Here is a 144179-nt window from a genome sequence, read left to right as displayed (position 1 = left end):
GGTAAACTAATGGTGGAAAGTTCGAGTACCATCGTTCTTTTATACTAATTTAAGTTTCTAAATCCTAATTGAGTTATTTAAACTAGTTACATATCCTGATATTAATCACTTATTATTCATTAAATCTGCTACCAGCAACAACGCTACAACATATGTCAAATACATTGAATGTGTTGTATCTCTGTTATGTTGTTCATTCTGTACACATGACATCTATTGCATTCTGTCCATCCTGGGAGAAGGATCCCTCCTCTGTCGTTCTCCCATAGGTTTCCTCCATAGGAGGATAATAGCATGGGAGCACAGAAAAGAAAGGAGTGAAAACAGAGTCAAATGAACATGTAGAGTCAGTCACACCAGGGCGTAAAAGAGCAAATACAGTGTGTATTTATAGAAAAATAAACGGCGCATATTAGCCTCTGTATTATAGAGCTCCACTCCGTGCTCAATTTGCAGGATTCCAGCTTTGATTATGCACCGTTTCACGAGCGCCTCATCATATCACGAGGGGGTTCACTCGTGACAAAATTGATTGGCTTTATTGACCCAGAATCGTGATTTGATATTGAGAAAAAAAGCTTTTACAATTCAATATTACTCATGTCTGCATGTAACCCACTCATAATAAAACCAGCCAAAGCCGACACATTAAGCTGGAGGGAAGGGAAAGAAATGAAAAACAACAAGAGAACACTCGCCCACCACCAATTTTCGGGTGTCATGCTTGCATTTCTTTGATGTCTCAAGTTTGCCAAATAAACATTCTGTCTGTTAACTCTTTGAAATGATTTATGTCTGCAGCATGATGAAAAGGGTTTTGAGGAGTCTACCACACTGTGTGGGCTGCTGCTGCCCACCTCTGCAGCTGAATGTTCAGTTAAAGCTTTGTGCTTGAGTATTCAACTGAGATTTATTCAGAAATCCTGTTGACCTGACATGGAACGAGCTTTAGACATTCGTCAAACAACGTTTTATATTATATCTCACGAAAAGTGATTCATTTTTGAAGTACTCTTAATAAGTAATTAAAGGTCGTGCTGGATACATTTTATTTTTCAAACTTAGTTACAAGGCTGCAGGTCTTGCTCCATCTCTCTCTCACACACACACACACACACACACACACACACACACACACACACACACACACACACACACACACACACACACACATCAAATATTCTTTAAAATGAAGAGCTACAAATCAAACTTTTAACCAGATTATGGGTCTGCTCTCACAATCTTAGCTTTAGTTGTGCAGAACAAAATAAGCTGTCGTGGACCAAGCAGTCAAAGCACAAGGAAACTACCTCTTTTTTAAATTCAAAAGTGGGTTTATTTTCCCAAAAAGTATTCAATGACAATCAACTATAAATTAATTAATTAACAGAGCTATAGGGGCCCCTATAAAAGAAGTCAAAACTATTAAAGGATACGGCCAACAAAACAAGACGTTAACTCCATCAACAGACTTCCCAGAAACTGAGGGAAACTTATATACTGGCTGACTAAAACAACAAAAGCATACAGGTTAGGAAAACACAGGCAAGAACTAAAAAGTACCACAAAACGCCCAGATCCCCCCATGCTGTCAGAACTCTTGGTATGGTTCTTGGTTCGGGCCTCTGCATAAAACCAGGCTCCACCCTCAACCCCATCTTTTGTCAGACCAGGAAGGAAAACTCAGCAGCCAGGTAACTCAAGACAAAGAGAAATTAATTAATATAACTTAATAAACCAACTAGCAACATGACAAACGAAAGTAATCTAAACGTGTGTGATTCCTCTAGAAACAATGTATTGCCAAAGGTGCTAATACAGTACATTACAGTCATTTAGCAGACACTTTTATCCAAAGCGACTTACAATCAGTAGTATATTACATATCATTCACCCATTCACACACTGATGACAGGCTACCATGCAAGGTGCCACCATCAGACTCTAACTAACATTCATCATCCAGTCCACACCGATGGCAAGCCTTCGGGAGCAACTTGGGGTTAAGTGTCTTGCCCAAGGACACATCGACTGCCGAAGCCGGGTAGCAAACCACCGATCCTCTGATTGGAGAACTACCTTGCTCTCCACTACGCCACCAAACCAAACAAAGTTTAGTGTTTTTATGTAATTTTAAGTGACTGCAAATTTAAATAATTATGACGTGAGTGAGTGTGTTAAACCTTTCATTGTGGGGCTGTGGCCACCACATAAGCGTTCATAAGATTTGTGTCCTTTGCCCTATTCGAAAGCCGCAAACCGTGACTTCAAACGTCTGCTTCATAGGGTTTATAACGCCGCTGGACACGCCGCTCGCTAATCCCTCATATATTGTCATGTTGAGTTAACCGTTGGTAGTCGTTCCATAATCAAGGCTATTGAGGTTTATTTTCTTCCGACGGCGTGACGAATCAGGGAAGGTAACGTCATGACTGCTGAGACCCAATCAAGTAGCGAACAAAGGTGTCTAAGCTCTCGTTTTCAAAGGTAAATGGTAAACGGACTGTACTTGTATAGCGCTTTTCTAGTCTTCTGACCACTCAAAGCGCTTTTACATTACTAATCACTCACCCTTTCATACCCATTTCATTCATACACTGATGACAGGAGCTACCATGCAAGGTGCCACCTGCCCATCAGGACCCTAACTAACATTCATACACTGCAGGAACAGCCTGCGGGAGCAATTTGGGGTTAAGTTAAGTGTCTTGCCCAAGGACACATCGACATGGACTGCCGGAGCGAGGGATCGAACCGCCGATCCTCTGATTGGGGTGTTTACGCTGAACCTAAATGAGCAAAAGATATCTCCACTGAGCCACAGCCGCCCAGGGTCTCCTGAGAGCTACCACACAAACTCAAGAGTTTTCTAATTTTTGAACGGGAGAGGGCTGGAACATATAGGCAGAAGATGTTGCTCTGCCCAAATTTCATTTTTAAATCTTTTGAAAATTGATTGATTGCAGGGGAGTGGTGGTGGGAGGCAGAGGAGGACGGGCTCCGGCTGTCCTCACCATAGGGCGCGACCTCTTATCTTCATTTTAATGTAATCCATTTTTTTTCATGCTGATCTGTAATTGTTTAAAACACTTACAATGACGCTCCAATCTGGTCGTTACCAATCAACAACCAGATTGAAAGCAAGTAATGCATGTTGTCCATGCGTTACTTGATGACTGCTGCACGCTCAGCAGTTTACTGACAGCCTTCTAGTGACACATAACACACACATGAGGTTCATTCCCATCCAGATCCTGCAGTGATTTTTGTTCCAGAAGTTTTATAAGCCATTGTTTTATTGCTTCATTATCTGTGGTACATAACAAAGTAGAGAAAAGTAGCCAACTAGTTTAGTAATGATTGTATTACATAGGGCTTTTTCAGGGTGTTTTTCTGATTTAAAGCTTTTACAGAATAAAGACGAAATAATCATTTCAAACCCATGTTAGCCCCCCTATCTAACAAGAAATTAGGAAAATTAGATCACATATATTTCAAGCAGAAGTGCAAAATAAGAGAAATAACGTAATAAAATGACTTGACGCAGTGGGATGGCTTTTCAATTTTTTGATCCCACCCATCCACCCTGAGCTCGTCCCTAAAGTTTAAATTTCTCACTCTTTACACTTCCTGGTTGATAATTTCATGGATTAAAAAGGAATTAAATTGTCAAATACCGTAAAAGTGTATAAAATTATCAGAGAATGTAAAATGAATGATGTCATTAGACTACATTTGGTGCAAATTTGACGTTTACAGAAAAATGGTACATAGAGTCCGAAAATCCGATTAATTACCGTTACAGATCACGTCAAACCCATAAATATTGCTGTTTTTTTATATTTATCTAAGGAAATAAAAAACTCACATCACGGTTAACGTTTTGTCAATCTAACCTGACATGAGGGACTATGTGATGAAGAGGAGCCTGCACAGCTCATCCCGGATGTGCCCTGGCACCTCTCTGTCTGACCAACAAGGACGCAGCAGTATTTAATCAAATTAGCCATGAATTTACTACAGCGTATGCAAGGTCTCTACTTCGTCGGCCATCTGAAGAGTCATAAAACTCAGGCAGGGGAGAGGGCAGGATGGAGGTAACCGCACTGGGGCTGCAAAGTGTCTTAAGTGGTATAAAAATAAAAAAAATCCCATGGCCCATTAATTTTCAAATTAAGCACTGCCTGCCAGCACCCATTTTGTCCTTTGTCATAAAGGGATTGACGTGGAGGTTACTGTCTTTATGTGTCCGATCCTTCGGGGCTTGTCTTGATCTGCTCCCTCGGGCGGCTTTTGCCTCTGTGTGTCCTGGTGCTCCAGCCAATTAGCATACCGTGTTAGCAAGCATGCACCATACAGGGCTGAATATGCCCAAACCTGCCTCTCAGATTTCAGTAATTGCACTGTGGCCTCATTATCTCATCGAGCTAACCAAGTGCTTGTGCAAAAGGCCGTCTGGATTAGTGTATCTATGTATGTGTGTGTGTGTTTTGTGTGTGTTCACACTTGTTTTTGCTTATGCCGTGAATTTAATTACATCAGCTGGTGAAGTCACCGCTGCCGCTCTGCAGGGAGGAGGACGTACAGCTTCCCGAAAAGTACTCTGACCTTCCATCCAGTAAAAACGGAGAGTTGGTTTGCAGCACTGAGTGCAGAGCGGCTGGCAGCAGTGTGCTTGTGATCCATTTTGGATGCAGAGAGGTGGGCAAATGGCACTGATTGTCTCTTAGCGGTTCATTAAGCAGCAATAAGGTCGAGCATTAGCCCCCAGCCATATGATATTCATGGCTGCTGATACCACTTAGCCCGGCATCTGCTTCTGCTGCTCATGTCAAAGTCGATCTTTAAACAAGCCAAATCAATATGCCAAAGATAATCACATAGCACTAGAATCATGGTCTGACAGCAGGCTGAGACAATACCTTACCCTGTGTGGGCCTTACACACAAAGAGGCCTATCCACGGGTTACTGTGGGTAATGTTAAACTTAGTATCCACATATATAGGATTACAACACTGAGCCTATATAGAATGTCAGTGGAAGATCAGACCACATGTCATTATTAAATCATTAGAAGAGTAAGGATAGAGAAATGATGAGAGCATAGGGTCAGACAGGATACATATATAGAGGCTAACCAGATTGACCTTGATTTATCCAACCTGCACATCACTTACCTCAGAAATCCAAGGTCATGTTCTTGTAGAGTTTTCATAATCAATAAACCATTATTTGTACAGAAGTACTGTAAATTAAAATAGAACCTTGTCTACCATTTTGTTATAGAAAATCCAGTATGTTTCATAGTGTTACAGTTAGAGCAATGGTTCAACTTTTTGGGGAATTACAGCTGTTTTAACACCAGTCTCATGCCATTAGTTGGAGTCAGGACATGGTTAGCCTAGCTTAGCATAAAGACTCAAAGCAGCGGGATGCAGCTAGCCTAGTTCTTTCCAAAGTAAAATTTGTAAAAAAAAAAAAAAAAAAAAGACCTACAAACACTTCTAAAGCTTAATGATTAAAATGTATTTTGTAAGCCTTACACAAACAGCAATGTTAAAACTACAATTGACAGTTGTCAGATGAACTATTTTATGGCAAAAAAACAGCATAGGCAATGAAAGTCTTGGAGCTTTTGAAGTATTGAATCAGAAAATCTGTATGGTAATGGCAAAATGTATTTAAAAAAAATACATTTGGAACAGAAAATAAATTAATACTGTCCCGTCCAGTGATGTCTAATCCAGACACACGATTAACCGCATTTCTTACTTACATTGGATCAACATTTCCTGCATGTCTGATCAGTGGTCGGCCAAATTGGATGTGAAGATCTTTAGTTGCACTAACAATTGCTGCCACTAGGTTGCTACCTGTGGAGTAATTTTCAAAGCCTAACCAAGGCGCTTTGTTGCCTTAACCCATTTCACAATAACGTTAAAACGTTAACTGCATCTGTTAACAACACGTAACAATGTAAACCGCCATTGTTTCACTACGTTAACCACACGATAAAACGCAACTGTTTAACACCTTTAACCCGGCTTCACAGCGTTTTCCTACGTGTTTGAACGTTTACTGTGACTGTATCATAACGTTAACCACATACTACCTTAACCGCCATCACTTCACATTAACCATGTGTTGCAACAATAGCCACCACTTCATAACATTAACCAAACGCAAACCTTTTGCATTGAGTTAAACAAAAAGCTTCTGCCCAATCAGCAAAACATGTCCCTCCTGTGATTTTCTCCCATCCCAAAGCAGTGAATAAATCTATTAAATAGTAACAGATGGTTACTGTTCAGTAACCATTGCTGATGTAGACAACCAAAATGTAAAAGGTGATTTGATATGGTCGTTTTAGCACAAGAAGAGAAAGAAAACGTTCATTTTTATAATCCTAATCTGTGATGAGAGGAAATAAACTCTTGAAGCAGTAGGGCAAAAAAAAAAAAAAGTGAGACAGAGACGTTGAGGGAGAAAAACACACTCCATTAAATCAATTAAGTCTGCATGCTGCAGGAGCCTGGGCAGGAGGATAATTACTTATGGAGAGTGATCAGAGACTAATCTAATGATGATGCCCTTTGCTACCCACTACCAGACTTGATGAAGCAGCACTCCTGCGGGGCTGGGCCTTGGCTGTGAAGCTGAGGAAACACATACAGATTAAGGGCCGGTAAGGGGGAGGGGAGTGTGGGACTAATAATTGAACAAGTAAAAATGAGAGGGAATGAATTTAAAATGTAAGGTCAATTTAATCTATACAGCCCAATATCACAAACCCCCTGTCCTTCGACCCTTGATTCAAGTTGTAAAAATCTCCTAAAATAAAAAACATTTAACACGGGAAATATGATGGAAACCTAAGTAACAGCAACAGAGGAGGGATCCCACTCCCTGGACGGACAGACATGCAGTAGATGTTGTGTGTACGGAAAACACCAACATAATAAAGTCACAGGATGGACAAACGGGATGATAAAGTTATACATAGGTTATGAACGTATGGAGAATGGATCCAGGAGGATGATGAACAACTTCAGGTGTTGCCAAAACAGACCAGAATCACATGACCTGAAAGCTGGAACATGGATGCAAACAAAGCAAATTTAAGCCCCTTGATTGCGTGATATTTCTTAGAAGATGGAAGGAAGGAAAAGCATTCAACACAACTTTTAGATGTCAAGGATGCACACAGTTCATTTTGGTTCAAAACTTAAGCTTTTAGGTGTTGATGATCTTGAACCACACATTTTTTTACCCTGGCACTTTTGGCAGCGCCGAGTCAAACCACACCACGCTGGTTGGCGTTCCATTACCAGTTTTTGCTCTATGAGTTGTGATAATGACAAAACAAAATCATGGGAAATGTGTGTTCATCAACAAATTAGCGTAGCTTTGTTAGCAGCTTTTCTTCAATGAAAACATATCAAGTATGTCATTTATTTTTCACCCTTTTACAGGTGTGGTTACACACAAATTCAATCAGGTGGCCCTGTTGGAAAATGAGATGCAAATCCCTGAAAAGGGGCTATAATGACAGATCACAGAAATTAGAATTGAAACACTGTCGCTAAAAGTGGTCAGTGGTGGTTTCCAAATTATAGTAAATTAATTATAGAGAAAGAGAAAGCAGATAAAAAAGCGTGCATTAAGGCAACTTTTATACCTCCTGAAAGTCTCAGTGTGTATGTGTACCTTTGTGAGCGTGAGAGTGTGCAAATATGAATATTGAAGTGTGCTGACAAATGTTATTATATGACAAATGTCTTATCATCTGTTTTGTCTGCAGTTTGTCCTGTTGGCATTACGTTTGTTAATTATTCCCATACCTGAAGACATGATGATAAAATGTTTCTTTCTCTTTTTAAAGGAAAAATAACACCGGCACTGCGGGTCATCCGTGTATTTTGCCCTGGACTTAGTGTGAATGATTAAGACAGGGACTGGGTTTCACTTTACAAAACATGACCTCAAATGTCTGTCCATTAATGAGACATAACTACTATTGGCTTAAACTTGATATCAGCTCTCTTTAAAGTGTTTCTTTGTCAATGCTGCTGTGATGGTACTGTGTACTGCTCAGCGAGGCTCACCTGTCAGTCCAAACCAGGATGTTTCTTTAATTAAACACAGGTTTTTAAATTGAACACAATTGAAAACAATTGTGCAAGAAAGTCGGTGGGTTCACTATTGGGATGGAAATATTGTTAATATCACACAGAATTGTAACATCTTTTTAAATTGTATTTTTCATATTGTGATCTGAATGATGCAAATGTATGGAAAAAGCTAGCAGTGGAGTATAAGAGGTCTGTTATGTTCTTCATGGAATCTCAACCTCTTTTTAAAGTAAAAAAAAAGGTTTTGCAGGTCACACATTTTGGTAATATCTGTTACAGTCATGTGAAATGGTGCATGGCATATATTTTCGTTTGAAAAAGTGCATATTTATGAGAAAAGTGAAGCAACTGAGACTGACCACATGATGTCTAGCACGTAAACTGAGCATTTCATCTTCTGTAAATGTAAAGCAAAAGCAGGACCTTTTGATGCACTAAACTCCTCATTGAAGCTGTCTCCCTCTCTGTATTGACTTGCCTGTGAACTGCCTTGTTGTTTATTCTCTTCCTGCCTGGTGGATGGCTAATACTCCCTCTCTCCTCTCTTTCTCTCTGCTTCAGCCGGCGTGGAGAAGGCAAGGATTATCCCTCCAGAGGATTTCCACTTGCTTTTTGAACTTTTACTGACTGAAGCCTCTTCTCACTCCCAAGATGTTCACGAGGCACCAGTGGCTCAGACATATAAGCAAGAGGGTGATGTCAGGGATAGAGAAAGGAGAAAGATGTGGAGGGAGAGAATGCTGAGGAAGTGAGGCTGTAGATGAACAAGAAGCGTTGGGAGCAGAAACCTGGTCCACTGAATCAAAACTGTGAGGTTTCCTTACTATTCATGACATTTGAAGAAAAGACTGTGCACTTTATTCACAGTTACTTCAAGTGGCATCATAGATCAGAACTACTTCTATGATGGAAGCCAGTGCATTGTCTGCAAACAGTGCATGGTAATATTTCCTTCTATTTGTGAAAGACTTCCTCACAGTTCTTAAACATACAGGAATCATCCTGTATGGATCAGTGGTTGCATGCATGGTGCAGAGGACCCAGCACAGAAGCAGAACTTTAGCACGTCAGCCTGTTCTAATCCAGCGTTCATAGCTATTCCTACAAAAAAAATAATGGGCTATAATTCGACAATATCCCAATCCGTATGTAGTCTACGTAATCATGAAGCAGAACGCTAAAAGCCAAAACAGGGCAGGTGGATGTGTCGAACAACATACGTTCTTTCTCCAAAGACACCGAAGTCAACGTTGATTTATATGTCACATAACTAGCGTACATCAGTAACAGATCTTTTCCTAAATCTTAAAGTATTTTTGTTGGCTTAACCATATTGTGTTTTTTCCACGTGAAGACGGAAGTTTATTTTGAAAAGACTTAATGCATGTAACAAGTGCAAATTGACAGGTGTTGCTCGACTTTTGTAGGAAAACTATTTGTCAGGTATTATACGAACCATTGTATGAGGAGAGATTGCACTGGTGAGCCACACTGAGCTGTTGTGTTCACTCTGGCTGGTTGACATGAAGACCAGACGCAGGAGCAGCACAGTGAATGTTATAAGGATAAGTTTTGGACAATATTGACGAATTTGGCTTTTTTCAAGGTATTTGATGACAAATATTTGGAGGGGAAAATTTAAATGTGTAGTTTATTGTGGTGGACGGATTACACTCCAGTCAGGATTGGCACACTCAGTAAAGATGATACTATATTCTACAGACAAAGCTTTCAAAAATTGTATAACACCCATCCAGATACATAAATACAACTTGCTTGACACAACCAGTTGTTCTGTGAATTTAAAATGGCTTGAACAACCATAGAAATCCATTGTATGTTTTGTTTTATTCATTAGACACAAGAGGCTAAACTTCCTGCTGTTGGGAATGTTAATCATTATCTTTTCTTTCTCTACCGCTCTGTTTTAGTTGCTGTCTGTTCTTATTTTGTGTATCAACTGCGTGTGTGGGGGTGGGTGCCATCGTGAGCGTTATGTGTGTGGGTGCATCTGTGAAACACTAATGAGGATTGGAAGCTCTAAGTGTGTATCATTCAGTTTGTTGCTTCTAGCCGAAGAAACAAAGAATTCATTTTTATCTTTACATTTTTCGCGTGTCCTCCCTCTTTCCTCTGGCGATAATCTGTAGGACCACCTGATGAATAGACACATGGTCAGATATTTATAAATACAGATTCATTTCTATATAACATCATGAGCAGAACAAAGTGCTTTACAAACAGAAAAAAGCAGGTCGACATAGCAAACAAATCAAATCTATGAGTATTGCAAAGACTAATAAAGCGCCCCCCCACAAAAGAAAAGCCAAATAAAAGTGCGGTAGTAAAACCATGGATTACTTTTTCATTTTAACGAAGACTTTAAATATATTGGTTTGTTAAACTTAAACCTAGAATCAGAATTCATCCCAAGGTTTTCTGCACATAGTTTCACAAAGGATGACAGTGGGCCGAACTTCCTACACAGAAAGCTGGTGGATTCAGGGACGCGAAAGAGATTCACCCCAGTGTTCCTTTTGTTCAGAATCAAGAGCTTTTTGAGACATCCAGTCTCCAATTTCCTGAAAAACATTCGAAGCTGCAAAGACAGAGGGCTTTGTCTTTTCAGAGGGAGGTATAGCTGGTTATCGTCCATTAAAAGATGGGAGGAGACGCCATGTTTCCTATTGATGGGACCCAGTGGGAGCATATATACTGTATATATATAGAGAAGAGGTGCAAGAACAGTGCCCAGAGGGACCCCGCTGGTAAAGGGGGGTTGAGGAAAAAAAAGCATTTCCATACTAAACTTATTTTTTCCAGATATGACTTATGGTTCAAGTCTAGCTACGAGCACTTTATGATGGACTGTATCAAATGCGGCGCTAAGATATAAGGATATAAGGATTATAATAGACCAGGCGCTGTTGTCTGCTGCCTATAACAAATCATTGTGAACTTTTCAAAAAAGCCAATCCAGTGCTGCTCTCCATTACGGAGTATTTCATATGTGGTTCCTAAGTTATCATCAAGTAATTTATTCTTTTAACACAGAATTATTCAAATTAATATTTTCACACACCGTTTGCATCAATTATTATAAAATACCCTTCAAAACAAACACACACACACATATTTGGTTACTACGGTACTATCATCAATATTCTCAACAGCGGGCGGTCAAGCCTTTTTGAACATGAAGCCAGAGAGAGAGAGAGAGAGAGAGAGAGAGAGAGAGAGAGAGAGAGAGAAGGAGCCTCTTGTGCCTTTAATGGACCTCTATGAAATATTGAACAGGCTATGATCCTGAGCGCAGTAATCGTCTGAGGCGTGCTGACGGCAAGGAGGAGGAGAAAGAGAAGGCTGAGGAGGCTGAGGAGGCTGAGGAGGAGGGCTGGGAGTGTTGAGGTTAAAATATCATTAACCTGACAGGCTGCATGTACAGCAGCATTTAAAATACATTAATGACGCTGATCAAACAGCCTGCGAGCCCTCGGCATGCTGCTGTTGCTGCTCCACTCTGCTAGCACCATTCTGCTACCGTCTACAACTAATCCCACTTGTCTCATGTTGAGATACAACCTGCAAAAGTTTCCTTACAAGGCAGCGTTACATGAACTGACTTCTTATGTATGTTCTTTACTGACTATGAATCAGTAGCTGCAATCTGTGGTGACCGGACAAATGTATGTCATTTCTCAAACCTGTATCGATTTTGTTGAAAGTGATTATTTATGAATAAATAAACTATGACTTTGAATAGCATTCTATTTTTTTTGACTTTTTTTAAGGATGTACCATACTGTCATTTTTTCATTGCATGCTATACTGTGACTGTTTTGTGGAGTACTACAGATTTATGATGACTCTTCTTTGACTTTTCTATGCATACTACACCATATATTTATAACATACTATAATATGACTTTTGATGTCACACTATGACATTTTTATGAAATAATGCACTATGAATTTATAATTCATACCATATTTTGACTTTTTAATGTAATACTATTTTTTTTACAGCACTAAATACTATTATCCATTAATGACATTTTTAGAACTTACTATGCTATGAGTTTTTTATACAATTTGTGTGCCAATCTTTTCAACTACTTTTATATTATAATATGACTTACTGGCATTCTCTGACTTTCTTAAGATATACTATACTATGAATTTTCTTTGAAATTGTTACTATACTATACTATGATTTCTAATGGCATACTAGCCTATGTCATACAATGCTATGACTTTTTAATGACATAATATATTCTGTCATACTATGACGTTTTCCATGTGTTGTTACGATCATGGGGGGACTCAAATGCAAGACACAGACTTCAGATGTGGAATGATGAAGGTAGGTTTATTGTTGTTATGTCATAGAATAAAGATGGATGTGGGGAATGGAACCCGATGAGGCAGAGGTTGAGGGAGCTGACCAGCAGGAAAGGTAAGGAAATGGAGATGGCTGGTTGTGAGTGTGGCAAAGAGGCAGGTGAGCAGGCAGGAAAGCAGAGATTCTAGGACACAGAGAAGCAGGTTAGCAACCATGATAACAAGGATAAATACATGAGAAAATAACTTGTTCAAGCATGTCCTAGACATGAAACTACCACCTTCATTTTCTCTTACTTTTTACAACATACCGTACTATGACTATTTCAACATACTATACTATCTCTTTAATAATTGTTTTAACATACCTTTTCTTCATATCATACTATATGATTTTCTCTCACTTTTCCCACAATCAATACTATGAATTTTTATGACCACTTCGACATGCTATACTATGATTGTCTCTGACTTTCTACTATTGATTTTTTTTAAATTTACAATCCAATGACTTTTAATGATGTCTTTTTTACTTACTTTAATACTTTTAAAGATTTTTTTAAAACCATACTATGACTATTCTGACTTGATATACTATGACTTTCTCATTACTTTTTTCGACATACTATACTACGACTTTCTTATTACCTTTTTGACATGGTAGACTATGATTTTTCTTTAAAACTGTGCTCTTTTCTTATTTACTATACTGTGACTATTTTTTGACATACTACATAATGGCATTTAGTTAAAATTGGACTACATAGTATACTATGACTTTTTTTTACATACTCTGCTTTCATTTTCACTTTCTCTTTTACCGATCTTTACTTTTTTATAACGTTTTTCAACATACTATATTATGACTTTTTATGACATATGATGCTTTAACATTTTTACTCATGTATACTCTGTCTTTTTATGTCCTATCACACTATGTGTTTTTCACGGCAAACTCTTCTATGACATTTGTTCATGACAAACTATACTCTGACTTTTACACTTTCATGGCATATTATTCATTGACATTTTTACATCATACTATACTGTGTAATTTTAAGGCATACTATACTTTTTTTATGATTTACAATACTATGACTTTAATTATGACATTTTTAAAGCATAGTAAAATATGAGTTTAAGGCATATATCCCTATTTGATGATATTATATTTTTATGGCATACTGAACTAGCGATAGCATAGTTTGTTGAAACAAGTCTTAATATAGTATGTTGAAATAGGACATAAAAAACTCATGGTAGACATTCTCCTTCCTATTATATTATGAATTTTACGACACATTACAATTCCTTTTCATGTTATAATATAATATGACTCCGTGGCATACTATGAGATGGCTTTTTTATGGCAAACCATCATTTGATTGCTTTATGGCAAACTCTACAATGACTTTTGGACGACATACTTAACTTTATGGAATAGTTTATGGAATAGTTTACAATGCCAAAGGCATTCTACACTATAACTCTGACGACATTTTTATGGCATACTATGCTCTGACTTTTTCATGACATACTATACTATGACTTTTTATGCTATACTATAATATAACTGAGACTTTATATGTCTTAATATACATGACTTTTTTTGACATTCTTATGGCATATTATGCCTATCTGAACTCTGTGCAGCCTGCAACAATAATAGATTGGATAAAGTTTTTGGATGGCATATAATTAAAGAGAAAAATAAAACCCATATGTTGCCAATAGGCCAACAAAAACAAATGTTTTCTTGAGTTCTAATAATGTCTTTCCCCATTCCCTGTCGCTTAATTTTCTCCGCCAATTGTTTTATGCAGTTTGAATCCCCTCATTTCCCACGTCCCGCTGACAAACCAGCCCACTGGTTCTGAACTCCACAAGCAGTTGTGATATCCCTGAGCTGCAAAGACTTACCCTCCTAGACTAATTGAGATGTCTGCAAATCCTGATAGAGTTGCATCTTCCTCACAAAACTCATGGGGTCCTCGAGGGAAATCCTTTAACTGTATTACAGCAACCAACCAGCCTTTTAAGTTGCAGACTAACAGAGCCAGTGGCACTCTAGGAAAAACATTTTTTTTGATTTTCAAAGCAGCCAGCCGCAGGCTCTCACGGCAATTGGCCCACTGAAAATTATCTGGTATCCCTGAAATAAGCCCCTCAGGGAGAGAGGGAGGAAAGAGAGAGAGAGAGAGAAAGAGAGAGAGAGAGAGAGAGAGAGAGAGAGAGAGAGAGAGAGAGAGAGAGAGGCAAATGACACAATGAGTTAAAATAGTAACATAATTCAATACTTTCTCCCATCCAAACATCATAATAAATCGGTAGCAGTTTGGAGCCCTTTTGGGGGCCCCCGACCCAGGTTGCCTACCTTGCCTAACAGTAATGTCTGGACATGTGTGTTTTCCCAGTGAACTAGACTGTAGGCCTTTTTCACCGGTGTTTCTAGTTTAATATGTCAGTGTATTTGAATATTCTGTCCTATCATTGGTCAATGGTGCCAGCATTGCCTCAACATTCTACACTGTACAAGAAAAATTTGGATTTACAGATTTTCTACATGTTGTCTTTACTTCTGGGTTTAGTCACAATTGCACCACTTGTGAACTGCATAATCTGCTTTTCCTACAGACTTCCTTCGGCAGCCCTGCTTTTAAACCACAATGGCAACTTTGTGCCCAGAAGATGGCAAAGGATGCAACAGTCAAGACAAGGTGAAATCTATTTTACAATTCATATTCATATTCAAATATTGGTGGTCAAAGGTCACTGTGACCTCTCAAAACACATTTGGCAATAACTCAAGAATTTATATCCTTTTTAAGACAATTTCACATAAATGTGGAATAGGATGAAATGATGAACAGATGATGTATTGACAGACTTGAATGTAAACTGCAACATGACCGGTTGGCGGAGGCATACAATTGGGGAACAGTAATTGTAGTTATATATAGAGCAATTCTAGGAAACTTTACCTCCGTACCTCCGTACCTCGTTTTGACAGATTAGGAGAAGAACATTCTACGAAGAAGATTTAATCTGTATCAGCCAATGCTAGACCCAGACCTGATTTAAACATCAAGCAAGTGTCAACGAAAGGGGGAGAAGGCCTACACACGATCTTTTAAAAATAACTGGTACCACAGAAAAACCTGGCTGCCGGCTGTGATGTAGCCAATGCTCTTTTTGCTACCCCTGCCTTCTCTTCCACCCAGAAAACAACACGGCAGACGGTACAGCGTGGACAATAAAAGGGGTAACGGATATGCAACATCTGTCGGACAAAGTTAAAAAGCACGAGAAGGCAAAAACCACATGGACAGCTGTCTGAAGTTTTCAGCTTTAGGGAGAGTGAACATGCATTCTCCTATTATGCAGCTTGGGCGTGGAATAATTTACAAATATATCTAAAATAGAAGCAATTATATCAGATACATTAGAATCAATTAAGGCCATGATAAAGAACGTGGTGCTATAGGTATGTGGATGTCTTTTTCTTGAGAAGCCACTGTGTTGAGACCGACTAAATTTGATAAAAATCACTTCACAGTTATTACGCCCAATTCTTATATACAGTCTTTAGGAGAAGAACGTGATTGACGTTAACTTCACTTACTGACGGCACACGTGACTACTGAGTGACTAATGAGTCCCCTGACTAGAGACTCATCACAAGTCAATGTTGTTTTTTAGTTTTACACTGGACAGGAACAGCGGTCTCCCCAGTGCAAGTCCTGCTTTTTCTTGACCCATCTGTCCCCCATCCCACCCATCTTTATACAGAATGACTATAGTTTAATTATTTATATCAGTGTGATAGTGATGATTTAAATATTGGCAACTGGTAATAAAGTAACAGCATATTAATTTATTTAACCTCAAGAAAATCTTCTTAGCTATAGTATTTGGAAGTTCAAATTGGTTCAGTCGACTTTATATAAAAAACATGATTTAAAGTATATGATTTTAAAGTAATGACATCTTGGTTAAGATACCTGCTGAGCATTCAGCATTACAATCTACTTTATTAACCTTGGTCCATTAAGCTTCTATTATCATTATATGGAAAATCAGATATTTGAAAGAACTGCACATTGAGATTTATATTTGTATAACTTGTTCGGCTGCTCTCCCTTGACTTCATGTCGGATTGGTCTTTTCTGATGCAGAAATAAAATCCTCCAACCAGTAAGTTAGACCAATGGACCTAAGTTGCCCTTTATAGAACAACTGTTTTTTTTTGTTTTTTTTAAATGGAGCATTCTAGTGATCTTGTGAAATAATAGATGAAACAAAAGGGCTTTTATATCATGTAAAAGAGGGGTTTGATTTATAAAAACTCATATATTTGACACAAGGGTAACAGAACAATTAACACAGGGACACAGTGTAGAAACTTGAAAAATGTATCTTTTTTTAATGATTAACCACATCAGCTGAACAGCTATATAAAGGTTTTATTTTTCAGAGGGTGATTGAATGCAGCCGCCTGTGTGTGAGTCAGTGAGACTGTGACTAAAGGGCTGGCTGCCGAGGCTCCGCTATCTCCCCTCAGCGTCCAGGTAGCTGAAGGTGGCAGCTCCTCCGCCCCCGAGCACCGGGCCGTCTGATCAGCTTCCAGACTCCCACTCGAACCTCCAGGAGCAACGAGTCAGCCTCCGCCACCGAGCTCGATTTAGCGGCAGTGGGGGAGAGCTGACAGTCCTCCGGAGCTTTCAAAGGCTTTCTCCATCAAAGGCTGAATGACAACCTGAAAGCCACTGAGTGAAGGCAGGGAAAGTGAGCATGTGTATTGCAGATAGTGGGAGAGGAATGATGCATGTATGGGTGGAAGAGCGGGAGATGAGTGTGGAGGACAAAAGACTGTGGGCGACAGAGACAATGACAATATGAGAGCAAAAGTTTGGCTAATGTTGTTTTTTCTTAGGCACACAAGCTGAAAATTCAATTTTTGAATAACAAATTTCAGGCTGAAATGTTCCCTCAAATTTGCAAATGGTGCTGATTTTGCCAGAAATGTGTTTTTATCAGGCAGTGTTAATGTTTTTAACGAAAACTATGACTTAATGTGTTCGACAACGACCTTTACTTCAATGACTAAGTGATTAAACACTGTGACTATACCAACATGCAATATCGTTGATGAGAAAAGACAAGACTAAAGTATAGTTAAAAAAATTAAAAACTTTCTCTAACCATCTCTCTGTTTTAGTTTGACAAAAAAGAGTGGACAAAGTATTATAGACGGTAGCACACCAAAGAGATTTGACTGACTAAAACTATGCTAAAATATCTTTGGCCAAGATGAAAATTAAAATCCTCAGACTTTAGTCAACTACAACTTGACAAAAAAAAAAAATGAAGAGGACTAAATATGATATGATGTTTGATCATGGGCATTTGAAACTAAATTTACAAAAAGGCTGAGAAAATAAACATTATTGACGGGGTAGAGCAGCTTCTGAAACAGCATTTAGACATATAAGCCAAACCAGATTTCTTTTAGTTACCATCCTCTGTTAGACGGCAGTTTCCAGGTGTTAATGGCCCACTGATAAAGCTAACCGTGGCCTTAGGTGGGGTCAAGGATCATAGGCGGGGCTGACCTGACATGGACGGGGAGACGGGTGCAGCAGTAGATACGTCAGCGCGGCGATTCATTTCTGAATCAAACTGGTTTTATCGCTGAATGTAAAAGTAAAAAAAGTAATTTCAAGGGCAGATGTAAATCAACACCGAATGGGTTAACGTCTGTTTATGAATAGCAATAAATAAATAATATTCTAGAAGGAGGAGATGTTTACCAGTGAGCTTGGCTTTGGTTAAATTGAACAATATACGTAAAAAAAAAAATGTTTTTATCCAACAGCAGGATTCAGTTGAAGACTGGTCAGCTGTGAGGAGGTGAGATAGGCTTGTTCATCTAAAGTCAACAACATGAAAGACTGCCTGAAGTGAGCGTAGATATCCCCAGTTGTGCAATTATCTTGTCTTGACCCTTCTGTCTTCTACGACAGGAAGCTTTTACCGTGTTTTTGAGTGTGGCCATTCAGGAGTCGTCGGACAACACGACACAGAAGTGTCTTTCAAACATACTGACGCCGCAAGTCAAAGCTGAACTCAGAAAGACCACTGAAGCGTGGACTTGTTTTTTTTGACAACACAATGTACCGTTCCCACACCATCTACATATCTGGCACATATACAGCAACCCATTCTGTCTAGATTCTGTTGAAATCCCTCTCGCTGATGTGACAAGAGGGACAGACAAAACCATTTTAGCCTGAGTACATCCTGAGTACATCCTGCTCCGTGAGATGTGTTCAGAACAGAATGGGGCCAAAAAAAGGATTAAAGTCATGAAGCTATACAGCAGCCATGTCTGAGCAGCTAAGAGAAGATGGCACTACAGACATGCTAAGTGGTTCCGTAAAGGGATATTGTCACTGCCATTTAGTCACCAACAAACACGACTAGAGCGTAGGACCTTAGGTTGGCAGGCAATCAAACCAGGTTCCATTCTCTCCTGACACACACATTTGTTCACCACCTCTCATGGATTTAGAAGCATTGAATTAGTTTGAGTGTGGGCTTGGAGGACTACACCAATCCAGTGATTTCTGTTAATCCACTTTGAACATACTGAAGGGATTTTGTCAGGTATCCAGTTCAGCTGGTTGTGTTATTTTGGCGTGCAAGCAGGGAATGGCATCACCTACGAGGATGTCTGGATGGCGGTTTCTTTGATGTCCTTGGCTACCTCCAGCAGCCTGGCAGACCTTGTTGGAGAGTTATCAGGCATGATGAGATATCTGCAGGACGCTGCAGATATCAGCTGGAAAAATAAAATCCAGTCAATTCAACGCACACATACCAGTACTTCTCATGGGATCATTCCGGGTTTGTTACAAACTGGGTCTTACTTTTGTAGTTTTGTTATTAGTTCTATCAGTTGGGATCATATTTTTCTGACCTATGTAATTGCTGAGATCTGCAACCTGGTGGCTGTCTACAAGGATGTACAAAGGGTCAAGAAACATGAGCAGCCAGACGATTCGACAGTTTGTTCATCATCTAAACTAGTTTGTTTTGTAGTGAAAATTAGCAAAACCCAAATATGTGTTAATCTCCTTATTTCAGAGGCAAACTGTGTTTTCAGAACTACAGCAAGAATGGGGGGTGGGGCAGCCCATTGTGCCGAAACCCCAATAGTCAGAGAAATGTCCCACTAGACCAAAAGCCAATTTGTTGGATAGCCTGTTATCCCGAAAACAAACAGCAATAGTTCATGAGGCCCATTGCTTAATGCTAAATGCACATTCTCCCTGCAACACACGGAAGCTTATGGAGCGTTATTATGTAGAATGATGCCATCGGACATTTTCGATTTTCTTTTCCTACTGGCGAAGACATGACCCGCCACTCTGCCCCTTAGTACTAGTAACCTTTGATGGTTTGGTTAGGTTTAGGCATCAGGCGTGATTTATTAGGTTTAGGTCAAGAATATCAGGGTAAGCCTACCAGAGACAGAGAAGGCCGGGTCATGCTTTCGCCATGGTAGAAAAAAAATATTGTGACCGATGACATCATTTTGAGTATTACTAAGCTGTGTTCTTCTGTTCCTTACACATGAAGTTTTTATTTTCTGAGTAATACACCTTCGGAACAATAGGTGTTTGTTTTCGGGGTTAAATTGATCTTTCGGAGAAAATGAGACTTTTTCAGACTAGCTGGGTTTTGGAATAATGGGACAGAATGTAAGGTCAAAGTTGAAGCAGGAAGTCAGCCTGTAAACAGACGTTTACAACTATTATTCTTAACCAGCTTGTGTTTTTTTCCTATTCCAAATAAATCAAGGTACCTGGAGGGTTGGTTTACAACATGTCTGATCGTCTGACCTTGGTCGTTAACCATTTGAATTTCTTTTTAGCAATGTCACCATGTTCCCAGATCTCAGAGATCTGCTTTGTAAGAATGCTGTGATTATTACTGAGAGATAGAAATGTTGAACTTGGCTCAACTTTTGCTTGACAATCACATGCATGCGAGCACACATTCCTAGTGGATGGCTTTGTAACATAAACAAGTTATTTCTACTGCTGGTACACCCTAAATACAGGACCCACCTGGGAATAAGACTGGAGTGGTACATTTGTCATCCTCATGTCATCACCTGTGACAGCAGTAGGCAGCACTACATCAGGAGACAGGTATCCATCCAAATGTATTTCAATTTCAACCAAATTTTGAGAAGATCTGCAAAATAAATTGCAAATGAAAGCGTGTTTCTTTCCATTAGCGTTTGGCGATAAATAGTAGTTGGGTCTTCGAGATAAACAGTAGGTTTTGCCAATCATCCAGTACCTAAACCATTTCATTACAGTAGAAGAACAAGACGACGTATTTAAAAGAATGCCAGTCGAACATCAAACAGTGAACAACAATGTAGAAAACTGGATATAAATGTGACATTTGTGTTTGTTTCACGTATTAATGTGTGGGCGGTTACATTATGTCAGTGTGCAGTGAGGAGGATGTTTATCTCTCGCTATTTTTGTCTCTTCAGCAGATCAGGAGTTTTAGTGTACGTTGAGGTCACATGCTTCATGTACGTCATAATTTATGCACTAAATCTGTTTCCATTGCTCCTTGTTCAATTTTACTTTTATCAATATACCTAGTTTTTAGCTTTAGCTAAGCATAATCACTTTTTTGCAATATTTCAAGGCTTTTCCTAATTTTTGACATTTAATGCAAAAAAAAAAAAATGTGCATTCAAACAATTGGATGGAAACGCAGTAGGTGAAACAGAAAGGATCCTGATTAGACAAAGCCAAAGTGATTTAAAGTCACTTAAAGGACAACACCACAGTTGGCTCACTTAAAACTATAATACCTTAGTTGACTGTATGTTATTTTAATGTTTCTTACAGTATTATTATTAGTATATTGTATTCGGATATTGTGAGAGCTATTGCAAATGATCATTTTTATTGAGAAACTCAGATTATTTCACTGAACCAAATAAATCACGAGCTGATGTTCAGAAGTTGCCAGGTTGTTGTGTGCTTTCTCACTTGTTTCCATTTCCGCTCTTCACTTCCCCACTGGGCTTCTCTTTTGTCTGTCACCTGTTGTCTTCTTCTCTTCCTCTGTCTACAGTCCTACTCCAGCACAAAATGGGGAGTCCTGGATGACCTCCAAGATGTCACCTCCCTCCGCCATTTTTAATGCGCCACCTGTCATATACAAAAAGATTTCAATGTCTAATCAAGACCATTCACTTTCTCCCTCGTGCCTCACGCTGAAAAAACACCATTTCAAAACCCCCTTTTCTATACCAACTGTGAATTTTCATACAGTTCCGCGCACTCATTAACAGCCCTTGAGTGCAAGCTGGAAACTCAGCGGATTGTGTCAAAGCGTTTTCGAGCAGAGAAGACAGCTCTTTCTTGCTCCCCCTCGCTAGTTTTCAGTCTGGGTGCCCTCAAGGTTAGCAGATTAGCATACAACACTAGACGTGGGTATTCAGAGGCATCCAGGAGGCTGCTCAGGTCCCAGCTCATGCATACACTGTACTGTGTGTTCTATGTGAATGCTATTAGCATGCATGCCAGTTATCCGCCTGACAAAACGGGTCATGTTGTGTCATGTCGTGTCATGTAGTGTATGAAGTTATCACATCATGATACATTGTGTAGCTGTCAATGAAAATCACAGTCTGCCTCGAGTCACTCTGCATGATCTCGAAAAAAGGTGCATTCCTGGCAAATATTTCTGGCAATGTGTCTGTCCAACAGGGATATTTCCAAGTATCAAGTATCAAGATCACTTGGATTACATCAGGTGTTATTACACGTGAGAAAGCAATAACAATATTTGGCCTTTCATGTTTGTACTGTACCTGAAGGCCACCATAGTTCCCCGACACACTTTGAGAGGGAGAGGCGTGCAGAGGGGTATTTATCTGCAACTTCACTGCTAAAATTGATAAAAAACCAAGGCACATTAACTCACTGCTAACTATTATTATGCTACAAAGTATAAATCATAAACATTAGTGACTGCTGAAAACTTGTGGAGACAACTTAAGAACGGATCAATCAGTGAAAGGTGCAAAAGCAGAAGGAGTTCATGAAGATTTTTAAAACAACATAAATGTCTACAGCCAGTCAGCAAATCATGTTGCTTAGCAGGAGGACTTGAGTACATTGAGCACATTGAGCACTCATGAAATACAAACATAGGACCATCACCCAGGAGACGCGTTTGTGTCCCGTGTGAAACCGAGTCACGTTGGCTTTATTTACAGTAGTTTTGTTACGGAGCGTCCACACTAACTAAAATGTATTATTTAACAAATTTCTGCTGTTTACCTTTATTTAACCTAACAAAGGTTCTTATTTTTACTCACCACCTCAATCAATCAAAACCTATGTTTGACAATTATTCTGAAAAAAATGCCCAGTCACAGAAAAATAAGATGGATGAAAGCAGCAGGAGATTGTTGATTGTTCAGCAAACGTCTTCACAAAAAAATGTTTTGGAACAATTAAACAAAGTTTAAAACACACCTGACACTAGAGGGGTACATAGAGTGTTATAGTTTGAAGCTTAGGACCGCTGAACAAGCCTTGGTAATAAATGAGTAGTGAGTGAGAATGTGTTGGCCGTTCATACACCTCACACATACTCTATCTATATGTTTAGCTGCCAACAAACACTCTCTACCTGAAATAATTCAATGTTGAAAGTATTTAAACACAAGCTTAAATAAAAACGTGTATCTGTTAATGGTCTGGGCTGCATGGTGGTGTAGTGGTTAGCACTGTCGCCTCACAGCAAGAGGGGCCCGGGTTCAATTCCCGGGCTGGACAACCTTCTGTGTGGAGTTTGCATGTTCTCCCTGTGTCAGCGTGGGTTCTCTCCGGGTTCTCCGGCTTCCTCCCACAGTCCAAAGACATGCAGCTTAGGTGCATTGAAGACTCTAAATTGCCCGTAGGTGTGGATGTGAGTGTGAATGGTTGTTTGTCTCTATATGTCAGCCCTGTGACAGACTGGCGACCTGTCCAGGTGAACCCTGCCTTCACCCATTGACAGCTGAGATCGGCTCCAGCACCCCTGCAACCCTTAACTGGATAAGCAGGTTACGGAAAATGGATGGATGGATGGATGTTAATGGTCTGGTAATAGAAAAGGGTTGTGTACATAATGGGAGGAGGCCCAGATGAAGGTGAAGTTGGTCTGAGGTGTCTGTGATGAAAGATGAGAAAGCTACTGCCCCACGATGGGAGGAGTATTAGAATACAATTTGTTTTAAATCTACAAATAAATTGCAAAGCACATTCCTGCACATTTGTCATATTATGAGACAAAATTGGATAAAGTTATAGTTTTTTTTAATGCGATTTCCAAACGGACGACATTGTAAAAAGTAGATTCCGCCGATTCTAAAAAGTGTATATGATGTTTGTGTGTTTTGATCGGACTGGTTATGACTCTGAGAAGAAGCAGTGTGATGTTTGAGCTGCATTGGGTAAACACAGGTTAGAGGAGCGAAGTAGGATGATGATGGTGGATGATCACCTCTAGTTGATTGTCAAGCGGGAAAAAGGGATCTGACCCAGGGCCAGAGAACTCCAGGAGCCCCCTAAGGATTCTTGCTAGTTAAATAGTTCGCGCTCATTCAAGTAATATGTACAATTTAAACACAATATCAACTTTAATGGTACAATCAGCTCTATCACCTCACCTAGAGGCCCTGTCTGTTCTACTGCATATTCCTATATTAACGCAAAAACTGAAATGCACAGACCCAGAGCCCTCTAGCTGGTAAATCTGGCCCTGGTCCAAACAAAACCCAAGGCTTCTGTTCTATCACTATTCTCAAGGTCATGCTTTACCACGAGATTTTTGGCACTATATGTCGCAGCTTTAGGCATGAGTAGGTCGCCACTGCAGTGTCAGTATCTCAGTACAGCACACCTTCACATATTCATATAGAATGAGAACTATCAGACAAACAGCCATATCAAACAGGAGCAGGCCAACACTGGCACATGTCCAGGATATAATGAAAGGTCATGACAAGTCTGGCTGCACACACACTCAATATATCTGCAGAGAGGGATGACTGAGAGCAGCATAAAAAAGTCCGGAGTTGATAAACCTGCTAGCTCTGCAGCAACTTTGTCAAGAGCAGTGAGGAGAACAGGTGCAGCCGACATTAGGGCTCATGATGAGCAATGATGATGGGCCCCTAGGAGGGGGGAGGAGGATGGAAAACAATGGGGACGAACCAAATGAGAGGGGAGATCAATAACCAGGGCAGGGGTTGGGAGCGTGTGGGGCTGGGGGGGTGGGGGGTCTCCTGGCTGACAGCAGTCATTAACTGTGAAGTGCCAACAGATGCCACAGCTGCCGGAAGCCTAATCTGGGCAATTTACACCCTGTCAGGTCTGTGGAGGTTCCAACGAATCAGGCGGTGCAGAACTACCCACCTGACACCTTCTCTGCGCACATGTGGCCAAACTAGCACAGAGCGGTACACGCACACACTCATACACCGGGACGAATTAACATACTGCTGTCAAACACACGCTCAGTCAGTCAAAGTCTGTACAACACTGTATCGCCCATATGGGCACACAGTACATGTATATGCATACCCACAATGCACACAGTAACCGCACCCCTGATAGAACGTATCCTCAGCGGGGAATGAACTCAGCTCATGTTTCCTAAAATTAGCTCCACTCATCCATATGTGCATCTGTATGTGCGAATAGGGCCTATCCCAGCATGCAATAGGCAGGATTGTAGGGATTATGAGGCAATCTTAACTGGTATCTCAGGAACATTTTATCTTTAAATGGTTCATCATTGCTTAATAAAAGTTGCTTGAACAATGTGTTTTTGTACAAATTATATGGTAAGTAAAAATGTTCCTGCTGCATTTAACCTCAAATAAATATTTCCTTTTTTTATTGGAAACATTTTTTTCTCTGTTTGAGCCATATTGAAAATTCAATATCAAATTTTAGCTGACCTGTTGAACACATTATAATATTTTTTTTACAGAGTAACAACATTTTTACAAGAAAATCTAGAAAACAAATACGAAACATATAATAAGTTTAACAATAAGTCTCAAGTCACGCTGCCATCTCTTTTCTCCCTGCTGGTCCCAGTGAAGTCACCCATCGGTTTATGAACTGCTGTTTTGAAGCCTCGAGCTCAGCATCTGGCCCATCACCATGTTGGTTTTGGGATGACACCATCTTGGTTTTTGGAACCAGAAGTGACACAAGGGCGTGGAACGACGTACAACCGAATGCTGAATAAGACATTTTTTAGGTAACCAAAATGATACAGTTAAATTTCATGGATTGAAAACCCACTTTGAAAGCTGACAAAAAAGGTAGCCCCGCCCTAAAGCATACCCTGCTTTATGGTCTATTTGAGTCTAAATATATATAGTCTGTAAACACGTAGCTGGAAGGAAAACAAGCCCTCTAGACACATCACAGCGTGGATTTAGCCTTTGCATTATTTGCACAAATATGACAACTGGACTTTGTTTGTGCAGTCTCTGTGTTTATTTACCCCGCCCGCTGTGTTTGTGTTAGCTAGTTACATATGCACTGGCCGTGTCCATACATTTGCACAGCGGGCCGGGGTGTGTTTTCCGTGTGACAGCTCGGCCTCACGGAACTCTTTTTGCTATTTCACTCCAGTCTTTCTCTTTTTTGACTCATGTATGCTAATGGAGTGGAGTCATGAGGCCTTGAGGTAAAGGTTGCTCAAAAATTCACATTTTGAACTCTTTTGAAATCTTTTTTTGTGTAGAATTTGTTTCTATGTGCGTCTTCTCATTGACTTGGTATGCAATAGCTCTGTGTCTAACATTTCCTTGGCTTCCCGTCTGAGCACACTGGTAATTGTAAAGGCTAAAGGATATGATTTCACATCGTTTTTGTACTCATCAAACAATTCATTCAATCTGCATTTATGCTTCTTTCTAATTTCTCACATGTCTTCAGCTATTGTAATTAGGATGGATCATGAGAGATAGAAGTATAGTATATTGTATGGTATTGTCTAACCCTATTCCATCACCACCAGTTTCTCTACAACCTGCCAAGCAGATGTCACATCAGTGTACATCCCAGAGCCCCTGCTCGGTCCTCCTCCTGTTTAACTCCCTGCCCCACTGTCCTCCAGGGGCCTCACCTGTCAACATAAGATTCCATAGAAACCTAAAGCTGTCTCTGGACGTTGATGTCATTGTATAGGGGGCCTGCCAAACACAACCAGGCACTCCGATATCTTTCTCCAGCCACTCCCACCTCCTCCCCCACCCTCCCACTATTCACACTTTCATCCCTCCCTAAGGGCCATCAATAATGCAATGTGGAGCTCCTCAAGCAGTGTGTGCACACAAACACAAAGTCCATGAAGGCACACCACCAGACCCAAGCACACGATCTTGAAAATACACACACACACACACACACACACACATGGAAGGCTCAATTCCCCTGTGTGATTTATAGATGGGGCGCAGTGAGGGGCTCCTCCAGAGGAGGCCATTATCATGCAGGCAGACACATCTGCAGACATCAATTTGTGAGGCAAAGGTTCGAGGGGGGGTAGTCCTGGTGTCAGGAGGATCCCTTCAGGATGTCACAGCCTTTCACAAGGGGCTCCAACAACAAGCGGCGCCTCCTTGCTGTTGTTTGGCCACTGTTGTCAGTCAGTGGTGACGGTTAAAGAGAAGAGCAAGGGGCCTCTCTAAGACACGTGGAGAGGAGAGAGGCCAAAGAGCCCCTGGAGACATGTGCTCAGAGGCCACGTTCTAGAGCAGAGCTGCCGAGAACTGGTCCGATGTTTTCTGCCATAAGATTCAAATGATTACAACTCTAAACTGACCAAAAAGAACCAATGGCTATAAAGCATACATTTCTTGGAACTTCAAGTTGGAAAATATGCAAAAGAGAGTGGAAGAGCTTGATAGCAAACTGCAAAACATTATTTGACAAAACTCAAGGTCCACTTACTCGCTTTAAATATATCATGTGGTCTTTATCAGCAAATGATGATATTTAAGCTCAACCTTTAAGCCAGAAGTGTCAAGACATCCTAGAGGTCCTGAGAAAAAAGTGTTACAACTACACTTCCATGATGACTGAGGGTCTCCATTTGCTGATGGAGACCATGTGATACAGTCAAAAAGTAAGCTTTAAACAAGGAAGTGGATTGATACAGTTTTTTTATTGCTATTTCAAAGGTCAAGAATGAACTGTCAAGCTCAACTCTAACATAACTTAATAATTAGGCTTGCTGAAAATCTAAGGAAATGAGGAAAAGTCCAAGTTTTGGTCAAGTTGAGTCAAAATCCAATGCTGCCAAATTAGTTTGTATGAGGTTACCTTGGACTTCTTCATGGCTTTTCCAACATAATATGTCTCCCTAAAGTGTCAGACACATACAGATGTATGAGAAAAAACTTTGCTCTCTGTTTGTCTCCTGCTCCATCTATCAGAAAACTTGTGTAACAATGAGTGAGTCAGACTTGCTGGATATGACGTCCTGTGCTAAAAAAGCACCTCCAGCTAGGTGACCATCACCGCCCAGTAAATACCAAGAGAATCTCCCTCGCTGTCTGCCATTGTTATTTCCCCACAATCCAAGACCTGGTAACACAAAACATTCGAGCAAAGAATCCTACTTGTTATGTTGTTGGCTGCAGACACCAATAGAACAAACCTGGAAATGTGTAGGGCTGTACGAAATACTTTGAAGCTTCACCCATAACGTTGACATTCATATTATTACCATTATTATTAATAAGTTTGAAAAATTGCATACAAAATCCACGTTTCCCCTTCTCTTGCCCTCTCTCTCTCACCCACACAGCAGGTGAAGCGGCGCTTAGTCCTTTCTGCGTCTCACCCCTCAGTCCAGAAGTCTAAATTTATTTAAAAAAGGATAATTTTCCAAATTCAAAACATGTTTTTATCTAACGAAATATCCTGCTTCAAACCATATTTCTGTTCGTTTAGCCAGTCGAGAACTACATTTTCACTGCGGTCAATAAACACAAAGGGAGGCCTGCACCTGTATTAACTGGAGGGTCTAGCAGCAATCTAACAGCACCATGAATTACATATAAATAACCACAATTTAAAAAATGTTGCTACGGTAACCACGGTACAACTACTTTCGTACTTTTATTAGGTGTCTTGTGTGCTGTTGTAAAGTTTATATACAGCGGCGGCGCTGGGCTATTGTAGTGATATTCACAAAATAGGTACAGCTGAAGCTAAAGTGGCTCCCTGGATGCAAAAACACCAGGAGAGCAAATGCAGGAAACCAGAAACACTGACCAATTAGAGCAGACTGGGCTTTTTCAGGAGGGGGGCTTACAGAGACTGGTGCTAAAACATAGAACAGGTTGTGTCAGACAGAGGGTGAATGGACTCCTGAGTTAAACTTGCCAAGTTTGAACTCCCGGTAAATCAAGTCTGACAATCAAGACAGGCCTGATCATTCCAGAATCCAGATCAAATAATTTCAGTTTCCTTAAAATGAGGTATTGATATTATTTAGAGTAGGACAGAGTATAATCTGGGGAATGCAAACTTGACATAGTTTAAGTGGAAAAGTATTGGGATTTGGGTGAAATTACCCTTTGCTTTATAAATAGCATTGTACAGTAGAGAAACATTTGAAGGGGGGTGACAGCACTGACCTTGTACTGTAACTCAACACTCCCTCTTAAATCACCAAGATAAATATTGGTGGTTGAGCAGAAAACTCTGTCTTGCTGAACTGGATCAACAGTAGAAGTTGTTGTGATGGCAGCAGTTGCTATGGCAACAGCAGTCGTATTAGTAGTAGTAGTAGTAAAACTTAGGTTTCCAGGGAGAGTAACAGACACACTTTGACACGCAGCCTCCTTATCACCCATATGCTTTCATCCAGAAGATCACAGTGCAGCTCTGGTTCATCTTTGTCTGGTGACAGAACAAGTTGTTCAGTGCTGTCTGACACACAGAGGGAGAGGGAAAGCACATACACATTGGCTGCTCGTACTCATGCTGAATGCTGTTTATTTGCATTGATTTGATAACAGATATAAGACTTTTCTAGTGAAGAGCACTAATAGTTGCATTTGGCGATTTATTAATATTAACAACACTTTAAAAGACATAGTTCAACATTTAAGGAAATGTCTTATAGGATCCAGTCTGACTCAGAGCTATGACAAGATGAGAGTAGGTTAGCAGAGAGACTGGCAAACACGTTGAATGCATTTCTTCTCTATATAAAAACATAGAATGTATTTTAGTTTGTGGACTTTTGGCATTTTGGCCGACACCATCTAGATTTTTTGCGACCCGAAGTGACACAAGAGGGTTGAGCTAAGTGCAATCCTAACGCTGAATAAGACATATTTTGGCAACCAAAAAGTTATTATTTGGTGAACAGAAAATATTGGGAAAGAGTTAAAGTTCTAACTTATGGGTAAACTTCAACCGTGTTAGCGCCCTGTCTATCACAAGGTAGCCCTGACCTAAAGCATACCCTGCTTTATGTTTTTTTTATTAAGAAGTAGGGTCATTTCTCATAGACTTCTATAAAACCAGACTTCTTTTTGCATCCAGGAGGAGTCGCCCCCTGATGGCCATTAGAAAGAATGCAAGTTTAAGGCACTTGAGCGTTGGCTTTCCGCCTGCAGCCGTCTTCCTGGCCTTTGTCGGTGCATTCCTGCATTGTTTTGGTGACCTACTCATAGAGTCTATTTTTAATCCAACGTCCTTTATCCTCATTCCTCTACAGTTTATATGTTTGTCAGGTGTTCTCCATGGGTCAGTTTCACATTGGGTCCAAAAAGAAGACCTCTAGTGGCCTCCTCGGGGCCGAGTGCTGAATTTGGGCTGGGTTGCCTTCCAGTTTTGTAACTATCTGATTTTCTGGCACGCCCACAACATGCACTCATTGGCCACCGATTTGGAGGTGAGACAGTATACTGGTTTTGATTTGTCTCATTATTAACTGTATTATTTCATTCTTCACACTACTTCTATCATTTTTTTTTGTGTACAAATGAGTGCAACACTAAGAGTTCTTTCCCATCCCACTTGTACAAATCATTGCATCTCTTTTTTCTCTTCCAATATCAAAACATGTAGATGTGAAGTTACAGACTGAGTGATTACTGAAAACACTGAACACTGCTCTGCAGTGATTAAATATGTTGAAAGTCAAAGAGCACGCTTTTTTCCATCGTGGATCTTCTTCCTAGTGTAACGTTGAAAAACAAGAAGCACTTTCCCTGAATGATGAAATGAGAGCTGTGCTTCAGAAAAACTGATTAAGCATGCACATCACCTGTACTGTATGTGTGTGTGTGTGTGTGTGTGTGTGTGTGTGTGTGTGTGTGTGTGTGTGTGTGTGTGTGTGTGTGTGTGTGTGTGTGTGTGTGTGTGTGTGTGTGTGTCTCTCATCTTTGACTGCTCCCGTGTTAAAAACTGTGAGTGCAGCAGAAAGAAGAAGAAAGAGAATGAGCCAGCGAGAAAATGAACGAAGCGAGGGGGAGAGAGAGTAAAAAGAAAGAGACTGTCAAAGTCAAACAAATTCAGAGGGATCAATGCGCAGACTTCGCCTGGCATATCCAAGCAAGCGCCAGACTCAAAGCTCTTCAAGCCCACAGTTCAAAGTGGTGACACGTCCATTAGAATTTTTAATTCTGATGGCATCGACAGGCTCAGGGCTACAGCCCAAGCAGAGGACAGGCTGAGAGGAAACTAGGCCAATGCAGAGAGAGATTACTGTATACTGTTCTTTTTTATCCCTTTATATTAAAAAACGTCTCCATACTGTTTCCAAAAAAAATTCAAGCATACTCTGGAAGAGATACTTAGTCTTTGTAAGTGTATATCATTTATGAATTCATTTGCATCGTTACTTAGACGAAACACCCCAGACTTTGACCAAAAGTTCTTAAACTTGTTAATGTTTTTATTCCAAAACATCATGAAATAACTGGAGATGAAATGTTATTACTTATCATATGGTGGAAATTCCCCTTTAGCAACCTCCCTTTAGGATTACAAGGAAACAACAAGCAGAAAAACTTGATGTCTAAAGTTCATATCAGCTTAAAACTGACAAATGCCAGTCCTACTTTATTTAGTGCCATGAACTACCTATAACATTGAAACATACAGAGCGTCATTTCTAAGACTGGACAACTTGAACATTTACTGACCTACTCTAACCCTAAATATGTACAGTATGTCTAACAAAAACAAAAACTTGGTTATATCTTTCTCCAGCCACTCCCACCTCCTCCCCCACCCTCCCACTATTCACACTTTCATCCCTCCCTAAGGGCCATCAATAATGCAATGTGCACACAAACACTGCTTGAGGAGCTCTAACAAAAACTTGGTTAACTCCCTCACCTCCTTTAGCTGTACAGACAAGACGGAAGTAAAGAGAAGGTTGGCAGAGTTCTTATTCACATTAAAGAGAGCATTCATAGCAAACAAATTGACAATGATGAAAACACCTGTAAGTGTGTTGCAGTCATCGTTACACTATCCACTTAAGTGCCATCTGTTGAATCGAGCACCTATTGTGACAAAGGTTTTCTTTCACTTTTAATTTGTGATTCTCAGACGATATGACTGTAAAGAAGTTCTTATGGGAGACTTCAATTTAAACTGGCTAGCCAGAGCACGCAGCACTAGGCTTAAGGATATCACCAAAACATTTCAGAAGACACAAATTAAAAAAAAACCTTCAAGACTACCCAACCACTACTGGAACAGATTTGTATAAAACAGATAGGACCCATAAAACATGCATCTTTATGATCTTTCAGATCACAATCTTTGACTAGCTGCTAGAAAGTCTACAAAGATACAACACATAAATCAAAATTAAATGGGAAAGAATCCCATGATCTCCTTCATCTTAAAGAAAGATCTAGAGCTCATTGAGAACCAAATATAGCAAAAGAAAAGTGAATAACAGTATTGCAAATAAACCTTGTGAGCAGGCGTGTTATGATTTAGTGTCAGCTTTTTAACTGATTTAATTTAAGTATACCAAAGACTGGACTGGAAGCTTAATGCAAAATAGAGTTTACCCTGGTTTAACACTAACCTACTGAATAGGACCTAATGAGAGAAAGAGATGCATCTCCTATAAAATCCTATAAAATAACAGAAAACTGGTCGGTTAACCCATAAAGGTTTGAGAATAGTCAGGATGCAACTTTAAAAGGCTAATGCATTTTTTTTTCAGCAGAAGGAAACGGTAAAATAGTACGGAAAAGTACTGACAAACAAATTGGAAAAATAGATATAGAAGCATACAGATCAAAATGTGTGGTACTTCTCAATATGATAGCTTCAATTTTATGATCCAATTCAAAACATATTATGAATTCTGTCCTGGAATTGGGTCGAACTTAACAAAACCTCACCTTAGGGCTGGTTTAATGAAAATATAAATACATAAATGATGAACCGCACGTCTGTTTTCAACCCTGATGTGTCTGTATGTGTGTCAAGCACATATGTGTTGTTGCTGTTATGATGCTTGCGGCTCTTTCTGACAGAACTTGACAGTACGCTTACGGTTAGCTGTCATGCCGAAGAGAAAGTGAGTCTTTTATGAGGAGCTCCAGAGGAAGTACCCGTCAACAAAAATGCTAGGCTTGGCACGCACTGCAAGAGCGCATGTTTGGTCGTGCATGGTAGAAATGCTGATATGAAAAATCATATTAAGACGGCCAGATATACAATGTACAATAGCTGGTAGAGAATGTGTCACAGTGGGACATTTAGCTAGCAACTTGGGCTTGTGCACACTGACAAAAACCTTGTGTTAAGACTTAAAAGGTATCTGACCATTATTATATTACATCAACACAATATGTTTTGTGTTTACTAGTGTTAATGTACATGTTTTGGTGGATTTTGGGAGGCGAAGCATAGTTTTTTGTCTGCTGAATCTCTGCCCATGGTGTTAAAAGGTGGCTCTCAGTAGGTGAACTAGATGTTGAAGTAATTTGTACCCCATCCTCATGAAAACTTCTGCAGTGTGTGTGCATGACGTGCGGTACACTTAAGGTACCTGGTTTGGGTGTTTTCAAACTATGGTCGAGTGCTTCGCCGTTCTCTCATGTCAGACTGAGGACAGACTGGACACTACAGTGACTATACTATCTCATCTAAAGGTACAAATGGTATTACAAGAAGGGACGGGCCGCGGCTGTCTGGTTAGCATGCTCCTTTCACTAGATATCTCTGCAAATCAATATCTAGACGTCAACACTGAAAGCCCTTCTCATTCTCTCGACTGTTCTAAACTAAAATTCTGAAATGCAGCTAAAGAATATGTGTATATTTATGTATAGAACATAAAAATAACCTATAGAACAAGAACCACGTTCATGATATAAAAACACTTTTTCACGCCTTTACGACATCAGATTAGGAAATCGACTAAATTAATTGTATCCACACTATGAGATCCAGCCATCTACACATCAACAAGGTTTTAATTGTGGAAGAGAGTGAGCGTGTTTGCTGGTGTGGAGATTCGATGGTGGTGATGGGGGGGCAGGAAATCTGTGGGATTTACAGCTTAATCTTCTAAGGCACTTCCCTGTCGGCCGGGCTTCAGACTGTGGCTGAGAGGAGTACGTGCTAGCTTAGCGCAGCTGTCAGGAGCCGCCTGCCACCAAATCAATACCGGCCTTTTTCCCCTGCTTTCCCTCCTCTTCCTCTCTCTCATGCCTCCTCAGCCCTTCAGCTTCTCCTGCCGGGCACTAAATCAATGAGTCCCGAAGCTGATTAGCAGGTTCAAGTGCGGGTCATTTCACACAGCCACGGAACATTTTCACCCATGAACATCCTGAAACTACACACTGTAAGTGCAGGAATGTTGTTGTTGTGTGGAGGTTGGAGGCCTCACCTTTAAATTAATTTGCTGCAACATCATTGCTGCCAGCTGCTGAATTATATCAGCTACAGCTACAACTAAAATGCAACAGCTTTTTTTACTCATGTGATGTGTGTAATTGTTCAGCTAACTTTTATGTGGAAGGCCGTATGGCTCCTGCACACAGAGTGCTGTGTGTTACTTCACTTCTTTCCACTCCAGCAAATGATCACTGGATTCATCACGGGTCAAACCCCCGCTGAGTGTCACACCAATGGAAATCCGATAGCACCTCCAAGTGGACAGACAGGTACATGGCAAGCTGTGTAATGAGTGGAGAGGCGTAGAATCAGAGTTAGGGAATCAGGAAAAAACGACTTCATCTTGAACTCTTTATGCAGAAACAAATTATTTACGGTGTTACAGTAGTAAACCTGTAAGATATGAGATTTATTCCAAGGCCTTGCTGTTGCTGGGCGGCTGTGGCGTAGTGGAGAGCAAGATAGTTCTCCAATCAGAGGGTCGGTGGTTCGATACCCGGCTTCGGCAGTCGATGTGTCCTTGGGCAAGACACTTAACCCGAAGTCGCTTGCCATCGGTGTGGACTGGATGTTGCATGAATGTTAGTTAGAGTCTGATGGTGGCACCTTGCATGGTAGCCTGTCATCAGTGTGTGAATGGGTGAATGATATGTAATATACTACTGATTGTAAGTCGCTTTGGATAAAAGCGTCTGCTAAATGACTGTAATGTAATGCTTTAAATCTTCTTCATACGTACGTTGTGTCACTGGGCGATGCAGAGGAAGAAAAGCATTCTACAGGGTTCACGCTTTAGAAAAGAGCAAACAATGATAAGATAACTATGATACAATCTCAGTGTCTGAAACAGCTGATTGTGGTCTGTACAGTAGCTGACATAAACAATACAGTCATATTTATGCATGAGATTGAACTGAGCAGGGACATCCCATAATAACGTCTTACTCGTACACTTAAATGTGATTTTCAGAAGCAATGCTTCATGTTTTCAAATCAAATCCAGTATTGCTGTAGAGCCTCATCACTTTCATTTGTCACATATTCAATGTGAAACTATCTTCTGAGTATCTAACACACACACACACACACACACACACACACACACACACACACACACACACACACACACACACACACACACACACACACACACACACACACACACACACACACACACACACACACACACACACACACACACACACACACACTGAGTGCTCATAGTCTGTTCCTCAGTGGACCAGGTTCTTCTCTGACCCAGTCTGACCAAGGGCCCATCCCCTCTCAGTGGACAACAATGACCCACTTGATACATGCACAGTGTCATTTCAAAATTATCTTTTGACATCACAGGAAGTTCAGGTTTAGGCAAGAAAACATTTTAGTTTGGTTTAAGAAAAGAGCTTGATTGACGTTAATTTGGCCTACTTGAGACTCACGTGACTAGCTAGTTACAAACTGGTCAACTGACTCACAATGTCAACTTTTGATTTTTGTTTTGCACGGGTCACAAACTGCTCAAACTGTTCAAAATAATTAAGGGAACACCTAAATCACATATATACTCAAATTGAAAATCTTTATTGTTATATTGATGTCTTCATTGTGTAATTTTTCCAGAACAAAGATTTCTTCCTTTTTTTTTCTCCCTGTTTAAGGTTTTTTTTAGGGTTTTCCTATGCCGATGTGAGGGTTCCGGGACAGAGGATGGGTACAGATTGTAAAGCCCTCTGAGGCAAACTTGTAATTTGGCATTTTTGGGCAAAACAAAATAAAATCGAATTTAATTTAATTTAATAAACCCACTGAGAGCTGGTCTCAAAATCACACTGAAAATCAGAGTGAAACATCGAAATAACGGCTGATCCAACTAGCGCCTCGCCAGACCATCACTGACCCACTGCAGAACCACTCACACTGGACCAAGTAGCAGGCAGCATAACGTTCGCTGCAGCAACTCCAGACTCTTTCACGTCTGTCACATGTGCTTATTATGAACCTGCTCTGAAGAAGAGAATGATGCCGATTCTGAGGTTCTCTGGCAAAATGCCTATCCAGCTGCAAGATTCTGGGCACATTAGAGGACGTTGGGGTTGCATTGCTGTTGCCTCTCCTGTCCATCTGCAGCAAAACAGATTCCAGTACAAGACGCTTCCCTCTTATGAATACAGATACTTTTGCAACATTAACTGACACAGGTCTCTACCTCTCTCCCTGTGGCACCTCTCTCAGTCCTTACACAGATCAATTATTTATTTCTTTACCAAAAAATATTGAAAAGGGCAGTTTTAAACTGGTTTATTGTTTTGTATATTGTTATCTCTAATGTTACATGTCTTGATAATGTCTCGCTCTGCTAAGAAGTAGTCAAACTTCTAACATGAACAGTACAGTTGTATTGTAAACTTTGAAACAAGAGAGGAGTCGGTATATGGTGGGATTTATTTAGAACATACAAGCAAATAGAAACTGTTCTGAAACCATTATAGCTTTAACAAGAAGTTAGTAGGGGGACAGGGTGTGGATTTCTGATAACATGCAACGACACCATAAACAAATCAGTTATAAGCATTTGCAGTTTGAAACTGTAAGTATCTTGGTTTGTTCTAATACAGTGAAAAGTAGCTGCTAGTTGATGTGTCCCATGTGGTCAACAAGATTTTCTGGAAGGGAGTACAAAACACACTGACTGGAGCACACAACACATTGTTACTATGGAAACAAAGACAATTAGTGTGTTTGTTGGAACAGGACAGATGCTTCTCATCTCTTACACTATATATCAAAAGCTAACATGTCAACTTTTCCGTTAGGCTTTGCTTTTGTCTGAGTCGTCTTGCTCTGTACTCTCCCCCTTGCTGCCAAAACGCCGGTTTAGCTCTAATGTCAACACGGAGCAGCACGATTTCTGTGAAAGAACAGAGGAAATGGTAAAGAACACTGAATTAGCCATGCTAGCAGCTCTATGAGACTGTATTTGGAAACAGCCATGCTTTGAGCTTAATACTGACGTCAACATGCTAACATGCCACAATGACAATACTAACATGCTGATATTTTAGCAGGTGCAAAGTGCAGTGGAGAAATGTTTTGCAGGTACAGTAAATAGTGATAAACAAAAGGATTGGACGAATAAATAAATGACTTTGTGGTGGCTCTATAGGAAAAGTCAGGGGACCACCAACGTGCTAACCATTCATTCTCTGGGGACCATTGGTGTTTGTACCAAATACACCAGAATCCATGAAATATGTGTTGGGATATTTCAGCAAAAGCCAAAGTATCAGGCTGTTGGTGTGAAACTCTTCCTCACCTTGCCATCCTTAGCTTGGTTGCGGGCCCTGGACACGAGCTCCAGCAGGGCCAGCAGGAGCCCGACGCCAAGTCCCAGGCCCAGGAGGAGGAAGAGGCCCCGCAGGTCGTGAGGCCGCAGGGCCTCGGAGGTTTGGGCCCGGTTGCCGGCTACACAGCTGCTGGCCCACCACTTCTGCCACAGATAAGTTAGCTCACCAGACTCACTGAGCCTCAGGATGGCCAAGGTCAGGTTTTTGACCAGCGGGGAGCCTGCCGGAATAAAGAGAGGCTGATGAACAACTCACTCCAAAACCATGCTGCAGTAACATCCTCTGTGGTTTTGTCTTCAGACGTTCCATCAGATGTTGGAACATGGATTACAGGGATGTCTTCCCATTCAGCTACAAGAACAAAGGTGCGGTAAGGAGAGCCAGCAAGAGAGCCAAACGGTGGTACCGCCGTTCGCCTCACTCAGAAACCATCCTTACCATAACAACACTACTTTAGGACAGGGGACCAGGGACCCCTTACAAGGGAGAACATTTTCCAATGACCCCCTCTTAATAACACGCATTATGCATATGCTTACTACCATTTGTACTCGTAGAAGACATTGGAACCTTTTTGTATTCTAAAACTTTTCAACTAAAATACTTCAGACCTGTTTCATTAGTGATGAACAGAAACACATTTCAATTTCAATCATATTCCATTTATATACTTTTAAACTGAGTTTTACATTTAAGTAGTCGACCTTACAAGCTTCGAGGAAATGAACAGTACAAGACTGGCGTAGCCCTCATAAATCCAGATAGTTAAAATGACCCGTGTAAGGCTGACTTCTTTAAGTCCTTCAAGTTCAAGATAATGAACTTGGTGCTGTGTGTCATATTCATGTAATGTGAGTTTCTATCGGCCCAAAGCTAATGTGGGTGGGAGCATTGGACACAATATGCTTGTTTTATTAGTGCAAATGGTGGCCATCTGTTTTCAACAATTCTTAGTTTAAGGTGATTAAACTAAATTTAGTTATGAATATTAGATTTCATAATAGGATCTCCTAAATCCTACACATTGGTCATTGAAGTACGTATGTCTAAAGGCAAAATGTTCTCAATATCCACACTCCATCACAGCCTCCTCATGTCCACGCCCTCGTCCTCCTCCTCCTCCTCCTCCTCCCTCTTCCTCTGTGGTGAACTGGCAGTGATAGAAGACTACACTAAACCCTTTCAGATATGATCTAAGTCCTGGAATGAATTTCATAGAAACATTAGAAGCTCAACAATGGTGTGATTTGCTGTGGGGATGGGAGGGGTTTCTCGCTTCTACAGTTTCAGTTTGATTCATGAATAAAAAAAGAGGTTTAGATCCTGTCTTGGAGCCCGGATCACTCACCCAGAGGTGCTGCGATGCTGTAAGCTCTCATGGCGATGGCCTCCTCTGCGCGGCTCAGTTTACAGTTGCGGGCCACCGCCAAGTCCAAGGACACGGCCTCACCAATGAAGGCAAAGTTTCCCTCCAGGGCGAGGCGGACGCCCTCATCCATGCTGGACACGTAGCTCTTCTTACGCTCCATGTGCTCATAGATGCGCCGGTACACAGGGTTCTTTGAATTCTGGTTTACAAAAATTACAACAAGTTATATAATATCAACCTCAGATCTTATAGAAACTTCTGTAATGACTATTAACTCATTAGGAATGTACCTTGAAGAAAGACATGGTGGATCCAGCCTCCACTGTGCCATAGTCCATCACGTCCTGCTTCGCCAGGTCCTCGAAAGTCCTGATGGAGACCTGTTTGTTGTTGGAGTGCAGCATGGAGTTGAAGTTGCCAAAGTAGCAGGCCAGAAGCAGTACAGCAAACAGCCACCAGATGGCGCTGACTACACGTCCAGACGGGGCTTTAGGGTGAGGACCAGCACCTGGGGGGGGGGGGAAGGGACCAGCAGTCACGTGACAGGTCTGCTGTTTGGCAGTAAACCCACTCCTTTAAAAGCTTAATACTCATTTTTTTTTTAATAAATTCATGCTCAGTATAATACTTTTCAAACAGGGTTTACTGATGATGATGATCATCAGCTTGAGTTCTGTTTGATGGAGTATTACATTATGTCATGATTTCTCTGACCCACAAGTCCATTTGCAAAACACTAAGGCCGTACAGCACAATAAGAACAAGGTCAGCAGTGCAGCCCATTCCCTTTGAGGGAGCGTAAAGAGAGAGACGGCGAGCAGCGGCGTGTCTCTGTGGTTCGGTTTAGCAGACCGCTGCGTTACCTTGCAGGGTGAGGGCTCCTGTGATGTACCAGAAGCTGTGCAGCAATGTGAAGCTGTGCTCCTCTCCGTCTGACTCCGCCCATTCAGTGGGACTGATCCTGCAGAGAAAAAACAACAGGCCTCAGAGTGCAGCAACCAATGCAGCAACAAGACAGAAGATCAAGGTCGAAACTTGTGTAAATGTCTATTGCGAAACACTAAAAAGGCTTATACAAATGCAGTCCATTACTATGTCATTATTAGGAGCTCTATATTCTCTTTATTGCCTTAACCGTACGATGCATGTTTTTTTCAAACATTCCTACATACATCGGGTCTCCACCAAATATTTTGGTTTGAAGAAGAACAGGGGGTTGAGTTCTTAATTGGTAAATGGTAAATTGACTATATTCATTCAAACCCATTCATACATCAGGCACAGCCTATGGGAGCAATTAGGGCTTAAGTGTCTTGCCCAAGGACACATCAAGATGGACTAGAGGAGCCGGGGATCGGGCCAACGTTTTTCTGATTGAATGACAACCCGCTCTGTCACTGAGCCCTAGTCGCCCCTAACTGTAATTGAATGACATGGATTCATTAGACAGCGTGTAATAATGTCCAAGGGTTAATGAGGCGGAGAACAAACAGTTCACTTCCCTTGAACTAAAAGGAGGGAGATGGATGTGTTAGAAACATCACACACCGCTTACTGACATGGTCACACTGGAGGAGGAGGAAAATTATATACAGTATGTGTGCTAGAGAGACAGACCTCCTCCTGAGGTGTAAATTGGGTCTTTTTGGTTGTTTGCTTGTTCTTTTATTTGACCTAAGAACCAGAAGAGTCTCATGCGGAGGTAAGGATTCAATCTAAGATACAAGTCAACAACCTCTCACCCTATGACTGGGGGGGCTCAAGGAACGGGCTCATGATTTCTGGAAAGAGAGTGCTGTTAAGTTTTTCAAATGTATTTTTTTGACTCTTTGAACACCACAAGCATAGTGCCATCTAGTCCCATTATATAGGAGAGAAGGCAGACATCTCTTTCTCCAATACTAAGCAGCTCACACCAAACAATCTAGACTGATTTATAGATCTACAGGTAAGAGGAAACATATGTGTTTCTGATTTTGAGGTGAACTCTCCCTTTAAACTGACTTACATCAGGTGGCCACAGTTCTTTGTGTTGCTGTATTTGACTAGACAACCCAGTCTGGGGTTTTCTTAAAGTGGCCCTATTATGCTTTTCCACTTTTTCCTCTTCTTTAGTGTGTTATATATATTTTTGTACATGTTAAAGGAGTGTAAAACCTGAAGTCCACGCCTAAAAGGAGTTACCCTCCCCCTCAGAAGCTCTTGAGCTGCCTGAAAAGGCTCCATTGAATTCTCTCCTTAACTTCTGTAACTTTATGAGGTCACAATGTTACAGAAGTGACGTAAAACTCCTTCCGGCCAGTTTGGCCCTCAAACAACAAGAGAGAGAGATGGAGCTGAAGCTCTGGAGGAAGAGTTTTTTGAAATGTGAAACGTTGACCAATCACAACAGAGCGGGCTAGCTGACCAATCAGAGCAGACTTTGCTTTCTGGAGGGAGGAGCAAGCGCTACAACGGAGCATTTCAGAGAGAGGGTGAGAAGAGGTGCTGCAGGACAGCCAGGATGAGAAAAACAAGGCGGATTATGAGCATTAACGCATGTAAACATGTAGTAACTGTAACTTGAGGGGCGGCTGGCTGTTGGAGAGCAGGGTCGTCCTCCAATCAGAGGATCGGCGGTTCGATCCCTGGCTCCGGCAGTCCATGTCGATGTGTCCTTGGGCAAGACACTTAACCCTGAGTTGCTCCCGAAGGCTGTGCCATCGGTGTATGAATGGGTGTGAATGATTAGAGAGACCCTGATGGGCAGGTGGCACCTTGCATGGTAGCCCCTGTCATCAGTGTATGAATGGGTATGAAAGGGTGAATGATTAGTAATGTAAAAGCGCTTTGAGTGGTCGGAAGACTAGAAAAGTGCTATACAAGTACAGTCCATTTACCATTTACTTGAGATAAAAATATGCACCTGGAAAATAGCATAATAGGTCATATTTGAAGATAATGACAAATATCAAAATCTTGTGTGATTTGTCTGTAACTGTAGAATTTAAACTCTTTTTCATATTACTGAGGACATTTCCTGGTAAAAAGCTCTGTTTCTACCGTACACTGTAAAAAATAATGCATGTAACAACAGTTGTTTGAAGTGTGCTCCTACCTGCCCACCAGGAATATGCAGAGACCTGTCAGCAGGAAGGCGATGAGAATGCCGACCCACATGTCGGTGGAGAACGGCGCCAGCAGGCTAAAGCCGCTCTCTTCAGAGGCCAGGTCTCTGCGCAGGATGAAGCTGATGCCCGTCTGCATGAATGGGGTGGTCATGTCCACATACATCTCTCTGACTGCGGTGAGGGTCAGCGGGGCCACCGCCAGGTCGGCCTCCTGATGCGGAGACGGAAACACAAAGACACACTCACCTGTGAACACCCATGTGACTCATGATAGGTAGAAGTCATTAGCGGCTGATTTGATGCCATTTCACTCTCTCTACGTTTGAAAATTTGCACACCAAATAATGTTTAAAGTATGTTTGCACTCAAGACCAAAACTCTAATAAACAAAGTATCAAAGATGAAACTGTATCCAGCTGTTAGAGGAACTCTGGAACACAGGATTGCATTAAAAACACCACCTTTAAACAATTTAATTTAAAAATAAAATATAATACAAATAAAGTGTAATATATAATAAAAACAACAAATGCTAAAATAAAATAATAATTCATTAAAAGTCAACCCTTACTTCACTTATTATGAAATGTTATATTATTTCTATTTTTATCTTATTTTTGAAAACGTCCCACATTAATGACCTGAGTTTTGTTATTTAATTAATATATTTTTGTAATGAATTGGTTTGTTTATAAATTGCACTCCATTAATTAACTTAAATATATCTTTAATGAGCTTTTATTTATTATATTTATACATACAAATAAACACTTTGGGTCTCCATTCATATTTATTGGTAGATATCAGTTGTTATTGACTCCACCTTTGTCAGATCAAAACTGCAGATCATTTCTCAGAATAGGATCCCACATGGTCCAATGAGCAGACCAAGAGAGATCACTTTAACCAATAAAGCTATATACAAAATAAATATCCATATGCTTTGATTTGCGTGAAAACTTACAGCTCTGTAAATGTTCAGTCATGAGAATTTTGGGAGCTCAAACCCGGCTTGTGTTTAAGAAAAGGCAGTATATCACTCTTCATGCTTGTCCTGCTTAGGACGGAGTCCCATTCTAAGGAGAGCCATGACAGTGGTACGGTCCACTCTTACCCCTCTGATGATTTCACCTATCATGCCGTTCCAGGTGCCGCTGTTGTCCATGGCTCCGTAGCGGTTGTCCTTCACCAGGTTCAGTTTGTACTTGAAGCCGAGCTCCCTGGAGAGTTCAGAGATCAGATCGATGCAGTAGCCCTCCAGCTCGGAGCCTCGGCTCATGGTGTACGGCTCTTGCTGAGGAGAACAGAACAAGCAGTCTGGTTTTAATGGGGGGGTGATCATTATGGGGGAGCAGCAGTGAGGGTGACATCATGCTTTGAAGATGAAGAGGATGACTTTTTTTTTAATTCTTTTTTTTTAAGAGGAAATCAACTGTGAGCTGAAATTGCTGCTTTTGGGTGAACAATTTTTTTTTATTCATGAAATGCTTTGATGAACGAGTGGGGAAATCTCAGGATGTGAGAGATGGTTTAAGAAATACAGTGTAATATTCACAGGATGTGAAGTGTGGCAGTATTTAAGGATAATTTAGTTGGTATATTCACTGCGATAATGTTCGTCTTATCAAGTCATTTTAGACGCAAGAGTCATTTAAATATTGGGAGTCCATCTCGGAAACAAAAAAGTACAAAAGTTATATCCTTTCTAAATGAAAACGATCAGTAGTTTAGGTTAAAATATGTACCGTATCCACTGCTGCAAAGCTTAAACATGAACTTTTTTTTAAAAATATATATATATATATATATATATATATATGTGTGTGTGTTTTAAGGGAAAGGATATATTTTCCCAGTGATCCCAATTGGGTAACTCAAGGCATAGCTAACATCTTCCCTGTTTTAGCCCATCGTTTCAATGGTAGGTCTGCATGGCTAACAACGTGTCATTTCTGTCTAGCTTTCAGGACGAGGAATCATAAAAGATTTGTAAACACTAACAATGTACCCAACGTGGTTGACACTGAATTACTCAACTCCTTGACATTCTGCTATTTCATATCAAATATTTTTTTCATATCATAGAGCAGTACCCAGAATGTATTCAAAATGTCCACCACTTTACAAATGACATCCTGTATTGCTGGTCACAATGTCTTTTTTTTTAATGACATGTACCCCCAAATTAGTATCATTTTCTTGTGCAGTAAAAAATATTTCTACTCGTTCCCAATGCAAATCACCTTTCGGGATTTTGCAAGTTTTCATTTTTCTTTTTTCAAGATCCAGACCATTATCTCCAGAACAATTTCAAAGTCTGATCGTCTGACTGCTCGTGTTTCTCGACCCTTTGGATATTCAGCTCCTTTGTATGGTCACTAGTAGAAATGATGGCCAAACTACAAAAATAAGAACCTTTTTGTGATGAATAAGAACTATTCAGAGTGTGGGTTGAGTTAATTTGTCACGGCGGCACAAGGCCACTACCACATTGTGATTCTGGTGTCGAGAGAGCCTCAAAGACACAATACCTTTATGGTGGTGATGGATAACTCCTTGGCATCTAGAAGGGGGGAGAGAAAACAAGCACAACAATAAATTCAAATAAGTCAATGTAATGGAGCATGAGCGGCAGCACAAAGATGAGAGAATTTGGTCTAAGCCAGTTGGGTTTCATGTCTACGAGCTTACGTGCAGAACGGCTTCTGAAAGCCTAATGAAGCCCATTGTTGCTTTGAGTTCCCTTCATGTGTTTTTCTCTCTCAGCAACAGCGGTAAAAAAGCCAAACAGCCAATGAGGACAATGAGCGTCTTGTTGTCGGTTGTTGTTCAGAAGACCAAGAGAGAGAAGTACTGAGGGGACTGTTGCAAGGTACTACAAGGGGGGTGGCTGAGTTTCTGACAGCTCAGTCAACCCCCCACATCCCCCCCCTGTAATCCAAGTGGGAGATGAACCCCCCCCTGCCCATACCCTGACATTACCCATGACACCCAGCACTGTTTTCTTTCTGCTTTAACTGTGACCAATGCTATTCACAGCGTGTCCAGCAGGCCCTAACATGCCCGGCCTGGCTCAGTCACAGAAAGGGTTTGGGGGGGGGTTGGGTTGGCGGAGGTGCAAGTTCCTCATAATTGCATGCGATAACAAAAGCGGGCCTCGGTTGGGTCGTATGAAGCCCATGACACTCCATCAGCCTCCTATTGAGATGACTGCAGGAGCTACAGTCTGCGGAGATGGCTGTCACCCCCACCCCCCCCCCCCCTCCCCAAACCCAAACCCAATTAATTGATTTATCACAGTGCTTTCTGGACCTCAGCAAGGCGGTAGCCCCTCCACTGGTGAGAAACGGGGACCCCGCAGTGATCCTCCATGCTTTGATGGGACTCCAGCAGTCCAGCAGGGGACGGCTGGGCAGAGAGACAACTGTGAGGAATCATTTAGGAGCGGGACCCGGTTGCATAGGTCAGCCGAGCCCGCTGGGCTTGACCCTGCAGACGGTAAAAATCATCTTGCAACACAAAGCAGCTTTCCAGAATGTAAGGTGACTAATTGGCAAAAAGGACATTACAAATAAATTGGAGGGACCCAAAAGAATCCTGATTGGAAATCAAAAGTATAGAACCTTTGAAAAAAGGTACAGAAAAGCTTTCTTCCTCTTAGAAATATTCATTCTTCAGAAATACAACAAAATCCTATCAAGACAATGTTGATGTTGAACAATTCTGTAAAACCCTCTATAAGGTCATTTATGATATAAATAACAAATGGTTAATACCAATTTTCTGAAAAAGTTTCCCGTCTACAATATCTGCTCGTGGTAACCACGATGGTGAATAAACTATTGTTAAGGTTGGGCGACTGGAACACTTGGTCAGTGTTATTTTTAAAAAGTAAGTGCAGTTCTTCAAAAGGACACGAACTCTGGTCTCCCACATGATAATCTGATGCACTAAAGGCCAATCTGCCACCCCGACCACCCTCTCCACTTTCAAAGGACACTACTACAAAGACACATCGGTGATTGGACATATATCGGGAGGTGCAAACTGTCCGATACGAACAGATTCCGAGAGATACTGGGCTGAAATAACAAAACCCCAACTCCTGATCTAAGGACCACAAACACGACGCTGGCTACAGCCCACATGCAAAAAGTTACATTTTGGACAGAAGAAGAATGGTTGCAGTTTCTGTACATGCTGTAATTTTCTGTCCGTATATATATTTATGTGTAAATAAATATGGTGCAATGAGCCAAATGAACCATGTTCCTCCACGTTTGTGTGTACCAGTCTTACCTGCAGTGACTCTCCATGCAGTCAGGGCTGCCACACACAAGACCAAAGCCAAGCAGCCCGTCATTTTGTCACAAATCTGAAAACAACACACATTCCTTATTATGATTATCTTATTTCAATTATCATTTTCCACATGTCGTCTAACCAAGAGCACCTAATATGCACAATAACCTCAGGGATGATATGCTTTGATTGTATATTATATATAATAAAATGCTAACACAGATTATAACACTATGATGTAAAAAAAAAAAGTTACTTTACCTCAGTTACGTCAGCTGAATTAAAAACCTCTGTGAAAGGGACGACTTCAGGAAAGTTTGTAAGAAATTCACAACAAGTGTTGCAGGATGGCAGTGGAGAGGGGTTCTGTGCAGAAGACTGTAGTGGGGGTTTATATGGGGGAGCACAAGGAGGGAGGAGATAGAACCCCAACGGGAGCATACACTCGTGATTGTTGGCCAGATGTTTTGGCAGAACAAAATCTGAAGATATGAGATAACTGGAGAAGGATGTGTTCCACAACTACATGATCAGACTTGTGATGCAGATTATCTAGGCAAGCCATGTTTTTTCTTCATCCCTTCATCCCAGCTGATACAAAGAAATAAAATAAACAGAGTTGTTTGTTGAAGTCATTATCTAAGATGTTGTGTGGGTCAGTTTTTAGCTTTCTCTTAAATTCAGTTGTGATTACGGGTAACGATGAGTTTACAGGGAGTAGGAGAATTTGGCATATTCCCTCTTCCTCCTGACTAGCCTGAGGGACTACTCAATGTTTTTTGTAATACAATAACATCTGATAATGTAACAGAGAACAAAACAGCTTGTTGTTGTTCTCTTTACAGTTTGAGTTCAGGGAGGTCAATTGAAATAAAATACTAGAATCACTGCCTAGCGGTTGTATGTCTCCTCCAAGCAGTCATGCTGCCGTTTACATCCTTGTCCGTCCAAAATGTTATCATCTCAGCGTTCTATCCTTTGTTTCGAATTGTCATAATTAGCATATTCATTCTTGAGTTATGGCCAAAAACTGTTTTGGAATGTCCCAGTGACCTTTGACTTCCAAATTCTGATCAGGACATCCTTTACTCCAAATTGGACCTTTTGTGCCAAATTTGAAGAAGCTCGCTTAAGGCATTCTCTAGATATCACGTGAATGGGACATACATGAGGTCACAGTGACCTTTGACCTTGAAATTTATATCAGTTCATCCTCAAGTTCATGTGGATGTTTGTGTCTAAAATGATGAAAGTCCCTCCAGGCGTCACTGAGACACAGTTCACGGGAAGGGACCGGAAGGACGAAACGACAACTTGAAAACCTGTCATGTCTGTTCTCCGGCGTGGAGGTATTATTGTTCATTGCTACATGTGGGACTAGGCTTCAATTTCGGTTCTGCCAAGTGAAGCCAATGCGTAAGTGTCCTAAACTTGCATTCTCTCTACTGACCAGTAGGGGGCGACTCCTCTGGTTGTATAGAAGTCTATGAGAAAATGACTCTACTTCTCTCTTGATTTATTCCCTCAGTAAACATTGTAAACATGAGTTTAATGTCTCAATCTCTAGTTTCAAGTCTTCTTCAATACAGCATGATGTTCATTTAGTAAATGATGCTCCATTTAGAGTCAAATAGACCATAAAGCAGAGTATGCTTTAGGGCGGGGCTACTGTGATTGACAGGTCACTGCTGCTACCAGAGACGTGCACTTCTCCGCAATCCAATTATGGTAACTTCCATTTTTTCGGTTTCAAAAAGTCAAGATGGCAATAACCGTAATCCAAGGTGGCAACTGCAAAATCCCCGAACTGGAGGCTTCATGTCATCAGTCCACAAACCAATGGATGACGTCATGATGACTACGTCCACTTATTATATACAGTCTATGGTTAGGACTCCTCAAACTCAAAAATCACATTATCTACAGTAATACACACCAAAGTTTAATCCACAAAACATGCCCCAAGTCTTTGTTTTAGGAAGAAGTAGTCATACTGTTTTAGCAGAAGCTCACAAGCTAAATTGATTTATTTGAAATAAAACTTTCAGCAGGCAGCGACTTCATCTAAAGGAGGGGCTGCATTCACTCCATGAGACAAAAAACATTCTCTCAGGCCTGAAGTGCCACAGGGCTCCGAGGTTTTCAGTTGAGAGGCCAAGCCGTGCCAAATTGTCTGGATAAATATGGCTTTAAAGAGGGACTCTGCGGTTTTCTCAGAATCCTAATGAAGCAGTCTTTTGTGTTTGTGTGCTGGCTTGAGTGGAGTCTGCGGTGCTCAAATGAGCGTGTCCCGCTTCACAAAGTCTTACAGAGCTGAGGAAGAGGCCTGGCAGTGTCTGACAGCTCGCCAGAGGTGGCAATCAGACTAGAAAATGGACAAACCTTTCACTGGCAAATCAGTGTCCTGAGAAAGACCGTCCTGAGAGAGTAACAAGGGCTCTACAGGGGTTTGTTAGAGGAAGCCCATTTCAACACATTTTCATTAGCTTCCTCAAAAAGCTATGCATGAATGATCTATAACTACTGTTATCATTATATTAGGTTTTAGTTAGTTTGTGTTCCACAGCATGCATACTTTTTTTTAAAGGGTTTCAATTTTTGCCAAGAACTTTTCAAAAGGAAACACTGACTTCTTGGAGTATTTACGGGGAATCTACAAGAAGTGTGACTGGGTTTTATTCGACATACCACATTCCGGGGTCTAAGAGAGTTTATGTAAATAGTGGATCTTGGGTGGCAAGCAACAATGAGAAGATTTGTTTTCTTTATTAAGGACTGGTTTAGCTTGTCGTCTATTGAGCAGCCTCGAGTCTTTGTTCCGGAACATTCTCCCTCCTTGCAGGGGGGCAGCTTCTTTTTTTTGTTTTTTTTGCAGGAGGTTGAGAGAGGTGATGGCTGGTAAACACAGACCCAAGCCGAGTCCAAATTAGAGCAGCGAGCAGACCCTGCCAAAACCAAGGTCAAAGGCTTTTACATGTCAGCTCGCATGAGGCTCAGTCCCTTCCTGGTAGATTAGGTGTAAATGAAAGGAGCCGGGAAGCCTTCAGTAATATTCATTTGAGATTTATTGAGGTCATAATTAAACATTGTCCCTAAAATGTTGCACAAACAACTGGCACAGCAGTGCAAACGATACAGCAGGTCGACAGATAAACGTGCTTTGATACAGATCATTCTCATCTTGTATTAGTACCGCGGAACCAATGGGAGCGCAGGCGTTCAGACGCGGCGCCGCAGTCGGACCCTCCGAAAGAGAAGTTTGGGATATTAACAAATCTACATATAAAAAAAAGACTTTGTAAAATAAAATAAAAGCACAGCATCAGGATAAACATTACAGTGCATTAAAGACATGCAGTCAACTGAAATGGGAGTAGTCTACCACTGCTTTGAAGTACATGATCTCAGTGAAGTGACAAGCAAAATATTGGCAGTTTGGTCAAATTACTATGTTAGCAATACACAAAGAATACTACAAATTAAGACATCTTACCTGCCTTTTTTTCAGCAAAGACGTGAGACAAGCCTCAGCTTCTAGCATCAAACTGTCAAACAAACGTCAATATGGTACCATGCCATCATTTTCTAAATATTGCTAGTGGATGGATGGGCTGATAATAACGCCTTGACATTGAGTATCTACTTTTCAGCTCAGTAAAAACCATTACAGTTCAGGTAGACCCATTGCTACTGTATGTTCATGTTAAAAAAAAGGTGAGAGTAGTCAACAGTCAGCATACACAGCTATATAAAAAAAACTCCTGTTATCTTTCTCTAAATACATCCTGTCAATCCTCTAACATTTGGTGCAAACGGATGGCAGAGCTGCAGTAGTTGCATTTAGAAGACGATGTTTTCTGACGGCACCGGTTCAAAAATGGATCTCGCACAACCTCGAGATGTGGAAGTGATTGTTCATGGACCAGTAATTTAGTGGAGCACAGTTTTCTGCAAGATGCAGAAATAATCTATGAGATATTCTGCAAGATATGCAACTTTTCCCAAAAAAACAAAAACAAAAACAAAAAGTTTCTCGCTGTGTCTCTCACACTCAGTTCCAAGTCAGCCAGTTCTTTAGAGTTTGAGCATGAAAAAGACTTCACTGTTTTCAGGGTCTGGGGGGGACTGGGACTGTCCAGGGGAGAGGGTTCCAAGGGGGGTGAGCTGACTCAGCAGGTCCAGGCTGGAGCAAGGACTCTGGGCCACGCAACACGCGCCTTCGGGGTTCCCCCGCTCCTCAATGGGGCTAGCCCCGCTTCTGCTGCAACTGCTACCAGTGAGGCTGAAGCTCGCACTTCTGCCCTGGACCAGGCCCTGGAGCCTCTGCCTTTCCTGGGCCTTCTTGGCCCTGTTTGCAATGTAGCGCACCCTGCTTTGGCTCCTCGAGGAGGTCCTTCGCACCAGGCTCTCATCCAAAAAGTCCTCCTGAGACTCTCCGGGACCATTTTTCGGGGCGAAGTCGCTGGCGGTCAGCGGCTCAACGTCGGTCAGCTTCCGTAGCTGCTCTGTGAGATCGCTGGGCGGTCGAGACCTCTGCGGGCCGCCCTTGCGGAGCTGGTCCCTGGCTGGCCTAACAATGAAGCTGCGGCTGATGCTGTGGTACTTACTGTCGAAGTTACAGGAAATGTCATCAGATGTCAGGTCCCCGAGGCTTTTGGACATGGAGGCGGTGGCTGTCGGGGCTGTGGGTGCGGAGGATGGCTTGCTGACTGAGGACTGCTTGAGCCCCTCCATGTATAGCCGACTCCAGGTGTGCCTCCTTTGAGTCAGTCTGCCGGGCGAGTCCACGGAGGCTTCCTGGGGAGGCTGGAGGGGGCGGGGCTTAAGCTCATCCTTGGGGCAGTCGCCTTGCTGAAGATTGGGAATCGACTTGCTCTTGCTAACTCGGAGGGCATCGTAGGTGACGAGCGCTGACCGGCGGCACGTGACCCAGTGAGGGTCACAGGTGCTGGCGGCAGGCAGGCTGCTGAGGCTCTTTCTGGCCAGGTTTGGCAGGGACAGGTCAATGACAGTGTCGCTGGAAGAGATGCTGGAGGAGGAAGACATGCTGTCCCGGTGGCTGCCTGGCTCCAGCTTGCTCCACAAGCGGTCGTTCATGGTAGCGTCCGTGCAGACCTCTGGCACGGCTGACTGACCAGCTGAGGCTACAGCCACCAGAACATGGCCCTCACTTTTTGATCTCCTTACTGGTATGTGTGATGGCTGATTTTTAAACAGGGCTCTCCTGGCCTGTACTGCCGGAGCACGGGGGACGTCAAAGGCTCCGGGGGACACTGCTGCACCAGGAGCCTCCAGTCTGTGGTCAGACTTCACCGCCGCTGTAACATCTTTGTTTTCTGTCAGAGTTTCTTGGTTTTCCCTCAGCTTTGGCATGTGCTCCATGGATGACCCGGTGCCTCGGTTGGTCTGGATGTCCTGACCAACTGGTGCTGGTGCAGTTCTGTCAGCAGGGTTCGTCGGAGGGGGAGACTTAGTTCTGGAAAGGGCAGGAGGTTTCTTAGGGCCTCCGCTCACCTTGATTGGACTGTGCACCGCCCCGTTTGAAGGAACGGCCAATGAGGAGTCTGCATTTATTGCTGTGCATGGAGAGTGCAGTGGTGATGATGAGGAGGCGTGACGTGAAGACAGGCTGTCTTCTGGAGTGGAGACAGAACGGATGACACAAGGGTTTCTGGTGACGTTAGAGTTCAGTGGAAGAGGGGCTGGTCTCTGCACTGTGGAACAATCTGTAGAAACACAGACAACAGAGAAAGAGGTCTCACTGTTAATGTCCTTCTCTGAAAGCCGTCTGGTTGTAAGAGTGATGACTCTTTGCTTGAAAAATAAGGACGCGTCGATCCGATCTGTTGGTTTCGGTTTTAGCTTAGATACTGATTTTATTAAGGGAATATCTGCTAGAAGTGACCAATTCACATAAGGCCGAATACAGGTCGCTAAAGTTGATGTGTAAGGCTAATGCTACTTACATTAAATGCATATCAATGTGAAGGCAGTGGAGGTCCTGCTACTAGAAAACCGGAGGTGTTGACAGTGTAAGGATGTGGGTTTGACACATCGCACTGAAGAAATATATTTTTATTACATGTTAAACAAAACCTGATGATAGAGAATGACAATCAGCCGAAGTTAAAATACTTTGAAGGGCTACATTTAACAGAATTATATTGCGTTCATGACCACAAAGACAGAGGCTATCAAGTGGAACGGTTTGGTGATGTGAATGGAGGATCTTCAATGAGAAGGTACATCCTATTCCATTATACACAGACTTTTGGATTGTTTTGATGGTTTCACTTCCAGTTCCCAAAACTTGGCAAAATAGCCTGACAAAGACCAATTACTGGCCAATCTGAGCCTTCCACTGCATCAGATGAGCTTGCTCAACAACTGGAGTCAGTTGTCCTTGAGATGGCTGTGAACTTTTGAAAAAGATCATCTGAGGACCTAACTTGAAGTGATTTAGTCGACGTATTTCCGGCTCAAACATCTAATGATAATTCCGCTATATTACAACTTGCATCTCGTTTTGAAAGCTTTGTGTGACTGCGTTGTCTTGTTGTAATGTTGTGTACAATTTGGTCTCAGGTCTCTCTTGCAAAAGGGATTTAGATCTTAATGAAACTTGCTGAATGATTAAAGCGCATCTAAAAACTTTGACCATCAGGAGGCAGGACTCTTAACTGTGATGGATGGTTACAGCTGACAGTTTGGGGAATTTACATTCGCCTTTGTTTACTCTACAGAAGTCAGTGTAAAGCCTGTAAAACCTCAGCCTTCGTTTTAGTGAAGTCACTGTGTTCCCCGATCTCAGAAATGAACATGGAGAGCACAATGGTGTTTTCCTTAAAATAAGACTTAAGTTGTAATAAACAGAATTTACCCACATACACAAGCTACAACACATGGAAAAGTGATGGATTCTGTGAGGGTCCCTGTCTAGACCCGCACCCCTATTTAATGATATGACCAGACAAACTGCCATGGTGCTCTCACTATTCCCTACCCATGTCATTTTGAGTTGAGTGCAATTTCAAGAATATGTGACAAAGAGAGAAGAAAAAGATGGATTGTGACACGTGGGCCAGTGAGAGAAGCAGGCTGGTGAGACCGAGAGACTGACGGGTGAAGTGAAGGATGCAAAGGATGCATTTGAAAAGGTTGCATGCATTGCAGCGGTTTACCTGGCTCTGGTCATCCCCTCAATTCTGCACTAGTAACAGAGAGAGCGTGCAAAAGGGACAGAGAGGGAAAAAAAGGAGTTTAGCAAAACCGGAAAGAAGAGGGAGAGTGGAGGCAAGGAAACAGCTTACAGGACAGAGAAAGCATCATAACAAGAGACGTTATCACAAATGCATTTGTCTTATACTGAAAAGCAACATGAGAGGTTAAGCTACTAAGATTATTTATCACATGACTTACTAACATGTACAGTATCTGCCAGCATTATGTGAATAACAGATATTCGCATACATCACATACTGTTATGAGGCCAGAAAACTGAAATTCACACTTGGTTTTCCCCACTAGATTGATTCTGATAGTAAAAACACTGATAGCCATCACATGATGAACTGGGAGAGGCTGAAGGGGGGTGGGTTTGGGTAGAGCAGCTGGCGTGCGGCAGGAACTGGACTCCCCTGAAATATGTCATGTGAAGGAGGAAGAGAGGGTTTTTCCCCAGATGTCACAGGCCTTGTGACTTCGGGAGCTCAGCCAGATGTTTTAGGTCATGTCTTCAAAACACTGTCCGTTTCAAGACTTGACTAGGATCCAAACGACTACGCTAAGGACATCATGATGGTCTAGATTGTTAGAGGCTGCAGTTGGTGATGGGGCATTGGACTGCATCAGATAGAAAGGGATTCATTTAGCTTCTCCAAATGAAGACACAAAACATTAGTATCAGCTTTCAGAAGTTTGATGTTAAAGTTACCTTTTGGTCACCTATACTTCTTATTCAGCATTTGATTGTACTTATCTCCACCCTCTCGTATTACTTCCGGTTGCAAAAAAAACCCCAAAAACTATTTGGCGACTTTGAAACTGTAGTCCACAAACCAATGGGTGATGTCACGGTGAATATGTCCACTTCTTACATACAGTCACATGGTGCGAGCTCGTAAGGAGTTTACAGAGATTCTTTATACCTAGCATGATTAGCAAAGCTTAGTTAACATAGCCAAGAACCAAACTGTAGTTGTTGTTATTGTGTGTCTTTCAGTTCACAGGTTGTACTGAATTAAAACAGCCTGAACCCCAAAAAATGTTACGCTGTTGCAAAACTTATGGCGACTGCCTGCTGGGAGGGAACATGTCATATGAGGTTGTGCTTTGAGTTTTCTCTTATTATTTAGATTTAGACTATATGCCTCAATGAACTAGGTTAAAGATGGACCGGGAAACTTCTTGTATTCATTTAAGGTTAAAAACTTACCATTTGTCTCATCTGTGAAGCATGGGGGTAGTAACAGATTAACAGTATTTTAAAGGCATGGAGAAAAACAATTTGGAATCTATTGATTGTAATAGGAATCAGTAATGAGGTTAAGGCGAAAGGTACAGCAGTTAAAACGGAACACTAATAATGGAACTAAGTGGGAGTTTGGATTTTTCCTCAAACTATCAGGGACACGTGGGATGACATCTACGGTCTACAGGACATAAAAGGCCCTCCATGCAGCAGCTACAGGGTTTACTGCTAATGATGCCTAACATACATCTTACCAGTGAAGAACATTGGGGACTTATGGCGCAACTCTTCCATTTTCTGGGCGAACAGGGCGTTCATCTCGCGCTGCAGGGTGCCTACAGCCCTCTTGCGGCTGTCGAGGACGGAGCGTGGAGGCAGCATAGGAGGCGACTCCAAGCTGCTCACACTGCCAAAGCTCTCACAGCTGCTGCTGTCACTGAGCGAGAGACCTTCATTACCGTTTGGGAACGGGATGAACTTTGGGCCACAGACAGTGCCGTAGTTTGGCGGGGCTGCCTGTTGCCATCGGAGGCTGCTCCTGCAGTCCGGGGTGAGGCTCCGCTCCGGGGTCACAGTGCTGGGGGGGCATCTTCGGGGAACGCTGCAGGACCGGACCTCCCTCTGTGATGCAACGGGCTGAATTCGGATGTGCTGGGCTCCCAGGGTTTGCCTGGATTTGGCTCTAGGGAAGGGGATAGGTTGGAGGAGAGCCTTGGGCGAGTACTGAGACTGGGCCTCTGTGCGTGACTTGGGAAGGGGAGGTGACGGCTGTGACTCTGTCTGGGGAGCAAGGTGCTGGGGCTCGACCCCAGGCTCTGGCTGAACTTGTCTCTTGGGCGAAGAGATGGGGTTACTTCTCTCCAGGTTTTCCCCATCTGCTATTTTGTACTTGCATCCCTGACTTTCCTTAACCTGACCCTTTCTTTCGGCCTCTGGACTCTCCTTGGAGCCGATCACACACGTGATACAGTTGGAGGATATCCCCACCCTGCCTGAACTATTCAGTGCGACGCGGGCAAACACCCCTGGCTTCGCATCTAGTGGGTCATTTAAGCGGAGCCGACTGGCCTGTTTCAGAGGCTCACTCACGGGTTGCGGAGCAAGAAGAGGGCTCTTACCTTTACCCTCCTCTGGGTGAAAAGCCCCATTGGTGTCAGGACGGTCCCAGGGGCCCTTGGCTTGGTGGGATGCCAGTGATTCCCTGATGCGGTTTTGTGGTGGTGTGGGCTGGTGAGAAGCGGCAGCAGAGGCCTTGTCCCTGTCCTCCGACTCTCGATCTTCACTGGCGCCCTCTGAGCTGTAGTCTTTGGTGTCGATGGCGATCTCCGGGAAGCCCTTCTTGATTTTGGGCTGGCCTTTGGTGGGTGCGCTGGCTGTGCGGCGCAGGAGGTGGGCACCGAACGGGTGCTTACGGCTGTGCTGCGCAGCAGCATGGCTGTCGAGGGAAGCCTGCTTTGGGTTTCTGTGAAACAGCCCTTTTATGCCGGTGGCTGCTCTGGCCTGACAAAAAAACACAACAAAACACCACTGTCAAACACAAATTAATCTTAAAAAAACTAAATGAATAAGTCACAGAGAAGTCATACAAGAACTTGTTGCCATAATGCAGGTGGCATAGGTCTGCAATGCATTATTGCAACTATACAGGGGCATGTTTTCTACAGTGAGCATGCTCAAGAACAAATTCCATCAATACCCATTTACCCAAGATTTTCCCGTAATGATCACTCATGATCATTCAGCTAAAATCCATGCGGTCTATCTTTGAATTCCACTTGGATTCAAAGTGTCAGTTTGAGCACCTATGTATCTGTAAGTAGCAACTCTAGTCCCAGGAGTACAACAGTGGTTAAACAAACACATGCCTGAAGCTACTAGAGTTAAACGCACAAAGAGCAGCCCAAGCTGTTTGCTGAATACAGAGACTACAATTTTAACTGTGTGTAGGAATTAAAAAAAAAAGATTTTGGTGTTCTCTAGTAGTAGAACCACAATGGGTCTGATATCTCAGTTATTGTTTTAAAGAAAACTATTTAATGTAGGCTGTTTTTTTTTGTTTTTTTTTTTACATACAAAAATCACAGACTTTCTTAAAATATTGGCTTTAACAATGAGAGAAAAAAAATGCAGATTCCTGATTTTTTGGGGAGTATAACCAAAATAAAGAGGTGACTGAAAAATGATTAGTACTTAGGCTGGCCTTCAAACTGTTTTATTTCACTTGTTTAATATTCAGTTAACACATATTTAAAGAATGAATAACACTGAATGGATGTTTTGCTCTCTCTAGGTGCTGCATGGGAATCGGCAAACGTCACAAAGACGGGGGCAAAAATGACGACAGTGATGAGGACATTCAGACAATGTCATCAGTGATTGTGAAACTCACGTTGACCGACAGAAAATCTTGCACAATGTCACTGGACCACCCCAAAGAAATGTCAAGCCAAATGGAGCTTTAGCGGGACAAGGCATCATATTATGTTGCCCAAGACCATCGCTGTTATGAAAAGTTTCAAACAATGTGAAAAAAGTAGATCCAAATAGTCCATATTATCAACGTGAAAGCAACAAAAAATATTTGTGGAAAAAAGGGAATGATGGCTGAACTGAACACGACAATTATTAACCTACCAGTAGACCCAGTATATAATATGTTGCTGCCTGGTATGCCTCTGGACTGCAAACTCTTTCAACTTAAAAAAAGCATGATGTGAAATAGACCATATCTGGTACTGACATAAGTCCAGGTATGTTTATTTAAAGTCAAAAACTGGAAGCAGGATGTTCCAACAGGCCTGAAACATGTACCAACCCATTTTTAGTGTAATCTACTCAAAAATTAAGTTGTTGGATTCTAGGTGTATGCGTTTGACCAACAGACAGGGTCTCTTTATGAAGATTTGTGATGCTTAAGATGCAAAAATAGGGGAACAACTATCCATCATCCAACTGGTACTACATCTCCAGCTACAGTGGATGTTGGAAAATGTTATTCTATGAAATACAGCAAATGTAAGATACACAACATAACAAAATGAGTTCATGTAAAACTTACAAAAGAAGCAGACTGAAAGCTTATGGTTGCAGCTACGATGCAAATCCACAATCTAAGCTGGTTGAGTCAAGACAGCAAAGTGTCTGACTCATGACAAGTCAGTCATCTGACAATAAACCACTGCTGAGGAAAATGTTTCAGCCACAATGATTAAAAAACAAGGTAGAGATAAACAAGAGGTATAAATGTCCTGAAAGGCACTGGAATGTAATACCCCTGCAGTGCACCACACTGAAAAAAAAAAAAAACTCCTGAGTTAAGAGGAAAACAATGCTCTCTGCAAAAAAACACCAGGGAGTTCCAAAGAGTCCCTGCAGCCTGGCAGATTTCCTGGCTCACACCTCTCTCTGTCCACTGTGTAAGGTTGATGACTTTGGATCTACTTGGGGGGTCAGTGAAGATGCAGGCAGGTCAAGCTTTCATAACTCATGTGGGGCATGAGTTGGCCTTATGGTTTTTAATGCTGCAGTCAGCTGACGAGAGGGGGCTGTGTGTGTGTGTGTGTGTGTGTTTTTGGGGAGTGGGAGGGGGTCGTGTGGCTCATGCAAGATGCCGACTGGGTCTCACTACACCTGAGTTTTGAGCGGCAGCTTCAGGGCTCCTAAAAATGTCCTGCTTCTAAATGGAGCGTTTGGAAATAGAGGGGTCCACTGAAATCACAAACAGACACAGGAAGAGAGCGGAAATCAGAGAAGGGGGAGGATGAGGGAGAGAAAAAAATGGGTGGGGCGAGGGGGGGGGCAAGAGAGAAATCACAACCGGAGGCACACAGCAAGAGAGCTGAGAGAGAGAGAGGAAGTTCAAAGTAAGACAATGTGAACAACAGAGCGGTCATTTACAATGAGGCTGGAGACAGCTGAGACTAAAGGGTATGTGGTGAAAGCAACGACTGCATTATAAATGACCCGAGAATAACAATTTGAAACAGAAATAACAGCAATAATACCTCTGTAGCTGCACCATTTCTATTTTGCTGGGCAATTGGTTCTTCAGAAATGTCTGCTCACTACGTGTTCCAGTCATCCTAGAGGTGTTGGTCAATGCTCTGTGCTAGCCAGACAAGTTCTTAAATATTTCTCCATGGAGTTGGCTTTGTGCACAGGGACATTGTCATATTGACACGAAAGGGACAAACCCAAACTATTGACACAAAGTTAGATGCAAAATGTTGTGTAAAATACTAATGTATACTGGACTATTATAATTTGTTTGGCCGTAAGTAAAACGGATCAGCAATAAAACTACATTTTAATACAACCCTACCAAATTATATCACCGGTGTCATGTGTGACCATGTGTGGGTTATGTCTTGGATTGTATTAAAATGTTTGTGCCCACACTACACAACAATTTCTCATTTGGATTTAAAGTTGATCAATTTTCAGCCAGCAATTAATATTTCCCCTCTGGTTTCTTAGTTTTTTTTCCCAAGAAGGTGACCAGAGGTGCTGCTCTTGAAAGCCAATTAAAGAGCAGAAAAGAAAGCAGGCCAATGAGAATTGAAAAGGTTTCAATTCAGAGTCAATGCATCATCTGATCTGCCCTTTTGATCGGCCTTCATGGAAACCACCGATTATCAGCTGAAAACGATCGGGGCCAATTGAACACCCTTAGTATGTTTACTTATAAAGGTTGGGGGGGGGATGATCACCATCAGTCTTGCTGGTATATTAATAGAAAGCCCTGCAGCTATCAGTGAACAAAACAAAGAGACCACACAGCTGGCCATCTATTGTTCAATCCTGAATCATTCTGAATAAGTTTTAGATACTTTTCATTCAATCAATGTTGTTTCCAAGCTTTTTCCTTTGATTGAGGTTCCCTGCACAGTGCTCATCTTTTTTTTGCTTTAACCAATTGGCTAACCAATAAATTGGTCAGGCCATTATATCAAACAATTTTAGAATACTTGCAGATCTATTATAAATGATATGTTTTAGGTCATTTAGAAACAGTACATCCATAACATAAGTTGGCCACCAGAGAGAACTGAGTAGTTTATTTTGTACACTGTAATATATCCCAATAATTCTTTAAAATAAGAGTTTAGCCATAACTAATGGGGTCTAATCAGGACACTTAAAAGGCTCTGAGAGGGGCAGTCAGGGGTGCCCACTGTCCCCACTGCTATTTGCTTAGTTGATTGAGTTGTTGGCTGAGGCAATTCTGTATGACCCTGCAATATTTGACCTGGTTGTTGGCCAAAAATCTCATGAATTTGCTTTGTATGCTGATAATCCTATCTAATCTCACTGTATCAGTTCACTGCTCTATGAAAAATGTCACTCAATTTAGAGCTCTCTCTGGATATATATATTTTTTAAATTGGAAGCTATGCCTCTAAGTGATCGGTTTCGGTTGCCACGGTCCCCCGATGGTTTCAGTTATTTTTTTATATTCACTACGCCAGAGTTCCGCCAGATGTTCAAGGCCAACTTCACTATTTCCAACTCCATTATTTGATTAAATCAAATAGGACAGTGAGCGTTTTCAAATAACAATGATATGCCCTTTTGCAATATGTAACTGACTGGGTCCATAACACTACAATCAAAATTTAAGGCCACCATTTCGTCATTGTGCCTTTAATGCTAAATTAAATACTGGCCGTCTTACACATTATCTTTGGTCCCATTCCAAAACCATAAAGACACTAGGAAACTGCTGGTTGCAATTCAGAACATGTTGGGTATTGAGCTTGAACTGGACCCATTATGTCTTCTCTTTGCTCGTCCTAGTATGCACATTACTAATAAAAGTTATAGGAAATGTCTTGCCATTCCATGCAAGGGAAAATATATTACTTCAGTGGATTTCCTGTAAGGCTGCCATGATATCTGGTTGGTATAGGATAATAATGGCTAAGCCTAGTTTTGTCTACTACACTCAAACACTGCCAAGAAAATGTGGAAACCCTTTATCAAACATGGTATGTTAATCATGCGTAAGTATCTGCCGTTTTGACTTTAAAGTATATGAAAACTACGACCAACTATGTTGGTTTTCTGTCTTTCTTTTGCTAAATGTTAAAACTCAATACGCATATTTTACGAAAAATAAGTTTCTCAAAATATTTCTGTTTTGTGTTTCAGTGACTGATATATTATTTGATATTTAAAAAAATATCAAAAATCCAGAATCAGCTTGGCTTTAATTAATAGAGACTCTAAATAATATATTTTTAAAGCAAAGGTCACACATTTCCCACATGATTTCAGGTAGCTCCCTCATTAGTACCTACCTTACCAGTGATGTCATTCACGGCTACGTGAACAAAGATGGAAGCCTCCTCCATACCTTCCAAGTACACGTGGCGATAACCTGAACACACACACACACACGCGCACACACACACACACACACACACACACACAATGTGAGTGAGTCAAACACAACAGGGCAGTTAGAAATGGCTCTAGATAAACACCTGTTGAATCAATCAGAAATGTTCAGCTTCTAGCCACTGACTCCAACTCAGGCTCCTCACAAGCAGTCTATCAGATCATTTTATCAAAACTATTTTGAAAGTCCATAATGCAGCACTCACGTGGTATAGATCCTATCTATCAAACAAGTTTAGAAAACAGGTAATCTTCAAACTGTAAGGTAAGTGTTCCTGAAGGCTTGATACTCATACAGAAGTCTATATGCAGATGACACTCAGCTATATGTTTCCATTCATCCCAATGAAGTCGCCAACTAAGTCTCGTCTCCTTGCTATAAAATGTAGATAAAAAAATCTAATCTCTCATGGGGCTATACATGAACATTACCCTTTACTCCAAAATAAAGCAGTTGGCATCCAAATAATGTTTTATAGCATTTGTGAACAAAGGATTCTGTATCGATGTTGTCATGCCATTGTTCCAACAGCACATTATTGTGAAACCCCAAATAGCCTAAACAATATACACTCTGCCTGAAACAAACCTGTTCTTCAAGATGTCTCTGCAAAGAATTGAACTGAAAGAACTTTATCTTCACAAAACAGTTCTGACATCTACACTTTATATCCCCCTCAAAAAACAATCATTGATCATTTTTTTCTGCATGTATCTGTTTGTGTATGAATTACGATACAGTTTTTTGCATCTTTTTGCTAAAATAGGCTAACCACATCCCTAATCTAGCTCTTTACTTCACACACAGACATGAGTCTGAATCATCTTCAAATGTTATTCACCAAAAGATGCAAAGGAGCTTATGTTCCAAAATGTTGGACTGTTCTGCTCACAGTATCATTCAAGGGTTCCTAATATTTGACCTATGTCGCACAAATCAATCAAAATAAATAAGACATATAAATAATTTTAGAAACTGGCAACATGTGCCATGCCTGATATAAATAATTTTACTTTCCAAATAGAATTATCATCAGTTCCATCTAAAAGCAGGTGCTTCACTGTGTCTTACCTGTAATCATGCTGTTGAAGGCGATGGTGCGCTGGCCGATGAAGTCCTGGCCGATGGGGTCATGATCCCACACGAGGAAGCGCACCAGGGCGAGCTCCGGCATGTGGACCGTGAACACCAGAGTCTCCTCCCACATCGGGTTGAACCCTACGGGGACCGCCCAGAGAGAGTGGCAGGGAGGGGAGGGGAGGAAGAGGAGGAAGAAGGGAAAAGACAGAAAGAAAGATTAAGAGAAAGGACAAGACAACGATTGTGACCAATAAGAATAAGAAGAGAGGAGTTAGGCAGATAAACAGAGAGGGAGGGAAAGAGTGATAGAGACAGAGGACAGAGAGAGTGGACGGTCCAGGAGAGTCAGAGAGAGCGAGCTCAGCACTCATCAATTATTCAGGGTCAGTGTGTGTGTGTGTGTGTGTGTGTGTGTTTGTGTGTGTGAGCATAGTGCTGCCTGTGCACGTCTCCTCGTGCTGAGCTCATCAATTATAGATCACAACCCATACAGACAGTTCACACACACACACACACACACACACACACACACACACACACACACACACACACACACACACACACACACACACACACACACACACACACACACACACACACACACACACACACACACACACACACACACACACACACAATTGCTCTAATCAGCAACTTCATTTCCACTGAGGTGACTTGGTTTAGCTCTAAAAGTTCCACAATTTTAAAGAGTAACTTGACACTTGACTGAGAAGAAGTGTTTCACTGCCCTCCTAGGTTCATAGTTTTAGGCCTGTTTAGCCTGTGACTGCGGTGGTCAGAAAAGGTTTTTCCGTTATGGAAACCCCTTTGTACATCTAAAAGCTTTCACTGGATCATCCTCTTTAATGAAATGCTTAAAGGGCTTGCCATATTCTCTTGCATCTGTAACCAACTGGGATTCCTATTTGGTGAGAGATTATTTGTGACGGTTGAGTTCTACGTCATGGATGTCACCTGGCTTGCAGGCCCTCACATCTCCGAAGACAGTTACAATTTGCCCAGTGGGTATGTTGGGTGAGAAATCACATTATACCTTTTTCTGTAAAATATATATTTGTGTGGCTCCAAGGAAGAAGAGGTCTATATGGCAGCAGGAGCTGATGGAAGCAGCAAAGTCTAAGAGATACAACCCTGTTGATATCTCTTTAGAGGAAAAAAATGATCTGTCAATTCATATTCATTCTTGTAGGGTACAAAAACACATTCCAACCACTTGGCAAGTTGTCCAGTTCCATAAATAGCTTTATTTTGAACCTTGATTGAGGTCAAAGTCTGTTATGGGAAACCAGGATTAGAGGGCTATTCTTCAGGAAGAAATCTCTCACTGTTGGTGCAGAAATAGACTGCTGTGACACAAGCAGCCTCACAGCTCACCAGGTTCCTTATAACTCTACAGAAGTGGAATCTGATTTTGAATCATCCATCCATCCATCCATTTTCCGTAACCTGCTTATCCAGTTAAGGGTCGCAGGGGTGCTGGAGCCGATCTCAGCTGTCAATGGGTGAAGGCAGGGTTCACCCTGGACAGGTTGCCAGTCTGTCGCAGGGCTGACACATAGAGACAGACAACCACTCACGCTCACATCCACACCTACGGGCAATTTAGAGTCTTCAATGCACCTAAGCTGCATGTCTTTGGACTGTGGGAGGAAGCCGGAGAACCCGGAGAGACGCTGACACAGGGAGAACATGCAAACTCCACACAGAAGGTTGTCCAGCCCGGGAATTGAACCCAGGCCCAGTGCTAACCACTACACCACCGTGCAGCTTTTGATTTTGAATCAAATAATGTATATTCTCTGCATTAGCATTCATTTACTGTAACTCTGGGTGTTTTAAAAGGTAACAGGCCGACTTGATGACAATGTTTCTTAAGCTCCTGAGGAGAGATAAACCTGTGTAATTCACCTCTCATTCAAACTCACCATTATCATCCACCACTCTGGTCTGCTCCTTGCAGCAGTCCACTGGGAGGCCGATGATCTCCACCTCCACGAAGGGATCGATGATCTGACCCAAAGACATCACACACTGTTGAGTTTTTGCTTCATAAAATAGAATTGAATAGATGTTTATCATCAACCAGGGTGAAAATTTGTTTTCAGTTCACTATACACAAGAAACAACAACATAAAAAGCAGAAGCAGTAAAACATAGACAAGGTCATATTGTAGATTTAAACAGTGTCCTACCTCTCCTCTGTCTCCTAGCATAGAGTCTTTGGGTTTTGGCAGCTGCTGTCCGCTGATGATCTTCAGCACCAGCTGCTTCTTCATCTGACCCGGCAGAGGGTCCTCCAGGCTGGGGTTAAAGGCACCTGCAGCGGGACGAAAGGAAACACACGGTTTATTTGTGATCATTTAATTGCAAAAGTAAATTACCAAAATAACCAATTAAATTGGAACTATTAACACTGCCACTATATTGATATTGACTGTACTGTGTGCACTTTCTCCGTTAAATAGACAGCGTGACATTGATCCCACGATAACAAGCCACGGATCGTTACTGTACAGACGGCTCCTGCACATTTACACCAGTCCTCTGGGAGCAAATCAATTCAGAAATATACAGATCAAAGGCTCTAAGAGCCACTACAATTTGATTTCTGCCTGAAATGATGTGAATGAATCGGTATTTCATATGCTGACCTTCACACATGCATGCCGGCTTGAGGATGTAGCCGCAGTTGCCATTGCTGTAGAATTTGGCTCTGTTGAGCTGGAGGACCCGGCCCTCTGACTGGTAGTTGAGTGCGACTGAAATCAAAGAAGTTTACCTCATTATTGTCAGCACCTGTCAGATACATTAAAGCTACAGTTGGTCACTTTCATAAAAACAACTCTTTGTTATATTTGCTATATCCTGACAGCAGTACAATAGACAGATAATCTGTGAAAAATCTGGTTCATCTGCCTCCTTTTATTGCTCCTAATGGCATCTGGAAGATTGCTGCGCCCGAAGAAAACGACCAATCAGGGTCGAGGAGACGAAGCTGTCAATCACTGCTGGTGAAGCTTGTGAGCTCCGCCTTAAATGTTTTCAGAAACATATTGCAGTGACTGTTTAGTTTTAAAATGAGAAAGTATTTGACCCAGCCACCATGTTAGCATCAGTCGAACCAAAACCAAACCAAACCAAACTAAAATATGTGACTGAAAACATTTGATGGGAGAAAAAGGGACAATGCTGTAACAAAATGTTGTTTTATATTTATTTTCAGCTCTGCCTTGTTTGACAGTTTCATCAGAGTTGACGAGCAGAGATACAGCTGGGTCTCCTCGGCTCTGATTGGTTGTTTTTCTTCAAGTGCAGTGGAATCTTTTAAATGTCATTAGGATAACCAAAATGAGGTATAAGAACCAGCTTTTTTCACAGATTATCTGCCTCATGTACTACTGTCAGGAAATAGTGACGTTTGAGCAAATATGATAAAAAAGCATTTCTAAAAGCAGTAGCAGCAGCACGGATCACGTCTGACCACTTTGCATTTGGATTAACATGGAGCAAGCGGTGGGTCGGCTGAGCTCGTACCAAGCTGGCAGCCGGCGCTCCAGAAGGGCTGGGGGTTGAAGTTGGAGGAGTCCACGCGGTAGGAGGACGGGTAGATGCGGGAGAGCTGCTGCTGGTTGAAGTGGATGAAGGACGCGGCTTTCTGCTGCATCACCTGGTGGGCTTTGGTCTCGCTGAGCGACGACACCTGCCAGCTGCAGCTGGCTGGAGGGGGGGCAACAAAAACACAGGCTCATACACTGCTCTGCAGCTCAAATGGGGGGGGAATTCAAAACCTCTGGAGGTCTTCCCACCCCCAAAAAAGTCAAACACTTAATTTCCTGCATTCTTATGATTTTTTCCTAAATCAACCTCTCAAGTAAATGCTTTGATGAGCATGAGGCACCTGGTCAACTCAATGATAAATTGTTTTTATTTGAACTTGATTTACAAACCTGGTGATTCAAATAGCTTGTATGTTTATTGTTCAAGAACTCTCTGCACGTTAGAAACTTGTCCCACATGTCCGTGATCTCGGAGATTTTGAGGACAAAGTCAAACTTTAAAGACTTGAAAAGCGGAATATTTAAGCGGTGTACAGTTACAAGAGTAATTTAAAGCACAAACAGAGCTTTTATAGAGCACGTGCTATTAGCAACTTTGGTTAGGGAGGCGGGACTTGTAGTAGACAACGAGACCAGTTAACAGTTTGTTTTCCAAATACATTGAATAGACAATGATGGACAGCAGTGGTTATATTTTCATTTCAATCAAAATGATTGGCTAACTGGACATTAGTAAGGACATGTCCCTACCAAATCCTACGCCCTCCCCAGCAAACACACATACTGCACTGTCCCTGTTATTCAGTCAGCATCAGGTTAGCAGAACTGCTCACCTTGTGCCTCGATGTCATAGAGACCCACAGAGCATGTGTATTTGACCAGATCAGACAGAGCTCTGGATAACTTCATGGTCTTCTTCTTTCTGTTGGGTCAACAAAGGTCAAAAGGTTACAGGAGTAAACACATCCATGGCCGATAACATCAGTTACAGATTTAAAGTAATGTCATTTATTATTGTTGCATTTTAATCCTGAAATCTTCAGTGGGGTATCATAAACCGTCCATCATATTCATATGAGTTATAATTTAAGTCTGTTGAATTTGAGTACAGTATGGCATACTGCGCTGGAATGGTGTGTGTGTGTGTGTGTGTGTGTGTGTGTGTGTGTGTGTGTGTGTGTGTGTGTGTGTGTGTGTGTGTGTGTGTGTGTGTGCTGCATACTTGCTGTGGTGCAATGGGGCACGGGAGGCACTACTTGTACTCTCTTGGTCCGTGTCTGTGTCTTCAAAGCTCAACGTCTTCTTCAGCTTGGTTGTCTTTTTCTGCAGAGCACAGAGTTATTAACAAGTGTGATTAACGCTGCTCTGGTCAAACCAAAGAAAGGAGAAACACCTTGTCATTTCAGGATTGAAGATCGGCTAGATGTACGGACTTTGAGAGACTAAGAGCAGAGCAAAGAGAGGAGAAATAAAGAAGGGGTACCTTGCGTTTGGAGAAGCTCCCCATGAAGGAGCGCCCTGTACGCTTGTTGCTGCTGGGATTGGCCTCGTCCGCTGTGTCCGTCCCATCCTCGCTTTTACCCTGCCGGCAGAGGAGACACTCGTTTTTGTTGGGAAACATTTTAGATTTTGTAACTGAAAAACAGCACTAGTTCTTCCTCTGTCGATCACCCTGACGTCGTATGTTCGCGCAGCATTTCTAATCATGTAGACTTATATATTTTAAGAATTTGTTTAGGGTGATTTACATTTTTTAATTCAAACTGGTTGCACTTAGAATAAATAACTTCACTGTGACTACTTTCTACGGAAGCCCTGAGAGGATAGTGAGACAAAACAAATCTGGTGATCCACTTTCTAAGTCTGAACAAATTTTTTTTCTCTTTTTCTGTTTTTATGACTCAAGAATAAGGTGGGAATAATCTTTTCAAGTTCCTATATTTTTATTCATCTGTAAGATATGGTGGAAAAGAAAAGTATTACCAGGATGATTATGATTATTAAGTCTTTGTTGTTATAATACTACTTTCGGCTGACGTTCACCACTAACACAATATTTCATGTTTTCCTCTCTGTGACTTTTAATTTCTCCATAAACTCTAAATAGAAGGTTCGTAGATTGTGTGTTTGCAAGTTCTGTACATTAAAACTCATCTTGAAGGAAGCATGAATGCTTTTAGTGGGCTAGTGGTGCACTTCAGCCTCTTTTTGCCAAAATGAGTATTACAGCAACAAATACTATATATATATATATACTACCCATATAATTGACATCACCTGCAAAAAAAACTGTTTTCACAGACTGAAAATAAAGTAATTTTAGAAAATTGAACCCCGCATAAAACACAAGACAAGAAAACAGTTTTGTTCAGACTTAGAAAGTTGATCACTAGATTAGTTTTCCTCACTTTGCCTCTCAGGGCTTCTATAGCAGAGCTCTTCAAGCACTGGACCCAGTGAGGCTCTTCATCTGTAGGGGAGTTCTGGGATATGTCTTTTTCCCCCCAACAACCTTTGTCTATGTGAAGGTCTCTATTAAAGTATTCCCTTACCACATTGAAATCATGTGTACAGTTAGACATTGAACTGTCACAAAATAAAAAGTCTGTAGAATCATCTTCACTCACTGCAGAAGGAGGTCGTCATTTTAGATCTATGCATCACTCTCTGAATAGCTTTCCTCACTTTCCTCTCAGTGCTTTCGGAATTTCCTTTGATCTACACTTACATTCAAATAAATGAGGAACACCGCCTTTGTTTCATCACTCAACTTGTAAAAAAAAAAAACCAAGACAATTGAAAAGAATCATCAAAAACGTGACATCAACAAAACAATTACAAATAGACACTGAAAAATTTGTTCAGAAACATTTCATTAGGTACATTTATTGGGGAAAGTCCCACACTCTTTACCTGCAGTGCTCCGCCCATTGCAGTCAGCTTCTCGGCTCGTATGTATATTTATATTGAAGCAAAAGTTTGGATGTTGGCTGCATTTGTTCAGAGTGCGACCTGTTTAATCCAAATCATTTATTCATATTCAGCTAGCTCAGGGATAAGAAGGAGTCCCGGTCCGTGCTCACCTTAGAGCCGGTTTTGTCCGTGGGCTTCCCAGCAGGAGGGAGGCCTGCGATGGTGAAGCTGTCCGGGTCCTCTCGGTCCCGGATCTTGGACTCCTTCATCAGGTTGTCCAGCTTTTTCTTGGCCATGTTCTCCACCTGCTTCCTGTTGGCTGACGTCTGGAGGAGGACGGAACGGTTACACAGAGAATTATGATATTGATATATGATCATGCATGACACATGGAGATTCCTGTCTGCTGGGAGTGATGGCACATATTTACATTTTACAGGTTGGAAATGTGACAGACTGATTTTAATATTTGTTTCTTCAGTGTTCATGACTTAGTAACAGGTGAAAAAAAAATTTTTGCCAAGATAACAAAAAAATTAAACAGGTGGAGGGGAAACTTTTGGCGGTTGTTTATTGTTGTATAACTTATTTTGGCCACAAGAGACTGAAGTGAAACACTACATCATGCTATAAATAGGACTATAGCTATTCATGTTTTCTACACGTGAGTTTATTATGTTTCCATCTGCTCTTAACACAAGCTACATATATTGTATACATATATATATCTTTTTGCACAAAATGTACCTTAATCTGTGTTAATCTGCCATTAGGTGATTTTTGCGCTCCTCCACTGAAGACGTTTTCTTTTATTTTTATATATATATATATATATATATATATATATATTATTAGTATGTAACTGCATTTTATGGAAGTGTTTTATAATGCTAACATAAAGTTATAGACTTGGGCAAATCGAAATCATTCATGCGGAACATTATGCAAGCAAAGACTACGGAGGATCTTCAACTTCTATCTTCTTCTTTCTGGTCTTTTATTATTTTTACTGCACGTTATGTACTTGACACAACTATTTTATAATCTATTAATTATTTCTATCTATAAATAAATCCAAACATTTTCTCAAATTTGCTACTTTTTTCTGTTTTGGACTGCCGTTTGATCAAAACAAAAATAAAAGATTTTAGGAAGTCTTTACAGTCTTTTGGAGATTGTGATGGACATGTTTTACTATTAACAGTTGTAATAATTAACTGGAAACTTTTATTTAATTATGAAAAGGTAAATTGATTACAAAACAAATGATCAAACCTGGACAGAATATTTCAGTGTTTTTACAGTGAAGAATACGGCAGATGTGCAAAACTCTCAGTCACACGGGAAAATAATGGATTTCAAAAGCTGGACAAATAAAACCAGAACTACTTGCATTGTTCACATCATCAAAGGTTGAGAAGAAAATATGTGTTTGTATAATCTAGATGAACCTATGGCTTTATCTGAGGTACTATACTGTAGATGATTAGCTTGGATGATGACCTCTCACTCTGGTCAGACCAGAAGAAGAAGAAAAAAACTAATCATGCAGGATCCAACCAGAACTCACATTTCACAAGGAGGCAAAGATGCAGCAATGCATTATGTGACATAATGTGGAACCTCCCCAAATGGTTGATGAATGGACCTTTTAGTACTGTAAGACTTTCCACGTGTGAGGGCATAACAGAGAATGATGAAGGTGGGACAGACACGTCATAAACATGAAGTATGTGCTTATTTAGAGATCTGACAATAATATGCACATGCTGGGTTCAGCCACATGGTGGCAGAGTGTCTCCATAAACCACGTCAGTCAGGGATCAGACCACAGGCAACATGCTCCATGAAGACTTTTATCTTAAGTACTCGGTGCAGATGTTTCAAATCGGAACAATAGTGAGCTTCTCCTAATAGAGAACAGGGTCCAGTTGTTGCTGTCCGTCTGCTAAGATGGACATGATGCAGAGGGATGGATATTTCTTATAGAACTGATAAATATAACAATAAATCTGAGCAGGGTGCTTTGTTCCGATCAGATTCCACACAGCATACTGTGCATTACAGTTCTTACTTTGAACTTTCAGATAAGAAATCTGGTTGTTTTAGATATTTTTCCATCCAGACAGAAATACATTTTGGGAAGACATTGAATATTTTAAGATATTTCTGTCATTGGTTTTGAAAACAATCTGGACGACACCTGAAGCCTAAGTACTTAAAGATGAGTTTGTTAGTGCAGCTGTTCTGTAAAGTGGAGAAAAAGCCCACACATGCTGTTGTGCAGATGTCTCTTCAATACATCATGAGATGCATTGGGTAATAAAACAAACATTGATATACAACATTAATGTGCAAACCACCGACCACATTGGTCCATGTAAAAATGTTCTCTCCCATAATCAGCACCGATAACTCGAAACCAAACTGAAAGGGTTAGTTGTGATGTTCTGAAGTGTGATTGTATGAGGTTCTTCTCCATAGTCAGTGTATTACCACAGTAGATTTGGAAAAACAGACAGGAGAACCAGCACCAGAGCAAAGCAATGTACTGCTGTGGACGTATTCTAGACACCTAAAAGGTGTATAGTAGTTAAAGTGAACGCTATATTTAGAATATGTTCTCCTCGTTACCTTAGTGTCAAACTGTTTTTCATGATGGGGAACTGAAGATGATATCTTTGCTTCTTTAGAGGTCAAGACTCCTTTGACAAAAACAGTAATTTGAACTCTCAGGACACAGGAGTTGCTAGCCTAATGTTGCATCTATCAGTTAGTTAGTTTGTGGTGTTATTGTGTGACTTTGGTGTGTAAAGCGTTAGTTCAGATTCAACAAACTCACACAAACAAACAAACTAACTGATAGAGGCAGCAGTAGAGCAACAACTCCCACGTTCTGCAAGGTAAAATGATAACATTTTGTCAAAGGGGTCTCGTGGCTTAGAAGAGAGTAAAGATAACAGCTTCAGTTCCCCATCATAAAGGGCTGTCTGATGGCAAGATAAAGATGTGAGAATATTCTAAATACAGCCTTTACTTTGACTGATATTGATTCTTTTAGGTGTCTTAAATACATCACAGCAGTACATTGCTTTGCTCCTGTGCTGGTTCTCCTGCCTGTTTCTTTAACTGACTATGGAGAAGTACATCATACAACCACACTTTAAAACATGCAAACTATCCCTTCAAACTGAAACATATCCCAGCTGCTCACCTTCCACGGTTGTTCATTGTCTATCATGTAGCGGCCTAATAAGATTTCAAAGCCCTATGGCGGCTTCTGGGACCACCAGCGCTGCAATATTGTTATTTTACTGCTCATGACTGATCTACAAGACACCTTAGGATGTGCATGTTTGGTTCCAGATAAAGAGTCTTTAGTCACCAAACATTACGGAGCAGCTTAAAGATGCAATATTGCAAGGTGTCTTTGGACCTGCAGTACCACTTTAAACATTCGCACAGAGGCTTGGAGTGAAGGGCAGATGACTGGGTGAGGTTTCTGAGTTGAGGGAGGATGAGCTTTGTATACAGTACCTTCCACTTTGACAGAAGCGAGCAACAGTTGAAGAGAAGAAGGAGAAGAAGAATAAGAAGAAGGGACACACAGAAGAGAGAAGAGCAGGAAATGAGAACAAATAGCCACACAGAAAGAAGGAGACCGAAGCGATCAGCAGGTATAGCAATATAGTAGATACAGTAAAAGACAGTAGAGGAAGAACACTCATCACCAAAGCTCGGTTTAAACATGAAACCATCAAGAACAGGAAAAACACGCAAAATGCACATTTCATCAGCTGCACGATAGCACAAAGGGTGTCTGTAACACTCTGGTAGATAGGAGACATACATGTGACGAAGTAGAGGAGCAGACCAAACAAGGTACATACATCTCCGTTCATCAGCTTGCAGTCGTCCTCCATCTCATCAGCGCTGTCCTCGTCTGAAACGTCTCCCTCCTCCGCGTTCTCATCGATGTTGGGAGGAAGTTTCTTCCCCTGGAGGAGAAAAGAACGAGTCAGCGGAAAAATGAAGTGTGTCTAAGAAGGAGTAATTACTGTTAACGGACAGCAACAAGTCTGAAAAAGGGAGACAATTGGAACTTCTTAGTGTACTGCATAGTGAACTGTTTAGGGTAGTCTACGTCGAGGTCTACGTCGTAGTCTATGTCGTAGTCTACGTCGAAGTCTACGTCGAAGTCTACGTCGAAATGTACGTCGAAGTGTACGTCGTATTCTCTACGTCGTAGTCTACGTCGAAGTGTACGTCGTATTCTACGTCGAAGTCTACGTCGTAGTCTACGGCGAAGTCTACGTCGTAGTCTACGTCGAAGTGTACGTCGTATTCTACGGCGAAGTCTACGTCGTAGTGTACTTCGTATTCTACGGCGAAGTCTACGTCGTAGTCTACGTCGAAGTGTACGTCGTATTCTACGGCGAAGTCTACGTCAAAATGTACATCAAAATGTACATCAAAATGTACATCAAATTGTACGTCGTAGTGTATGTTGTAGTCTACGTTAAAGTGTACCTCAAAGTGTACTTAGAAGTGTACGTCCAAGTCTATACAGTAGTGTACGGAGTAGGGTGCGGCGTAGAATACTGGATAGTGTACGGCGTAGTGTACAGAGTAGTGTACAGAGTTGTGTACGAAGTAGTGTACCTCGTAATGTATGGCTTAGTGTACCCGCTTGTGTATGCGTAGTCTACTGCATTGTGTACGGAACAGTGTACTGTGTAGTGTACTGTGTAGTGTACGAAGTAGTGTACCTCGTTATGTACGGAATATTGGACGAAGTTATGCAAGCTACCATTTTTTTTAAATCTGGGTGGATCAAAAAATAAAGAAATTGTGGTCAGTATTGACCGCAATTTCCCGTGAAGATTCTCTCTGAACAACCTGTGGTCTGCAGTTAAATTGGTTTAATTCCACCTTCTAGTATAAGCTCAGCTCGCTTGGAACCTTGACCAAGGTGACCCAAAAACAGTACCAAGTACTATCCACATATTTGACTAATGGAAAACCCCCCAAAAGAGAATGTTTCCTAGCAGGTTGAGGCGAGTCGAGCCGTACCACGCCGTGGAAATGTGGCATTAGTTTGTTCCATCTGTTTTACAGTGAAATTCATGGTGAGACTGCGAAACTTTTAAAAGAAGCTGAAACACATTTTCCTCTCAAAGTTGACTTAGCAATAAAACACTCTGCTAAATTCAATAACCTGAAGAGGTATTGCTGCTACAGTTACTTGGTCTGGTTGGACCAGTAGCTCTTAGTGGCTAATGTCAGCTACCTATAGTAAACATAAGCTATATATTTCTGTGTAACCAGTATCACTGAGTCAGTGTGCAGACGTGATGACTCTTCTCTAACTGTACCACATTTGAACATTTACCGTCATCCTGCAAGACTGTTGAGCGGCTGTTTTCATCAATCTGACTGTGGATACTGCTGTGTGTTTTCAAAGATATGCTGTGTGATTGGTTAGACATTCCTTTGTTTCTGCAATGTGACTGGCTGTTAGTTGACTGCAAAGCAGGGCATCTTGCTGACAGTTTATCAAAGCTTCTCATTCATCTATCAAGTAAATCTTCTTAACCCGATCGGTGTCAAGATTCCTAGAAGCCTGTAATCCCCTGCTTTTTTATGGTTGGCTTGGCGTTATCTATTCCTCCTGACGACCAGAGTGGCAAAGCCTCGGAGAGGATTTAGTGGCCGATAATGTCTGACCCTGGTACCCACAGTGCTGCAGGGCGATGGGGGAAAGCTGAATGTCAGTGCTCCTAACAGTGCGTCCACATTGGTGCCACCGCTAACACTCTGCTGAGCGTGCACTCGGGTAGTAGCGTGTAACAGCTGGCAGAGCTGTCCGTACCGTGCGAGGTACTGGCGAGGTGCATCCTCTTTAGCGAAGGCATCTGCCATCAATAAAGCCTCATTAACCTCGATACTGTTCCCTCACCTGCTAACAGAGGGCTAATGCCGCCGCTCATCCACATGCCTCTGTTGGTTAACCCCTGTGTGAAACCAACTTCGCTTTAATGGTTTGCAGTGGGCTTTCTGCCTCTTCCTGCACTGTAATATTATTTATCTATGTTATGTTTTTATTCAATTGTGCAAATAAACTAAACTAAACTACTAAACTAAGTGGGGGTTCTTCTATATATAACTATAAAAAGCTTTGAAGGAGCAGTGTGCAGGATTTAGTGGCATTTAGTGGTGAGGTCACAGAATGCCAGAGCGTGAAGAAGAAGCTACGGTGGCCCTGAGGTGCGTTCAAGCCACCAAATTAAAGCTGCCACTTCAATGTTAAAAAAAAACACTCAGGGGCCTCTCTAAAACAGTGTTCGGTCTACCCGTTCTGGTCCTCTATAGAAACATGGCAGTGCAACACGGCGGACTCACAGATGTTTAAATTTAGGCGGAGTGTGTTCAACAACTTTTAGGACCTAATGATTTAAAAGAAATGTTATTCATGTGTTCGTACTGGGAAGTTGGGAAGTTGAAGCCAAACTTTGGGGGTTATCATTAAAATAAATAAGATTAAAGACAAATTAAGAATCCAAAGCATCCTGGTGCCCAAGGTCTGTTCCGGTCGGGGAGCTTTATTAATTGGCGTAGCACTCTCTGTGCCTGACCCAGAGCAACCTGCATCATTTGAAGGAGAAATAAATGAGCGTAGCAGCATTTTTATCAACTGAAGCCGACTGAGCAGCCGTCAGCAGTATCTGTGGTCAGCTGGACTCAGGGGGTTGGTTTTGTGATAACACAGAGCAGCAGGACCAGATTTATTCGAGCCAGTCTGTAGTATCTAAACACTTTTTATTCCGTCCAACGCTCTACGCTTTGTTTTTCATTCTCTTCTCCCAAACATCATCTACACTTTTCTAAACACATTGCTTCAGTCAGCCCACTATCTCCAGTCTTTGAAGTCTGCTCTGTGAGGTTCAAATTCTAGATGATAAAAAGATGAGCTGAAATATTCACCAGAGGACAGACTCCTGAGAGTAAGTCACTTTCCAAACATCCAAATTGTGCTTCGGAGGCTCCAGCCGCGCTCTGACTTTACCTTGACGAGGATCTTGCCCTTGAGTGCTGCCGGCGACGGCAGCCGTCCGGACTCCTCTGCTTTGATGTTGGACAGGTCCAGTTTATCCCCCAGGAGCTCGGTCAGGTACTGGGCCATCTTCTTTTGCTGGGGAACACTGCAGTGGTTCTCGATGGAGAGGATGACCGGGTAGCTGAGAGATAAATCACAGCAGGTTGGCGTTAAAGGACCGAAAGATCAGGAAGGACAAGAGGACAATTTCTCTGGGAATCTGCAGTAGAGTTGAGAATGTGTCAAAGTCACCATTAAAGACTGAGACTTTTGTGGACTCAACCTTGAGTACAGACAACTTACACTGTGCAGTACAATAACAACATGACAATTCCACTGAGCTGAACACTAATGTTAGCATGTTAGCATGTTAGCCTCAGAGAGCCGTTGGTGTGGCTGTAAACTAGTCTTGTTAGTCTTGTTAGTAGTTACTCTAACTCCTTTAGGAGCTCCTTTTAGCCTTCTGTATCACCATTGACATGTAAAATCTTTCAATATGGACCAGAGCCATTTCAGTCACTAGAAAACATGTCACCAGAAAAAAACATTGTTTTCCTATGACACGGTGCTCCTGGTGTGCACTCCTCTTTTGTGTGGAGTTTCTTTAAACGCCCATAAAAGCCACTCGTCAATGTCACACATGGCCCAATCAAATCAAGCAAGAAACAGGCTTTACAACGTCCTCGTTTTCAGTGTGTTTCCAACCCCAAACCTCTGCTTTTTATGGGCTTTTTCCCCCCGTCTCTACCAGATCTACAGATAACCATTGATTACAATTATACAGTAAAGACAAAAAGTATATAATTGTAATAAATGGGGGCAGCTTATGTTTCATTTAGATGTTAATTTTAAGAGGAATGTATTTTACTAGCACTGACACTAAACACCTTAAACGTCCCCTAACTTCTCTGCAAGAGAACACGTCAGTGCTGGTATCACTTGAAAAAATGACAAATGCGCTTTTATCTGTAGATGAAAATATAATATAGAGTCACAGTGACCTTTGAACACCAAATTCTAAATCAGTTCATCCTTGATTCAAAGTGGACCTATGTACAAAATTCCCTCCAGGCGATGAGGCATGAGATAGATCGGAGAGGAAACGGACCGGATGGACGGACAGACGACCCGTCAACATAAAGCCCCTGGCTGCTGCTGCCACAGACTCCTCATTCACGACATATTACATGCGACCATTGCCAGTCTCAGTCAGACGGAAGCTTCTTGTCCCAGTTTTGTCCCCGTCAGCCTTTCCGCGGAGCCCGCTTTCATTCGGCGCCCCGGAAAATCTGATCGCTTTTTTCATGTTCAATGCAGCCTTTCAACCCGTTTCCTTTTAGCCAATTATCTGTGGAATATAGTGTCCACAAGTGTGTTTTCAAAAAATAGACAAGGAGGATGAACAGGCACTAGAAAGCGAGCATTGCTCCTTCATTTTACTTGAGGAGACAGAATCTAAAAATAGAGATTTTCTCTGCATCCTCCAGACTCTGCATGTCGATGAGATTATCACCTTCTGATGCAGATACTGTGGTGAGGAGGAGGAGGAGGAGGAGGAGGAGGAGGAGGGTGGTGTGTTTGTGTGTGCGCGCTTTCACTTCTCACAGGTGTGAGTAGGATTTCATGCCGGCTTACAGGGATATATTTTTGTCTGTAGATACAGATGGGTGACATGTTAAAAGAAAAACATGAATAAATGGGTTAGGAACCATTAGTGGTTAGCTCACTGAGTGGTTTGATCAGGAGGACCGTGATGTGTCACATATAATATGGACTTCACACCAGACCTCAACCCAGTTTGTCACCTATGAGACATTTTGGATAGACATGTTATGAACCGTCGGCGCATACAGGCTCGAAAATGTGTTGCCGCCCGCTGAGAAACAGCTCAACTCTACTCAATATCTTCTGACGCGATGCCAGGGACAACGGGGCGAGAGACAATCAGAAGCACAGAGTTGTTTACTGTCAGGGCCGTCTCTTCCAGCTCAGATGTAGGACCGCAATGGCGAGCAGTCACGCCAGATCGGGCGTCTTTGCTACTGTTTCAACAACGTGTATAAAAGATGGCTGCAAACAAAGCTGTAAATTATGTTTTCATTGAAAAATACCCACAAAGCTGCAATAGATGATCGACGTGTCTCTGAACTAGGGATTCAAGATAATAGGAAAATATGGAATATTATGTCACGTTAACTATATTACTTGCGATGAAAAAGCAGATATTGAAGTGTGCTCAGTGAGACCTTTCAGCTGCTTTCACTATACTGCTGCTGCAAAAAAAAGAAATGGCTGTGGAGTTTAAATAAATATATATTTCCAACATTCTTTTATTGAACAAAATCAAACTGAACCCAAAGGGCCCCAATAATAATAATAATAATAATAATAAAAAAAAAAAGGTTAACATTGTGTTTATCATGCAAATTGACATCACAGTGACATGAATGTTGTGAATGCATTCATCCCACAAATGTCTGCGAGTAACAATTCATGAGTTCTTAGAGGGGGCGGGGTTTAAGTATGGGAGCCTATTAAAATAGACCATGAAGTGGAGTATGCTTTTGGGCGGGGCTACTGCAAGCCAAGTCTCCAAATGGGGGAAGAGAAAGACGGAGCTATGCAGCTGCAGGGAACCGTTCACCTCCACCCACACCTCCCTTACCTGCATTGTAACACCAGGAGGAGGAGGAGGAGGAGGAGGAGGAGGATAATGGTTACATGGACTATAATCTTTGTTCTCCGCTCCTGCCTCCTACTATGACAATGCTCCTCTAGGTCCTTAGATCTTGAAGAAATAAGTTTTAGACCTCTCAGAACAAACTAATGAGGCTGAATCTTCTCCCTGCTCATTTTATCAAGTGGCTCAGAGTGGAGGAGATGGTGTTGTGCAATAAAATGTGCACTGCTCAAATTTTTATGTAATTATTTTTCTCGGGGTAGTGATGTCCACAGTAGTCAGATTCAAAAACTTTATGTGAAAGGACGTGTTTTTCTATCCAGCAGTTATGTGGAATAGGTCCCCTTGCAAGCTTTCAGTCCTCCCTAAAGAGCTGGCCAAGTAGCAGCTTGTTCCAAATATAGCTATTGAGTCGCTTGAGTTGCAGTAGAGCCTAAGTACCCATCTTGTTTGTTTTAGCTGTTCATACATCGCTGGGGAAACTGTGTCTGGGTTAGGAGAACACGTGGTTTTTAAAGGCCATCGTTTTTGACTAATTTAGGTTTAAGTTGAGCTGTACATTATAAATATATATATATATAAATATAATATATATAAATATAAATATATATATATATATAAATATATATATATATATATATATATATAAAATATATATAATATATATATAAATATATATTTTATACATGACTGCACACCAGAGACAACAAATCTACTAAATAACATGAGCAAATTATATGACAGATCAAGCATCTATAGCTCTCACTGTGTAACACCGACCTGTCTTGGAAAGCCTTTAAAACCAGACTACTATGTTTCAGAAGTAAAGAAGCTTTGAGACCTATTACACCCATCCGGCCCTGCAATTCTATTCCAAGCCTCATTTCCCCCATTTTTCTCCCTGCTTTTACAATCCGACAGCCTGTGTGATGCACACACTGCCATGTGTACTGCTGGGGTTATTTCCCACATGCTTCTTAAAGCCATTCACACACACACACACACACACACACACACACACACACACACACACACACACACACACACACACACACACACACACACACACACACACACACACACACACACACACACACACACACACTGAATCTGTGAATATGTTAGTTAATAAAAATAAATAAATGGAAGCGTGAGGAAATGTTAACAGTGAGAATGTGTGTGTGTGTGTGTGTGTGTGTGTGTGTGTGTGTGTGTGTGTGTGTGTGTGTGTGTGTGTGTGTAAACCTACTCGTTCTTGATGAAGGCATACTTGTTGATGGTGTCGATGACGTCTTTGAAGAGTATCTTGGAGGTGAGGGTGTAGCCGTGGTGGACGATGGGCTCACCGTCCTGACCGTCCCAACAGTCCACTGTGGACGGACAAGGAAGAGACAGTCGTTAGGAAGCGTACTAACGAGAACAGTGTGTGTATCATAAAAACAGCATAGGAGTAGATCAGACATTCCTATTCAAAACAACGCGGCTGGTTTTATTAGAGCGGCGGCCATTTTTTTGTGTACCGCTGCCATTGCAACAGCTTTGGAGGGATAACTTTTGTTGAAACTAAACAGACTTTTATGCAAGTCACAGACTCACTGAGATGAATCTGAGTACATTTAAAAAAAAAAAAAAAAATGTAACTACTACCCACACACTTTTGTTACTTTTGAGTTACAACTTCGTTCGGCTCATTTTCTGAAACGGCTAGCTTGCTAGCAAACAGCTGGCTAGTGAGCTATCTAGGTTGCTAATTCCTCCATGCATTACTGCTAGGCTGGTGGGCTGGTGGCCTGCAGTGCTTGGTGTCATGGTCCCCTGCTAGCTAACTAGCCAGCTGTCCCTCTGCAGAGCTGCGTCCGCTCTCTTCCTGGCAAGCTGCAACAACACTTTACAGCCCCACTGACGCATGCTGTCACCATTACAACTCTCAGTTTTCACCATTAGTCATCATCAATGACAAAAAAACTGTTCAATGTCCATTCTACTCCCATTTTTTTTTTTTTTTTTTTTTTTTACTCCTGTTCTATTTCTATGGTGAGTATCAAAGCCTGATATATCTTATTCCTCTGAATAAGATATATCAGCTACATTTAAAAAAAAAAAAAAAAAAAAAAAAAAAAAAGTATTAAAAAATCAAATTGATGAGCCACACGGTTGCATTGTTGGTTTAGGTCATTTGTGAGATTTGTTGACTATAATAAAAATAGGGGACGCCATCCTAATCCTCCAGGGCTAAATAATACCTTCTGTAAAGCCACAAGGTGACAATTTAGCGCATGTGTGCGAACTTCATTGGCTGTTAAATATCACTGTGTGGACGGACCGTGTTTGCCTACAAGCATGCTGACTGTGTGAGGAGGACAGCGTGTCGGAGGGGTGTATAGAGGTTGCTTCACTATTGTTTGGGACGTGAATAGAAACACATCCCACATGCTAACACACATTTAACTGCATGACACAGATGTACAGATTAAGGGGACAATAAATATTTTGGGCTTTGGTTGTTTAAATACATCCAAGGTGGAACTAACTGAAGCACTATTTTGAAACACTATACATTTTGTATTATTCTATGTACTTTGTATTTATAGTTTAATTACATGATAGATGCTTTTCAGTTTTATAGCCGACTGTCTTCCTTTGGCTAGAGGTAGTACTGAGTGAAATAGAAACAGTAGGTTCTTTTTCTATGGCAAAAACAATGGATTAGGGGTCTGAAAGAATAACAACAAGAGGATTTAGAACTGAATTCAAAATCAATAAAATGCTCCTGAACCCCATCCCTAATGCAGAAAACGCAGAAAATAACACTTTTGATCCAAAAGCGTCCTCCCTGTTTAGTGCTTGTATACTATAACGTGTATGTTTCACATGTCCATGCTGACCTTCTACACAGCGACAGCCGGCCTGCAGCACCCAGGCGTACATGTCCACCCTGGACTGGGACATCAGCTGGTCCCCCATCAGGTAGGTGTTGTGTGAGGAGGCGATGAAGTAGTTGCACAGCGGCTGGGTCATTTCCTGGTTCACGTTGTAGTGTTCCGGGTTGAAGATGTCCCCCGCAGGGCTGCGCATGTAATTCGTGATACCTGAAAGAAAGTTTGACAGAGAACATTTTTGTCTGACAAGTGATCAACTGTGTGTCTGGGTGAATTTTAGAAAAGTAGGAATACAACGATTTATACATTGATTTGATTTTCACTATTTTATCACCCACATTTATACATTTTTTTGAGATGTAAACTGTAAAGTAAATTAATTCATAGCTTAACCTTTATGCATCACTAGAGACATTTTTGGCTTTTTTCAAAACAATTGATTAATATTTGGTAGTTACGATAAGGACTGATGTTGGTTAAATAACTTACTCAGTCAAAGTGAAAAATTATATTTATATAAAGTCATTTCTAGCAGTTTTAGGATGGGGACCTTTTTGTCCTCTAAGGTAACAAGTGGGAGTTTGTTCTTTTTTTTTTTTTCTTATCCCACACTGCACACTAAAGTATAAAATAAAAAATGCATCAATTGCTAATCTTTGTTGGTCCCAGGCTGAAAAAAGCATTTAGTATGCAGAGACAAAAGGACTGAAGTTGGTTAAACATTTAACATTTTCGTCCTCTAAGGAAATTAGAGCATCTTTTTTAAGGGGATGCACATGCCTTATAGGTTGACAACACAAATGGAAAACTGCCATTTACATACACTACAAGATGAAATCAGTGTTGATGGTAAAGAATTGACATTAAAGCGGACTTACCATCAATTCCCAGAACTCCCTCCTTCTGGTTCTCAGAGCACGGCTCAAACTTGTTGATAATCTCCAGGCAGTGGTCCTTGTTCACCTTGGTCATCTACGAATTACAGAAACGCATGTCAAACAACATGAATACTTATGTGCTGAACACAGAATAATAAACACATGTACTCCTCAGGAAGAATCTATGAGGATAATTCAGTCATGGGAGCTGCCTACATGTCATCCTCCTGTTCATCACGGCAGCAGCATCCAACTTTTTTTCTGGTTGCCGCTCTTTAAAGCCGCCCGATTGATCAATCAGAACCCATCTCTGTTAATCATTTAAAGGGGCGGAGCAGTACCAGGTCTCTCACAGTGTGTCAGTGGGTTTGTGCCTGTTTAAACAATGTGAGAGCACCAGGCTTTAGCTCGCAGGGTTTTATCCTTTCTACAAAGCCTTTTTACCATCCCTCTCCTAAAACACTAAGCACTACCCCTCTCATCATAATCTGGATGAGAGAGAACCGTGTGGTGGGAATATCCAGACACTCAGCAGATGTAAGCCCAAATCCATAGTTACTGTGGAATGGCACCAAAAAGCTTGGTGAGCAGCAGAGAGCCCTAAGGCACACTAGCACACACAAACTCATTGGGCATTAGTCGAGTTAATCTTAATTCTGTTATGCTGTTCATTCTGTACACATGACATCTATTGCATTCTGTCCATCCTGGGAGAAGGATCCCTCCTCTGTCGTTCTCCCAGAGGTTTCTTCCTTTTTTCTCCCTGTTAAAGGGGTTTTTTAGGGGAGTTTTTCCTGTGCCGATGTGAGGGAAGGACAGAGGATGTCGCATGTGCACAGATTGTAAAGCCCTCTGAGGCAAATATGTAATTTGTGATTCTGGGCTATACAAAATAAACTGAATTGAAAATTGAATTAATCGACAACCAAACCCAGACCGCAAAGCACCAGCTGTATGCATTACAGCAGCGCGATTGTCCTGGTCTCAAACCTCAGTCCTCACAGAGACCTCGGAGCTCGTCCTGCATGGTAAATGGACCTGTATTTGTACAGCTCCTTTCTACCTCTCATACACTGATGGCACACCGGGAGCAATTTTGGCCGAAGGACACTTCCGCACGTGGTTGAGGACCGGGGGGAGCAAGCCGATCTTTTGATTTGAAGACCCCCTCCCTCCGCTCCACCTATGAGCGCCTGCTGCATGCTGGGAGCAGCTGCAGCTGTACACTGCGCTCTTTGTAATGGAAATATCCAAACAAAAATAAGAATTTAGGAAGCTCTTTTCTTCCTATGAAAGAAACACCAGCCATTGTCTGACCTATAAGAATGCGGTCGGACAAGAACATATCAACAAATCCATCAAATGAACAGGAGATTTCAGCCCTAACAAGCATCATATTACTTTACTTTTTAAAAACGTTTTTGTGTTAACTTTGGAGAATTATGTAACCATATATGTAAACATAAAGATAAGTCCTATTTTTTAAGGGTATCGTTGGTTGTAGATAAGATAATATAACCCTAGTCTTCTCCTGAAAATGCTAAAATTGAACAACATGGCTGTTGCCACAAGTCAGTGCTGTTGATGATGAAATGACTGTACTTGAACTGATGGAATTCGTGCTCTACCACATTCTACCCTTAAGCCTTTGAGCATGTGTTTCACCTCCACCACCAGTGTTTTTTCATATTTCTTTAATAGGCTTCTCTGCCAAATATCTATTTATTTATATACAAGCTATATTTCAGAATATAGGTATTCATCTGTATGTCTACGCATGTCTAAAGTAGGTCTGAAATGAAATGACATTTTCTGTGTGGTTTCTTTATTAATAAAACATTAACAGGATTTCTCGTTCATTCTCGTAAATTTTCTCTAGTATGTTAAGATGCTAAAGTACGATGACTAATCTAATGATGTGTTAGTTACAAAGGTTGTTCCAACTAACCTCAATGTGTTCTCGTCACTTCTGAAACCAAACGTTCAGCCTTGGGAACAGTGTTTAGTTTGGACTGTGTGGGAGCAGATACTGTCTATTGTTCTCCAATAACACATATCAGTGTGTTATCAGTTCCGGAGAAATACAGCAACACTCTAATGGACACTTGAACACACAACTTGGAGTGTCTTATTTCTTATTGGAAGAACAAAGAGACAGATAGCAACACGGTCTGTAGTTAATTATACCATCGCGGCATCATTTCCAACTAAAGTGCTTCGACTGCTCTCCAATAACAGAAAGAGAGCCATCTCATTCACGGTGCCAGAACTAAACGCAGAGTATAATTGGAGAAAAACACAGCCCACCTGAGCGGAGCCGACGGCGTCTGGCTATCCAAACGGAGCCTTCTGCTTCCAAAGTGACTGCTTCTACACATTAAAACCGCCTGCCAGAATGCAAATTAGCTGAAGGAGCACACACGCGGGGTGTTTCAAGAAAAAACAAGCTGTTACGCTCATTTGCTTGTCTTTCTTTTTCTGGTGATGGTATCATTAGTGATGAGATGTACTTCATCCAAAATCCTTTAACAGCTGAATTTCAAGTGCAGTGATGCTACAGTACTATTGCTGAAATCCCTGTAGGGCCCTCACTGACTACGCTTTCTGACAATAAGCTCCACTTCCGGGGCCAAGTAAACACTGTTTTGACCTCTAGCTAGAGACACGCGTAAAAAAAGTTTAAATTTCCTAGACTTTCAGCACAAGGTGCCCCGCTCAACAATGTCACACGTGGCCCAGGCAGCCAATCAAATAAAAGGCAAGAGGCGGGCTTTACTACTCCCAACGCGCTCTGCCAAGGCTGACTATGAAGCGGCCGTGTCTGTAGCTACTCGTTTGGGTGTGATCATGGCCTAAGATTCTGAAGCAGCCGAAGAGGGGCTGTTGAATTTGAGTGGTTCAGTATTCAGAAACACCTTGAGCCCCAGTTGGCCACCGATTGTGTACTACTGCATTAATAAATTGGGATGATAGTAACAGAAGTATCCATGCTTAAAGTGATAGCTTAGATTGAAATTACAGTAGGAATTCATAAAAAAAATTCCAATCCAAATTTCCAATCACACTCGTTTAAAAATTCAGAAAAGGAAAAAATAAACATTGATATCATAGTAATGTTGAAGTTTCTCTTAAAGAACAGCGGGAGTCTGGACGTGGTTAGCCTAGCTTAGCATTAAATCTTGAAGCAAGTGGAAACAGCTAGCCTGGCTTGTGTGTGGAGTTAAACACGTGAGCTTACCAGAACGTTGCATTGTGCTCAAGTTTTTGACAAAAGAATAAAACATATTCAGTCCATCCTGAGTCCAACAATGTTGTAGGAGCGCAACAAATAAAGCAGTGGGGCAACTTTTCAATGTCAACCTCAGCAGAAACTGAGATGCTAACATGCAGACCCGGCGTTTACCTTTTGCTCAGTCTCCAGGAAGCGGGCCAGGTCATCCGTATCCAGGTGGTCTTTGTGGTTGCTGTAGGTGAGCATGAGGAGGTACAGATCCCTGCGGGTCGACATCATCTTGTAGAAGGAGCAGAACTCCTCGAAGCCCAACGCCCCCTGGTTATCATCCGTGTCTGCCTCCTACACACCAGGTACAAGAAACTATTTTAGTTTCATGGTTGACCGAAAATTCACAGATATCACAGACGGCACACTTTCAACAACTACAACTGACATGGATACTTGCAATTCAGTCTTTCATAGGGGAACCACTGTCTGTTTTGACTTCTACTGGCCCTTAGACCTCTACCATTGAACGTCAGGGTTAGGCTTGAAACGACTGTATATCATTTATAATGAGCCTTTTGTAAAATGTCATTACTTTCCAGTAAATCATCAAATTCCCGACATAAAAAGTATGTGAATAATTTAAAATGTTCTGTTCTAATGTATGTATGTCTGTGATGTTTATTGAGAATGTATTATTGGATTTTGTTTGATGTATTGTTCATTTTGTCAGCAATTTTGATTCCATAAGTTTCAGTCATAGTCAACCTTTTTATTTATTATATTTTAGGGGGACTAAAACTCTGGATATTTTTGCCCCGTCCTTGTCTTGTCCCCATCAAAGAAGAGAAATGTTCACAAACTGAACCTTTCCTAACCAGTTGTCAATTATTTGTCTTTCCTTGTTGGATGGTGTTAAATTCAACTTTTATTTCAATGTAATTAAAACAGTTTATTCCTTCAACAGACTCCATTCTACAAAATGACTGCTACTAGAAAACAGTGTTAACACATTTTTAACATTTAACGATCCTGATTATGATGATTCTGTAATGAGCAAGAGTAAGACCCGTTGCATTGTTTTTTCTATTGCCCCTTTATGTATCAAGTATGTGGACCAATATCCTTAATTTTCAATTTACATCTTTAAACATTATATTGGGGGAAATCGTCACGAGATAATAAATACAATGCATATGTTAGGTACTATACTTGTGTTAAAAAGTTGAAAGCCATTTTCTATTGGAAAAATGAATTGCTGCTTTTAATGTACAACATAACACGAAATTGAAAAAAAACAAACTACAACCTTATTATTTGAATTACTGAAGGCATCATATTGAGAATGTTTGTTATTGCCACATTGGTTTTCTTTCCTGCATTTTTGTGAGGTTATATTGGCATGTCATCATATTAACGTGTTTGCTGTGGTCATTATTTTGCATTGTATTAAACGTATAAAAAAAACAAAAATGTAATCACAGTTTTTGTTTCAAACAGTCTGCTCCATCTCGCCCTTTCCATTAAAAGTGAAGGTTGTTCTAATAGTATTGGTCAAATTTGTCATTATTTAACATAACACTAGTTTGATTACATTTCAACTCATAATCTTTGTGTAATACTTTCCCAACTGTTTTCAGCTCATTTCACAATGCTAGATTTGGATTTCTAGTTGTAACGAGCTGGAAAAATACTGAGTCAGCCTACAAACAAGCCTAACGAGAGCACTGTGGTGGTGGTGGGGGGGGGGGGTCCCACACCATGACCCGTGTAATCCTCGCCCTCTTCTTTTTACTGGAGCAGACTGTGACCGGCTCCATATGTCAAGCAGCACTGGAGGCAGCCACTCACTGTAGGGCGATGACGTCTGTGCTAGCCGGGGCTTTGGCGTCGCAGGAGCTCAGTATTCTGCGCACGCTGGGCTCAGAACAGTATTTGAGAGAGCGATACATCAGATCTAAAATGACTTTCTCTATCCGTAGATTCTACAGCTTTTGCATCATTTCACCATCAGATGTCCAACTGTACAAATGATTGCAAAGTATTGTGCAAACAACTTAATAAAGACTTTCATATAAAAAAAAGCTGTGTTTTGGGAGACATTTACCAGAAATCCACGACAAATGAAGTGCTTACACTGAGTAACCCTGCTTGAGGATCTTCCCACCTCCCCAAAGATTTTCATTAAACTAGGTTTAAATGGACAGATCAAGGTGTAGATACTTAATCCTAAGGGAAGCCCTGAGGAAAAAACCTATATCTGATCAGTGAACAAAAAATATTGCCAGAATAATCTCTCTAAATTCCCCCCAAAAAGTTTCATATGTGAACCAGGTGAAATTTTTCTTTTTTGCCAGGAACAATTTTTTTTTCCATTTTGTAAAAGTCTGGGGATGATTTCTGTTGTTTTAGCAGAATCATGTGCTTTAGTGTTTGTTGTGGTTTTAACAATTTCGGCCACAAGAAGTTCAAGAGCACCAATACCCGATGATTTAAAAAACAGATCATCAGCATTTTGTTCTCTCACTTGCCACTCAGGCCCTCTATACTTGCAAATTGAAAACCGAGTCGGTGGCCTGAAGTGACCGAATGAAGGGAAGTGAAAAAATAGCTAATTTTGTAAAGACCTGGATGAAAAACTAAACTGAATATAGATCGGTCGCATCTGCACGATAGTGGATTGGATCAGCACATCTCCAGAAAGGAATCCATAGGTTAACACCATTTTACATTGGCCCCTCTGGTCTGCTTGCTATACATTTGTCCACAGTTTTTAAAATTTCGGTGTCGGAGTGCAGTGGCAACTTATAACGGTGAGGTTGTAGCAGGATGAACACACCAATAGTTGTGGCAGAAAGAACGAATGCCGTCGGGCACACAGAAAAACACTCATTAGTCACCTCCACTAACAGGGCAAGAGCAGTCGAGTCGCTCCTCTGAATCCTGAGTCAAAACCGGCTCAGCTAACACATTTAGCCTCCCAACTGTCACCGCCGTACTCTCCGCCTGACTCAGCCAGACACAGGAAGCCAAATGACTCAGAGACAAGAGACAAAACACCTCACGCCACCACCCTTGCCTGTTGGTTTTGCATACATGGCACTTAGTTGTCACCAAGTTGTGACTGACTGACTGACTGACTGACAGGCACAGATGCATACAGACAGTATTACTCATATGGCACAATATATTAGACAGTTCCATCAAAACAGTGTGTGTGATACAGATTCATTTTCACTGTTTTCTTTTATATCAAGAAGAACCAGCGTCGATGCACGAAAGGTCAAAGAAGAAGAAGAAACGTCACCATTATTCATTCTCTGAAGTAAAGGAACTCTTTTACATTTTTCTTATTCAGGACGTGTCTTAACCCCGGGAGATCACAAAGTAGTGGAAGCACAGCCGCATAACGGAGTCTTTTTATGGACAGAAAACATCAATCTGGCCTTATTCACGGCCATTCATTATGCATGAACCCAGCCACTTAAGTTGTTAGCATGCCTGTGTTTTAACTCGACGGCTAATATGGATTAAATCATCAGCTAGAATTGCAGCTTCCTCTTCCTCTAAAGCTTCCGCCTGCAGTCTCCGCTGTGATTAATCATTGAACGAATCCTCTGCTAGAGAAGCAAACTTTTTGTACTGTCATTTACAAACTCCAGCTGTCACATCCAACCTGCTCCAACAACACAAGACAAGGAAAGCTCTGGGGCATAATACTTTTCTCTATAACTACGAGTTGTAGGGCTGAGTATTGCCGTTGCCAGTACCAATACCCCCAAAAGTGATACTGGTACGAATAGAATCAATCCACACCCGTCATGTGAATGGAAGCTGATTGTGTGTCCCACTGTCTAGCTAATCTCTGATGCACTGCACAGCCATCACAGAGCTGTTACCAGAGATTTTTTAGATCTTGACACAAAAAGAATCCGATGTTTGAAGTTTCGATACAACTTGGTACTGTGTTATTTCGGTCAATGCCTTTAAAAAAAAGCTATTGAGTACCGATACCCAGCCCTAATGAGAAATAACACTGACATCAATGAACAGACAAATGAACAAGAGTGTTCACAGAGGGTTCTGAACCTATGTACAATCACCAAGGCTCTGCTGCTGGGCCACTAGAGGCAGGTGGCGCAAAAATAAATGCCGTTTCTATTACAACTTGGGCCGTTTCTCTCGTAGCTCTGTCCATCAGTTCTACCAGTGATGATATTATTGTATCCCTACATAATGGTAGTAAAGGTAAAAAAAATAAGTAAAAAATTGAGCTGTTACATCTCATTTCAGAATAACTGAATTTTTAGATATACTACCAACATGATTGATGGTCCCCAGAGGATTTATTTGCATGATTCACCTGATTGTAGTTTCTTTCTAATTCAAGGTCAACTTACTAGTTTTTGGAGCTTTCTACTGCACCTCACAGTCTTCATCAGCTAATGTAAATGGAATTGATAAGAAAAAAAAACATCCTCCTAAATTTAAGACTCATATTTAAATCCTGCAGGACTGAAACCAGTTGAGAGTTAAAATAATTCAGTTTTTCCTTAATTTGTCTTGTTTTTTTCCCTCTTTCTTTACTTTTACTGTATTTGGTTGAGCAAACCCAGATTTAAAAAAAGACAAAGTCAGCAGTGTGAATCCATTTCCACCCACTTCACTAGTGAACCCTAACACAACCACAACAACAACAACAACAACAACAATGACAACATGGTCTTCCTCTCTGGCTTCCCTCACAGTAAATCACATCAGATGGGCGTGTTTAGAGTAGTGTGCGTTAACTTGGCTTTCCATCATCAGAAAATGACTGCCCAGAGGAAACGAAGCTCTAAATGAGCTTGTTCTTATGTGGAAAATGTAGTGATGGACTTTATGTCGGTGGAAGAGCAAAGTATTGTCGGTAAATTTAATCACTACAAGACTGTATTCAATTTAAAATGTCAGTCAGTTCAGTTTTTTTCACTCTGCTTCTGTTTATGAGTTTCCACTCTGTGTTATTGTGAGTTCATATCTTAATGGAGCTATTGAGAGGAAAGGCCTCCTGGTGCACATGTAGGAAAATCATAACATCCTGTGATTGGCTAGATCTCTCAAGGATAAAAGTACTACAGCTAATTTGGACTAAATTACCTTCAAGACAATTGCATTAATTATTTATAGTCGGACAGTTTTAAAATGTAAAAGGTGAGGCTGTTCTGCTTAATTGTGGAACATTTATTTTGTATGAAACTATAAACTATCAAAATCAAAAAAAAGGCAATACTTCAAGATAAGTGCCACAATAAAAGCATTTAAAGTCAGTGCAGGTCATTCCCCCAGGCTGCTCATTTATCTCTGCAGGTTTAACTGGTAGGGATCTTTTTTTGAAATATGAGTCTTTGATCTACAGATTTAGCTGTTATTTCTTTGTATTTTGGTGAAAAGTTATTTCTCTCATTTCTTTGGACTGAGAGAATTAAAGGGAATTGGGTTTCATAAACTGAGATATGGGTTGGATAGTTGAGTTGTGTTCATTCACTGTTTATTACAGGTTCATTGGTTGTTTATCCATGGGTATCTGTGAAGATGTATACATTATATTCTATTCCAGTTAAATCTATGTACATATGCTGGAACAATCCTTTACCCTAGTATACAACATACAATATAATCTCAACAGTACTTGACTTGCACTAAATGTACTGGACATTACTGGGAACTATACCATGTATGTTCAATGCAAACAAGGGGTTAAAATGTTATGGTCCTACTTTGAATTTCTTTAGTTTTTTGGTGCATTTCAAATCATTAGTCTTTTTTATTCCATTTTCTATCTTCCTACCTCATTTGTCTGTGATTTATGTGATGTAGCAGCTGCAACAATGCAATTTCCCCCTAGGATCAATAAAGTACTCTGTCTTTCGGTCCGTCTATGTTTTGTTTTGTTGCCAAGTGTTTCTAGTGACTTCTCTTACTTTTGTTGGAAAGTCTTGTTGCAGCATTTCTGAGTGTGGCTTGTTACTGAGTCAGTCATTCAATTTGACTATAATTGGTTTGATTCAACTCCTACACTAAATCCTTCCTTTATGACGGTGGCAATGTGCACCTATTGTTGTTTTAAAGAGCTGTTGACTTTTTAATGGTCCTATAAGAGTCTGCAGGTGATCTGTTATTTGGTCCAGCCTCATTGACATAAATGCTTTGGACAAAATATTACAAAATTCTGCCAGTATGAGAGAACTCATGCATTTCACAGTTATTTAACCACATACATATGCAACAATGTGCTGTAAAATGTGATCAGAATATGTATGGTACGTGTATTGACTTTGGAAAAGAGGTCCCGGTCCACAGCTGATCCTCCACTGTAAATAGGTTTAGGCTAAAGAACTAGTTGAGAAAATGTCAACACACAAATCGTCCTGAATGTCCACAGACACATACGGGGCCAGATTGGTCCCTGGTGTGTTTACCCAGCATTACACAGGAGACCATCTGTGTCCCAGCAGCACCATATGGGTGACAGTCAACATGCCGCTGGACTTAGCGGCGGCTAGCTGCTCTGTTGGATGAGGACTAAAACAACACGGCGGCACGCTAATCCCTCTGCTGAGGAGGAGAGTTGCTGGCTGAGCCGTACGTTTGCCAACATCTGCAGCGGTGGCAATCAGTCAGTGTGTCTTTACTGCTAACACGTAATCTACCAAGAAGGAAGGACACACTGCAGTCTCAAGTGACCCGATAAGCCCACTTACTGTCTGCTGTATGCTGCTCTTTAGCTGCACAGTTTTATGAGGCTTTTACATCAGTTCTTATTAATGTTAGTTAAAGTTTAAGACAATATTTACTCCTGTGAAGTCAAATGCAAAGATGATTTTTGTACATAATTAAATTAACTTGTTCTTGTGTTGCTTTAGGGATCCAAATTTACTGACACACTTCATCTGCATGGTTTGACTCAACTCACTTTTGGTACCAGTACTTCTGCAATTTTGTTTTTCCACTGTAGATAGTTGGGCTGCGTCGGAGACTGTATGTAAGAAGCGGGCATATTCACGGTGACGTCACCGCTTGGTTTATGGGATACAGTTTTGAAGCCTCGAGTTTGGCATTTTGGCTGTCGCCATCTTGGTTTTATGGAACCAGAAGTGACACGGGAGGGTGGAGCTAAGTAAAAAACAAATGCTGAAGAAGACATTTTTAGTCTACCAAAATGTTGCCATCAATTTTTCATGTAGTGAAAACACACTGTGAATGAGTAAATGTTCTAAAAATGGCAAAAACACGGACAACTCCCGGACCGGACTATGTGACTGTAAATAGACCATCATTTACTAAATGAACATCATGCTGTATTGAATAAGACATGAAACTAGAGATTGAGACCATAAACTCATGTTTACAATGTTTACTGAGGGAATAAATCAAGAGAGAAGTAGAGTCATTTTCTCATAGACTTGTACTTGATCTGACTTCTTTTTGCAAACCGGAGGAGTGGCCCCCTGATGGTCAGTAGAAATAATGCAGGTATAAGCCACTTCTGCATTGGCTTCACTTTTCAGTACCAGCTGTTGCCGCCTGTTTTGGGTCAATAAAAGAATTGCCGTCGCTAATGACGGTATCTTAGCGATCTTTTGTGCAGAATGTCACGTCATTGGCGAGTCTCTCTGACCAATCAGTGGTCTGCAGTCTTTTAACTCCACTTTTCAGTATCGGCTCAGCTCAATTGGAATCTCACCTGAGGTTGAGATTCCTGAGGACATGTTTCAATTTCATGTGCAAATATTAAAACTCCAGTTTCATCAGCTGCAGGTTATCATCAGCTGTGCAGAAGCATTGGAATATGTAAGTTTACACCGATGCACAAATATCCTGATGTAGTTGTGACATTTTGTCAGTGTGACTGTGAGACTTATTCTCTGCCTGGACTACGGGATAAAAAACAGGAAATGCTTCAGTGCAGCAAGTCCCTGATTGGCTTAAAAAAATAGAATAGTCAGGATTTTTAATAGCAGCTTTTACACCCATGGCCACCCACTCTAGAGCCCCCCCGATGTTGTTTCTGTACCTTGAACATCTGTTTGACCCTCTGTCGGGGCAGGTTGACGTTGAGCTTGTGCAGGAGCTGCATCACCTCGCCGATGCTCAAGCTGCTGTCGCCGTTCTTATCAGCCTCGGTGAAGGTCTGCTTCAGCCATGTGACGACACGCTGGGTTAAGGAAAGGCAGCGGGAAGATTCAGGACATTTACTGCGGTAGTTTGCTGTAGAGTCTGTGTCCAGAGACAGATAAACTCAGCCCGTCACGCTTTAAAATGAAACTCTCTAGGGATTTCAGCCCTGCATAATGTTGACCATGAAACCGACACACAACAGACATTCTTCACAGGAAGTCGTTATCAAACCAGCTGTAGAACTGAAGGATATTGGTCTCTGGTGCGCTGCCTCTTGGCCAGGCTGTCCTCGTCGCTGATGCCCGCCATTAGATACTTGAGGCCCGTGATCCAGGTCCGCGCCTCCTCTCCGGTGCCGGACACCAGGTCCAGGGACTCCATGTGCTCTCCGTAGTACAGGCTGAAGCAGCAGTTGGGGTCGAAGCTGCCCTCGGCGTAGCGCTGGAAGATCTCAGACTGCTTCCCCTCGCGCACCTCCCGGACGGAGTCGACGGAGACTGTAGGAGGAAAACAGGACGTCAGCTTGTCAGTGGTGGACTGTGACAAAAGTAGTACCACCACTTCAGGACATTTCAACTTAATGGTACTTTTACTCTACACAATGATTTCAATGTACTCTCTGCACTGCATTTCAGAGGGAAATATTGTATATTTTACTGCACTACATAAAGCTTCCAGTTAGTAGTTACTCCTCAGATACAAAACATTTACAGTACCAGTCAAAAGTTTGGACACATCTTCTCATTCAATGGTTTTTCTTTATTTTTATTTTTTTCTACATTGTAGATTAATATTGAAGACATCCAAACTATGAAGGAACACATATGGAATTATGTGGTAAACAAACAAATGCTCAACAAACCAGAATATGTTTTATATTTTAGATTCTTCAAAGTAGTTGAATGAGAAGGTGTGTCCAAACTTTTGACTGGTACTGTAGTAATAAAAATATTATGCACTGTTTAAATCCAATAACATAAAAAACAAATATATATATATATATATATATATATATATATTTATATAGTTATATTCTGAACCCTCACGACTACTTTGACTTTTGATACCTAACGTAAATCTTTGTTGTTAATACTTCTTAGGGAAATGTTGAACACAGGCCTTGTAGTTGTAATGAAGTGCTTTTAAATTGTGTTTCTTTTTTTTACTTCAGCCAAATCTCTCAATATAGGAAGTAGACCTCCAGGTATCGAGGCCTTTTGGGCCATCATAGGCTGATAGAAAATAAAACCTATTAAAAAAAAATAAAAAAAACACACACACACAATAGAGCAAAACTCTTTATTAAACCCAACATATCCTTATGCAGTCTTTAGCATTCTATTGGTTTGGAGAACTTTAATTGTTGTGGGCATAGGGATAGTTTAATGGGGCTTTGTGATACGCAGGATTAAAAATAGTCAACTCAACAAACGGAGAGAGAGCGCTGTTTATTATTAAGATGCAACATTTATGAGACGGTAATGACATTTTACAGGAAGACACAGCCTCGAGTCATTCATTAGTGTTCCCCAGTGACGGGCAGAGTGCACGGTTAAGTACTTCTGCTTCTTGTTCGGCCCGTGTGCCATTTCAGAAATCCTGTGGAGGTTCATTCTCCCAAAAACCAGAGGAGATGACCACAACACGCATCTATCTAGGTCACTCTCAGTCACACATGGATGACACATTATTTACACACACACTCATTCATAATGCAGCCTCACACACCCTCCCTCTGGGCCGTACGGTATGGAACCCGCGGTTCTGTGGCAGTTGTATATGTGCAAATAAACAATGTCAAAGATGTCCTCTACATGACACTGGACATAGAGCTGCTGAGCTTTGTGTGTGCTCCCATGTGGCTGCCGCCGTTGTCCTCAGACCCTGCAGCTGGAGATAAGCATGTACACATGCTTCTCCTTGCTGCAGAACTTTTATAAATTATGCAGGATCGTGCACCAGGTATCTGGTAGATAAAGAGAACCACTACTACTACTACTGCTGCATGAATATTTGATGGGCTGCTAGCAGCAGGGGCTGTAGGATGAGGACGTCAGGTGGTCAGTCTTCAGGGACTTAAGAGTTAAGTACAATTACATTTGAAGTGCTTCCATGTCCTGCCTGCTACTTTATTATGCTTTAACAGCTTTCGTTTTTGCTTAACCTATATTTCCTAAAGCCTCGGTTTCTGGTAGAGAAATGCTGAATAAGCCATACTGGGAGCTGCTGCGGAAAATGCAGATTGTTTTTTAATTTGGTAAGAAATGCCAACAATAAAACACGAGCATTGATCTTAATGTGAATGTTTACTGGCTGAATGTCAGGAGTTGCAAGTTGTGTGGAACAGCTGTCGTACCCGGGTCGGGGCTAGCACGAAGTGAACAGGACAAAAACTTTCAAATTAACAATCTCATCCTGATGGGTTGTGGTTAGCATTAACTGACCTCAGCACAGTTTAAAAAAGCCTGCATCTACCTTAATTAATCCCTGATTTAATGCACCAGCCGGTAAGCATGCCAAGTGTTCCAAATCAAGCGCACCCACAATGTGGTATGACCAAGAGGTGCATGCTGGGTCTGGCTAAATGCTAAAATGCTCACGGTGATCCTCCAGTTGTGTGTTCACTAAGGAACCTTTAGCTCCAGTGTCATGTGTTCAGGTGAAGGGTCTGATCACACAGAGTGGAAAACACAAAGCATACTGCACTGACTTTTTGTTGCCCAGTCAAAAAGAGTGCTCTTTGCTGGTTGCTGGGTCTTTTTAAATTACTGTCGCTAGGCAACCACCAAATGACTGCTAACGTTAGCTTAACACAAACCATGAACAGTACGCTAATACAGTTTCAACGCAGAACAGTCATATTAATTACTTTACAGCTCAATAAAACACTTTTAAAGTTCCCATAAATATGCTAAACAGAATGTGTTTTATGTCTGGAAATATTACTTCAATTCAACAACACAAACACACCCATATTTGTTCAGACCAGTTGGATTCTGACCTGGTTGCAGTTTGCTAAAGTTTGACTAAAAGGCTCAACAACTCATTTGGTTTATTAGTTTTTGTCATCGACCGACAACTAAACCAATACATTAAAATAACTTTTAAAAACAGCTGACAAAATGAACACAAAATTAAACTGACTGTATTATTAACGAGTTTGTAGTAGGCCGGGTATTTTGCTCGCACTGGAAATTTAGGTTTGTTGGTTGTTTTTGGGCGTCCAGGAAGGACAAATGTTCGTGCCAGATACACAGGACACCCGTCAGTGCGAGTGCAGACCTGAAGCCTGCAGTGCTTCCTGTCTGTCAGTCTGTCACAGTGGGCGCTCAGAGATAAGCCTCACAGAGAGCGCCACACACAGAGAGAGCCGGTGGATACGCTGCCGGGAGAGGCTACGGTGGCTGGAGAATTCTTCTTCAGTGACAGAGACCTGTCGAGGTGTCAAATGAGGGGATGCAGGGACACGCACTCAAGAGGCTGTGTCCGTCTGGGTGTGACTAAACACTGGGAACACACATTCCTCTACTGAACTGAAGGCTTGACTGTCACCATCTATCTACAGGTGCAAAGCTAAGAGAAGACGGCGCATCACTGCTGCTTTAATGTCAGATTATCAGATGTGTGTGGAGGCTGGATTAAGATAAATGCTCTGTGAGGACCGGCCCCGCTCCGCTGCGATAAAGCAGCTTAACAAGGAGTGCCTTCACACACCAAAACTAACTAAAAACAATGGTGTTTCGCAGACGAAATCAGCTGAAGAAAGTCCGGATTGCAGCATTTGTGTTCACGTTCTACTCATTTTACTCATCCAACCGTAAAAGGTTTAAGATGTAGGATAAATTCTGGGACCCGGCTCTCAGCGTCTCTGCACAAAGCCCAACCCCCCGTCATTGTCATTTAAGCGGCAAGTGTGTGTAAGACACTGTTTGAGCAGATTGAAGCTGATGAATAATTAAGTCGATTTAAGAAGCTTATTAAATCCAGGCTACAGAGGAGGGAGAGCAACAGGAAACTGAGCCCTTAAGTCCCCATGAGACCCCCACAGCTGACTCCTTTATTCTAAAACACACTGTGGGAAGCTGCTTGGTGGTGCTTTTGCACATAGCGTGCAGGAGAAAATAAATGTCCAGTTCTCGAGCACAAAAAAAGGAAACGGTTTGGAGAAAGAATTAGCCAGCTGAATACCAGCTTCACAACACGTATCCTCGGTAACCAATATGTAGGCTAATTTATGCAAGGTCAAGACATTTTTACTTTTAGTTAATCAATTATGAAAATATTCACCTGTGACAAGCTAAAACTATAATATTGGTAGACTCATAAAGGCAGAAAATTGACTCAACGACACGGGTTCAGCAGCATTATAATATAGCTTCAGTTTGCTAACACAAGCCAGCAGAAGCTACTGGTCACATCAGACGGAGAGGAAGCTAAACTGGAGAATGAGGGCATGTTTTCTTCCATTAAGAGGTCAACATCTCATTTGTTTAAAGGCAGTTTCTATTATTTCTTGTTTTATTTTTTCACTAAAAGGTTCGTAAAGTTAAGTGTGTCATGCGTGTTTTCAATATGACATATCAACCTCTCAATAAAAAGTATGTGTGTGTGTGTGTGATGCACACTGCCATGTATATATATCCCACATGCTTCTTAAAGCAATACACACACACACACACACACACACACACACACACACACACACACACACACACACACACACACACACACACACACACACACACACACACACACACACACACAATTATAATTTATCTTTGCACAATACTCTGAGCAGAGCCTGAACACATCATCATGTAACTTAATGGAACCTTCGTTCATTAGCTGTTAGCGATGCTGCTAACGTTACTAGCTCTCCTCCTGTTGATTTAAACACTGATTGGTTGTTTACAATGTAACATTATCAGAGATCAGAGACTAGAAAAGCATAAATGATGCCCTGAGCTTATATTTTACTGAATATTGGAGGATAATGATCGTCAGTAAAACTTTATTTCACACTGCGACGGTTAAAGTTAAACTGTGGAATCAACCCGCGGTTCACACGCGTGCCGGACTGCTAGAGGGGAATCAGTACGGATCACGCATTGACAATGGTCCGTGACACCACTAGCTGAGACTGTCATGACAAAGCCTTTGTTGGGGAGTGACAACCCTGGACCACCGTGGTTGGAGTACAAAGTCCAGTTGTTGGTAAACAGTACCTCCCTTCATTATGATTCATGTAATTAATACTTGTCATTAAATGTAAAGACATTTGTCACTCAGTATGTATTTACCAAAAAAAAAAGGCTGTGGCCGTTGTCTTTAAGAGAAATTGAGTTCTTGAAGGCCCACTTGTGTGAAAGAGTTAACTATGCTTATGGGATGCTGAAGGAGCCCTTTGCTTGTCACATGGAATATGACACAAATGGATTTTCAGAAGTTAGAACCATGAATACATTGATCAACAGGAGCAAAGAGACATTTGATATGCTGTTCCCCGGGGACAGGACGAAGAAAAAGAAGATGAAACTTACTCTTGGCCTTTTCGTTCTTGCGCGAGGGCCTCCAGCGGATGCAGGACTTGTGTTCGTCCAGGAAGAAGAACCGCACCAGTCCCTTGGAGCCGCCGCGGAGCTTCACCATCTGGGTCCCCATCTGCATGGAGCTCATGCATTTCTCCACTGGAGGCGAGAAAAAACAAGACGGAGAGAAGACGAATTAAATAAAGAAAAGAGGGGTTTGAACGTTGTCTAAAAAGGGAAAACCACTGGAGTGTGCAGTGCAACAGAAAAAAATAAATGAAGAGAGCGTGAAAAAAATAAATGTGCATACACGACATGTTCATTCAAGGGATTGAGCGTCTGAGCGTATATATGCGATTTTCCACAAAATCCCATCTGGGCTCTCTTGCCGAACACGGTTATTTACTCATACACTCACATGAACAAACAGCAATGCAAATCAAATGCATCGGATATGCCTGTCTCCGCTGACAGGGGGTTTTGCTCGTCCCGTGGGAGGAAGAGAAAAGGAGAGAAGATGAATGACGGGGAGAGGCAATTTCTCTACCAAAAGCCCTTTAACAAGATCTGTGCTTAACACTGTGGACCACGACAGAAGAAGAACAGCGGAAATCAATGAAACCAGGCGCTCTTTTTAGATGTCGGGATCTCCATGGTGGCCTACATTTTTAGAGAAATTATTCTTTATCTTCTAGGAACAAACCAACACCTAGAAAACAAGACGGGCTTTAACGAGATGTGTTTAAAATGGTGAGCGGTGGAACTGAAAATACGGCCTGTGTCCTTGCCATTATTTTTTGGGGAGGGAGGAGAATTTGACAGTTCCTGCACAGGAAGCTAATGGGGAGGACAGACACATGCCCCTGGGCTGAGGTAGCACCCCATGTGGCCATCAATTATCGCGTGTGTGTGTGTGTGTGTGTGTGTGTGCGTGCGTGTGTGTGTGTGTGTGTAACATCCTATTAAACTATTTCCCCACAACACGCAGGAAATCAGGCCGACACGCTTTTCTAAATATGGTTAGCGGATCGCTGACACACATAACTTTCCACATGTCTGCTGCTCAACAAGTTCTTAACAGGTCAATAGTTCAACTTAGCCTGGAGATAGGACTTACAGTAAAAAAAAAAAAAAAAAAAAAAGCTGGTGTTCAACAACAAAGCAAGGACTCTCTGTCTTTGTGTGTATGTGTGTGTGTGTGTGTCCTTTAAATATCTAACGAACCCTTCATCCGATCCACCTAACATTTGGTGGATGTATGGCTGGGGAACGAAGGACATGCAGTTTTTTTTAGTTGGTGCAATTTGAGACACTCTCATTGTTCAAAATCTTTAGATGAACTTGCAAACAGCAGCAAAGGGGCGGGGCTTCAGGGCTCTGCCGACTTGAGCACGACCGCTCACTGACTGCGGGTCAGTTTTGCCGGATGCTGGACACAGTTACAAAACTCTTCTCAAAACATACTGACAAACAATGCAGAGTTTTACGAAACATGATCTTAGTCCTGGTTTTCCACAAGCTGACTGCTTTTAGAGATCGCCAACAAAAAAGCCCCGGATCAGAGGCAAAAATGTCGCTTGCTCCCGTGAGCATATGAGAGATTTATATCGTCTTGTGATATAAATCTATACTGGATAAAAAGTGAATGGCTTGAAGCTTGCATGTTTTGAGCTCGCAGTAACTGATGTCTGTTGAGATTTTATATCATTAACAGCATGGTTAGTATTCTTGATGTGCCCTGACTTCTTTGTGTTCCTAAAATCTGAATCGGAAGAGGTCAAAACTACAGCAACACCAACAGTATAAGGAGCAACTTCACTGTCAGACCAGTGTTCTTTATATTGACATCGTTATCTATGCACCTAGGGAGCAGGTGAAGTTCCTATTCCAAACCCTACATTAAGAGTCAAACGTATCAAACACCTCATAAATGCACGTTTTACCCTCTGACCCCCCCCCAAAACCCACCAGCGGGGATTGAAAAGCTGTTGTTTCCTTTCAACAATCGCCCAAAACGACACCGTTAATCATAGCCATGAGCTGTAAAAACTTCATTATGATCAGTGTGATCATGTGCGCCGAATGTTTCCATAAAAAAAAAGCAACGAAAACGAGGCTGAAATTGCGATATTTTATCAAAAACATTGTATTCTACATGTCTTGTTTAAAATTTGACCCGAATAAACCGTACGCTTTAACCAGTTCCTGTATATAAAACATTAAATTATGATCTGATCTGATTATGAGTACTGAACTGCTGCTGAACACAGAGCAGAGAGGAGAGGCTGGAAGAAGAGGTTGTACGAATGTAAATAGTTCAATGAATATAGTCCATTTTCCAACATTGGTAATACTTGTGGGCACTTTGAAACATGTTGGATATTTAGATTACTTTTTTAAAATGTAATTATCAAAGACAACTAGCTTTTTTTTTTTTTTTTTTTTTAAAGATTTATGGCATTAAAACTATGCTATACTTCACAAAAGACATGTTTGTGTTCTCTCTACTTCTAGTCATGATTGTGTTGTTTTCATAGAGGACTTTTATTTATCACAGTGAAACTCAAGACCACAGAGAGTAAAATGTGACAGGAGCAAAAAAAAAAAAAAAAAAAATGCCCCAAAACTGCTTGGATTACATTTTGACCCATTTGACCTGAATTCAACATGCAAAACTATTTGCTGTGTGGGTAAGTAAACCAGCAGTGATGGATTGCCTTTATTGAGCATTGATTGGGCCCCGGCTGTGGAGAGCCCACCCCTGGGGTATTGTTAATGTACTTCTCTTAACCTCTGCTATCGAACTCCTGCTCAGAAGCATAATCAGCAAAGTGCAGATTTCCACCAATCCACGGCCAGAGCAATGTCAAGATGACAATATGTGGCAACACGAGACTTAATTGAGTGTGCTCCGTGGCGTTCTATAGATTCAAGAACACCTTTCGGCCAAAACAGGCTAATCACAGAATCTTTGAAATCCTAGTAAAGACAAACATTGTGTAAATGCCTCAGCCACTGGGCTTTTTAAAGAAAAGGAAATACTGCCTACAGCACTGTAAAATAAAATGAGAAAGAAATACTAAATAGCTAAAGATGCATTTTAATCCTAAAAATCATTACATTATGGCACACCGGAGGTTTGTGGATTGTGAGTTTGAACTTCTCTCTAGCTCCCTTTTTCTTTTATTCTTGATCATTTCCTAAACTAAAGTCATTTACAAACCACAACGAAGTTAAATGCGCTGATTTAATTCTCAGTTTGGATTATATCAGGGTTTTGAGTCACTGATTGGATCAGCAGAAAACAAGAGGAGCAAATCTATCTTACAGAGATGTCTGCTGCTGCCGATTGCTGGTGGGCCGTACGGATCGATACAGATCTTTGTTGTTTCGTTTCGTTATAGCAGCTGGTGTACAAGGCTACAGACTCTTTATTTTTTATCACCGTACCAACAAAATCAAAGTGTTATCCTTTTATTTTGCTGTTATTAACATCTATAGCGGTTATCTGCATAAAAACACACAATTCAAATGATTAGGATGTAAAATATTGTATCCTTAGTAATAAAATCTTGTCATTAGTACTTTAACTGATGTATTATAAGCTGCTTAGAGCTAGTATTAGGAAGTTAAACAGGTCATAATTCACTATCTAATATCTATTTCACATTGCTGTGGAAAACTCCATTTATTCCAAGTTTCACAATGTAGCGTTTTCAGGGACTAGGAAGCATTAATGCTGATCACCCATCCACATATTCATCACGGGTCAACTACGCTCCATTACACCACTTCATTTAGGTGGGGAATGATGTTGCCATTCAGTCTGAATGTGGGAGTGATATTCTTAAAAACACTGAGCTACTTACAGGTGATCATAAAATATTGTTCTGGCCGGAAGAACCATGGCCGTACTGAGCTTCTGTACTTTAGGTAATGAACACTCTTGACAGTAATCCATACTGCAGGCACCGGCGTACCACAGACTGACTCTTGGTCACGGGTGATTAAAATGACCTGGCACTTCTGGGTGGAAACACAGCGTCAGCGTTATACTATTTCTTACAGATATGGATATTTATTAGTTCGTCCTTTTGGAGATTCATCATGTGCCAAACATCAAACATCGGATAAATAAACAGACAACTATAATACCACGGATAACGACAACAACAGAACACCTCGACATTACCATGGACCTGCCTAAAGTACGTAAAGGAGCTAACAGCTAAACATTACGCAAATAACCACGATAGACGATGATAAAGTAAAACATTTAGAATGTTTGACGGTTTAAACTGAATGTGTGGCGATAAAAATATATTTTTGTTGGTGGTAGAAAACCGTAACAAAAGAAAATGATTTTGTATCGGCTGATGCTGCTCATCAACGATCGACAATCAAATGAGCAGGGAAAAAAAATCCAAAAATAGCAGCATTTGCAGAAGTATTATAGATTTATGTAGCATCCAAAGCACCATAACTGCAAATTGAATACACATTGTGAAATCATTTAGTGAAATTGTCCATGAGCCATTACCCAAAACACCTGAACAAACCATTTACCAATGCTATTTGAGATGAGCTATGTGGGTGAATGGAGACATCATTCGTAACCAACTGCCCCTTAATGATTTAACAGCTTGGACTCTAATGTAACATACATGAACCATGGCGGTGTGGACCGGCTTTTTATTGATCTTAAGGGAAGAGATATTTCTGTAGCTGCCGGCTGATTGAGGCGCTCGTTGCCCCCCCGTGGTGGAGTCAAGGATGGGCGCGCCTTCATCCGGAGAGCAGGCAGCGATCTGTGAAATGAGTTGCTTCCAGACTCTGCAGAGCTGCTACAGTCCTCGGGTCAGAGACCAGCTCCACGCTCTTCAACAACCATCACAGTCTGCCAGCAAAACAGAGAGCTCGGCTTCCACTGTGCTCACTTCACTGACAGAAGGAAACCGTCGGGACGTCCCATTGTCTCGGCTAAGTGGAGATGAGTTGAGAGCGTAACAGCACAACACACTTGGGTTTTGTGGCTGGCTTCGAACACAACCTATTCACAGAGGAGGAGGAGGAGGTTCTGCTCAAACTCCCCGGCCAGTGGACCAGAAGGAGAACGTGTGTGCTCTTGTGAGTGGGAAACCCCTTGGGAAGTCAACTAAACTAAATATCCTCCTACTGCTCTTCACGAAGGAGTGCTCTCACAGAAGGAGCACGGTTTGTGGGCCTATAGGCTCTATAGGCTCTACTGTAGCCCACTCTTACAGTGCACGGCAATCTACCGGCCAATTCAAATTGTTTAAAAGGAACTCAAATATTGATTTAAATACATTACTGCTGTTACATGACACTCTAACTGCAGTAAAAGCATATTTAAAATATAAATGTCAATGTAGTCCAGACGCCAGGGCGGTAATAGTGTCATTCAGAGGCATTAAAAAAAAAAAACATATCATGCAGTAGAAAGTCTCACCACGCTCAAGACAAAGCTCCAACACCTGGACCGGAACGGACACAACAACCGGACATGGACCCAACCCTATAGGCTGCACCTGAGGGACCGAGACTCATGGCTTCTGGGCGACACACACCAAAATCATTTCACAACCTCATGAATGACACAACGAGCTGTGCACTGTGGATCAGAGAGAGGGGCCAGTGCATTCGATCACGTCATCAAGCTTGAGGCTCTTACTGGTACTGCTATTGACCCCTTCAACCATGAAGCATGTGTAGGAAACAAACGGACGGTATCTCACTGCCATTTAACCCTTTACTTTGTTACTGCGCTTCACCAAATCCCATCAATGAAGCTGCTGCACTAAGCCTTTTGTACTATTCACTTCTGCTGACATTCACACTGCACACACGTTGCTGTCATTTGGAAGAACGTCTGAAGGTGTTTTGTGGGGACAAATGAGCCAAAGGAACAGGTTTCTTCTGTAATAGTCCGACAGTTTAACACTAACACACCAATTAGACTAATAATCAACAGCAGTGCTCTCTGTTGTTTCCCATGAGGCAACACCGCGGAACTGTTTAACCCCGTGTCCTAACTGACGAGGCACCAATATCAGAGCTCAGATATCAGTGACTGAGTCCGATCTATCGCTGCGTTTAAAAAGGTTAACACTAACACTAACTTTAAGCCTTCTTTTAAGTTGCTGGTGCATGACTTGTTACTATAATAATGAATAGCAGTAAACAAAATGTAACAAATGAACATGTATATACATTTACTGAATTAAATGTATATACATGTTCATTTGTTACATTTTGTTTTACAAAGTTAAGAAATAAATGATTAAGTTAAGGTTGATGTTGCTTTACACACAAAGGAATGCTCCCAGTGTCTGCTACATACAGAGTATTATTGAAACACTGGTATCAGATCGCTACTCTGTCGGATCAGTGCATCCCTAGTCCTTACCAAAAAATAAAAATGATCACATTACGTTCTAGAAGTTCAAGAGATCCAATTAAAAAAATACATAAAGCAATCAGATGGAGCTTATACACAGTTTAAGAGAACAAGACAGCAGCATAGACATGTACAACACCTTGGAGAGGGAGAGAGAGAGAGAGAGAGAGAGAGAGAGAGAGAGAGAGAGAGAGAAGTGGAGCACGAGGCACAACGAGGCAGTGCTCTCTTTACTAGTGGGGGTCTGGGCTTGTTGCCGTGGTTACAACATCAGATTTAAAGCATGTGTGGACGTGGAGAAGACGCCCATTGCGGAGCAGTGCTGATTTGGGTGTAAACTGGGTGTTCAGGCATTATTAATAAGAGCACACGAAAAGACTTATCACTCAAGAGTGATAACAACGAATCAACAAATCTTTAACGAAGATAAGACTCCAAGTGGAGCATATGTAATATGGTTCTAATTTGAATCACAAACCCTTTGACAGAAAATATTTTCATATGGATGATGCGGATGGATGATGCCGAGTGAAGTCCATGCTGAAGTGTCTTAAAACTTGCATTCTCTCTAATGTCCATCAGGGGGCGACTCCTCTGGTTGTATAGAAGTCTATGAGAAAATGACTCTACTTCTCTCTTGATTTATTCCCTCAGTAAACATTGTAAACATGAGTTTATGGTCTCAATCTCTAGTTTCAAGTCTTCTTCAATACAGCATGATGTTCATTTAGTAAATGATGCTCCATTTAGAGTCAAATAGACCATAAAGCAGAGTATGCTTTAGGGTGGGTTTACTGTGATTGACAGGTCACTACCGTATACGGCGTCTCTACGTCGTTCCTGCATTCCAAATATGGTAACTTCCATTAATCGGTTGCAAAATAAACAACATGGCGACGGCCGTAATGAAAGATGGCGACTGCGGAATCCCCGAACTCGAGGCTTTAAAACATCAGTCAACAAACCAATGGGTGATGTCATGATGACTACGTCCACTTCTTATATACAGTCTATGGTCCGATCAGCCTCATCTTACATACAGTTTTAAAATGGAAACACCATGAGACTTTCACACGGGGTACCGGAGTTCATGTCCCAAAAGAAACCAAAAGTTATTTTATGTTACGTTGGCTACGTAAGACTTTATTTAATAAACTTAGCTATACTAACACCCATAATGTTCTCTTACAAGTACATTTTGTTGCCTAAACGAACCTATAAAGAATGTTTTGTGTTGTTTCTGTGTTGTAAATTTTACTCATTCAATGGCACCACCACATGATGCACTGTTAAAAACTTTGCATCTGATCCAGTTGATCGTGACTTATAACTACAGAGATTAAAGAAAACAACAACACTATCAAAGGATCAGAATGTTATTCGACCGTTCTTATATATATATATTATATTCAATAACTACGTGTTGAACAATCTGGCAGTATAGTGAAGGTTAGGGACAGATCATGGTTATGGCAAATGAAGAGTGGTAAAGGTAGGCAGCATTTAATATTAACTTAAAATGCATAAAAACAACAAACACATGACTTCCCCTGGAAATACTGCTCAAAAAAGTAGAAAACATAATAAAATAATTTAAATAATGAAATGATTTCCCATTGCTGATAGGTTTAGTCGGTTCAGATTATGGCAACTAGATGATTTGAATAATAACATACACTAGCTGAAACATCTAGACTTTATACTTCAGTGTTTTGACCCACTCGATTTGGAAATGCTGCCTTCAGGTCTGATATTCAAAAACGGCACGTTCAGAATACGCTTTGTGAGGAATGTAACCGTTTGACACAACAGCTGCTGCGTTGTGGATTGGTTAGAGGTGTTAAGAGTGACTTCGTCTTCTGTACTGTGACACACTTCCCCGTAGAACAGAATAATTAAGCGGAGAGCTGTTAAGAGGCATTTATATCAAGTCTTTTGAATTTGATTGGACTTCTAAATAGTGGGCAGTGCTGAAGAGTGTAGGGCAACACGAGCTACAAGGGGACCGTGGCTCCACACTGCAGGATGAGTCAAACATTTGAAACCGTTTTACAGAAAAACACAATGAATTGATGAAAATATTCTGGTATTGATTTTTACTTATATTTGGCATATGACAAGAGCTATCCGGTGAGACGAGTGGGTGTCACCTCAGTGACTTGGTAGAGTAACATAATGCCATCACCACAATGTGGGCCAAGCAGCAGCAGCTACTGTCAAGGCACCAGGTTAAGCCAGAGGGATTGTCTAGAGGCCATATGTTACAGCACACACACACACACACACACACACACACACACACACACACACACACACACACACACACACACACACACACACACACACACACACACACACACACACACACACACACACACACACACACACACACACACCATGGTGCAGATGGCCGTTCAGCTGACGTTAAAGCAGCGACCTAATGAAGGCTGACGGGCGGCGGTGCAAAGGTTAAACGCTCAAAAACGTGTTGAAGTTTTTGGGAATGAATGGCTCCCTCCCTGTCCTCATCAGGTACTGTTGAGATACCCTCGAGCAAGGCAATGCACCCGAGACTGCTCAAGTGGACACATGTTGTCCTCATTAATAAAAAAAAAGGTTAAAAAATGTGTCGAAGTTGTAAATGTATTTGCACGTCAACAGATTTTTGTGCTTCCACGCAAAACGAGAATATTAGGTGGCAAAAAAGTACATATCCCGGAGCGAGGTTGTTTTTTTCCCCCACTGTAAATAAAGGCATCGACTTATCACGCTGTTCGTGCACTATACTGTACAACAAGGAGGCGCCTTGGTCAGAACTAAAACAGCAAACTTTATTAATCTTTGTCGTCTTGACAAAAACATTCTGCTCTTACCTTTCATAATAAAAGCCCTATAATTGACTCAGAGCATTTATTCAATAAAGTATCTTGGGCTGTACAACAGTTTACCTCAGACAGACTGTCAGACGCCGCTCTGGATCAATAGGATCTTGGTAGTTGGTCCTCTGTCTGCGCCATCTATTCTAATCATTATCGGAAAAGACGTGCTGCAACTGGCACAAATCTTTTTGTTTTGTTAGAAATGACCAATAAGATTTATTGATTAAATATCAAGGCAGAGAAAGCAGTATCCATATAGCAATGATCCGACTTCTTAACAACATATGTCAGATGAAGGTGAGGGACAGATAGAATCTTGTTACTTAATCTAAATAAAGACATTATGGTTTCACGTCAAACACACATCTAAAAGGCTGATATCTCTGATGTCCAGCCTGTGGAACTCTACTCAGACTATCGGACAGAACTTACACACGTAGCCAAGCCTCCACTTGGAGAAAGCCACAATGCTGCTGCCCATCCAGAAGAGCTCCTCCACTACGTGGGACAGAGAAGCCTGCTGCTGGCTCTTACACTCAGCCTCCTCCTTCAGTCTGTCCCCGTCCCCCTCCGGGGAGAAAGCCCCTCTGGCCGGAGGGCCGGGCTTGTCTCCGGTGGCGGTGGTACACATCAGGGCCGAAGACACCGAGCCGATGGGGAAAAAGACGTTCTTCTTGGATGTGTCCATTAAGAATGACGGAGATTACAAGTTTATAGCCTTAAAAAAAACAACTAACTGCTTATAAAAAATATAAATAAATAAATGTAGCTAGGTTAATTATGGACGCACAAAATACACATCCACCTCAAGTGCTTTTGAGTCAATGAAAAAAAGCCAAGGGAAGAACTCCTCTCAGTCTCTGAATGGTATCAACAGTTGGTCAATAATCTTGTAATGCTGTTTCCCCGGCAAACCTGCTTACTGCACCGCCATCGCCTCAATATTCTTCCATCTCACGGACCAAAAAAAGATGCATGTTTTCAGAGCGACAATTTGTCTTCATGCTGTGCCATCACTTCTTCATTTCCTCGTCAGCGGTGCTGGAAACGGATTGGCTTCTCATGAAAGACCGGGTGGCAAAGCAGAAAAGACATGGAAGCACAACACACAGGAGGGCGACTGTGCAACATGTGTTGGGAGGAAATCCTAAATCCCTACGAAGCAGTAATCCGGGCCGAGGAGATTTTCTACGCGTGTGGAGTGAAACGCAATGACCCAGGGGAGAGACAGGGAGGCTGGTGGGACACGATAGAGCCCTAATGAAGACGTGGCTTCTTTAATGCTGCAGGACCAGGATCCGGACCGACGGAGCTCCGATATTCCCACACCTGTCTGCAGCCCGGCTCCACATGAAACACCCAGCACTCTCTCTTTATATAATCATATATCATAAATCCAGTATGCTCGTTAATCATTTAATCACACAAGTCGTTTCCATTATATTCCCCTGTGCTCAACGTCAATGCCATTATACTATGTCACCTTTTTTGTGATTCACAAACCTTCAATACATCCATCAAATCTGCCCCGGCTGCTTAACTCCCATCACGACCCCCCCGAAACAATGCAGAGCTGTTGACTGAAATAGGTTGAGTTCCGGGATGTTTCAGTCCGAGCACGTTGAGCGGTGTCAAACAGTGTCAGGCCTCAAGACCTGGATCTCTGCTTGACAAAACAAGGTGCCGGGCGCTGAATATGGAACGGAGCCGCTGCAGTCTGACAATGAGCCAACACAGAACTGTCCACCGCAGTCAACCAGAGTGGAAGCACAACTTCTGGGGGTTTTTGTAAGCCAGAAGTAAAGATCACATTACAGACATGTGTCAGAAATCAATGGAAATGACTAAAAACATAGACTGTATATAAAGGAGTGGAAAGAGTCACAGTGATGTCACCCTCTGGTTTGTGGATTAAGTTCTGAAGGCTCGAGTTTGGCATGTTGGCCGACTCCATCTTGGTTCTCGGCCATCGCCGTTTTGTTTTGTTTGGAACCAGAAGTGAGAGGGCGAGGCCAAGTACAACCAAACGCTGTGTAAGGAAAATAATAAAATGTGACAATTAACTTTCATGAAGTGAAAACCCACTGTGAAAGGGTTAAAACACGCTCCCAGACAGGACAACGCCGTGGTAACGACCTGTCAATCACAAGGTAGCCTCCTCCCTAAAGCATACCCTCTTTTGTGGTCTATTTGAAAACGTATCATCTCTGTGCCGACCAAGACAAGAAGCAGCTTCACGCCATGCTAAGGGAAACAGAGAGACTGTTGTGAGCCTTTGGAGGCTGGTAAAACAAGATTATTTTTTTTGGACAGAGAGGCCCTGATGGCTGCAAACAATATATATCGGCTCCTTGAAAATATAGAGATATATAGAAGAGGAGGGACAACACAGAGACAGTTGAAATACAGATAAGAAACGTGGATGAGAGAGATATGACATGACACAAAGAAAACAACAAGACCAGTTCACGATCCGCTTATCATCGTCACTATTGTTAACGGAGCTTTCATTGGCAAATATTATAAGCTTAGAATTCTGCCATGCATCAGTCACACACACAAAACAAAACATTTAAATGTCAATTTGATTCAAACGTGTCATGTTTATATTGGCAGCCGCTGACTTCCACACACACACACACACACACACACACACACACACACACACACACACACACAGTTTAATCCTGCATTGCATTATACAACAATGACCACATGGAACAGGTCACCAAATCGGTGCCCCAAAATGATATTAAATAACATCATGTACACCTCCCCCCCCCATATCACCCTGCCACATTAATAATCCTGGAAGTTACCTTCCCACTGTTTTTATCTCTAATTAAGCAGCTGACCTAAGATGACGTGGTGGGATCCAAAACAGAGCCACGTGGGGGGGATCCTGTGTCAGCAAACCAGACCCCCGCGCGTTCACGACACCAATTTGCTGCGCTCGTCACCGCTGCTGTGCACCAATTAACTGATATAACACATAATTGAGTCGTTGAGGGGCGCATTCATCAGTCTTCCTCAATGACATCACGCAAGGAGAGGCGGGAAGATGATATTAAAACAAAATATGAGGTGCATAAAGTTCACATTCTCTAAGACGCATTCGCAAACAAGATATATTGACGGAATTCTGAATGGAGTTTGGTTTCAAGGGAAAAGAAATAGAAGGATTTAAAAAATAACATGTATCTGACTCACCATGGCCCAGGGTTTTGGCTTTTTTCACACGTTTGTGAGGCAGACATTTTGAGCCGCAGTGGTCAAGCAGTAAGTTGGGTTTACGGTGTCGTTTTAGCACCCTGGACCAAGTGGCGTAAATTAGAATTTTCGACGACTTGTCATTGAGATGCCAGAGGTAAGCGGAGTCGTGGAAACCCGCGATCTGTGGCATAACAACGCAGCTGTGTGGACGCTCATTAAAACCCACTGAGCACGTCAGAGCGGCATTACGGTGACGGTCATGAACGTGCTGACAGTGGGAACGTTACAGTGGGAACTGGGATTGGGTTCATAAACAGCTACGCCGTCGGAAATACGTTAAATCACGAGGGGACATTTTGTGTTTCTGAATGTCGTCACTCAGGTAGCTCGGCGCACGTGCACACATCCGTGTCGCATTCGGGCACTGGTTGGAATATGGGAAATGTGACAACTGATATATTACATGTCCTATTCCAGTGGTTCTCAAATGGGGGTACGTGTACCCCTGGGGGTACGTGAGATTTTAAAAAAAATATATTTAAAATTAGATTTAAAAATCCTTTAAAATATATTTAAAATTAGCATCCATTCAAAAATCCTTTAAAAAATTGTTATTTAATAAATATTCAATAAAATATATATATTACATATTTTTTTCAACCAAAAATGCTTTGCGCTGGTTAGGGGTACTTGGCTAAAAAAGTATTTCACAGGAGGTACATCACTGAAAAAAGGTTGAGAACCACTGTCTATTCTGTCTTTATGCTTGAAATAAGTCCTTTAAATACTGACAAAAAAATGGTCCCTCCTTTATTCCACCAGCTTTTATTTGTAGGTGTAATTTATCAAAGCTATTTTCAGCATTTTTTGGGGGGAAGAAAATGCTAAAAATATATATATATATATATATATAAAAATCGTTTTATCAAAGACCAATTACTAACTACATCTCCTGAGAAACCTTGACAGCACTTCTGCTACTAAGACTCATTGGATATGTTGTCATACTTGATATATCAAAAATGCTCATGTAAGGTCAATGTCCCAGAGCCCTAGTCAAGATTTTAGATATACTGAGGCAACGAAGTCCCAACCCACCACTTCAAGAAACTTAACCACACACACACACACACACACACACACACACACACAAAACACACAAAAACATAAGTCAAATGCTGCAGTAAACTGAGAGGTTTTTTCTAGGGAGTCTGGTGCTCAAAAACACCACAGCTTTTGTCCACGGTGACCGACAAAATCAACACAAAATGTTCCTGGTAGCTTTAAGTACAACATATGAGAACTTGCAGGACTAATTCTCCCCTTGGTATTACAAGTTGTGAGATTTCATAACAATAAAAAAGACTTGGATGTGCCGGAAACTGGAATATGCCCAAGTTATGAACAGTAGATGTCCATTTTTATAATGTTCCACTATGAAAAATTTCAACATTTCAGTTTATACATTTAACACAAGTTGAATTGCTGGACCTCACAAGTGACCTCAAGAGCACTATGGACCTGGAGACAATATATCAAGTCATAATCCCACACAGCAGAGTAGACCGTATAATGCCCATTAGGTAGAAGTAGGCCAGTGGAAAGTAGGCCAAAGCCCAGGTGGCTAATTTTACTGGGGGACATGTCTCCTTACATTGTGTCGTCGGTTTGTGATAGTAATACCTGCTTCAGGCAGTCAGTGAGGAGGCATTGGCACTTTGACTATGAAAGTGGACACACTGGTGTGACCTTCTGGTCTTAATGCTGTTGACAAGCGGTGGGAACGCTCCCCGAGGGATTCTGGGATCTCAGCAGTTTGTCAACCAGTTACTATTTACAGAGAGAAACCTGTTTGCTGTGTCCTAGCTTCTGCTTCAGGCTGGTTGGCAGTGTGCTGGCCGTGGTGCTGAAAACGCTGAAGGCCCCTTTAGCCACAGTAGTTATTATGGAAGTTTGATCTATATAAATAGTATATATCTACAGTGTTGAGTTAAATTCCAGGCTGATGTGTCCACAAGACTATTAAAATTAATAATTTGAAGGGGAAATAATCTAAGTTTCGATGGCGTCACTTGACCCTCATCAAAGAGGTTGTACACATTATTGATTTAGTCAAGAAATGATTGGATGATTGCTTTAGAAAAACACAGCATTTAAGACCATAGGGTCTGTATTAAAACTTTATGCAGGTTTCAGGTCTTTAACCTTAAATTGGTCTTCCCAATAGTTTGATAGAGCACGTTTTAAGTTGTTATGTCTTAAGTGCTGTCTGTGAAAAAATGTGTTGTTACTCCCTGAACTGCAAGAAATGAATACGCTCCATTGCTTTTCAATGAGTGAGACCATCAGCATGCCCCACAAAGAAAAGGAACCCGTATTTCCACTAGCGTTTTCTAAGAAACTGTGTTGAAATGCCTGAGCAGAGGCTTAAAATAGGAAGAATAACGAGCGACAAAAGAATAAATGTCGTACTACGAAGAATATATGGTTCATTTCCTGCAAATGAGAATACAGGTAGACCCACTTAATGATGCTTTACTTTATTCCTTGCCATGACCTGCTATCTTTAGTCATTTGGTCTCATTTGGGCATCCTGCAGGCTAAGTAACGAATGTTATCTCTGCTGGTAGACTGTAAAGTTGCATTTCAGAACCAGCAGGTAGGAGAAATAATGAAATGTAATAAAGGAAGGGCATTTGCAGGGGGGTCACAGAACCCAGTCTTTGATCTCAAAAGCGATGCTGTGCGGACAAAAATCCACATCTTGGGCGGTTGCTGTAAGGGATCAGTGTGAGGGTGGAACCACGCAAGGGCCTCACTTCATCCCGAGATTCCAATTCAAGGTGAAAGCCAGCCCTGAGAAAGATGCACCGATAGTCAGATGAGGTTAGGTCTGAAATAACAAAAGTTCCCAGAGCAAAAGGAGAAAGACGGAAAGCGAATCAGTTTGTTTTGTGAGATAGAGAGAGAGAAAGTAAAGAAGAGGAAAGAGCAAACAACTCCCTCTTGGCAGCTATAAATAACAGGAGTGGGTTATTAAACCAACCTCTGCGTGGCCGCGGGACATATTAAGGCCAGACCTGCTCTGTCTGTAGAGTTCATAATGCCCTGGTGCACTTAGCATTATTACTGCTCATTGTGTGGATCCGTTACAGAGTGCATGCGCAGCGTGCAACATTTTATGACGACTAAATACGACATGACCGGAGCTCAAATTTGTCATATAAGGTTTGAAGGCCTGGTCTTTTTTTCTTTTTCAAATTAATAGTAGTTTAAATCATTTAAAAAGAAAAAATGATCTTCTTCTGAACACGTTTCAGTCTACAGCTGCTGCTACTTTAGTGACTCTTCGAGGCACAGCAGTGAGTTAATGTACGAAGCTCAGCTAAAGGCAGATGGGAACGTGTTTTTCAAGTGTTAGTGGATAAACCAAAGTGTTGGACTAATTACAATGATGTTAAATGAAAAGAAAAGGTTATTTGGATTTATTCTTTGGGGGGCATGAATGTCTACTTGAGAAAAGGAGGAAAAAGTATGGCAATCCATCCAATAGTAGAAGAGTCTGGACAAAAGGACCAATCAACATGCTATAGCCGTGCTGGCTCGGCTGAATTCCTGAACACATGTAGAGAAACTCAACAAATGCAGAGGCTTCCATGAAAGTCTCAGCGGTTTGAAGACGACGACAATGTGAATCATATGCCGTGAACTTAAGATACCTCTGTTAGATTCTTGAGCCACATGTTAGACAGCGCTCTCCACCACCAAAGCATACTCTGCTTTATGGTCTGTTTGACTCTAAATGGACCATAGTTTACTAAATGAACATCATGCTGTATTGAAGAAGACTTGAACCAAGAGATTGAGACCATAAACTCATGTTTACAATGTTTACTGAGGGAATAAATCAAGAGAGAAGTAGAGTCATTTTCTCATAGACTTCTATACAACCAGAGGAGTCGCCCCCTGATGGACAGTAGAGAGAATGCAGGGTTTAAGACACTTCAGCATTGACTTCACTGTGCCGCCTGATTGCAACACATCCTAATAAAAAAGAATGCTGCAGGAATGAGTCCTAAAACCTGGAAAAGTTATAAAATAGGTCAGTAAATACCCCTCTGGTGACTTCAGAAGCTTTTATGTGTCTTAAAAAGGTGTCTAAATGATAGCTTTGCGTCAGCTTTTTACTTCTGGTTATTGCATTCACGCTTAAAAAAACACAACAGTGGTGTTCATTTGAGAAGACTAGGCAGTGGCCTTACTCTCAAACTATAACGCTCTATGAACCCCTCTAGAGTCAGTTTTAGTGCTCAGGGACGACGTGTCTATATATGCTGTTTTATGGATGCACCAGTCCATGAAATAGACGTATTCTTGTGAATCCTCTGTACACATTTCTTCAGCTTCCCAGCTCAGAGAGACATTTGGCATGTCGATCAAAAAACATGCAAATTCCCACTCCAGAATGTACCAATCATCATACTCATGTATTTACAATTTATCAGCCGTTGCATTGGTTCAGCTTACAGTTCAGTATCAAAGCATTTAACGCAGTTTCAGAGTGGAACAGGAGCCTGAGATTGCCACTTTCACACATTTACGTGTGTGTGTGTGTGTGTGTGTGTGTCTGTGTGTGTGTGTGTGTGTGTGTGTGTGTGTGTGTGTGTGTGTGTGTGTGTGTGTGTGTGTGTGTGTGTACGCACTCCACCCACATTCCCTCAGTGTGGATTAGGACTTCTTCCAGCCAACGCATATTATACAGAAACAAGAGGGGACACTTCTTCTGCCCACACCTCAACACGAAAAGAGAGAGAGAGAAGCTCCGTCCTGCCTCCTCCTTCATTTCTTCTCCTCTCTGCCAGAGTCAAATGAAGAAACAACATGTTTACACTCCATATATAGAAGGAGAAAGAGAGAGGAGGGAGCTGGCCGAAACAAACACACAAAAGCAAAGACACTCCTCTTTTTGTTTCTCACTTTGTACCATTTTTGAAGGATTAAAAATAACACAAAAGAGCAGCTTGTTTTAAAAATAGAAACAGCACGGACTAATTTTTCCCATACAGAAAACCTCATATATAGCCACAATCAAAAATACATCCACATTTGGATAAAAAAATGATGTCATTTCATTTTCAAATATCCATGGCTGTAGTTTAAAATGCACATACTATTATTTAGTATTTATTTTCTTTATTACTTAAAAAACATGAACCTAATGAATTAATGTCAAATACATTAATAGTTAGAACTTATGTGAATGAATCACACTGTAAATTGAAACATCATATATTAGAAATACATGTATGCCTACATAAATAATATCATATATGTAAAACACAAATATTTCTCAGATTTATATGGACACATAAAGTTTTGTTTAATATATAAAAAAAACAGATATGTGATCAAAATAGTCATCCATCTATGTAAAAACACTATATTCTCTATTTTATATGTTCATATTTGGCCAAGTGTCAAATATTTCATAAAAATATGTATATTGGTAATTATATTATATGCACGTACATATGTGGCCATGTAAAAAAAAATGTAACATAAGACAAATATACATCTTTATATGAACATGTATCACATATGTCAGCATAGCATATTTATTATATACCTATATACATAGCCATATCTGAGATTGTCCTATGAGCAAACAGATGCCAATTTTAAAAGCAAAAGACAGAACAATCCTGCATTTCGGAGCAAGAAGAATCAATAAATGAATGAGTATGTTCCTCCTTGGCTACATGTGGACCGCGGGTCTCGTGTGTTTTCAGTGGAGCCGTTTGTTTCCGTTGCTCAGTCAACCTGGTCCCGCTGGATGAAAGAGCAGGACCCTGGTGCGGAGTTACCAAACCATCTGAAGCTGCCAGATGGCACCGCGGCACAGAGGAAGCCGAGGCCTGCTGCTCAGCTCTGCAGGGGCACGACAACCACCGCGGCGGGTGTGTGAGTGTGTGTGCTAGCGTGGAGTCCATACGGAAGATTAGCCCATGCACACGCTCACGCACGGAGCGCTTTCTCTTTGAAAGCCTGATCTCAATCTTGCAGATGTGCGTGCGTGTGTGTACAAACCCACACGAACAAACAGGCAAACAAACAAAAAAGTAATGCCAGTTAAGACCTTTGGTAGTAAAATAATTTATTAATTTGTAAGTCTCTTGATGTGAACATTATAACACAAGTAGATAGATTTAGGGGCCAAACTACTTAAAAAAATTAAAAAAGATTACACTTACAACGTAATGTACAATGTAATGTACAGCGTAACGCACAACGTAACGCACAACGCAACGTGACAACATCACAACCGTAACATAACAAACGTAACGTAACAAACGTAACGTAACAACGTAACAAACGTAACGTAACAAACGTAACGTAACAACCGTAACGTAACAACCGTAACAAACGTAACGTAACAAACGTAACGTAACAAACGTAACGTAACAACCGTAACGTAACAAACGTAACGTAACAACCGTAACGTAACAACCGTAACGTAACAAACGTAACGTAACAACTGGAACCGCTAACTAGCATAAATAAATAACAACCGCCCTTAGCAGACTTCCTAAGTAACGTTCCATACGAGCGTAAAGTCAAGGATTACTTTTGGTCTCAATAACGATCACGAATGCGGCCGCAGTGGATTATCTCCCTCGTTGTACTCGTTATTATACCACGTAACTTTCGGCCGCTCGGTATACTACGTTACTCGCTCTGACAGAATGCAGAAAAGCCGGCATTGAACGTATCCATGGTTTGCAGAAACAAATGAAGCCAACATTTTGTCCTGGCGACAAAGCGTGTAACAAACGCTGGGCATCCTACTCAGTTTGTATTGCATAGAAATCATGAGGGAATGGTCCATGTTCCATGAATCATCTATAGAGTAAACCATGGCTACTCGTTAGTGCTGAAATGATTCATTGTGTAATCAATCACTCAACAATGTCAAAGCTTCCCTGGTTCTCACTGGCTACTTTTATCTGCTTTGTGTCATTGTATAATAAATATATCTATGTATATCTATATATAGATATATATGTATAAACACTAGTAGCAGTGGGTCACTTCTCGTCTGGATCCATCAAGTGCTTTTCAAACTAAAAAAGAGCTTTGAAAACGTGTCAAAATGTAATTTGTGTGGAATAAAAGAGCATTGAGGTGAAAGGTGAAAGGAAAGCGGGGGAGAATGAAACAGAGAGAGCAGCATCCAGCAGGGGATGAACCTCGGAGCAGAAGGTGTTATCAAAGAGGAGATGGATTTAAAAGATCTATCCAATTCCTCATGGAAGGGATTGTGTGAAGCCAGAGATCACTTTCTCAGAAAAAAAAGGGTCTCGTGGACTGGAGCTGATAGAAGAGAAGCAGGATGGGACAGAGAGAGGGAAGAGATGTCGCCATAAACAACTATTGAATTCAACAGATTTCCTTTTGAGGTATATCTTTTACAATCGACTCTCCGTTTTAACTCCCTCTTACTTTTATTTTTAGAGCGTTCCCTCCTCGTCTCACTCCTTCAAGAGCTGTCATCACTGGATTCAATTTAACTGTACTCTGAGAGATGAAACGATTAAACACAAGTCAACAGCACTCGTCTCAGCAGCCAATTATATCTGTAGTCCAAACACACTGAATAAATCATTGAGTTGTTCTCAGAAAGAAAGGGAGAGCAGAGTGTTTTTAGGCTCCATTCAGCTTTTTATTTCAAACAAACACATGGCCAAAGCCCAGAGGCAGTTCAGTTCTACAGCTCACTGTCTCATTACGATGACACACCAAAGAGAAATGGACTAAATAACACATCCATTCATATTTTTAGCTTTCTCAAATGATGTCTGTGCTGCAATTTGCTTTCACGCAATAGGCAACACATTTCACACAACCCACTGTGACTAGATTGAACCAAAGGAGGTGGCCTCATCGTGCACCGCCATAAACCTCCATGAGAACATAATGATACCAATTTAATTTGTGTGCCATTTCTAGAGTTAAGTTGCCTGAATACAAGTAGGCTGCAAAGACTTGACATCAAGATCATCTGGGGTTAAACACTGATGTATACATGCTATCTGTAGGCAGGAAAGACACAAAACTACTAAGCATGTAGTCTTTTGGTGACAAGATGTCTTAAGACCTAAAGATATCATTGCAATACCTTAAGTCACTATATATATATATCTACCGGTTTCTCTCGAAATAATAATTTTCTGGGCATTTTTCTAGGCGGTAACCAAGTGCCTTGAATTATTTCTATGGCCAACAGGGGGCTACTTCTCTGGTTGCAAAAAGAAATCCAATTGAATAGACATCAACTTTAGGACTATAGCTGTCTACAGGACCACATAAACAGTCAATACTTCTGCTGTTGTTTCTGATCTTACTATGCCATCTAATGACCAATGACATCGTCAAAAGACTTTAAAACCTTGTTTTTACACAAAATAAGAGATATTTACGGTCCAGTGATTTCATTGAGGAACCGAAAGACGTCCTCGAAAGACTCAAAGATTCTTTAGGTCTACAGCTATCAAGTTTGTCCACCATCCTCGCCTTATTCTTTCTTATGCTGAGATCCAATAACAATGCATGCAGAATCAAGACAATGAGAATAATGTATCCTGATACAGATCACGCAGGCCTTTCCTCTCTCAGTGCTTTGAGATGAGCTAAACCACTGGAACTAATACTGGGTCCATTAGCACCCAATTCACTAAGAGCGCTGGATTGGTGTCACATAATCGCTGCCAGAGGAGGGTTTGGCTGTTATCAGTATTTTCTGTGATGCAAGGAAAAACACATGCATGTTTTTGATCTTTTTTATTTTTTATGTGAATGGAGCAAAGCAATATCCTTAGGCCGGAGGCAAACTTCTGCTGACGCAACATTTATCACCGTCACACAGCAACACAGCTATAGTTCTCTAAAAGGCTTTAGACTTAATCTAAGGACCTAAAGGCATCATTCAAAAACCCATTAACACATCTAAAAACCTAAAAATGTCTAAAAACCTTAAGACCTAATCTAGAGACCTGAAGACATCAATGTCTGCACTTCACCCCACCCTAAAAAACATCCATCATCAAAATTGTTGATGACACCACGTGATCGGACTGGTCTCTGGAGTCAACGAGTCGCAAAGATGAGGTCCAGAAATGACAGCAAACACCAGTAAGACAAAATAATTAGTTGACTTCAGGAAGCACAGAGAAGACCATTCCACACTACCAAAGAAGGTATATGAGAGGTGGGCGTAGTTGTCGTTAGGTCACCCAGTGGTGCGTGGACTGCGGTTTTGAATCAACCAGTTTGTCATTTTGGCCGTTGTCATCTTTTTTTTTGCAACCACTAAATGGAAGTGACCATATTTGGACTGTGGAGTAGTGATAAAGAGACACCTTATACGTCTCTTGAAACAGTAGCAACCTGTCAATCACTGTGTAGCCCCGCCCTAAATCATACTCTGCTTTATGGTCTATTTGACTCTAAATGGACCATCATTTACTAAATGAACATCATGCTGTATTGGAGAAGACTTGAAACTAGAGATTGAGACCATAAACTCATGTTTACAATGTTTACTGAGGGAATAAATCAAGAGAGAAGTAGAGTCATTTTCTCATAGACTTCTATACAACCAGAGGAGTCGCCCCCTGATGGACAGTAGAGAGAATGCTAGTTTAAGGCACTTTGGCATTGGCTTCACTTTACAGACCCGGAGGTTGCCGCCTGCCCATAACACATCAACTGGGACCTTGTAAAGAGGGCTCCCGCCTTTAAATTCCTGGAAACCCACGCCACGGGGGACCTCCCCTGGCTTGCATACACCACTGCGGTTGTTAAGAAGGCACAGCGGCGGCTACACTTCCTGAGAGTCCTCAGGAAAGAACCCCGTGCTACGCCTCCATTGACAGTGTGCTGGCCTCCTGCATCTCAGTGTGCTCGCTGGCTGATCGGGCGGCACACAGAAGAAGATCATCAACACCACGCAGAAAATCTGCCCTCTGCCTTGATTAGAAGACATCTCCCCTTGCCTCTTCAGAGCTAAAAGCATCCTTAAGGACTCCTCTCATCCTGGTCACCAACTGTTTGACCTGTAGCCATTCGGCAGGCGCTACAGGACCATCAAAGCATGGACCGACACACTTGAGAGAAGTGTCTTTCCCCAAGCCATAAGCACACTTAGCTCCAACAAGACTTGATTGACCCTTCTCGTGTAACATGACTTTGAGACTAATATGTCTTTTAGAGGGCAAACCTACTGGATCTGCTGCAATGATTGCTCTTACACCAGTGCAAAATGACATTGTATTTATTTAACCTGTGTTGTTTTTTGCTGTGGATCTTTGTTATTTCTGGTGTTTTTCCTATTTTTATTCTGTCTTTTTAACTGCACTGATCAGGAGTAGCGCAAATGATTTTGTTGTATACTGAACAAACTCTATTTGATTCTAAAAAGGCCACTCTAATAAGATAAAGAAAAATCTGCCACCTTTAAGTATCCAGAGAGCATTAGCCGTCAAAGAGCTTTTCCTAGAAAAAAAGTGCTGCTTAGTGTAAATTCACGGCTCCGACATAACTATATGAATGTGAACAAGAGGCTGAAGCTGCAGAACCCGATAGCTTTGGTACGCTCACAGGGCTGATGACGGGCCTTGGCGATCTCAATTCACAGATGCATCAGCCGGCGTTGCATTGCTGCTGCCTCTAAGCATTGGAGGCAGATCCAAGCAAAAATAAAAGTTTCTTTCATAGGGGCCTTGTGATGTTTGGAAGTGGAGGCTGGGTATTGTTGAAACAGAGCACACCCACTGTTTGTCACTTCTGTGTTGCTGCACAACTGCATCTATGAAAAGACACTGAAACATCACCCTTTTTTCTCATTCACAGTGATGTCCTGCACACACACACACACACACACACACACACACATACTCACACATACTCAAGTGAGTGCACGCTCCATGATCTCACTCTTCAAATCCTTTCAGACACCCTCAAAACACAAGACTGAGTTTCCCACAGAGCATGAAGACGCTCTCGCACTGAAGCGCCGCTCCAGATTAAGAGAGTGTGGGCGGCACTTATGAAGCCTCCTCATCGGACAGATAAGGTGCTCTCACAGCGTCTCACCCACACAGCCTCAGCGCAACACTCATTAAATCTATTAGCATAACATCCGATAGCCAGTGGTTATAGATCGCCTGCACAAATACCGAGAGTAGAGCCTCATCCCATGAGCACGCCCACGGTTGCTACGCAGCAGTTCATCAGGGCTTTGACACTGAAAGACATGTTTCTGAATGAATCAAATGTGCATTTGTAGCTGAACATGTGTTTGCCCACAGCGGTGTTGCAGTAATGTGTAGGGCCAAAGGAAACGTGTTTTCCGTTCCAAAATGCATTATCCATATGCTGCCTTTTCAAGAGGAACTCTAATCATTCCGTTTGTTTCCCTCTGGGTGGCCGTTCAGCATCTTATGGGCCTCCTGCAGCAACGCGGCGTCACATTTCAGTGAAGCTACTTCTCAGGGGCAGAGTAGAAATGATACAAGGCTGTGATGTTCAAAACTTTAATTTGTAAGAAATCCTCTGGGATTTTTGAGAGGATTTCTCATACGCAAAGGAGATTTCATCTCAACAGAAGCACTTGTTTCTGCTGGTTTATGAGGGATTGGGCTTTTGTGTGGCTGGGGGATATGTGGCGAGAGCACGCATCAGTGACCAAGACCTCACCAACAAATGAAGGCCGCCTCCAAATTAAAGAAATTTATATATGTATGTAATTAGTAACAGCGTTAAAAAATGACCCTAAAAGGGTTACTAGATGATTCATATGAAGGTTTCCTGACATGCCCACTCCATGGTTAAGGTTTTGTTAAATGTAGGCACCGAACTACTTACTATTGTTTAGAGAGAGACCATGGATTATTTTTTTTAAATGGCTTGGTTCAGGTCAGCAAAAGATTTTGGTTTGTTAAAGGGACAGTTCACCCCAAAATCAAAACTACATAGGTTCCTCTTACCTGTATTAATCAGTCTAGATTGTTTTGGTGTGAGTTGTTTAGTGTACAGATGTCTGCCTTCTCTTCAGTATAATGGGACTATGTGGCATTCGGCTTGTGATGCTCAAAGCGCCCCAAAAAAATGCATTTGAAAAAACGCGAGAAGGAGAGAAGGCATATTATGATCACAAAATCGTCAGACACAGAACAAAAAAAGACCCAGATTAATGACAGCAGCTCTGAGAAGCTTCTGCAAACATATATTCATGCTTATAAAATCTGAACTATGTTGGTCAAATAACTGTAAATCATTTAATTAAAGTGGCTGCTGAAGAACAGGCCGAGACAGTGTGACACTGTGTATACGTTCAAGCTTTGCTCCAGACCGATCGAAGTCAGAATTCACAGAATTCGCAGTATTTTTCAAGGCCTTTGAATTAACCACAGATTTTTTTTTGGCCTCCAAATGACTCCTGTTCACAAACACTCAGTAAACACATGACTTGTACCTGAAGGAGGGCTATTTGCCATCTTGTAATCCTTCCGATATTGACGGCCACTGAGCACTGCCCGGTGTTCATCCCAACCCTGCCACAAGTTCCGCTGCTGAAAGGCCAAGTTTTCATAAACAGCTCCGTGCTGTTGCTTTGTCATCAAAGCAACAGCAAGGGGGGGAAAACGCCTCCTATTCTGCAGGGGCATTCTTCTCACATAGCTGCTAATGAAACCACAGTGTGCAGAGGCCTGAAGAGCAATTTCACCCAGAAAAACAACAACTGCTCGGTAGGGTGAGACATCTGCCGCACCCTGGACTCACTATCTTCAGAAATCTCTGAGTGTAGCCTCAAGATGTGATATTTAATCTGATTCAGGCCCTGTTTTTTGTAATGGATGAATGATTTAGATGATGAATTCGGGGATAGAGGTGGGCGCACTGTGCACTCAAGCGCGGCTGTGTTATTCTTTTTTCAAATGCATGCGAACGGCTGTATCAGTGCGGGTGAACTTCAGCTGATGACGAATTAGCAGGACAGAGCAAGTAGGAGGTGACGAGAAGCTGTAGCCGATGTCCCCGGAAGCTCGGGTGACGAAGAACGCACTTTGTTCAGCGAATGTTTGTGTACGTGCCGTTTCCCTACTGTGACAGTGAGGAAGGAAAGAAAGGCCAGAGTAACTGCAAATGACTAGGCTGTCAGATGTCCGTTTGACTCTTTTTGGTTTTGGTGGCCCATCAAAGTCTCAGTGTTTTGTTTTTTTACAGACCTGGACACACAAGAAGGGTACGAGTCCTTATGATATACGTAGTTCTAGACACTTGAGAATAAAGTTACTACTCAAACGTCTGGCTGGCAAACCACTATAGCTGGCAAGTTAACTTAACCATAACTTAATGCAGATAATTCAAGAGACGTATTTGTACCATTGCAACACGTCCTAACGTACCCCTCAGGCATCCATTTTGCCGCTGTCAGTTCATCACTGCCCCTCTGTTAGACGGTTTTGCTATGGAGTCCAATCGCAAAAGACTTTGCATTATTCATTTCTTATGTGTAATAAATGATTGTTACATTTTATTGAAGTCTCTCCTGATTGAAATAATGCTGTTTTTTAAGTAGTTAAGTATCCTTATAGGCGAAGTATTTACATTACGTAACATGTTACTTACACAGTGTTAGCTAAGTACTTAATTAGATGTACGTGGGCAACTTTTGCCATTTAAATAAATTGATTTGCCAAGAGACTTCACTGTTTTAATTGCTGGTGTGACTGTAGTGCTGTAACGTTATCTATGTTGGTTGATCCATCTGTCTGTCCAACTATTTGGAACAAAACATCTTGACAACTCCTGGCCATATTACCAAAACATTTGGCATGGATGCTCCTGCTTCCCAGAGGATAAACCCTTTACATTCTGAGCACTGCAATCTAAAAAAGTACACCGCATTACAGCACATTCATGCTCCCAATAACATGAACGGTTTCATTTTGAATTCTTGTTTAGTATTTCTTTGGTCAGGTTGTATAAAGTTCTCTTTACTAATGCTGTTCAATAGTTCAACCAGACTGACAACTAAAAGAGACAAAGATCCCTGTGAGCAACAGCTGAATAAGAATATAAAAACAAAAAACACCAGCTATCGTTTAAAGAAATGAGCTGCTTCTGGCTGCAGTTTCCTGTTTCAAAGTGTTTCACAATATTGCGACCTATTCAAATCTGGAATTACCAGGCAACGAATTGCTTTACCAAAGCCCTTCCTCATCTTTACAACCATAACTGATAGATGTGATGGCCCAAACCACAAAAAACAAGAGCCAAATTTTAAATAAACCAGAATTACTCTTTAATGACCCACTGACCTTTTCCTTTAGCACCCCCTAAGGCTTAGTCCAATGTATTTCAGTCCAGTGCTGATAAGGTTCTAGGAGTAGAGGTATAGTTTGGCTGGCCTGTTTGACATATTCATGATTTGAAGTATAAAGAACATTGCTGCAGATTATTGATATACACGTTTAGGCATTTTGGATTTGGGCCATTGAATAAGATCAAAATTGATTTAGTTTTTACAACAAAATGTGGTGTGAACGTTTCTTGCGTGAGCATTTCTGCTTTTTCAAATGTAAAAGTGAGAGAAACAAGGCTTCACACTGAGAGAGCAGTCGCGGCGTTGCTCCGGGTTCAAGGTGGGTCTCAGGGCTCTCCTCTCTCTCCTCTGTCCTGATTCTCCTGGACCTGTCAGCGGCGTTTGACACAGTGAACCACCAGATCGCATCAGGATCTGCCTGCTGGCACTGCTGCTCTCTGACCAAGGAACTAATGTGACATTTACACAATGACAATATGCACAAAACACACAATCATGTCACATTACACTTCGACCAACATGGGAGTTTAAGTGTCATTCTCAGTAATTTTGAACAGAAGCTGCTTATGGCTGCAGTTTGTGTGAAAAATGTATTATCTTTATCATTTACCGTGCAAAAATTCCTAAAAACAAATAATAACAGCATAAAACTCTGATCAACATATATAATGAAAACAAGCTCAAGTTAAAGGTTTCCAATAGAATACAATTGTAAGACTAGCAATAAATACAATAAATGCTGGTATTGATCATATCTAAGGTGAACGACAATGACTGTACCACTTTATTTTCCCAATGATGGATCAATATAAATAAACTGATCCAGGGAGAAAGGAGGGATGGAACAGAGCTACACACAACTTTCCTTTATTCTCTGTATAAAAGCAGGGAATGATGGAGATGTTTGGGAACGTTTGCGCTCTCCAACGTACATGGGGTACACAAAGATTTTTTTTCAGCGTACCCTTAGAGGTTTGAGAAACACCAGATTACAGAACGGCATAAACTGTCACTTTGGTGATGACATTTTGAACATTCCCTTTGAACAACACTGTGGTCAATGATAACGCACCCCCAAAAACAGCTGGAGTTTAAAGACATATGCTGGAGAAATTCTTACTCCCGTGAGGATAAAATTGTCTTTGGTGACCCTCTGACCTTTTCCAATATGCAGCTCCGCCTTCAGGTCGAAATCTCCACTTGTACAAAATAATCAATGAAATGTACTGCGCACATGAGATCAACCTGTTTCATTATGGACAGTAGATTGTTCTTTTTTTCTCCAACTCCAGCCTCTAGTAAAAAATGTACAGTTTGGTACAAAGATATCTCAAAGTCTAAACATCTTGTTCACATGGCCGTAGACCTTTTAATATACGAGCAATGTGCATTGCTGTCTCAGGGTGCATCTTTTATTCAAAAGAATATATCTGAATGTTATTTTAGAAGCTTTTTACCACGCTGGAAGCGATATTTATTGCATATCAATCATCAAAGTTAAACATCAACCAAGGCCAGGTATCGCCCTTGAGAAACCAACATCCAGCAACCTCGAACTCTGAATATTGATACATGACTCAGAATACTATGCGGCCAGTTCCCAGTGATATCAAGTTTACTTGCTTACTCATCCTGAACCTCTACTGTAGCTTAATATTAAACAGCAGCAGATATCCTTGACAGTTGCAGGTGATTTAACTCCTGCCCCGAGGCCTTTTGGAAAAAATCCCTCGGATGTATCCAAAGTTATTATTATTCCTGTCAGAAGGGTCTCGAATTGCTACCTGAGTGTTATTATAAAGACTGTAGGATTACATTCATGCCAGAGGGAAACAGTGTCTGACATTAAAGCATGCTCATCAAACCTCCCATATGGTCTGTCAGTCGGATACAACACTTAATATCTTCTTTATGGTCAATAACACTGTTTGCAGATTGCGTCATTACTCTGCTAAGAGGCTTAAGCAATAAATGTAATGGGAGTAAAGGGTTTGTTGAGGGCAGGGGGGTGGGAAGTGGAATTCTCACAAATGGCCTCAAAGCTGATCAATAATCTTGCAGGCGAGCTGGTCAGTGGCCTGTGGAGGGGCTCCTCATGAAGTCAGGCATGAGGAGTTTCTCTTACTTCTCCTTACTGTAATGATACTGGTTCATTTACGCCACCAATAACGTATTAACAGCAATTCTGTATTCACCACTCGCTGTCGTTTAAAGTATGGTAGTGTTCTATATTTATCTTGTTGTCGATAAATCCAATGAAATATCCAAACCAATGATGAAGTCTTACGAGTATTGTGTGTGGTAATCACATTTCTTATTCCTCTGTACCATAAGAGGAGCTCCATTTTCCCCTGAAAACATCAGTGAGCCACACTACGCATGTTTCCATTCAGTTGTCAAGTGACCTTTATAAATATTCTTTGAAATGTCACAACAACAACAAAAAGCCATTAGACGTATTTCACCTGGATATTAAATGCAGTTTTGTTTAGTTGGCTATGGGAGGCTGTAAGCTGTCAGTAAACAGAGTAGAAGAAGTGGAGGCTGTAAACCGGACGGCTTGGCCAGCTAACCAATAACGAGAGAAGTACTGAGAGAGGTCTCCAGGAATTTATTTCAGTTGGTTTTAATTGTTCTTTTAAGTCAGCTTGTATTGGCTAGGTCTTATTGAATTTAGCTGTTTTCACACAGCTTTTCTAATGAATTTAACAAAATGATGGAAACACAACTAATATTGCACTGGGCAACATGAGCCATAGACAGCGTAGGGAAGTCAGATAGTGTAGAGATGGGATTCTTGTCAGTAAGAAAATATAGAACATCTCCAGCCTCAACCAACCCTTAATATTTCAGTCCTACCCTTTGGCGAAACCAGTGCTTACTGGTGGTAACAACATGTGCATTTTCATAATAGAGGTCCCATGTTTTCTTTCTGTTCAAAAGGTACGTAGATCACAGCTGAGCGGCAAACTTTCAGGAATGCAACAGCAGAACAACTCGAGTATCTGTTTACAGTGCAGCCAAACAAACGGAGGACTGAGAATTTGAGTCACGTTTCAATAAGGGACAACCAAGAACACAGTCCAATACTGCAAAAGATCACCCATTTCTTATCACTTGGATTCTAATGCTTCAGACTGCACAAACCCTCACATAGTGAAAGTGAAACAGTCGCACTTTTCAACATGTAGTGGATTTTGCGAATCCAAATAGAGAGAAGATCATGGTTTGGATAAGAACATTTGTTACATTGGTACGTTTACATAAGTTGGCACTAGAGGCTGGTCTCGTCTTCTTGTGTCATCAGTGATCAGCCTTGTGAATAGATTAAATAACGGCCTTCTTGAGCAGGTGTTACAGGCCCCCTCTTACCAAATGTCTGAGGCCAAAAACGGCCGAAAACGCCCATCCAATCTGCTGATAACGTTCGAGGTGAAAGGATCAGCTGTTGTACTCTGCATTAACTGCAATGCACATATGCACCAACTTTTGTTGTTGTTGTTGAGTGACGCCCCCAGCAACAATGAAACAATCTTCAAAGAGAGGCAATGAAAAGAATGCAGTCATGAAGGATGTCAAAAATGACAGAATTTATAACTTTAAAGAATTGAAAGTTACCATCAAATCTCCCTTTAGGGTTCAAGCTAATGATTTCGCGGATCACTGAAGATGTGATCAATGAAGATACATCAGTCATATCAATGGTGGTCCAGGCCAGCTGGGTGAAAAACTGCAGCGATTTAATTCTGAGGAGTAGGAAATGTGTTAAAGTAAGCTCAGAGACAGGCTGACAGCGCTACAAGGCTGCACACATGGAGTAACAGTCCCTGCATGAGAGCTCTGTCGCAAGGCTTTGTGAAGGTCTGATTACGGCACTCTGCTCTGCCTCTCCGGCTTCTCTGCTCCCGCGAGCTGAGGCGGTCCAACACTAATGACTCGCTCTATGGTTACCGGGGCTTGGGGGAATGGGAGGGGTAGGGGGTAAGAAGGGGGTGGAGGAGTTGGTAAGCCCTGATGGGGAGTTGTCAAAGATAGATGACTTCATTCTGCCAGCGAGGGGACTTTGGAGGGATCTTGATAGCGCTTACCAGGTGATCAACCTTTAAAGTGGGTTATGTCTTTGAAGGTGATCGATAACAGCTTGAGCCCCACAAAGGGAAAAAAACAACAGGGACATTCAATTTCAAAGAGTCCCATCATGCACAGAAGTCCAAGCTTTAGTCAACATATGAGCCAGCTTTTCAGCAAATCTTCAGCAGGAGCCTCTTTTGAAAGATTTACCCTGCCGGCACTGTGGAGAGGCGGCTGTATATTCATACAAGCATGTGTAACTACTGACAAAGCCATGGAAGCGGATATGCAGGTCTGATAAAAACAGAAGCTAAAGACAGAGTCGAGTGACGAGGAAGACGAGTCCGAAGCTGCGAGAGAAAACTACTCCGGAGTCACGCCTCCTCTTTCACCCCTCGTGAGCGCTAGGAGCTCCTCGCCCTGAGTTGGCCTACTTCTCCCAAGCTGCGTTTTGTGTAAAGTGTGAATTCGGTGTTGCTTGCCAGTCTTACCTTTCTCAGGGCTCAGGCTGCGAACGTTGCCGGAATCCTCCATTGGTGTATTCCCAAAAAGAGACAGAGCTCCATGGGGTGTTAAAACGGGGACGGAGGGGCTGGCTTCGCCCAAACCACCATCTGGGGGGCTGCTGCTGTCACAGGCGCGCCTCGCCCCGCGGTTGTCATCCTTCGAGGTGTGACAGAAATTTGGGTGTGGAACTTACCTTTCTTCTTACTACTCCACCTCTCTTATACAGGCTTCATCTCTACCCGCTGTCTGTCTTTATGAAAGCTCATCCTCTCTGTCTCTTTGTGCCTGTGTGGCGGGTAGCAGCAAAGACAGTGTTGTCTTGCACACTTCTTCCTCTTCTTCTTCTTCTTCTTCTTCTTCTGCCGCCTCTACTGTACAGACTGGTGGGAAGAGGGGGATGTTGCCACAAAGAGCTTTGGGAGCACGCTCAGTGCAGTCAACCACTCACTGCTCTTGTATGGGGGGGGGGGAGTGTTCGGTTCAAAGCCGATCACCTGGGAGAACGAGCGCTCTATTAGATGGAGGAGCGAGGGAGGGAGAAGTGGGAGAAGAAGACAGGCAAAAAGGGGGGAGGGAAAACAGAGAGGGAGATGGAGCGGGAGGGAGAGGGAGAGGGAGAGGGAATGGACTAAAATGCATCTGCCGAGATAAAAGGGGAGGAGGGTTGGAGAGGAAACGAGGGATGCGCGGGGCGCGGAGGAGGCAAGTTGGCTGTGATTTGCAAGTAGCAAAGAGCAGCGGCGTGTGGTGCGCATGTTTTATTCAACGCGGAGAAGACCAGCCAGGCGTGGATGGGTTTGTCTCAGCAGTCAGCTGACAAAAGGGGGAGACAGATGGGTGGGGGGTAAAAGAAACAAGAGAGGAAGAAGATGAACTTCTCTCCACTTCTATGATTTGGACTGAGACCAGCAGGAGCGCAACTGATGATAGAGAGAGTGTGTGTAGACTTGCTACAGCTCCTACGAGAGTCTGTCTGTAGAGGAGGGCTGGCTGATGTCACCTGAAAACTGAGTTCCCCACTGGAGCTCTTATGAATTTGAACTGAACAATAAACAGAAAAGTACAGCGGGGGAAGCGGGGGTGAAACAGCCAGCCTGGCTCCGTCTTCAGTTCCAAAAATACACCTACCAACGCCTCTAAAGCTAGCAACATTTAATTTCACTCCATACACAAACTGAAAACATGTGTTCAAGCTTGTTCTTCAGATGCACATGTTGGTTTTGGGTTCAACTGGTCCTTTTCTGAGCCCCGCCCCGCTGCTACTCCATCAGAGGTCCCATGGAGCCCACACTGTCACTAATTGCACTCCCTGAAGAAATGTTGTCACATTTTTGCCAAAAACCACAAGCGATTTCAGAGAGAAGCAGGCAGACATGTCAACAATATGTGTTTGAAGGATATATCCAGGATGTCAAACTGATTCAGCAGTGAAAACAGGTTCAAAAGATAAAGATAGAGTTTAGAGGCACACATAGAAACCAGTGTTTGTTGGCCCTCACTATGGACTAGAAGGACACTGATATCTCAGCCTCTGTAGTTTCTGTTTCTGCCATTCTTGTCTCTGTCAAGTCTGACCTTATAGAAGTGTAATACTTGACTTTAACTTAATAAAAACAAGATTACCACAGAGCGACATGGGAAATATCATTCTGTTCTGTATCCCTTAATACATTTTTTGTTGTATCCAGAGTTTTAATAGAGATTTCAAAGGCTTTCCTGTTTAAGAAAATGCACTTCTTCACTGAATTGTCAATAACTGTTAACAGCAGCTTTAATTTAAATCTCCTGGTTTTGTCTCCATTGACCCATAATGCCTAAATCATGTCATAATCGTGTGGCAACAGTCCGAATATATAGCGTCATGGCAGTCATGGTGCGTACATCACCTTTAAATACAGATCACAATATTTTCAGCAACCTCCAGCTATTGCATGAATATTATGCATTATGAATAGTATTCAGCTCATGCGTGTTTCATGAGGCAGAAGCGACCAACCTCCACTTTTTATATCTTTTTATACCTTTTCAAAGGCTGCTCTTCAGCTTCCAAAACAATCATCATCATCATCCAGAACCCCAGGAGCTGCATCCGAACCTGCACTTCGACCAAAAGCTAGCTCTGTTTATCCATCAGTGTCCCCTTTGTACATTAGCGTGCAACACCTCCTACTGCTTGAATGAGCTTCGGGGCATGCTACAGTAGCTGTTCACTGAGTCACAGTATAGAATAGCAACAGGACCTGTTTCGCACAGACCCTTAGGCCATCCCTGACACAGCTAGAAGTTGCATGGGAAGAGCATGGAAGCAGTCCATAAGGACTAGTGTGATGGTCTCTAAAGTGTGTTTGCATGTGCTTGGGTTGGTAGTGGGGGTTGGGCATTGCGGCCCTGTGGGATGTTAAAAGGCTCTATTTGGGGCTGGGGGCTGTACCTTGTACCCTCCTCTATCTTAAGTAGGACAGATAGATTATGTAAAATGTGCATGGTCACATTTTACATAATCATAATCTATTGGGGAAAAGGAGCTAATGCACGTTCAGCACCATGATGGTAATTATTGCCTAAGATGTGTGAAAAAAAAAGATATTGAGCATACACACAGGGCATCTCCATTATATCCCTATGCTACACAAGGATAGAGACATTTGTCACTTTTGTAATATTCTATATTTCATTAATACCCAAACCAACAACATATGAGATATCTTTTAATACTTTCCTACTTCCCAACCCTGTCTGTGGCAGAATCTTGCTAACAATGCCAGCGATCAGCATGTCAGTGTGGCAATACTGACAGTGGTAACATGCTGATGGGTAGCAAGTAATGTTTATCATATTCATGATGGTCGCATGCGAACATTTGCTAATTAGCGGTAGACACAAAGTACTGAGGCTGATGCAAACAGCATTATTGTTATTAAGTTTAAAATTAAATTTTTGACCTGATTATGGTACTATATGAGGATTTGGGGAATATGAACATTAATCATCACAAGTTTTTGAGACTCCATCCAACAGCTGTTGAAACGTTTCACATTTGCAGGTTCTGTATCTGGACAGATAAAGTACTTCACGATGTTAATAGTTGTCTCAGTTCTAAGTTACATCTTTGTACAAAAGCTACGCTGTTATCTTTCTATTTTTTTTTTTTTTTTATTTCTCTTTAGATTCTGTTTACAGCAACAATCCATTGTTGCTATTTGAAGACTGTGGAGACATGGTCATGTGCAGGAGTGAGAAAGGTGTGATGCAGTGAGCCTCAGTGCGACACTCTTTTGTCACTTCCAGGTCACTTGTGGCCCCTTGTCCATTATCTAGCTGTGTAGCAGGTTATCTCCCGAGCTCTTGTAAAAGCCCCAAATCAATTAAATCGCTGTGAAGCAACGACGGAGTGAACAACAACAAGGAGCTGTAGCATGCTGGCCAGCCACTGGTTTCCAGCAGGGGAACAAAAAGCCACCACCATTGGACTCTCTGAGGCCTGATAGGAAATTCAAAGATAATCTTAGAAACCACAAACATGCTTTAAGGGTCAGCAAAGAGGCCTCTTTCTATTCCTTCTGAGCCCACTTTGTTCTCCTATAAATGAAACCAAGCAGAATATTGACTGATTGACTCACGAGGGAAGGTCATGCTTTAATGGTGGGAACAAAACATACGCTGACAAACTGAAAGGGGATTGATGGATAAGTTCCCATTCAGGACTGAGATAAAACTAAAGTGGATTTTGAACTGGCATATGAATATCAATAATAATCTCAGCTCAGAGAATAATTTCTTGTGTTAAACCTCAGTCTTCATTCATCTTGAGTGAGTGTGAAATGAATGGGCATTGCTGAGGAGATGTCTGTGAAATTTGCCGTAGCCATTAATTCTTTCTAATTCTGGGCCGACGTAATTAGCATAAAAACATCCTCGGATGGTGACCCAGCGCTATAATCTAAAAATGTCTTGGGAAAGGCTGCGACATGTTCCGCAAACTGTTTCTTACACTGGAGACGGAGGAGAGACAGTGGAAGTTAATAACCTCAGCTGGATGGGTGGAGGGGCCAGCTGCGTCCTCCGTGGATTTCCTATCAAACCTTTCTGTATTGTGTGTGTGCAGGTGGCCCAAAGCAAATGGAAAAAGCATGTTTTTTTTCCAATGGTTATATTGAAGGTCACATGGTTCAAACCCAAGCGCTTTCATTGTGGAAATAATGTCGGGCGATTGAATTGGTGCTGTAAGAGATATAAGCACTGACAAGCAGAGAAACGCACACATCAGACACAGCAGGATGCAGCTGAGGTCCTGTGTGTCATGGAGCATTTGTTGGTTGTATGTCGGAATTCTGATGCATTTACCAACATTTCCCTATGGAAGGAATTAAAAGAAATTCAGCTTACAGATTAGCTTAATGATGCAGTAAGCATGGTTGATAGCAAAAGATGATTGACTGGTTAAAGTATTTAGATCCTTTACTTAAGCTACTTCCTTAAAAGTAGCAATAGCACAATGTAAAAACACTCAGTCATAAAAAAAAAAAATTGTATATAATTTAAATTCTGAAATGTTACTGAAGAAAAACACAAGAGCTAATTGTACTTTAAAGTTGAAAGTAAAAAGTGCCCAAAATGCAGAATTACCTGCAAACTGTCTTAAAGGTTCAGGCTTGTGAGGTGACATGGAGAACCGGATTGTCCAAAATAAAGGAAGCTATAATATAAGCACTAAACATGCACTGTTTATGAGTGCATGTGTCATGATAAAGCATTTTATGGCATGTATCTGCTTCTTGACTTACAGTCCAATTGTCAACCAAGAGTATAAGATGTCCAACGTGTCTTCACACAGCGGTTCATATGATTTCTTAAGATTTTTTTTTGCTATTTCTCGCACGTTTTCCTACTCATGTCCAGCAACAAGAGTGAGTGTTTAGGCAAAAAAGAAAAGATATATTGTTTGGGTTTCGGAAAAAGATCATGGTTTTGATACTGTACTATGGAAGTAACTTGAAAAATAAGTCACAATTTTGCTTAAAAGGTACAGTGTGTAACATTACGGGGGAATACTTGGCAGGAATGGAATATAATATTCATAACTATGTTTTAATCAGTGTTTAATCACCGGAAATTAAGAATCCTAGTGTTTTTGCTTAGTAAAAGCCATTCATATCTAATATCTTCATACCTCTCCCTTCCTAAAGGCCAGCATATTTTTCCAACACTCTTGGAAAGGGAGGGGTGAGCTGATGGGTTTTTAGTTGGTTGACATCTGCAATCTCACCACTAGATGCCACTAAATCTTACACACTGAGCCTTTCAAATAACTACGTACAGAAACTACGTTACAAATAAATCAATGTTGACATTTGGTTTCACTCGGGACACGAACACCAGTTTGTTTTTGAACCCACCTGACCATCCGGACCTTCTCCCTATGCAGCCTTTATAGCTCTCCATACTGTCACCTGTGGTGGCTAACGATTACATTGATTATATATGAATTTATTTTGTGGCTTATAAACAATTTACAGTGAATTTGTCTTTGTAAATATGACCACACGCAGCGTTTGAGAAAATCCTGCTATGCTACACCCAAATTGCAATATCTGTAAAAGGATTATATTCAAATGAGACATGTTTAACACAGGTCTGCTCACATGCATTTTGTACATTTCAACTATCAGAAAAACTGTACCATTACTTACACTTACTTTTTATGTATTGTTCTACTATCATTGGAGCTCTTCTCTAAAGCACTATTGTATAAGTATCATTAGTGGTAGTGCTCCTATCCGTAAGCATCCCTCCATGGGTGCATGTGGGTGGATGCTCATGTGAGTGCCCTGGAAAATCAGTCACCAGTCTTGATAGAACATGACCTCAGGGCCTCGGAGAACGAACCGCTCCTCCCCCGTTCCGTATTTGTGCACTGGAGTGTGTGTTTGTGTATGTGCGTCCACTGAGGCCTGATAACTGTCTGATAAGCAAAACTGTCAAATTTGACGGGTGCCTTTTTCCTTTTTCTAATACTGTTGGACAGCTAGCTAAAATGTGTAAAACACATTTGATCTGCTTGCATCAGCTTGGATGGTTATGTATGGCTCTTTGGACTACTGCTCTCTTTAGGTTAGTGTTTGTGGAAGTGACAGCTACAGTGACTGGCAGCTGGGCGAGCAGATGTCTTATGATGTTTTGTGTCATATTACATTATTAGCTTTATTTTGTCCCTGTCAGTTCAGTTTGAGTGCCACAGGAAAACACCAACCAGGTTTTAACTGCCCCCCTTCTCTACCATGATTGGTCAATCTCTGAAAAGTGCTGATGCAGCGCATCAATGAAAACATGGCCCTAGAGACTCTGTTTTCATGTAGTGAACTGGACAATAAAAAGAGGAAGAATGAATGTGTTGGATATTATTGAGCCAGACATAAACCAGCAGAACAGGCAGACATAACAACCATGGCCAGAAACCACAACGGGGAATGGTGCACTCCAATTGGTGCATTTCAGCCAATCAGATTTTATTTTCTGCCTCGCAAGGGTTATCTTTGACCGGTTTCCCAAAACCGTTAAGAGGCACTTTCTTTTTCCTTATCAAGATGCAGACTGACCATCAGGACGAGTCCTGGGCCACCGATCCATTCCAGGCCGAACTTGTCGGTGGTCTTACAGTACCCGTCAGAGTGGTCCAATCTAATACTTTCACTATTGAGGTGGTTTACGAGCAGCCTCTTCCAAATGTAGACCGATTTGCGTTTTGTTGTTTTGATCGTCAACGTGGCAAACTGTGAATAGTGTAACTAAATGTCTTGAAGGTCTTCAGCATCATCAGATTCTCTTTTTGCCACAAAATCTGACAAAAAACTTTTTCGACTATGCATTAAAGGCCTCTCATCTTAAAGTACCAGCCAGGCGGCAACCTTCGTATATGCCGAGTGAAGCGTCTGCAGAAGTGTCCTAAACTTGCATTCTCTCTACTGTCCATCAGGGGGCGACTCCTCTGGTTGTATAGAAGTCTATGAGAAAATGACTCTACTTCTCTCTTGATTTATTCCCTCAGTAAACATTGTAAACATGAGTTTATGGTCTCAATCTCTAGTTTCAAGTCTTCTTCAATACAGCATGATGTTCATTTAGTAAATGATGCTCCATTTAGAGTCAAACAGACCATAAAGCAGAGTATGCTTTACGTCCCAGACTAAACATATAAGTAAGTATTCAGAACAGCAGCTACATTAAGTGAGTGTCGTTTCCTACACAGTGAGCCTGTTACATAAGGAGAGCGTTGCATATTGGGTTCATGTTGCCAAGCTAGTTAATTCCTTTGTGTCTATTTAAGGTGTGACTTTTAGGGATAGCAAACCTTGAAAGGGTGTTGCAGCCCAGTTTCTTCACATATATCTAATGTGTCTTTTCTCACATCAAGAAATTCTGTCAAGGCGTTTGCAGATTTGTCTTATGTAATAAATGTCTTTATTACGTCATTATGCCTTTAAAGACGTTATATTATTATGGACAAACGTGGTCTTTGTTTTCTTCGAAAACTCAAGAAAAGAAGAATACATTTGATAATGATGTTTGGAATTGGGAAAAATCAATTTAACTATAAAAGAATATGATTTAGTTGTTATCCTGATGGATGTTGAGCAATATATGAAACTGCTTTATGATTCATTTAACAAAAAGGTTAATATCTGTAATATCTAATTAATATCACTTAATATCTGTATGTTTTATATAACAATATTTTGTCTATATACCCCTAACTCTTTTGTTATTGTCCTATTTGTATACTGAATCTTTATAATATTATTTTGTTGAATAAAATAAATAAAAATGTTTATATTTTGATTATGATTTTGTTATTTAACAGAGTTGATTTGATTATCTAATATTGGCAGCTATAAAATTCCATACCCTTATTCCTCTACTTTTCTGATTTCATTCCAGGCCATTCTTGTTCATCGTGGTGGAACCAAGAGGGGAAAGTCATTTTTTGAGTCGGTTTGAATATTGAGAAATGTTCTTCAAACTAACTAACTAACAACTGTGCAACTGCAAACTCATTCTTAATGGCCTATAACTAGGACCTGGTGTGATCTTTTTTTGCAATGCATTTTCTTAGTTTTGAGATTTTTTAAATAAAGTAGCTGGAATTAAAATCCCCAGTGTATGTAAGGACTCATTTGTGTCTGCATTAGAGCATCACCATTCACTGCAGCATCATTCTGTCATATTTCCAGACCTGCTTCACAGTCACTGAAGCAGCATGCGCTTGGAGACGACCAGGACAGGTTGTCAGTCCATCATTGCTAGATGCGCAGAGAAACCAACACATTCACAGCTCAGTTTTCCAGAGGTCTGTGGACATGGAGTTAAACCTTTCATAAATCTGGGAGGCCAGAGATGAACAGGGACCCTGGAACATGCCAGCGATTACACACACTGGGGTCAGGGGTCCCTGTAAGCTCCACAGCTTCAAATATCGACTTAAAAATACATTGTTCTGAAGAAGTAGCAGAGAATATCTGAACGCCATATGGTGTTGTATTTATTATAGAAAAGAGATTTCAGCTGTATACATCAGAATACTCTGACACTTTGACAAATGGCTCCATCTGTAAATAGCCCAGTCTTAAGAGGCTGCTGTAACACATCCAGACCACAACGCTTTGCTAATAAAGCAGAAGTTATTGGTCGTTGTGAGGGCTGCCATTATCTGGCTTTACCCTCTGCTGAGCGGGGCAACTCGTTATTTCCCCCGCAGTGGATGAGTCTGCGTGGTCGAGCAGCTTTGGCAACCGTCCTGACTCACAGCCGCTAACGAAGCCGGTCATCAAACTGATGTGGCATCACTCATCACACGGAGAGATGTGCGGCTGGTTTAGTTGATCTGGTCTATTAATTGCTGTACATAATCAATGTGTTGTGCAGACAATGTGGACTAAGTCAAGCGCAGTGATTCTTTCTACATAAACATGGGGGCAGCGGTAAGTGGTAGCCCGGAAACCTGCATGGCAAGTGCAGGATGTCTTTTCAAGTCCTTGAAAACAGCTCAAACATGGTACCAATATGGAGCATTTCATTTTACTATTTTAATTACTCAGTTAGGGAAACATCATGAAATGTTGGCCACTCATCAGGCCCTCCACCAAACCAAAGCATTAGTTATATTTACGTATTGAATACATCCACATTTAATTAAGAATATGCACCACAGGCATAATATTAACTGTAATAAGTCAAAACTGGACCAACAAATAAAGAAATGACTCTAAATGAGGCTCTTTAAAATCAATGGGTGGAAATTGATACAGATCTGGGTACAGATCTCCCTCCTCTGTACCCCCCGCCCACCTCCTCTTTGTGTCCTCAGAAACCCAAAGGGTCAAAACAGAGGGAAGAATCATTACATTTCTTCAATGTACCATAAAAAAACAGATAATTGTTTGCTTTACTTTTTTATGAAGTATTGTTGGAATGCTTCATTTCTAATGCTTGAATTCTTAAAAAAATGTCTCATTCCATTTGGCTCAATTCTTGAATGAGAACGACCTTGTTTTTCAGAATACACATGTGTGCAAAAGAGTAAGTACACTTGTTTACAATTTGGAAAATAACCACTTTCACATGGCTTGCAAAAGCGTCATACTCATAAAGTTGTCGTACTCTTCACAATTTCTAAACTTTCATAGTTTGAGCCATTCCATACACAAAAAAAAATATTTTTTTGTTTATTTATTTATTTATTGACATGAACGTCATTTAGTGGACAATTTATCTGATTATTATCTATGACTTTACATGAAGGATCAAAGATGACTTTTCTGTTTACAGTACATGTAATGTACATGGCTACACAAATAAATGTACATCATGGACTGTATCAAATATGGACGTAGTCTCTCGTAGGTTTTTGAAGAACCTAACTAGGCTGGTATTAGAGGCAAAGAGGTGGATTGTTGGTGATGCAGCAGAGACCTGGTATGGGACCCATCTGTCACTTAAAAAGGCCACGCCCTTAATTATTCATAATTGAAACCTTAATATAATTCAAACGTGTGAGTTTTTAAAAACGCATCCCCACCAGAGGATATTTGTTAATGAGACCAAAACCTTATTTTGTACCAGGCTGTTGGGCTGTTTTAACATTGTTGGGGTCTATGGGGATTGACTCACTTTTGAAGCCAGCCACAAGTGGCCATTTGAGGAACTGCAGATACTGCACATCCCCTAAAAAGTCAATTTACGTAAACCTTTATCTTCTGATAAAAATATTAGATTAAATCATTATTAATTATGTCAGGTTAGTGGTTAATTAACTTTGTTTTAATGGAGGTCTTTTCCACACATTTAATGCACTTTGTCTCAGCGACCCCCTCCCTTAGTCAGAATCATGGATAGTTTTTATCTACCATCATGCCCTGGGTCCAACCTTGGAGAGCAGCAGAACAGCTTTGCTTCTCCAACCCATTTTCTCTGGAGGCAACCTGCTTAAACAGCCGTTCATTAATCCGATAGCTCTCCATGCGGAAAGACTCATGTGTCTGCACAAACACACATCAGGCAAAATGCAGCTGACACATTCTGTCATAAAGCAGTCCGTGTTTTCATTTATACTGATTTAAAGGCTTCTCAATCCGGAACGGTTTGCCTTCATCAACTAACTGTAGCTCAATCGAAGTCTTTCAGAAAACTGCTCCATTAAGATCAAAGAAAAACTGCTGAAACTCCAAAGTAACCGCTTACCGGCTTAAAGCTCTCTAACATTTAGAACATTACAGAACAACCTGTCCATAGTAGCAGTAGTGTATGAAACCTGGTATTCTCATGCATTGGATCTTATGGTATCTTACAAAAAAAGTTTTTCATAATTTGTTGCATGAAGAATGTCCAGCAAAACGTATCAATTTCCTCTGGTTACACGAGTACACTATATAAATATAGTGGTTTGTGTTGAATTAACTCCCGAAGTGGGGTTACTTATGTACGGAAGTTAAGTGTGAAATAAGCCAACGCTTGGGTTAAAATAACTCCAAAAGTGGCCTTCATTAGGTACGAAAAATCAATGGTGAATTCTGGTTTCACACAGAGCACAAACAGGGTCTCCAGGGTGAAAGTCCATCCACCCAAACCTCCTTTCTACACAGAGTTTGTCATTCTTTATACTTCCTGGTTTTACGATTAAGTGGATTACACATAAATTGATATTCTGGGATGTATACAAATAAAAGTGCATTACTTTTGTTTGGTATAGATACAAACAGTGTTTAGGAACACCATGCCCTCATTGGCTACTGCACCTTTTAGGGTTCTTTAGGCTCAATGTGTTGGTTTTCCAACCCATGAACTCTGCTCTTTTCGACCTAATAAACCACCACACTGTACAGTACCTGCCCAGGATAATTGTGCCAGATTCTAGTCACAAGGTCAGAATGCACTTCCATGTTCACAACAATAAAACATTTGTATGGAGAGTAATGATACATTCTTTTTTTGTGTTGGGGGGATTTCATTCTAATATTCTGTAAGTTTGGGGAAAACAACACTAAAGGTCACACAACAGCTTTGCTAGCGACGCTAAGAGGCAGTTCTTGGGCACAGTGGTACTTTGTGCTAACTGCTAAATGCTAATGTGGCTCGCTCTAAATGCTAAATGCTAATGTCCTTACACTAAATGCTAAAATACATGCTTAATATAATGCTAACATGCACACAATGAAAATGCAAACATGCAATGCTAAGTAGGTTTAAAATGACCATGTCCAACATTATAGTTTAGCTTGTTGGTGATGCTAGATGTAAAGTAATGGCAACAACACCGTTATGAAGCGGACATGAATGTGTTTTCAATTAAGTTTTTATTTAACCTCTTTTTATCGGGGCAAGTCTTTAAGAGCAAGTTTTTATTTAAAATGGTGGCCAACAATATGTGAACCAAATTTCACATGTCCAAACCATCAAGACATCTCACTCAGAGCATTCATTTCATGGTGGTGGAAAAGTCAAGACAATCACAAGTCATTACAAAAATGATCTGTTAACCGTGACCATCAAGCTACATCATCTGGGGACCATGAATTTATGTACGTACATTTCTTTAAAAGCCCAAAATTGCCACCTCATCCTGGCGCTAAGGGAAAATTCAGAAGGTCACCAAATGTGAGTAGGACTAATCCTGAGGGGACCATGAAGGTCTGACCAAGATTTGATGGCAGTCCATCAAACAGTTACTGAGAACAGACAGAGCCACGTCACTAGCATGGAAAGAAGAGGTATATAACATTCTTATGTAAAAAAACAAAAATAAACATTTTCAAATCTATTATTCAAGGAGTAAACAAGTAGTTTAGGGCAGGAATCCAAATCTTCCATAAAGTATAAATGTAAACTAGTGTTTCGCCTCAATGCCTTCATGTAGAACATTGTAATACATTGGGGAAATGTTTAAAAAATGTAAGCATGGCCACACACACAAACACACCCATATTCACAAACAGAGCGTGGCGCTGAACCTTGATCATGCATGTGATTTAATCTAAGGGTTATTCTGGAGGAAATAATGAATGTGTTCTCTACAGAGACAGACTGCATTTGACTCTGCAACAGAAAGGTCTCGTGTCTCACATACTGCTGTCTCCTGTTTGTCTTACAACTGAAGCTATAGGGCTACAGACTTAAAATTCAAACACCTTTTTATTCTCCAAATAGCTGATATCAGAGTTTTTAGTTTCCCCAAGTCACCACAGTTATATAACAGCTTTGAGAACTGAAGCATAGCTCTGTGTTGTTATGCTAATGTGTGTTTTTGTTTGGATAAGAAATTAGACTAATGTATCTATCCGCTAAATACTACAATAGGAGGAGTCTCCAACGGTTTTTACTTCCGTATTCCGGTGTGGGTTGGTACGCTTCCGGTCCAGCGTTTGACAGCTAGAGCGTCAAAACCCCGGCAAGTTTGTTTTGAAGAGCAGTATGAGTGTGTTTCGGAGTTAAAGAACATTTGCCTATCAAAAGGTTAGAAATTCAGCGCTATGTTGTTGTGTGCCAGAGTAAATTCAATAAGGAATTAGCTTCCATTCATTCCCTGTTGACTCCGCGCTGAGGCTGAGTGGATGAGAAATGCCAGCCGGATCCCACAGTGCCAAAAATATGAAAGAAACTGAAATTTTTCTTCTGAGAAAATGGTTTTATTTCATGATGGCATGGAAGATGGCCCTAAATACTAC

General features: G+C 41.4%; 2 protein-coding genes across 2 annotated transcripts; both read right to left on the bottom strand.

Annotated features, from left to right (window-relative positions):
* Positions 1 to 37293: 37293 nt before the first annotated feature.
* Positions 37294 to 46670, bottom strand: si:ch211-251b21.1 (uncharacterized protein LOC571720 homolog). Its single transcript, XM_054609896.1, has 9 exons — positions 46607 to 46670; positions 44839 to 44870; positions 43422 to 43601; positions 42295 to 42518; positions 40061 to 40158; positions 39488 to 39705; positions 39177 to 39396; positions 37798 to 38048; positions 37294 to 37392 (listed from the first exon to the last, which is right to left on the bottom strand). The coding sequence occupies exons 1-9, from the start codon at positions 46668 to 46670 to the stop codon at positions 37294 to 37296; spliced, it is 1386 nt and encodes a 461-aa protein (XP_054465871.1).
* Positions 46671 to 49686: 3016 nt separating this feature from the next.
* Positions 49687 to 112406, bottom strand: plch2a (phospholipase C, eta 2a). The gene is made up of 22 exons (XM_054609532.1): positions 111999 to 112406; positions 99504 to 99650; positions 94217 to 94460; positions 93860 to 93989; positions 85987 to 86157; positions 82584 to 82677; positions 81712 to 81915; positions 80076 to 80196; positions 76117 to 76288; positions 72941 to 73048; positions 69221 to 69376; positions 67621 to 67719; positions 67360 to 67460; positions 66971 to 67059; positions 66115 to 66297; positions 65232 to 65339; positions 64773 to 64897; positions 64506 to 64590; positions 62551 to 62697; positions 61379 to 61458; positions 56198 to 56579; positions 49687 to 52335 (listed from the first exon to the last, which is right to left on the bottom strand). Exons 1-22 carry the CDS (start codon positions 112189 to 112191, stop codon positions 50684 to 50686), a joined length of 4791 nt encoding a protein of 1596 aa, XP_054465507.1. The 5' UTR covers positions 112192 to 112406; the 3' UTR covers positions 49687 to 50683.
* Between the last annotated feature and the right edge of the window lie 31773 nt (positions 112407 to 144179).

The sequence above is a fragment of the Anoplopoma fimbria genome, chromosome 12 (genome assembly GCF_027596085.1).
Source record: "Anoplopoma fimbria isolate UVic2021 breed Golden Eagle Sablefish chromosome 12, Afim_UVic_2022, whole genome shotgun sequence".
NCBI classification, from domain to species: domain Eukaryota; kingdom Metazoa; phylum Chordata; class Actinopteri; order Perciformes; family Anoplopomatidae; genus Anoplopoma; species Anoplopoma fimbria.
Note: the sequence above shows the minus strand (reverse complement) of the source record. Positions and strands in the feature narration are given on the sequence as shown.

Coding starts and splice junctions, on each gene's coding strand:
- plch2a (XM_054609532.1), bottom strand. CDS start 112,191: ATGCCACAGATCGCGGGTTTCCACGACTCCGCTTACCTCTGGCATCTC. Junction 94,461..99,503: donor CAAGAACGAAAAGGCCAAGA/GTAAGTTTCATC, acceptor TTCCTCCTACAG/TCTCCGTCGACTCCGTCCGG. Junction 82,678..85,986: donor TCCTGGAGACTGAGCAAAAG/GTAAACGCCGGG, acceptor TGTAATTCGTAG/ATGACCAAGGTGAACAAGGA.
- si:ch211-251b21.1 (XM_054609896.1), bottom strand. CDS start 46,670: ATGACGGGCTGCTTGGCTTTGGTCTTGTGTGTGGCAGCCCTGACTGCA. Junction 44,871..46,606: donor TGCATGGAGAGTCACTGCAG/GTAAGACTGGTA, acceptor CCCCCCTTCTAG/ATGCCAAGGAGTTATCCATC. Junction 39,706..40,060: donor AGGAGCCCTCACCCTGCAAG/GTAACGCAGCGG, acceptor CCCCCCCCCCAG/GTGCTGGTCCTCACCCTAAA.